Genomic DNA, 142,478 nt, shown 5'->3' with positions numbered 1-142,478 from the left:
CATTCATTTGCAAAGTTCAGAAAAATTTAAATAGATAAAATCATTTACTTTATCCCTCATATAAAATTATACATTTAAAAATTTAGGTGCATTTCATTTTATGCATATATAATTTATATTTCACATAAAAGTGAAATTATTTTCTACAGAGTTTTACATAGTATTTCTGCATGCATCTTGTTATGACATTACAAGTTTTTATTCCATAAATTACCGAAAAAATGAAGGCCTAATGACCTTTTAATCTAATTAGCATAATAATTTGATTTAATTAGTAGTGTAACTTCTAATTTTAAGCCACCTATATATCAATATAACTTTAAACATTTTTATTTTTATGTTCTTTTTTAATTGTTGTTCAAGTACAGTTGTCTCCATTTTCCCGCCACCACTTTCCCCCACACCACCCAACCCCACCTCCTACCCTCATTCCTTCCCTTTTAGATATCTTTTTTCAGAACGAAACATCAATATATATTGTGGACAAAAAAGGGGCCACATACTAAACCTGACAAGCTCAGGGAGACCAGCATGGTGGGCCTTACAAATTCATTTAATGTAAGTAACCACATAGGACGGTCTGAAATTAAAACTTCCTAACTAAAAGCAGATCTTGGCAGGTAGTCACATCCTACGGCAGTATTTTTCCCTAACAAAGGTTAATCTTCACTTTAACTGAGCATGTCCTGTTTTTGCATCCAGGATAACATACTTTCGGAAAAACAAAGTAATCTTCTTTTCCTATCCCCTCCTCCAAAGCACTACCGCCACAGGAGAGGGGAGACCACAAATCCCTTCATTGTTATTGTTATCATGTTAATTGTTGAATGTTAACTATTCGGTACTCAACCTAAGTAAAAGATATATGTGTCTATTCATTTTACTTTTTATCCAGATGTTTTCCATCTTTGCTTTCTCCCACCTCCCAAATCTATCACTAGTGGATTTCATGTAACATCTTCCCCTTTGATTCTGATGTATAAAATAAGTGGTAAAACTCCCATTTTCTGGAGCATTTTCTCAATTTGTTGAAATTTTGCTTCCTGGCAATTGTCATGTTTGGCTCAATTAAACTCGTAAAAATCTTTACAGGTTTGGACGTTTCTCATGTTGACAATGTGTACATTTGTTTCACTTCCAGGATTGGTTTAGGGGTTTTTATTCCTTTTTTTCCTCTCAAAGGCTTGGAAGTTACATTTTCTATTCCTATTGTTTTAATGTTTATGTAGAATTCTTAACAAACTGAAACCTACACTTTTCCTATGAATAACTAGTTTATCAGTATCTCTGTTGTCTACTTTTTATTTATTTACTTTGAAATTGTTTTATTGTTGTTCAATTACAGTTGTCTGCATTTTCTCCCCACTCCTCTACCCCACCCCAGCCAAACCCACCTCCCTCCCTTGCTTCCACCCTCCCCCTTGGTTTTGTCCATGTGTCCTTTATAGTAGTTCCTGAAAACCCTTCTCCCCACTGTCCCCTCCCCCCTCCCCTCTGGCTATTGTTAGATTGTTTTTATGTATCACTTTACTAACAAGAACAGATTCATTGGCATCACAGGACACTTCCTCCTATCCCTCATATTGATATTTTTAGTAATTTAATTTCTAGCTTGTTGTCAAAAGTTATCAAAAGTATAAAATATATAATTACTGTTATCTTTTTTTGGTAGTCAATATTTGAGCTCTGGCTGGTATGGCTCAGTGGACTGAGTGCTGGCCTGCGAACCGAAGGGTCACTGGTTTGATTCCCAGTCAGGGCACATGCCTGGGTTGTGGGCCAGGTCCCCAGTTCAGGGTGTGCAAGAGGCAACCAATCTGTTTCTCTCACACATCTATGTTTCTCTCTTCCTCTCTTTCTCCCTCCCTTCCTGTCTCTCTAAAAATAAATAAATGAACTCGTCTAAAAAATAAAATAAAATAAAACTGCTTTTATCCCCAAATTTGCAACAAACAAAAATAGGAAGGAAAAAACTTGAAAATATATGGAAATAAAAGCCAAAGGGTTAATATTCTTAATAGAGAAAGAGTTTAGTTATTACAGAAGACACACATTTTTTAAGTGGGCAAATTATTATTTTTAAGAATCCTCATCGGAGGATATGTTTATTAATTTTTTTAGAGAGAGAGAGAGAGAAACATTGATTGGTTGCCTCCTATACGTGCAGACCTGGGATCCAACCTGCAACTTAGGTATGTGACCTGACAGGGAATCGAACTCCCAAACTTTTGGTGTATGGAAGGATGGTCCAACCAACTGAGCCACACAGGCAAGGGCACAAAATGCAGTTTTTAAATTTTATTGTACAGTTACATGACTTTCACCACATACAGATATTTGCGTGAGCACCACCACAACCAACATACAGAACAGTTCCAACACACCCCAAAAATTCCTTCATATTATCCCTTTCTAGATACATCCTGTCCCATGGCTACCCACTATAAACCACTGAGTTGTTCCCATCACTAGAGTTTTGGCTTTTCCAGCATATCATGTAAATGGAATCACACAGGATGTGACCTTTTCAGACAGGTTTCTTTCACTCAACATGAGGACATGGTGGTGGTAATCTGCATATCCTAATGGCTAATGATGTTGACCATCTTCATATGTGCTTATTTGTCATCTTTATATTCTCTTTGGTGACATGTCTATTCAAATATTCTCCCCCGTTTTAAACATTGAGCTTATTTTCTTACTGTTGAGTTCTAAGAGTTCCTTACATATTCTGGATACAAGTTATTTGTCTATGTGATTTGTAAACATTTTCTCCTAGTCTTCTAGCTGCTGAGCCCGTCACTGTCTGCAGTGGTGCTGAAACGACCAGAGACACTGACAGATGGGAGCCTCCGCAGTTTGGCGGCCCCATGTCCCCTGCCCGACTTTACTTATTTCTAGCTGCAGCTTCCAAACCAACACCATTTCAAGGGACATCGACACAGCAGCCAAGTTCATTGGGGTTGCCACATAGGGGTGGCTGGCTCTGAGGCTGGAATTGGGACTGTGTTTGGGAGCCTCATCATTGCTGATGCCAGGAACCCTTCTCTGAAGCAACAGCTCTCTTCCTACGCCACTCTGGGCTTCGCCCTCTCAGAGGCCATGGGGCTCTTTTGCCTGACTGTGGTCTTTCTCATCCTCTTTACCATGTGAAGAGGCTGTCTCCACCTCCCGTACCTCTTTCTCCCATGTCTCATCTGCCTATATGTTGTTGTCCTATACCTCCCCAGGCAACCTGGAGAAAGTGGTTGACTGCGGGTTCGACAGAGGGAAGACGAGTAAATACTTTATTAATAAGATGTTTTAAAAAAACACTTAAGAATATCCATATTGGGGGGATATTCTTAGGTGTTTTTTTAAAACATAATCAACAAAAGAAAAAAGCAAACAAAATATAACCAGAGACAGTGAAATTAAGAACAATCTAACAATAGCCAGAGGGGAGGGGGGAGGGGACAGTGGGGAGAAGGGTTTTCAGGAACTGCTATAAAGGACACATGGACAAAACCAAGGGGGAGGGTGGAAGCAAGGGAGGGAGGTGGGTTTCGCTGGGGTGGGGGGCAGTGGTGGGGAGTGGTGGGGAGAAAATGCAGACAACTGTAATTGAACAACAATAAAGTAATTTTTAAAAGAATATCTATTAAATAAAGAACTTATAGAAATATTTTACATGAAAAGTAAAATGTTTACTACCTAAAATTTCAATCACCTCAGGATAACCACTGTTGAAGTATTAATACATATTTTTCCAGTATTTTTTCAATGAATATTATAGAATAAAAATATTTTTTCTCAAAAAGACAAACCATAGACTTGGAGAAAATATTTTCAAATTACATATGTGATGAACAACCTAACTTAAAAATGGCAAAAGATTTAACTAAACATTCCATGAAAGAAGATATAAGAATGGCTAATAACTACAGGAAAAGATACTCAGCATCATTAATCATTAGGAAAATGCAAGTTAAAACTACAATAAGATACCACTACACACCATTTATAATGGCTGTAATAAAAGACAGATAATACCAAGATTTAGTGAAGATGTGGGGAAATGAATCCTCATACATTGCTGGTGGGATATAAAGTGGTGGAGCCATTTGGAAGGGAGTTTGACAGGTTTCTTGAAACTGTGTACATGAACCGACCATATGATATGACCCAGCAACTTCACTTCTAGGGATCCACCCGGGAGAATAAAAAACACGCCCACAGAGAAACTTTTATGGAAATATTTGTAGTATCATTATTTATAATAATTAAATTCTAGACACTATCCACATGTCCATTACTGGTGAATGGATAAACAAAATGTTATATATCCATATAAAGGATTACTATCAGCAATAAACAAGAACAAAATACTGATACATTCTACAACATGAATGAACCTTAGAAACATAATACTAAGTGAAAGAAGCCAGATACAAAGGCCCATACCATATACAACTGCATTTATATGAAATGTTGAGAAAAGGTAACTCCATAGAGACAGAAAGGTCGGTAGTTGCCTGGGACTGGGGGTGGGGGGGGGGCGGGGGTTGGGACTGGGGAGTGACTACAAGTGAGTGGATTTGAGAGAAATTTTGGATGTGATGGAAAAGTTCTGAAACTGGATTGTGATGATGGTTGCCCCATTCTATACATTTAATAAAAATTATTGAATTGTATACTTTCAGTGGGTGAATCTCGTGGAATGTAAATTATACCTTGATCAAGCTATAAAAAAATGTGGCCAGGACCAGGAAAGATGGATGGGCTTTATCTGGTCCCAGCAACCATAATAACACTAATCAGAGTCTGAGACCTGAAGAGAAGTCCAGGGTGCGCCCACGTGCCACACGTGAGAAACCAGGACTAGGAGATGATGCTGCACCACCATGTTCCTGACCAAGGACTGTTGACTTCCTGAAGGACCCGCTATTACAGTTATGAGAAGCTTTCCCAGAAGTCTTCACAAAAATAGTATTTCATTTTCTTGGCTTGAAATTAGATTTTTCCAGGCTTTCACAAATAGACCAAGGTCTCTGTTTAGCTCCCTCTTTCCCCCCAAATCATCACCAATAACAAGTGAGGTGCAGCCACACCAACTTCTTAAACCAAGAAGAGATCACAGGTGCTCCCGGGCCTTAACACCATGAAAAATACCTTTGTTTGCTACTCCCTCAAAAGTTCTTCCGCAGTTTTACAAGTACCCCCAAGCTTATTTCTTTATCCCTTCAGCAGATGTCTCATCTTACAGAACTTGGAAAAGTAAAAGTTTCCTTACTTTTCTTCTCTCCTTCCTGTTCAGTCTTTAGCATCTTCACACCCATTCTTGCTTCCTTCTCTGGAGCACTAGACAATAATGTGGCTAGATTCTGAGATTATGCCCTTCATATTTTTGAAAATTATATTTTATTGACTGTGCTACTACAGTTGTCCTGATTTTCCCCCTTTATGTCCTTCATATGTTTTGTGTAAAGAGAATTTTTCTTTTCCAAAATGATGGTGAGAGTAGTTAGAAGTTGAGACTTTGTTAGTTTGTTAGTGTCCTAAGTTGGCAAATTTGAAAGTTAACTAACCTCTGCCCTCTCCTATGCACACCCATACATGGCTGCACCTGTGTGTGTGTGTGTGTAAGGGATTCATTAGTCCATACAAATTTTGACTAGTCTCCATATTATGCATTTAAATTTCCTTACACTTTAGCCCTGGCTGGTGTGACTCAGTGGATTGAGTGTTGGCATGTGGACTGAAAGGTTGCTGGTTTGATTCCCAGTCAGGGCACGTGCCTGGGCTGCAGGCCACCATCCATTGATGTTTCTCTCCTTCTCTTTGTCCCTCACCCCTCTCTAAAAAGAAATGAAATTTTTTAAAATTTTTATTGTTGTTCAATTACAGTTGTATGCCTTTTCTCCCCATCCCTCCACCCCACCCCAGCTGAACACACCTCCCTCCCCCACCTCCACTCTCCCCCTTGATTTTTTCCATGTGTCCTTTATAGTAGTTCCTGTAAGGAAATGAAATATTTTAAAAAATAAATTTCCTTACACTTTAAAAATGTGTGCAATATTTATCATAAATTAATGATTTATAATAAAGTCAACAATATTCTCCATATTGTCTCTAAAAAATGGCAACCTTTACAGAAGGGCAGATCTTCTAAAGAAACATCATATAATAATAAGAAAAACATAATATTAGCTACAAATCAGGTCCAGGGACAAGTACTGGATGAAGGAAATGGCCAGAGACAATCTTAGAGGAATGAAGAGAAGAAATGTGGAGCCTGGTACCCGGCACAACGGGGTGTCCTCGGGGCAGCAGGAACTGAGAGAACTTCTAAGAAAGTGAAAGTCCTGTATTTAATGTTACATTTTCTGCTGTATGGCCCAAGATTACCATCCTTCTCCTGTGGCCCCGCAAACAAACGGAAACAGAAAAACGCAAGAATTTTGGAGTCAGTGATATGAGCTGCCAGTAAGTAAATAATATGTAATGTAATAGTAAAAAAAAAATTGATGATGATGATGATGAAGACAGAAAGATACAATGTAGCAAAATTTAGATTCTTGGCTAAGGGGCTTTGTTTAATTAACTACATGGAATTTAATGGTAAGTGCCTCTGTCAAAATTCTGTTTTCCAGCATTCCCTGTTCTTTGCACTCTACCTTGTCTTTTGGTTTCTTGTTCTTGTTCTTTTATTTTTTCAATTATCGTTGGCCATATAAGTTCACTTATATGTGGAATCTAAAGAGCAAAATAAATGAACAAACAGCAACAGATTCATAAATACAGAGAGCAGACTGCTGGTTGCCGGGGGGAGGGGGGTGGTTGGGGGACTGAGTGAAAAAGGTGAAGGGATTAAGAAGTACAAATTGGTAGTTACAAAACAGTCACGGGGATGTAAAGTACAGCATAGGGATATAGTTAGTAATGTTGTAATATCTATGTGTGGTGCCAGGTGGGTACTAGACTTATTGGGGGAATCACTTCATAAATTATATAAACGCATTCTACCCTTTCTTAACTCTGTTTCCAAAATGTATGTGTCTCTGGTTGGAGTATGTTCAGGGAAATAGTTTTCCAGGCTTCTATTGGCTCATCCTGATCAGCTCCTCCTCTTGCACCCCTGAACCCTTCTTTAGTGATAAATTTCTGGAGAGGAGAAGCCAGGCCTATTTCATCACCCTTACACATTGCCTGGCAAAATGTCTCTTGCAACAAGGTAGTTAATAAGTTAATACATAAAAAATAATTTTGAATCCTTTTGGAATCGTTGGAGAACTGCAGCCAAGCAAAAGCCGTAGACTTCAGTGGCTGATTAAAGCCTAAAAGAAGGTATGGTATTTCTCCTGTGAAGATTTCAAACACATGTCAACTGCTTAGTAAAGGAATTAATTAAAAGGATGAATCTTCAGCAAGACCCAACGTTTTCCCCTTTGACTAATCAAACATTGAGTTTGGTTATTCACTTTCCCACAAGGTGGCAGCAAGAATCTCTTCTTAGCCCAGAGTCTCCAAGAGGGGAGAAAAGGAACAGCGGGGAGCAGGGGGGAAGGGGTGGCAGGTGGAGCAACAGGGAGCAGCAGAAAACAAGGGGAACAGTGGGGGGCAGGAGGAGCAGGGAAACAAGGGGGCAAGGGGAGGCAGGTGAAGCAGCAGGGAGCAGGGGGGGCAGGTGAATTAGCAGGAAAGGGGGCAGAAGGAGCAGCAGGGAGCAGGGGGGGCAGGTAAAGCCGCAGGAAGGGGGGCAGGGGGAGCAGCGGGGGGCAGGGAGGCAGGGGAAGCAGGGGGGCTCCTCCCCACCTGTGGCCCAATTAGGAAGCCAGGGATGTAACAGAAGGCCAAGAAGACTCACAGGGCCAGGCCTGGGGTTCTCTTTGTTCCACCTCTTTTCCCATGCAGAGAATTGAAAGAGAAAAAATGCTGAATGACAAGAATTAATGGTGTCACACAAATACCATCAAAGACAATTTAAGAATTGTTCTTCTCTGTCCGAAATGAATGAAGAAAACAGAAGAGCGGTGGCTTCCTTTTTACCATTAACTACTCTGTATTTGGAAAGAACAGATGAACAGTGTTTTTTTTACTGCATTGTCATTCAGCTTGATTAATGCTCACAAATTTACAGTTCAGAGATTTTTTTGAGGCAACAGTTTGCTACAAATCATATAGTTTTGATTGATCATAACCATAACCTTATTTATAATCATAAGCTTGTTTGTAATCTCAATGCCATTATGCCTAAAATGAATATAGAATTGTTGTTTTGAATCTTTTTTAAAATCGGCTTTTTTAGAGCAGTTTTAGGTACACAGCAAAATTGATCAGAAATTGTAGAACGTTCCCACATACTCTCTACCCACACGCGTGCAGCCTCACCCACTATCAACACCTGCACCAGAGTGGTGTATTTGTTATCTACATTGTCAGAACATTATCATCCGAAGCCCATTGTTTACATTGAGGGTCACTCTGGGTGTACACTCTATGGATTGGGGTATATACATCATGGCATGTATATATGATTTATATTCATCACAGTATCATACAGAGTATCTTCACTGCCCTAAAAATCCCCTGTGTTCTGCCTATTCACCCCTCTCTCCTCTCGAACCACTGGCAACCACTGATGTTTTTACTGTCTGCATAGTTTTGCTTTTTGCATAATGTCACATTGTGGGAATCATCCAGTAGGTAGCCTTTTTCAGATAGGCTGCTTTCACTTAGGAATATACATTTAAGTTTCCTCATCTTTTCATAGCTTCATGGCCATTTCCTTTTAGCGCTGAACAATGTTCCGTTGACTCGATGTATCACAGTTTACCCATTCACTTACTGAAGGACATCTTGGTTGCTTCCAAGTTTTGGCGATTATGAACAAAGCTGCTGTAAACATCCATTTGCATGAAGACAAAAGTGTTCAGCTCCTTTGAGTAAATACCAAGTAGGGTGATTACTGGATCATATGGTAAGAGTATGTTTAGTTTTCTAAGAAACAGCCAAACTGCCTTCCAGAGTGGCTGGACCATATTCTATTCCCACCCACAATAAGTGAGTGTTCTGCTGCTCCACATCCTTGCCAGCATTTGTTGCTGCCAGTGTTCTGGATTTTGTCCATTCCAATAGGTGTGTAGTGGCATCTCATTGTCACTTTAATTTGCATTTCCACAATGACATATGCTGTGGAGCATCTTTTCATATGCCTAAGTTGCTACCTGTGTATCTTCTTTGGTGAAATGTCTTTTCAGGTGTTTGGTCCATTTTTAAATCAGGTTGTTAAAAGTCTATTATATTGAAGCTGAGATGTAATTGACACATACCTATCAGTTTTCGGTGCACAACATAATAATTTGATATATGTTCGCACTGCGGAATGATCACCACCATAGTTTATTTAACTTGTTTTCTTATTGTTGAGTTTTAAAGAATTCTTTGCAATTTGGGATAACAGCCCTTTATCAAATGTCTTTGCAAATATTTTCTCCCAGTCTGTGGTTTGTCTTCCCATTTTGTAATCATCTGTTTTTTAAAAGAAGGAAATTAGCCACTTCTAAACCTTTCTTTGCAAGCAGAACAAAGTCCTGCAGAGCTAGTGTGTGGTGCTAAAGGGGAGGGGTGGGCAGAATCAGTCAGCTTGGGCTTCAATACTTATTAGCTATACAATTTAAAGTCTTAGTACTACATTTTTATCATCTTTAAAATGGGGATTATAATAGTGCATACCTCACAGGATTGCTGGGAAGATTAAATCAATTAACATAAGAAATATAAGAGATTTAAAGCAGGTCTTGAAACATTTACTATAAAATCATTTAATAATAATTTCAATATTTAAATTACCTGCTTAGAACAAAAGCTATAGTTTGTAGAGTTTCAGAGACATGAATGAAAAGCAATGGTGGGTGGAAATCTCTTAGTTGAAGGGCATGCCAGCTGAGATCATTCTTCACTGAGCAGCACCACTTCAGTTTTGGATGCTGAATCAAAGCTACTTTGGTTTTTGCAAAGCAATTTCCATCCACTTTGCACAGAATGCTAACTTGCTGTTGGAAAAGTGACAATGAAGTAAACTAAGCTGAGACATCTAGAGGTCTCTGCACAAATCACTTTACTCTTCTATGATGAAGTTATGTATTAATCACCTTTTAAAATTTTCTGTATTTTGTGGTGTCCGTACTTTATAGTTTGACATTTTGGGGTCTTGCTAATCCTGGACAGACTTCCCCTCCCAAGGCTAATTCCTAGAGACAGCAAACAACTTGACCTTGAGCACTAACTTCGATATGCAGACCAACCAATCCCAAATCCAGACCTTCAACCCCTACTTTATCTGACTTTCATGCATTTTAGAACAACTACAGACAGTATGTATCAATCCCTACCTGTATCTATAAGTCCTAAGAATTTTGCAACTGATTCAAAGGCAATTTTCTCCTTTTCCTTTATATTTTGGGTTTTGAGTTGCAATGTTGAAGCAATGTGCCAAAATTGCTTTTATTTTCCCTAATTAAAAGCATGATACTGTCTATTCCTACTAGCAAAGGAAAAAAAGATACATTGGAGAAGGAGAGGTAAAATAAAAATAGAGTAGTACATTTCCTTTCAGGATCACAAAAAGAACTTAAAGAATTAAGCTCCATACATTTCCCAGATCCTGAGACACAGAAACCTCTCATCTAAGTCTACTCCCTCTAAACGTTCCTGTGGTTCACCCACCTGCCCACATGCGGGCACACTGCCGATGACTGCAGTAGTGATATCTGAAATCATTAAGACCAGGAAATTTAGAATTAGGGTCTGAGGACACATTGCTGTATGCATTTATATGGAAGCAGTGTATTATCTATCATACACATATATACCCTTCCCCATCTTTGGTCTGATCTGAACTGAGCACTGTGGAGGGAGCACAGAACTATGAGTCACTCACTATTCTTATCCTTAAACTGCTTCCAGCCTTCTTGGGAGCTCAGCCCTGTACTATCCAGAGAGCTGGCCAAGCGAGGATGGGAGCTGGGAGTCTGGAGGAGAGGGAATGTGTGACTGAGCAGGGCAGCTTCCGTGCAGGACCCGGGCTTGAGAAGATGAAAGCAGTGAGAAGGGGACAAAAGTAGAGCAAAATGCACTGGAATGCACTGGCAAATAATAAGCTACTGGTAATAATATCCACTTGTATGATCTCATTCACAGGTGTAATGTGTTTATCCTATTCATCAGCATCTGATTCTAAAGGTATCAGGTTCGATTCTCCAGTTCGTAATGTCTATTCCTGTTATTTTTCTCCAATGTATTTGAATTGGGGAACTAATTTGGACAAACCAAATGTTATTTGCTTCATCTCCCATGACATCGGTTTATTTTCCCTTCCTCAGGAGCCCTCCCTTTACCCCACTGTTTTCTCCAGCCCAGGGCACACAGCATTACCCTCAATTGTTTTCTGGATTGTCCCCCTAATTAGCGGTGAACCCACCAGGTGGGACTCATTCATTTCTGTCTCTGTAGCTCACACCAGGGGGGCTCAGCCCTGGGTCAGCCCCAAGTAAGGAGGCACTCTGTGTCTGATGGGAAACTATGGGGGGTTGTGGAAACCTTTGGAGTGCATCAGTCACGCATTCATTTATTCAGTCTTTCAACCGCTATTTTTTCTTTGTTTGACATCTTTTTTATTATTGAGGTACCATTGGTTAATAACATCATGTAAGTATTAGGTGTACAACATTGTAATTCTATATCTGTATACAATGTAGCGTGCTCACCAACAGAAGTCTAGTTTCCATTCTCTACCATACATTTGACTCCCTCTACCCATTTTGCCCCCCTCCCCATCTCTCTTCTCCTCTGGTAACCATCAATCTGGGTTTTTTTAATCTACTAGTTCGTTTTTGTTGTTCATTTGTTTCATATCCCACATATGAGTGAAATCATAAGCTTTTGTCCTTTTTCATTAGACTTATTTCACTGAACATAATACCCTCAAGGTCCATCCATGTTGTTGCAAATGGCAGTATTTCATCCTTTTTAAAGGCCAAACAGTATTCCACTGTACATATGCACCACATCTTCTTTATCCATTCATCTGTGGATGGTTGCTTCTATATCGTGGCTATTGTAAATAATGCTGCAAAGAACATAGGAGTGCATGTATCTTTTCAAATTAGTGTTTTCGTATTCTTTGGATAAATACCCAGAAGTCAATTGCTGGATCATATGGTTGTTCAACTTTTAATTTTCTGAGGAATCTCCATACTGTTTTCCGTAGTGGTTGCACCAATTTACATTCCTACCAAGAGTGTATGTGTTCCTTTTTTTCTCCACATCTGTCCGAAACTTATTTTTTGTCTTTTTGATAATAGCCATTCTGACAGGTATGAAGTCATATCTCATTATGGTTTGATTTGCATTTCATTGATGATTAGCGATGCCAAACATCTTTTCATGTGTCCCAATAGCTATTTCTGGACTGGTTGCTATACATCTGAAATTGGGAAATAAGGCCAGCGATTTAGCAATTACAGAGGAGGGATACGCGAGTGTAGTGAATGTGATGCAGCACGTTCTAGGGGCCATGGGGAGCATACACGAGAGGCAAAGAACCTGAACTCAGGGGTCAGAGTATATATCCTAGGGAAAGTGAGGTCTCAGCTAAGATCCAAAGCATGAATAGGAGTTTGATAGATGAGTGAGATGAGGGGATGGGGGAGCTGGGGACCACAGTTTTATATTTTTTGTATCCTCACTCGAGGACATTTTTTCCTTGCTTTTACAGAGACAGGAAGGGAGAGAGAGAAACATTGATGCGAGAGAGAAGTATCAATTGCTTGCCTCCCATAGTCACCCAGATCATGGACCAAGCCGGAAAGCTAGGCATGTGCCCTGACCTGGAATCGAACCCAAGATCTTTGGGGAAGACACTCCAACCAACTGAGCCACATTGGCCAGGGCGGGGCCAGATGTTAGAGGACACAGTTCATTCTCAGCTTTATTTGCGCTGGCTGTGTGGCCTTGATCAAACAAGTCACCTAAATTATTTGAATTTCAGTTTCCTCAGTAGTAAAATGGGGACAAAAGTAGCTACCTCGTGTATTCGTTCTGAGGGTTAAAGGAGAGAATGTATATAGAGCACCTGGCAGAATGCTGGCATGTGGTAGATATTAAATAGACATCTGATGGAGTAGAGATACCTCAATCATTCGTTGGATCAATCTCCCTGCGCTAAAGCAGGGATAGTGCTCTTGTTCGGAGGCAAATGTCCAGTTTTAGACCCAATCACTTTGGCTTTGCAAACTGAGTGAATTAGACTAAGAGTGGACTAGGAAGGTATCAAGAGTGCAGCTATTAGCCCTGGCTGGTGTGGCTCAGTGGACCAAGTGCTGGCCTGTGAAACTGGGGTGGGGGGTCAGTGGTTCGATTCCTGGTCAGGGCACATGCCTGGGTTTCCAGCCAGGTCCCTAGTAGGGGGCACAAGAGATGCAACCACACACTGATATTTCTCTCTTTCTCTCTCCCTTCCCACTCTCTAAAAATAAATAAATAAAATCTTTAAAAAAAAGAGTGCAGCTATCAGCTGACCAAATCAGTAGGTGGTTACTACAGATGCAGGCCATTAGAAGGGAACAAAAGGGGAATTGACCCTGAAAGTTCCGATTCGTGGATGCTGGGATGCACTAATGCACTAACAAAACCTCTAAAGGCTGGGGAAGGGGTAGGTGATGGTGCTCTGGTCAGTTTAGTTATCACCTGCTGTCACCACCAGTAGTTGCCATTCTAATAAGAGGACAGATTTAGTGTTTAGGATCCTAAATATATTACAATAGTCCCAAATATATTAAAATAGGCAGTTTTAATGGTATTTCTTTCTAGATCTTGAAGGAAACTGTTTCTACATTTGAAATTATAGAGCTCCTTCAACTTGGTTATTCATACTAATAATTAGGCATGTGAATTAGCCCCAGCTGAGTGCTGGCCTGCAAACCAAAGGGTCGTGGGTTCAATTCCCAATCAGGGCACATGCCATGGTTGTGGGCCAGGTCCCCAGTAGGGGGCGCGTGAGAGGCAACCCCACATTGATATTTATCTCCTTCTCTTTTTCCTTCCCTTTCCCTCTAACAATAAATAAATAAAATCGAGAAAAAATTATATACCATCACTTGCCCATAGTACAACTTGCAGTGATGCTTCTTTGGTGAAGGCTCATAACTGCATAAAAAAAAATTTTTTAAGCCCTGGTTGGGTGCTCACTTGGTTAGAGTGTCATCCAGATACGCCAAGGTTGGGAGTTCGATCTTTGGTCAGGGCACATACAAGAAGCAACCAGTGAACGCATAAATAAGTGGAACAACAAATCAATGTCTCTCCCTCTCTCTCAAAAAGGAATCTTGTTTTTCAAAAATTTCCAGTAGTTATTACCACAATTTTAAAGACAGCAAAGGCTATTAATCTGGGGAAGAGAATTAAAGTGGACAAGTGTCCAGTGTCACAGTGGGGCTCCTAGCCTGGAGTGTCTTCTCTCTCTACTTGTGGGAGTTCCCTGGCTTAGCAACAAAGACTGGTCCTTTATCTGCCAAAATAAAGTTTGCCCTGTAGGAATATTGTCAGGTTCACTCAGCCCTGGCCAGGGAGAGAATGTTGTCAGCTTAGTTTCTGTTGCAAAGCAAATGACTGCAAAACTTAGTGACGTTTAACTGCGATGATATACAGCGGGCCCTTGAATAATGTTGTTTCGTTCAGTGTTGTTTCCTTATAATCCTCAATGAGAAAAAAATTGATTTCTTGGAGTTCTCATGTTCTCCCCAGGCCTGGGTGGGTTTCCTCCTGGGACTCTGGTGTACTTCCACATCCCAAAGATATGTATTCCTGAGGTGAGCTGGTATGTCTACATTGTCTCAGTCTGAGTGAATGTGAGTGTGGGCGTGTGCGTGAGTGTGTGCTGCGAGGGGAAGATGTCCTGTAGAGGATTGGGTCCCTCCGTGAGGCATCCTGAGTTGTAAGTATAGAGTCCTGCTACCTGAGACCCTGAACTGAAGTAAGCAGGTTGGAAAAGAATGATATTCCTTGTTTCTATGATTCTCTTTTTTGTTAAATGCTCACCTGAGGTTGCGTTTATAGATTTTACAGAGAGGAGAAGGGACAGAAATATTGATGTGAGAGAAAAACATCGATCGGTCACCTCCAGTACGTGCCCCAACCAGGGATTGAACCCACAACCTTCTGGTGTATGGGACAATACTCCAACCAAATGAGCCACCAGGCCGGGGCCTTGTTTTTATTATTTTTTTCCTTAAATGTATATATAGCTCACATTTATGTCAATGTTTAATACTAGAAGTGTTTTGGGTCTTTATTTAGAGGTTTGGTGATTTTTTATTATTTATTTATTTATTTATTTTTTTGTGACCAGAAATGTGCTGCAGGAACTTTACACTTATTTGTATCAATTAGCCTATGGTAAAATTGATTTCGTTATAGGTTGTTTTTCTTTTTTAAACCTTACTGGAGGAGAGAGGAAGGGCGAGAGAGAAAAAAAGAGAAACATTGATGTGTGAGAGACATCAATTGGCCGCCTCTGCTACATGCCTCCATGGGGGATAGAGTCCGCGGCCTAGGTATGTGCCTTGACAGGGTGGGGGGCGAGAGGGATGAGGGCAGGGGGATGGAACATACATTTTGCTGTAGGGCAGGGGAGCAGGGTAAGCTCGCCTGAGCTCTGCCTTCTGACTTCTCCCCCTCCTCCTCTCCTCCAGAGCAATCGAGGAAGCAAAGCTCACCTGAGGTCCACCACCCCTCCCTACCCCAGACCTCTGGTGTAGGGGACACAGTCCAAACAACTGAACCATCTGGCCAGTGCTATAGGTTGTTTTTCTTGAAATCACAGTTTCCAAGCACCTATTGAGGATGTTAAGTGAGGACTTACTCTATTTGCTTACAATCCTATAGGTAAGCAATTTGAGCTGGGAGCAGCTGGTGCTTCCTCTCTTAGATTTCCCTCTGCTCACTGGTGTGGCTGACCCAGTTGGAGGGTCAGCTGGGCTGGAAGGTCCAGTGGCCTGGCTCACACGTCTGGCAATTGGTGCTGTTTGTCAGCAGGGATGTTCTGGTTCTCTGGCACATTCCCTATCATCTTGCAGTAGGCCAGACCAACTTCTCACGTGGAGAGCTCAGGTCAGTGCTCCACTAGGGCCATAGAAGAAGGATCTGAATCTCATGTAACAGCACTTCCTTTGCATTCTATTGGTCAAAGCAAGTCACAAGGCCGCCTCAGGTTCAAGGAGTGAGGAAATAGACTCCCCCACTGGATAGGGGAACTGCACAGCATCTCTGATGTCTCTTCCTCTTCTTATAAGGACTTTAGTCCTATCTGGTTAGGACCCCACCCTAATGACCTCATTTAACTTTAACTACCTCCTTAAAGGCCTCATCCCTAAATACAGTCACATTGGGGGTTAGGGAACCAACACATGATTTTTGGAGGGACACAATTCAGTCCATAACATCATCTTTGCAAACAACCTACCCAAATGCATTTAGTTATAAACCAATTAGAAGATGTTTTACTCCATTTACTTGTTTTGATTTCAGGTACATGGTTTATTTCTTCTGGGAAAATAAATCTTTGGGATGAGGTTCAGAAGCTAACTGGCCATTAACTACATGTTAGCCTGGTATCTATTTTTACTGGTTGTAAAATCCAAAACACTAGGGTGTTCATGGATATCACAAGCAGCTTATTCAGAGTTTTGTGGTAGGAGCAGAGATTCTGTTTGGTACTTGACCTCATTCATTGCCAAATACCTGGCAGAGCTATAATTCTTTTTAATTCAAATTTTACATGAGGAGTTCATCTATCTTTTCTAAGACTATTACTAATTAATCAGAAAAAAAGCTCTGAAAGGGTGAATATTTTCTTTTTAAAAAATCCCTGCCTTTGCCCCGGCTGGTGTGGCTCAGTGGATTGAGCGCGGGCCTGCGAACCAAAGGGTTGCTGGTTCGATTCCCAGTCAGGGCACATGCCTGGCTTGTGGGCCAGGTCCCTAGTGTGGGGCGCACAAGAGGTAACTGCACATCGATGTTTCTCTCCCTCTCTTTCTCCTTCCTTTCCCCTCTCTCTCAAAATAAAATAAATCTTTAATAAAAATAAAAATAAATAAAATCCCTGCCTTTAGGAATGCTCCAGGGCTGTGTAGCCAAGTCCTTCTCCCACTCACCCCCCATCGCGTAGCTGCCATGCCTGGCATCCAAATATTTTTAAATATTGACAAAATATCTTTCAGTCATAGTTAAAAGTTAATAAGTAAAAAAATCTTTTACACATTTTTATTTTCTTACTTCTAGAGAGAGGGGAAGGGAGGGAGAAAGAAGCACAGAAACAATGTGTGAGAGATACATCAATCAGTTGCCTCTCACATGCTCCCCACCAGGTACCTGGCCCACAACCCAGGCATGTGCCCTGACTGGGAATCGCACCAGCAACCCTTTGGTTCTCAGGCCAGTGCTCAATCCAGTGAGCCACACCAGCCAGGGGTATCACCCAGTTTTCTGAAAGCTCCATTGTTCATAAAACTGTAAACACATACATTATGTTTTCCCATAGTTGCCAAACTTAGCCAAGCCCCCTCCCACCCTGCTTTTTCTCTTCAAGTTGTCTGTAATCAAGGTCTAAACTGGGGTTTATGGTATTGAAATCTATATAATTTAAAGGTCTAGACATACAATGCAGGCCATATTTATTGGAAAATTTGTTTATTGATTTTTCAGGTGCAGGCTGTAGAGAGAGGGAGAGAGGAAGGGCAAAGACAGAGAGAGACATTGATCTGTTGTTCCACTTATTTATGCATTCATCAGTTGCTTCTTGTATGTGCCCTGACTGGGGATTGAACCCACAACCTTGGAGTATTGGATGACACTCTAACCAACTGAGCTACCAACTAGGGCATATTGGAAGGTTCTTTTTTTTAAGTATTTTTTTTTTTCAAATAGGCTCATCCTTTTTATTCATAAGGTAAGATTTTCTTTTGTTCCCCTCTGTCTTCTTTATTTGTATCACTTTTGGGTGGATTTCTATAGCTTATTGCATGTTGGGTTATACCATATTCTAACCATTAGGCCAAGATCCCAAACAAAACAATGCACCCCTCACCAATTATGGCCCCTGAGTGGAGACACCACACTGAAGTGTGTACTATGTTACAAACCCAGCCACTCTCAGAAATATTCAGTGATGACATAAGGGAACATTTGATTTGTTTTACCCAGCACCCTAAGTGCTCATACACACACTTAAAGTAAGACTCTTTCTCAGGATTAGAGCTGATACAAAGCTTGGCTTTGCATTTTTAGCAGTGGAACCAGCCTGGGCATAAACTTCAAGTTTTCAAGCGAATTATGGGAAATTTGCCCTGCCTGCTGAAGGCAGGGGGCTCAGGACTCAGGCTTTCCTAAAATTGGAGGCACCTTGTTGAATTATCAACAGTCCCCTCCCTTTCAGCATGTGACTGACTCAAGGCAGTTAAATGGGGTCCCACTGCTCTATTTATATCATCTATATTTATATCCTTATAAATAACATATTTATTTATTTTAAAAAAGATTTTATTTATTTATATTTAGAGAGAGGGGAACGGAGGAAGAGAGGGAGAAAAACATCAATGTATGGTTGCTTCTCATGCGCCCCCCTACTGGGGACCTGGCCTGCAACCCAGGCATGTATCCCAACTGGGAATCCAAGTGGCGACCCTTTGGTTCTGCAGGCGAGCACTCAATCCACTGAGCCACACCAGGCAGGCTAAATAACATATTTAAAACTACTTTATATATAATGTAAAAATCGCAAACTTTAAAACAGGTACCTGGACACATCACCTTTGAAGTAAAGTAAACACACGCAGGTACCCTGAACCCATCTGACCAGGCCTAATGCTCATTAATCATCACTTTGTGCACTGAAAACTGGGGAAAGTGTTTGCTCTCTTAAACACACTTTGTCAGAGGCCTCACCATTAGGGCTTTTAACTGCTGTGAACTTTGTAATCAGGAGTAAAATCAATAATTTTAGTTCATTGAATCCAAAGACCACAAGATGCCCACTTTGAGATTTATGGTATTAGGAAAGCCAGACAACCCATTGAGGCAGGACTTAATTTTATTATTATAGTTTATGAGAGTTTCCTAAAACCCAAACGCAAAGTAAACTAGAGAGTAAACGAACACAGGAACCACCCAGTGCAGGCACGAAAACCCAACAGGGTTTGTTACAGAATTTATTATTGGGTCATGCCCCACACCCTTGTGTGTGATCTATCTCCCAGTAGCAGTAAACACCCTTCTACAGGCGATATTTATTTATTTATTTATTTATAGGGAGATGGGAAAGAAGGGAGAAAGAGGGAGAGAAACATCCATGTGTGAGAGAAACAATGGTTGCTATTGGTTGCCTCTCCCAGGCCCCCAACTGGGGACCTGGCCTGCAACTCAGGTACGTGGCCTGACCGGGAATCAAATCCGCAACCTTTTAGTCTGCAGGCCCGGCGCTCAATCCACTGAGCCACACCAGCCAGAGCTACACGCGATATTTGAACGCATCACCCCACACCCCTAAAGTCCCCGCTTCAATCGCCCATCACACAGGTCTGGCATTCAATGCACATGCCTAAAACCCGTGACCAATGGGAGCGCAGCGCATGGAAGCAGGAGCGGGGATATGTTCATCTCAGAAGCCAGGTAGCTTCAAAGAATGGCAAAGAGGAGAATCTGGCCATTGACCAATCAGAGCCCAGGACGGCCCCGGTCCTGCTTTCTCCAACCTTGAGCCAATTGCCAGCTTTGGTGCTTGACAGCAATTGCGGGGGGCTGTGGTGGTGAGTGGTTAAGGTGGTGGGTGTGAGAGAGGCCCCAGGGCACGACCAGAGATTGAGGCTCGCTGAGGCAGCTGGGTGTGGGGAGGTTGGGATAGTGGTCGTAGGACAATAGGGATTGCAACATTCCTCTCTCCGTTAAGGGGATGAGGCAGCCGTTGTATTCCTTGTCCCAAAACAAAATGGTCTTGCCATATGGGCGCCCCCTCTCCAGTGGTGCAACCCTAGTCAGACTGTTCCATTTTGCGTCCCTCCCCACACCCTCTGTAGTCCATTCTAGGCTGCAGCATTAACACGCTTCTTGGATCACCTAGTTGAGGCTGTGGGCTGCCCGTGGGACCTACAGACTGGGAAGTGGACTCATACACACAGGGATCTTGGACACTCATGGGGTCGTACACACTGGGGAGTAGATACCCCTAGGGGTCACATGCTTGGGTGTGGACACCTGGTGTCACAGGCTGGGGAATGGACAATTTGGGGGCACATAGATTGGGGTGTAGAGAACACCCATGTAGGGAGAGCTGGTTGTAACCTAGAGGATGTGGACAGTGTAGTGAGTAGGGCGGGACTTCTGGCTCCATGGCTAACAGCCACTAACCTAGAAGGGAAGGAGAGGGCTGGCTGGCACAGTGATTTCCTGTGCAGGTTGGGGGAGAAAGAACAGGAATCTCGATGGGTAGGACCCGTGAGGTTGGCAGGGAGGGCTCCAGGACAATGTCAGGGCCCTGGAAGAGTCTGGATGGCCCGGCCCATGGAATAGGTCTCTGAGATGCGCTTTGCATCAGGGGGGAGTAGAGAAAGGGCAGTGGTGGTCATGTGTTCTCATCACTGACCATCTGCCAATGGTGGTGGGAACCTGAAAGTCTGATGGAGGAGAATGAGAAAAGGATAGGGGAACACGGAAAATGCTAGGCTGAAGGGATGGTAGTTCATTTATCCAATGTAGTATTTCATAAAAAACAACAATAATACATAACATATTAAGCTCTGTACTGATCACTATACATGAACTATCTAATTTATTCTCAACAACCTTAACTGCTATTACTACCTTCACTTTAAGATTTTATGTATTTATTTATTTATTTTTTAGAGAGAGGGGAAGGGAGGGAGAAAGGGAAACATTGATGTGTGGGAGATACATCAATTGCCCCCAACTGGGAACTTGGCAGGCAACCCAGGCATGTGCCCTGATTGGGAATCAAACCAGCAACCCTTTGGTTCTCAGGCTGGCACTCAACCCGAGCCACGCCAGCCAGGGATATTACTACCTTCACTTTAGAGATGAGAGAACTGACGCACTGAGAGGTCATCAGACTTTAAGCAGCTGGTAAGTGCCAGATCCAGGCTCTAGGGCTCCAGAATCTATGATTCTAACATTTGAGCCATTGTTATTTCTACAGGTGTCTCTGCTTTTCTGTGCATACCCTGTCCTCACTCCATCCCACCAGGACTAGAAATCAGCACCTCCCCTGAGGGCCCCTGAAGGACCCATTTGCTCTAGCATCAGTGAGTAGTGTAAACATCTCTGTGGGAGGAGATGGCCTCTACACACTCTGAGTTTTTCTTTCCCCTTTCCCCAGGCATGGGGGTGAAGAGATGACAGGGGAAGCCCTGTGAGAAGAGGACAGTAAATCACAGCAGAGAAATCTAGAGTGTACAATGATTATTTAACAAATACTGGTTGGGCTTCTGCATGCAGGGTGCTGTGCTAGGATGTTGAGGATACAGCAGTGAACAAGACAGACAAGAGTCCTGTACTTTCCTACCCTGGGGGTATGTTTTGGGAATGCCTAGTAGGCAGACTTTGGTTTTCAGAGTGATGGGGGTGCCTTGGCATTGAATGGGCAGGAACCTGAGATGCTGGGGGACAGCTGCACACCACCAAGACTTGTAAGGTACATGAATGTCATTCTAGGATGGTACAATAAAAGGAGGCCTCTGAACATGTTTCTTACTAAAATGGAGCATTGCCTTGGAAGGTCGAGAACTGCTGTTTCATTTGGTGGACCTGTTCCCAGGAAGCACCCCTCAGTCAGGGTACAGAGGACCATGAGGGACAGGAAGGTAAGGCGAGGAGAAGGATGGCATGGCAATGGAAATTCTGTTATCTTGACCTCAGTTTGGTCTTAGCAGACAGCAGTAGAACCCCACATGTGCCCACGTCTCCTTCATGGAGTCAATCACGTGGTGATGACCACAATATGGAAGACACCGCTATGCTTTTCTCTCGAACTGTGTCTTCTTACCTACTCATGGCTTCAGGTGTGGCAGTCGATCTTATAGGCAATATCCTTTCAAAATAAAGGAAAATAAGCCTTGGCTGGTGCAGCTCAGTGGATTGAGCACAGGCTTGCAAACCAAAGGGTCACCAGTTCGATTCCCAGTCAGGGTACATACCTGGGTTGCGGACCAGGTCTGTAGTATGGGGCCTGGGAGAGGCAACCACACATTAACATTTCTCTCCCTTTCCCTCTCTCTAAAAATAAATAAAATCTTTTAAAAATAAAGCAAAATAAGCACAAGATATAAACAAAAAGTCACTTTCTATCTGGTGACTCCTGGGAGTTTGGCAGGAGGAGGTGGTGAGATAGGAGGTGGGTGTAAATTACTGGGCATATCCTAATTCTTGGGGTTCCTGGGCATTCACTGGATTACTAAGAATTAAGTTAGAATTCCTCCCAGCTGTGTTGGACTGACTTGCATTCTACCCACACTCCTGCTGAGGACAACTGGAAAGGCTGGATTAAGGTTTTGTTCTTTTTAAATCATTATGAAGGCCCAGGAGAGCAAAGTACCTTTGAGGTCATCACCTCCCCAAATACTGTCATTCAGTGCAGAAAAGCAAGAGTGGACGGGGCACATAAAAATAAAATAAACTCCAAATTATTCATGTAGGTCAACAGTAATTCAATAATCTGAATAATATGAAAAATGATGTTAAGATGATTAATAAATCACTATATTCCAAAATGGACAAACTTATTCTATTAGGGACTCAAATAACAAAAATCTACTTTAGGTGGGTTTTTTCAATTTTTTTTTTTATTTAGACAAAATATACGTTTTAAACCTGTCTGCTGCTTAGAAGTAAGAACAGGAAATATACTTTTAGATGTTAATGTAAAAAAGAACCAGCAGATGTAGCAGAGATTTAAGGCCCCCTGATGTACACTTAAAGGGGACAGATGTAGAGGCAGAGAAAGGAGTGGGAAGGTAGAGAACAAAAGAGGCAGAGAAGGAGCAGAATTTTATCTCAGCCCCCATGTGGCACGTAACAGTTTAGGAATTCACATAATTAGTTTCGGCTCCACAAGCTCTGTGATCACAGGCAAGTTAGCTAAGCTCTGGGCCTCAGCTTCCCTACCAGTAAAATGGAGGTGACAGTTGTGCTTATCTCGTGGCCTCATCTGTGACTATGAAATGAATTAATAAAGTAAGGCACTTAGAAAATACTCAGAAAACATTAAGTCAATTAGACATTAACCCCTCATTCATTCCTTCATTTGTTGAGTGTCTAGTTTGTGTCAGATACTGGAGGTGTGCTTTGTAGATAGTGAGAGCCCGATGGGCAGCGTTAAAATGAATGAATGCAATGGCTTTTTTAAGGAAAAGCAGTGGCTTGCCCCAGTGGACAGGCTGGAAGGAGGCCTAAGCCTGGAGGTAGGAAATTGTCTGGTGAGTTGGGGTCACCATGAGCTGAGTTGTGAGGGTGAAGGAGAAGTGGGAGGGAGGTTGGAATTGCCACACCAGAAGGGGCTTTGAGCCCAGGCTTAGGAGAGAATCTTTGAACCTACCGGCATGGGGAGCCAACCAGGTTTCCAGGCAGCACTGTGGGTCTCACCTGGAGATGTGTTATTTCCCTTCAGGTACTCAGAAATCTCAGTCACATTTCAGACATGCTCAGCTCCCCCAAACTGCTCTATGTGTGCCTGAGAGCTTTGTGTCCCCAAATGGAAGACTGAGACTCAGGGAAGAGCGGGGACTGAGCTAGCATTCACTTGCGGACACAGTCCAGCATTATCTGGTGGAATTAGAGATATGCAAACCTTACAACTTCCCGACTCCCCTCCTGAGAGTGTACGTGCCTGTGTGGGCCAGTTAATGTGGACAAGAGTGAACACAGCAGGATTGCTCCCAACAGCAGCAGCCAGAAACAGCTGTTAGCAGGAGAATATGAATAAACAAGTTGCACAGTCACACTATATAGCTGTAAAAATGAGCTACCATTACAGGCAAATACAAGTCTTAGTAACAGGCAAAGAGAAGGTGTGGAGCATAGTGACGAAAAGTGTGCGCTCTGGGCCTAGCCAGCCTGGCATGCAATCTGGGAGCTAACGGGAAGATCACTCAGCCACTCCGTGCCTCAGTTCCTTCATTTCCCTCTGTCAAACAGACGAGGTAATTTTGTGTGTCCCACAGGCTGTTACGAGGATTTAAGTGAGCCAGTATTTACAAAGGGATTAGAACAGTGCCTGGCACACATACTCAGTGCTGCATGAATGTTAGATAAAAATAAAATGTTGAGTGGGGAGAAAGCAAGTCTCTGAAGATAACATACTTCAAAAGTTCAAAAGCAATGAAAATGAAACAAGATGTTGTTTAGGCATTCCTTTCTTGAAAAAAAAGGTGATGATAAGCAGAAAGTAATTTGGGAGCTGTGGGAAGGCAGGGGTAAGGGATGGGGAAGTGAGCCAGGTTTGGGGGGTCTCAGGGAGAAGGGTGGGATCCCAGACACTCACCACTCACTGTGTACTTAAAGGAAAAGTTTTAGCACAGTAATCCTTTGGCACTACGGGCTGTGGACCTCAGGCCCAGGCTAACTGTATACTTTGAGGAGGAAGGAGGCCTCTCAGCCCCATGACTGTTCCCAGTCATGGCAGAGCGCCCTACAGAAGTGCTGTAGTGGCCTAGCTCTTGCTGCCAAACAATCAGAGGGAGCAGGACCTCAGCCAGTCGGAGGGAGATGGGCCCCAGAGAGTAAAAAAGAAGGCAGTACATGAACTGGTCCAAAAGATGGGTCCAACCAGTCAAATGGAGGAGGGTCCCAGTCTGAGGGCCGAGGGTCCAAGCCTGTCCTAGGGAGGAGGAGCCCAGGCCCACTGAGGGGCCTCTGGAGGACTTGTTTCTCTTGTGGTTTTTTGCACTTCCTGTTCCCCTGCTCACTGCGGAAGTTCCTCTTCTTACCCTGCACCCAGAGACTAGCTGGAGAGGACAAGGGCAGGAGGCACCATGAGTGGGGGCCCTGCGGGAGGCAGGCCTGGGGGCCGCGGAGCACCAGCAGTTCAGCAGAACATACCCTCCACCCTCCTCCAGGACCAGGAGAACCAGCGACTCTTCGACATGCTGGGAAGAAAATGCTGGGTGAGCTGGGGACCTCCTGCCCCTCCCTGTCTTTCTCCCTTTCTTCCTTTTCCTCTCCTCCTCTATCTCCTCCTCCTTTTTTTGAATCCTTCCCCTCTCCTCCTTTCCTCCCCTTCCTCTCTCCTCATCTTCCCCATTCTCCCTCTCCTCCTCTTTCTTCCCTTCTTCCTCTCCTCTTTTCCCTCTTCATCATCTCCTCTCCTAGAATCCACTTACACCCATTCACCAATCCCAGGAAGATCTTCATGTCTGTTCACTGTCTCCCTGGTTGTGGTTCTTCCTTTGGGGTCATCACAGCCATGGGCAAGGAAGGACCAAGTCTAGCTTCCAGACCCTCTGGTTTCCCCAACCAGACTCCACTGAGCCCTGCTCTCCCCTCCCAGACACTGGCCACTGCAGTTGTTCAGCTGTACTTGGCGCTGCCCCCTGGAGCCGAGCGCTGGACCAAGGAGCATTGTGGGGCTGTGTGCTTCGTGAAGGATAACCCCCAGAAGTCCTACTTCATCCGCCTTTACAGCCCTCAGGTGATCCCTGCCCCCCACGGCACATGCAAACCCATTTTCAACCTGCAAACCTAGATCTGTGTCCTTAGTCCTGAGTCCTCAGACAGATCAATGAACCCTTGGGTCCCAGAACCAAAGACTTCAAACAGACATCAAACTCTGGTTTGCCCTTCTAAGTCTGCGATGGCTGACCCTGGAGTCTCCATGTGAATGTCTTCACCCCCCACATATTAGGATACCACTTAAGTGTAATGTGTCCCACAAACTAAAAAATGAGTAACTATACTTTTACCTGAAACTCAAATCTACTCTAAATTCAACATTTTGGGCCCCAGAAATTCCCCATCAAACTCCTGCACTACAGATGTTTACTTAGCTCCTAAATCATAAATCTGTTCCCGAAACCCCAAACCTAAATATGCCATTGAGACTTGAACTCCAAATTTGCCCTTTTAACCCCACAGCATGGATCCCAGAATTCCTAAATCTGTTCTACAAACCCCCAACCTGAACTCCGCAGGCACATACCCCAAATTCACCCTTCTAAACCCATAAAGATGAACCAGCATAACCACGTCAAGATCCTAGAGCCATCAAATACTAACCAAACTCCTAAGCCATAACTCTATTCCACAAACCTCAAATTACACATATGTTGGCTGAACCCTCCTCCCCCCAAACTTCTAAGTCTGTATATCTGAGCCTCAAATCTCAGCCCCAACTCCCAATACTGGAGCCCTGCCTGCCCAAATGAAGGGGGAATGTGGGATGGAGTCTAGAATGGGCTCAGTTTCTCAGGACTGGAGTCCAAAACCCTCATATTTGAGCCCCCAAATCCCACATCTATGGCCACAAACCCCAAATCCAAATTTATTACTGTGTGTCCAACTCCCATACTGTAACAAATCCCTCTACACCTGACCCCTAGACACCCAACTCTTGGATGCTGAGTTGGAAATATCCAAATCAGATCCTGGGGCCCCAAATGTGGACACCATGCTCCCTACCCAGATAACAGAGACTTGCCACCCAGGGCATGCCTCAGTGCCAGTGTGCTCCCCACCTCTCCAGGCAGGCCGGCTGCTCTGGGAACAGGAGCTGTACTCACAACTGGTTTACTCCACTCCCACTCCCTTCTTCCATACCTTTGCTGGAGACGTAAGTGACCACCCAACCCCTGGATCTCAGTTGGGGTGTGGGGGGGATGGAAAATGTGTGGGGGGCTTGGAAGGCTGCTGACCCCAAGGTGTGCACAGGACTGCCAAGTGGGGCTGAACTTTGCAGACGAGGGCGAGGCCAAGGCCTTCCATACCCTGGTGCAGGAGAAGATACAAAAAAGGAATCAGAGGCAAAGTGGAGGTGAGGAGGCCTTGGGGAAGGAGAGGAGGTTAAGCAGAGGTGAGTGCAAGAGTGGGGAGCTGTAAAAGCCCCTCTTGTGGTTCTGGCTCCTAGTCTATCTGTCTCTCCACAGACAGACGCCATCTACCCCCACCACCAGCACCAGCCAATGAAGGTGAGTCCTCTAGTGTAAGTAGGAGTAATAAGGGGCTAGCCCAGGAACCTGTGACAGGACTGTCAGAGCTCTCTACCCATTCCATTTTCCCAGAGAGAAGAGGAGGGCTCCCACCCCTGCCCCCGCACCCAGGTGGAGACCAAGGGGGTGAGTCCATTCTTCCTTGGACAGGAGGGTAGGGAGTGGGTGGGTGGATGAGTAGTTTGGTGAGTACAGAGATAAGTGGATGAATGAATGGGTGGATGTGTGGGTGGATGCAATGGTGGTGGATAGATGGTTGAGTGAGGAGATGAATTGATGGGAGGATCAAAATAGATATAGATATGTAGATGCATAGGCGAGTTGGTATGTGGATCAGTGGATGAATGGATAGAGGGATGACTGAGTAAATTAAAGAATGAGTGAATGATTCAATGAACTGAACAGTGAACAAATGAAAAAAGTGATATAAAATTTCAATCTGCCCTGGCTGGTGTGGCTCAGTAGATTGAGCATTGGTCTCAGACTGAAAGGTTGCCGGTTCGATTCCTGGTCAGGGTGCATGCCTGGGTTTCAGGCCAGGTCTCCAGTTGGCAGTGTGCAAGAGGCAACCAATTTTTCACACATCGGTGTTTCTCTCCCCCTCTTTCTCCCTTCTTTCCCCTACTCTCTAAACATTAATAAATAAAATCTTTAAAAAAAATTTCAATCAGCAAAGAAAGCAATGATTGAATGAATGAATAAGTGAACAAATAATTTAACAAAATAATTAGTTAATGAGCCAGTGAATAAATGAGTCAATACTTAAGTCATAAGCATGAGTGAATGAACAAATGAATTAGTGAATGAAATATATGAATGGTTTGTGGGAACCACCCACCTACTTCTCTATAGCCCCTCCCTGGATCACTCACCTACTACCTCCGTGACCATCAAACACACCAACAGATTTTCCCAGCAGTCTTCCAGTCTCTTGACCCTATGCTTTGGTTGGTAGGTAAGTGGGTCAATGGTTTAAGTCACCCTATTTTCCCCACAGGCCCAGCAGCTGGCCCACCATCCCTGGGGCTGGTAACAGTGGACATCCAGAACCCGGACATCACAAATTCACGATACCGTGGGCTCCCAGCACCTGGGCCTGGCCCAGCTGATAAGAAACGCTCAGGGAAGAAAAAGATCAGAAAAGCTGATATTGGTGCACCCAGTGGATTCAAGTGAGAACCTTTCTCCAGCGGGCCCACAGATCCCTGGGAGGGAAGCAGATGAACAGGTGGACAGAGGGAGAGCTAAGTAGATGGAAGGATGGGCAGATGGATGGGTGGGCATGAGTGGATGGGTGGGTGGGTGCAAGGCCAGGACTGGGGAGAGGCAAGTGAAGCACAAAGGCTGCAAAATTTACAGAGACAGTTTCATGGTCATGCAAGTGCAAGTCATGACTCTGAGAGTAAGTGCCTCCTTAAATGTTGTACCCTAGGCCTCTCACTTGTCTCACTCTGACCTGGGTGGGCTGGCAGATGAATAGATGGGTGGGTAGATGGATAGATGGATGGATGGATGAATGAATGAATGAATGGGCAGGCTGGAGAATAAATGGATAGGTGGTTGGATGGATGGATGGATAGGTGAATGGGAAGTGGGTGGATAGAAGGATGGGTGAGTGAATACGTGTGGACAGGTGGATATATAGGCTGATTGGTTCACAGATAAGGTGGATGGCGATGGATAGGTGGCCAGATATGTAGATGAATGAACAGTTCAATGGATAAATGGACAGAAGTATGTGGTTGGATGGAGACAAATGAGTGGATGGATGGAAACATGGGCACATGGGTAGATGGATGGATGGGTGGACAAGTGTGTGAGAGGACAGATTGGTGGACAAATGGGTAAACAGATGTGTGTGGGCAGATAAATGGAGAGACAAATATATGACAGATCAGTGGTCTGCAGGTGAATGTGATTGGCTAGGTGGACAAACGAATGGACAGATAGACGGTGGAAAAAGGGATGAAATGGACAGATGGGCACCACAAACTACGGACCCCTTCTCATTCCATAACTACTGCTCTCACTCATTCACTCATTCATTTACTTATGGCTCATTTAATTAATTCTGGCCCTTCAGAGTCCCACTTGACTGGAAAGGGCAGGAGGGCTTACTAGGAAGGGAGGGAAGGAAGGGCAGTGGGGCTTCACTGGGGTCTCCTCATCTCCCCTAGACATGTCAGCCATGTAGGGTGGGACCCCCAGAGCGGATTTGACGTGAGTAACTCCAAAGTCCCCTGGACCCTATTCAGCTTTCACCTACCCTTCCATAGTCCAGCAATCAGACCTACTCCCAGACCCCACCCTTCCCACATCCCTCTCAGATCCCTCTCTGGGGTGGACCCAATGATAACCCGTGCCCCATCCCTCCCCACCTATTCACCCACCCCACCCCTGACTTTTTCCTCCTGGGCAGGTGAACAACCTAGACCCAGATCTGCGGAGCCTGTTTTCTAGGGCGGGAATCAGTGAGGCCCAGCTCACTGATGCTGAGACCTCCAAACTTATCTATGACTTCATTGAGAATCAGGGCGGGCTGGAAGCTGTGAGAAAGCAGATGAGGCACCAGGGTGAGTGCCTTCTTCTGGACACCCCCTTCTTTTCCAACCCTGGTAGCTGACTTCTAAAAGATACACCAGTTGCTCAGTCCTTATGGAAACCTCTCTACTGCTTGAATTGGGAATTGGTCAGTTGAGTACCTATTCTACAATGAGTGAAACAGGCTTGGAAGGAAAGTATAATAATAGCTGTGTTATTTCCCCTCCTCAGAGCCACTTCCACCGCCACCACCACCATCCCGAGGAGGGAACCAGCCTCCCCGGCCCCCTTCTGTGGGAAGTAACAAGGGTCGTTCTGGTCCACTGCCCCCTGTACCTTTGGGAGGTGCGCCACCCCCACCAACTCCCCGGGGACCCCCACTTCCAGGCCGAGGGGGCCCTCCACCACCACCCCCTCCAGCCACAGGACGTTCTGGGCCACCACCCCCTCCGCCCCCTGGAGTTGGGGGTCCACCCATGCCACCACCACCACCACCACCGCCGCCGCCACCACCACCACCACCCAGCTCTGGGGATGGACCAGTCCCTCCCCCAGTCCCTCCTTCTCTGGGGCCTGTGGGGGGCCTGGCCCCTGGTGGAGGTCGGGGGGCCCTTTTGGATCAAATCCGGCAGGGAATTCAGCTGAACAAGGTGAGGACCAGCAGGATGAAGGACTGGGGGTCTGGGACTCTGGGGTGTACTGTGCAAGTCAGGATGTTACAGTGCTGGGGCTGAGACTGATGGGGGTCCCAGGCTTTGGGGTTCAGTGATAGGGTTGGGAGGTTAATGCAGAGAGGTGGGCTTAGAGCCTTGAAAGGGACTGGAAAAGGCGGGGTGTAGTGCTCTCATAGATTCTGAGCCCTCTGTGCTGCACCCTGCTTGCTGCAGACCCCTGGGGCCTCGGAGAGTTCAGCGCTGCAGCCGCCACCTCAGAGCTCCGAGGGGCTGGTGGGTGCTTTGATGCACGTAATGCAGAAGAGAAGCAGAGCCATTCATTCCTCAGGTGAGAGTCTGTCCTTCCTTGCCACCTGAGAGCTGCCCTCTCTGAAGCCCATCCTGCCAGGACAGTGACCCTATTTCCCAGGGCTAGTATTGGCCTAAAAACAACCCCAACAGTCTCCATCAGTAGTAACATCAGCCCCATCTGTTGATGGTAGTGACAACATGAATCTTGTATGAGTCTCCTTTTTGACAATGTTAACATTGTCATTATGTAACAATAGTATAATTAACGCTATCTTCGACAATAATATTAACATTTGTGACAAACTATGTGCACGCTATTAACATTAATCCTATTTGTTCAGTAGTGTTAACATTAGCTCACTGTGTGATGATAACATTAAAAAGAATCCCATCTTTGACAGTAATATTAACCCTAACTCCATGTGTCAACAGATTAACACTAACTCATTATGTGATAATAATATTGGAACTAATTCCATCTTTTTGCAGTAATGTTAACAGGAATCCCCTAGTGTGTCAACAATATTGTCATCACATGACAATTATATAAGGATAATATGAACCTCAACCTGTTATGTGACAATAATATAATTAACTCCAACTTTGATAATACTATTAACATGAACCCCAGAGTGCGTTCACAAGATTACCATGAATCCGTTATATGACAACATTGTAATGAGCCTCATATCTTTTGACAATGATATTATCATCAACACCATTATGTGTCAACAATATTAACGTTAACCCACTATGAAACAATAATATTGTAATTTACTCCACTATTGGTAATAATATTTAAATCCACCCTAGCCCTGGCCAGGTAGTTCTGTTGGTTAGAGTGTTGTCCCTATACACCCAAGGTTGTGGGTTCTATCCCTGGTCAGGGCGCATACATACAAGAATCAACCAATGAGTGCATCAATAAGTGGAACAACAAATCGATGTTTTTTTTTCTCTCTCTCTCTCTGTCTTCCTCTCTCTCTTAAAATTAATAAATAAAAAGTAAAAAAAAAATGGCCCTGGCTGGTGTGGCTCAGTGGATTGAGCTCTGGCTTGTGAACCACAGGGTCACCAGTTCAATTCCCAGTCAGGGCACATGCCTGGGTTGCAGGCCAGGGTGTGCGAGAGGCAGCTTATTGATATGTCTCTCTTACATTGGTGTTTCTCTCTCTCTTCCGCCCTCCCTTCCTCTCTCTCTAAAAAGTAAATCAATAAAATTTTAAACAAACAAACAAATAAATAAATTCACCCCGTTAAGTGACAAACCTGTTAATGTCAATCTTTTGTGTAACAATAATACACATTCTTGACAGTAATATTAACTACAGCTCCAACTAGAACCCAGACGCCAACTATAATCTCTATCTTGTCCCAAACAGAAACCCTATTTCTCGCTCCTTTCAGGGGACCCCATCTTTATCCCATGCATAAGCCCCAGATCTGATTTCCTAGTAGAAAACCTCAGCCCCCCAGGACACTGAGTCCCAGCTTCTCAGACCCTAGGAAACCCCTTCTCCAGGGTTTGTGAACCCTCCTGCCCATCTGAGTTCCACTCTTTCTGTCCCTCTCCAGACGAAGGGGAGGACCAGGCCGGAGATGACGATGAGGATGATGAATGGGACGATTAAGTTGCCACCATCCCCACCTGTTCTGCACCTGATCCACAGGCAGCTGCTGCTCACACTGCCTTCCTCTCTCGGCTTCCAGGCCCCCAAGGCTCATTTCTCCCCCACCAACCCCTCCAATGGTGTTATCTCTGACTGGCCCCCAGTTGCCTTAGCAATGGCGCTTTTTATACAAAATTTCTCAGTTCTCAGTCAAGGATTTTAAAACAAAAATAAAATAACTGTCTTTTTGTTCCTTTAAATTTCAGTTCATTTATATTTCAAATGTGGGTATGTGGGGTCCTTTTCTCCCAAAGTCCCTTTTATTCATCTATCTCATTTCATTTATTGAGCTTTACACATATACATTCATGTATTCGCTTGTTTGCTCAGTCATTTAGCCCATATTTCTTCGTTTCCTTCTGCCGTTTTTTTGCTTTAGCAAACATTTATTGCCAGGCACTACTTTAGAGTCTGGGGATAGAGCAGTGGAAAAAATGGACAAAAGTTCCTGCCTTAGTGGAGCTGACATTCTAGGGAGGAGACAGACAAGAAAGAATCAAATAGAAACAAAAGATAGTTACAGATCATGATAAGTGCTATGTGCCAAGGGGAAATGACATTCAGATAAAGTGTTCAGGGAAAGCCACTTGGAGGGGAAGTGACAGTTATGCTGAACCTAAAGAGAGAGGAATCAACCAGGTGAATATTTGGGGGAAGGGCATTCCGGGCAGAGGAAACAGCTAGTGCAAAGGCCCTGAAGTGGGGAAAAGCTTGGCATGAGACTGGGTGTGGTGAATGAGTGGGAGAGCTATTTATTCATTCGCTTATTTATTTTTTTAAAAAACCTGTTCAATTGACACAATACTAGTCAAGAGAGTTCTCGATGGTCAGATTTCCCAACTCTCCATGCACACAATTCACATAGGATCCTAATGGGCAGAATCCCCTCTCAGTATTAGAATTGGGTTCTGCCCAGTTCCCAGTGTAAACCAAGTCTTGGCCAATGGCAATGGAAGAAGCAAAGACTAATCAAATAGATCTGCCCTAAAACCTGGACAAGATGCCATACCTCTGAGTCTCAGTTTCCTTATCTATACAATGAGAATGACAATATGTAACAGATTTCCAACTGGGATCCCACTGGGTCACCCCTCCTTCTCCTTCAAGACTTGCTCTCCAGGAAAAAAAAAGAGCAACTCAAAACCGTCTCTGGTGTTTAAAGCATTTCCAATGAAGTGATTAGAAACTGTTGCACATTAAAGCTTAGAATCGAGGTACCTACCCCTTTCCATTTTTGAAATCTGGTGGATTGAAGGTCTCAGAGAGCCTACCTTTAGAGAAGGAGGAGGGGAGAAAGACCAAGGTGAGGGAGGGCAGGCTTCTTTCATCTGCAAGAGAGTAGAAGAAATTTGGAACCATTGGGGTGCAAGTTGGGGGGTTAGTGGAAGAAGGCAGTGGGGGCAGCTAGGGTAGTGAGGTTGCAGGTGTGGGGAATGGGAGCCGACTTTGCCCCTTAAGAATTCTGCAACAACTGGAGAAGCTGGAGAAGGAGGGAGTCTCAGGTTCCCTTTAATTCTTTTACTATTCTTCATCCCTCACTCCACTTCCCACCCCACCCAGGCCAGGTCCCCAGAACAAGCACCGACTCTAGGAAGGTCTTGTCATACCATTTACCCCCTCCCAACTCACCCCCTCACCCCTGATGAAGCCCTAGAAATCCAGTGTTCTGGGACCCCTTGGACAGGCTTTGTTTTAGAAAAGACCTTACATCACACTATTTCTGAATACCCAGTAGCCCTGGCTAGGGCAGGCACAGGCCTGGGGTAAAAGAATTGACTATGGGTAAGTTGCTTAACTCCTCTGAGCCTCAGTTTTCTCAGTATTTAAAATGAGGATGAACATGCTTATGTCATAGGCTGTAGCCAGAATTAAAGTAGATGCAGACCTAAGTGCCTGGCTCCTTGTAGGCATCTATAAACATTAGCTGCTGCTGCTGCTGCTGCTGCTGCTGTTATTATTGGCTGTCACTGATCCTGAGTCACCATTAATTATAAAATACATGATTATATTTTGTGTATCACTAAGAAAGACAAAAAAAGTACTGCCAATTGAATTATGACCCACCGCTGCTTAAGAGATGCAGCCTGATTTCAGAGATGGTAAAAAATTAAATGCTTCTGGTGCCCTGCCTGGCTATGCTGTTCTTTAACCTGCTTTCTGGTTCCACATATATATTCACTGGTGAAAAGTCGCTCCACCAATCCCCCATGGCCTGTGTACTCTCTGCATGTGTGCTGCACTCCAGTATGAGGTTTGCATTAAAAACTTGTGCAGCTTGGAGAGGATAAAACCCTGTTTTGGTCCTAGCACTGGACTAGGCAATGTACACACTAAGCACTAAATTAATGCTGAATGAACAGACAAGTGGCTCGGAGTAGGACAGAGTAATAAGAGGGAGGTCTCCTGAAAAGGTGCTAGTGCTTTTGAAAGATTCATTTACCAGGTGAGTGGGAGAGCCCACTCCAAGGTCACTGATCTCAGGTTTTGCAGACGAAGAATCTGCCTAAATCCACACAATTTAGTTTATGGAGGAGTTGTGATTTGAACTCAGGTTGTCGGACTACCAGAATCTAGGCCTTTACCAACTCTCCTATATTGTTTGGGGTGGGCCAAGGGATGCTCACCCCAAAACCCCCACATCACCCCTCCAGGCTCAAACAGAAAGAGGTCATGCTTTGATACATCCAACAAGGGATTGATATCTAAAACTTATAAAGAACACATACAACTCAACACCAATAAGCCCAAACAATCCAATTTAAAAATAGGTGGAGGACCTGAATAGACATGTCTCCAAAGAGGACATACAGATGGCCAATAGACATAAGAAAAGATGTTCAACATCACTACTCATGAGAGAAATGCAAAGTAAAACCACAATATCACCCCATACCTGTCAGAATGGCTATTATCCATAAATCAACAAACAACAGGTGTTAGCCAGGATGTAGAAAAAAGGGAACCCTGGTGCACTGTTTAGTGGTAATGCAGATTGGTGCAGCCACTATGGAAAACAGTATGGAGGTTCTTCAAAAAAATTAAAAATGGAACTGCCTATTACTCAGTGATTCCACTTCTGGTATATATCTGAAGGAACCCAAAACACTAATTCGAAAGAATATATGCACCGTTATGTTCATTGCAGTGTTATTTACAAGAGCCAAGCTATGGAAGCTACCCATGTGTCCCTTAATAAATGAGTGGAAAAAGAAGTGGTGGTACATATATACAATGAAATATTACTCAGTCATAAAAAATGAAACCTAACCATTTGTCACAGCATGGATGGACCTAGAGGGTATTATGCTAAGTGAAATAAGTCAGTCAGAGAAAGACAAATATTATACGATTTCACTTATATTTGTAATCTAAAGAACAAAATAAATGAACAAAATTGAAACAGACTCATAGATGCAGAGACCAGACTGATGATTGCCAGAGGGGAAGGGGTTTGAGGAACAGAGTGAAAACGTGAAGGAATTGAGAAGTATAAATTGGTAGTTACAAAATAGTCATGGGGATGTAAAGTACAGCATAGGGAATATAGTCAATGATATTGTAATAACTATGTATGGTGCCGAGTGGGTACAGGAAATATCGGGGGAGCACTTTGTGAGGTGTATGATTGTCTGACCACTGTGCTGTACACCTGAAACTAATACAAAATAACATTGAATTTAAACTGTAATAAAAACCGAAATATTTATATGTGTATATATAGAATACTTACTTTGGAAATGTATACATAGAAAAAAACTGGAAAGGAGCAGGAAAACATTGTGTTTAGGGAGTTTTTTCCTTTTAAAATTCCTTTAACAATATATTCAAATGTTAATTTTTTTAAAAAAGGTCATGCTTTAAACCACTCACATGGGTTGGACAGATCTCTTGGACACCTGGGAGTGGGAGGGTCCTGCCTGCCCCAGAAGACTGGGGACATGTGAGGACTAGCATCGGACTCTGTTCTAGAAGGAATAAGGGAGAGAAGGGGAATCCATGGTGGGACTTATGCTGCTGACTGTTCCACTCATGGCAAGCAGGGGCTGTCAGTTCTCCAAGCAGCTCACAGCTGGGCTGACAGACAAGCAGACAGAACAACCATTTGGTTAACTGTATAACTGTTTGGTTGACTACATAACTCATGGACTGACAAGGAGAGGGGCAGTTTTAGAAACTGACAGTGAGGTTTCCTGATGCTGTACAGTACTGAATACCCAACAATTACAGCCTGCCTGGGACTAACTGGGGCTGGTGGTCTGGCAGTGTAGAAGACCAGAAGCCTCCTGAGGGATTGACATGCTGGCTAACTCCTGACCCATGGTTGGCAGGATGCTGTGGATGGATGACTACTGCTAGGAATCACACCTGGCCCAAGGGAGTGTCTGGATGTTACTGCTGCCTTATGATATGTAAAGGAGGGCTACTCTGAGTGGATTTCAGGCTAGCGGATGGACAGATCTCTGGCTCTTTGATAGGCACCCTGATAGATGGCTGTCTGCCTTGACCAAATCACAGCATGCTTGACAGACCATGTGCTCAGTTGAATGCTGAGCACGGCTATCTGGCTGACTGACAATATGAGGAGCAGACAGAATGAGTCACAGGCCAGCTGACCAACTGAAAGTGCATTGTAGCTGCCTGACTCTATAGCTGTACTATGTTAGAATCACAGCTGCCCTGATGGTTTAGAGCACAGGTGGCAAACACAAGGCCCACGGGCCGAATCTGGCCCTCCACCTTGTATTATCCTGCCTGGCACCTTGTTTCTACCTGGCAGCAGCACCCAGCTCTCGCTTAACTGTTAAGGAGTAGTTACAATTATACAGTTCTAAAATTACATTCGGCCCTTTGAAGGCAACCGTGGGGCTGATGTGGCACCCGGTGAAAATGAGTTTGACACCCCTGGTTTAGAGGGTTCTGTCCAATTTTTCAGGGAGGGGGGTATGCCTCCCTGAGAAAGGACAGGCTGCTGGTCACTGACAGGTGGCGCGGAGGCTTAATGCTACCTTTAGTTGCTGTGACTATTTGCTCTGAAGGAATAAACTATCTGATCATGGCGGGAATGACAGTCGTTGACAAGTGATGGTGGATAGTGTGACTGCCTGACAGGGCTACACGACTTGTTGACAATTCCAGGCAGGTCTGACCTAATTGCAGCCTGCCTGAGGGCATGGGTGGTGGCTGGGGCTTCCTGAGCAGGGATGAGATGACTTCCCCAGGGGGATTCAGAGCAGGTGCCAGGGCAAGCGTAGCAGGAGAAACCGCTGCTGGTGTGACTGCTAATGAGGAAAGGATCCTCTCAGGCAGTGACAGGCTGACTTGACTAGCAGTGTGGCTGTTAGTAAGCACTGCATGTCCGTCTCTAGGGACTTGCCTCTAGCGGGGAGGGCCACGAATGGCTGCTGCTGGTGACTGGTGGTGTAAATCGCGGGTGGGGTCTGACTGTGTAGTTGTGATGACTGACCCTTTGTGTGATTTGAGTCTGGACGGATTTTGAGACTGAGCAGCAGTCTGTGGTCCTGGTCCACCATAGGAGGGGAGTCATGGCCTGCTTCAGGTTAAAATGTGTTGACGGGCTGCCTGACCTGACGGTGGTCATTGGGTCTGACAGAACGAAGAATTTCTGCCTCCCCCCTTGCCCCGGTCTGGCTGGCTGGCTGACAACGGGATTGGCTGATGGCGTGACAGACAGAAAGGCGGATGGACAGGGAACCCAGCAACCTCGGCTGGGGCTGCCGATGCCACCGCCCAGACGCACGCTCGTAAGGCACCGGCAAGCACCCGCCTTCGGAACGAGCGGAGTGGCGGGAGGGGTCCGGTCACAGCCCGCCGGTTGGTCTGCCGGGGCGCTGCTCAAGGTGCGCCGCGGCCAATAGGCTACGCGTTCTCGACCACGCCCGCGCGAGCTCTCTTCTCGCGAGGCCAGTTAGGCCCGAATGTCGTTAGCCGTGGGGAAAGATGGCGGAAAATTTAAAAGGTGAAGTAGTGGTGGCAGCAGCGCCGGCCTGCTGGCCGGGCTGCGTGGGCTAGAGGGGTAACGTCGCGGGCTCAGGACCCAGGCGTCTGAAGCCACGGAGCTGGAAGCCGGAAGCCCAGCACCGAAAGGCTGGGGCTCGGGGAGCGCGGGCCTGGCGCGCGAGGTTGGGCGGGGCTGAGAGGAGGGGGCGCGTGCTTCGGAAGGCGGCGGGAGTGGGGCGAAGTGGGGACTCAGGAGGGGGGCGCGCGCCTCTAAAAGCGACCCGAAGGCGGGCGCGCGGGCGCGCGCACGCGGGGTGGCTGGTCCTCGAGGCCGCGCCCGCGCGCGGGAAAATCGGTCGCCGGTGACCGTTACCCGCTTGGTGTCCACGCGAGATGCCGGAAGGAGAGGGAAGGGAAGCGGACGGACCTCATTTTCAGAGTAGGGTTATAGAAGAATCCTGTGGGAAGGGTATCTCCTCTCAGCGTGAAGAGGGAAGAGTCCGCAGTAGACAGGAGTCCCTTAGGAAGAGGGGCAGGGGCTTCCCGAATGGGAGACGTGGATTCCGCAAGTGTGCAGGGAAAAGGAGGTGACTTTGTCGGTATGTTGAGGGGTGAGTTCCTCTGGGTAAGGAAAGCATGGGTTCCACAAGTGTGGGGGGACCTCTAAGGGACAGCAGATACCACCTGTGGTCAGTGCGGCGCCAGCAGCTGGAGATGTGAGTTGGCAGCACTTTAGTGGGGTTTCATATGCAAGTTCAGGGGTTTGAAAGGGAGAGACGTCATAGGGAGAGGAAGGCATGGGTACAGGCCGAGTGTCCACCAGGCCTGGCTAGGTGGAAGGGCGTTAATGCAAATGAAATAATGTTGAAAAGCTCTTTTACATTTTTAGGTTGTCATCTAGTGCATTTCATCATGAGTTTAAATGTTTGATTTTTTTTAAATGGGAGGTGGAAAATATTAATAGGGTGAGGACTGACTACATTTGAATAAGTGTTCTGTGAAATGATCTATAAAATGGCTTCTAAAGCACATTAAGAATGTCTTGAATCTTTCATTTAGAAGGCTTTTAAAGAAATCCGTGTCTTGAAAAATTTTGGTAGCCCCAGATACGTACATTCCAGGTATATGTAAGGAATCATTGTCACTGACCTATTACTGTTTTGCCTGTTCCTGAATTCCTTTGGGCAAGCTTTACCTTACCCTTCACAGAAATGTGGATGAGGCAGAAAAAGTCAAAATGCAATGTGAAAAAATATACCTTGTGGGGTTAAGGCACCCAGACTAATCATTCAAGGAGGCTTCCTGTGATCTAATGCCACTTCACAATCTCTTATTCATAATTCTGAAATTTAAAAAGACCTGAAAACTTAAGTTTGGCATTATTCAGTGGCAAAACTAGACTATAAGTTGGGACTATCCTGTGCCGTTTTCTCGCATCTTTATTTCTCCTATTTAATGTGAACACTCAGACTTTTGCTGCAGAACTATTGAAATCCACTGACCACACCGGGGGTGTTAGGTAATGTTTGGGATATACCCAGAACTACTCTAGTAAAAATACAAAAAAAAAAAATAATTCCAAAATACTTCCTGCCCTAGGGATTTCAGATTCAGGCCAGTCTTTCCAGTTTGTTTGATGCCCTGGAGGTTTTAACACCCCAGCTATGCCCTTGGGGCAAAGCACCCTACTGAGACGGGAGGTTGTTCTCTTGCTTTTTGCAAAGTGTAGAAGGAGGATTAGGTCCTGAACGCCAGGCCGCTTTTGCAGGCAGTTTTAGGAATGGTATAGAGGGAGTTGGGAGCTCTGGGAATGTATTCCTTCAGGACAATGCATATAGCAGATCCCACTTTGAGGTCTGCTGCTCCAAGGGGTAGCCTTGGATAGTGAGCATTGGGGTTGAAGGAACCGGCACATTTTTACAGTAGAAAGGTCTTAGCATTGGGAAGACCTGTGGATTGAATTTCACTGAGGCAGTCCTTTGGAAGTCCCAGGAAAGACCTTGGGGTGCCCTTTAACCCTAGGCCTCACCAAGATACCCAGTAATGTTCTTTGTGGACCCCTTGTTCTAGGCTGCAGTGTGTGTTGCAAATCTTCTTGGAATCAACTACAGGACCTGTGCCGCTTGGCCAAGCTCTCATGCCCTGCCCTCGGTATCTCCAAGAGGAATCTCTATGACTTTGAAGTCGAGTACCTGTGTGATTACAAGAAGATACGAGTGAGTCTGGGGTGACAGGGCGGGGGTGTCTCAAGGAACTGGCTTCCTGCCCCTTTGCCCCCCACTGTCTGCATTTGATTCCAAAGGGAATTTTCTCCTCTGATCTTAAAATAATAGGGTTAGTAGGCCCTCTTCTCATCTCTGTCTTACTGGTAGGGAAAGCAAATGGATTTCTGAGGGAGGCAAGAGTTAGGATGAGTACCCAAATAATTCTCTCCTTCCACCTTCCTAAGAATACAAACCAGCTGCCGTGATCGAGCTGCTGAGCCCCAGAGTGGGGATGAAGATAGCTGATGGTTATTGAGCATTTTCCTTCTGCAAGGCATTTCCCCTCAGAGACTTATTTAATCACCCCAACAACACTGAAATGGGAACTGTTATTATGGCCAGAGGAGATAATAGCAGCACAGTTAAGAGAACAGACTGGAGGTAGCATACTTGGGTTCAAGTCCTGGTCATGTAACCCCCAAGATATTTATGCAAATTCTCTGTACTTTATTTTTTTCATCTGTAAAATGGGGATGCTTAGTAGTATCTATCTCATATAGAGGTATGAGGATTAAATTAGTTAATACTTGTAAGCTGCTTAGAACAGCACATGCTATATAATGAATGCTAAAATTTTATTTTAGCTTTTCCCCTTATTTACAGATGTGGAAATAAAGACCCAGCAAAATTAAATAACTTGTCCAAGGCCACACAGCTAGGGAGTGACAGGTTCAGAATTTGTACCAGGGTGTCTAACTTAGAGTCTGTGTAGTTAAACTGTGTCCTGTAGCCTAGCCTCCTCTCAGCAAGAAAAGGTCCCTCTAGCTGCTGTGTGGAGAACAGGCTATAAGATCAAGGGTGGAAGCAAGAGGACCAGTGAGGAGGCTACTGCTGCACTCCAGGAGATCGTGGTAGCAGTGATGACGGTTGGAAGTGGTTGGATTCTGGATGTCATCTGAAGGTGGGACTGACAGGATTTGCTGAGGGCAGATGTGAGGAGTTTTACAGAAAGGAGTCAAGGATGAGTCCAAGAGTCGGGGCCTGAACACCTAGCAGGAGGGAGCTGATGATGGGGAAGACAGAAAAGGGAGTAGGTTTAGGAGATTAAATTAATAGTTGGAATTTAGACAGATAGTATGAGTAGAGCAGGGTTTAAACCTAGTGATCCCGGCTTTAGAGACCATGCTTTTTAACCAGTGCATGGAGTCATTCCAGAAGGGATGGGGAGTGGTTTGGGCATTATCCATTGGTTTTGGGATGGAAGTCCCACGAGGGCTGGCCCAAGGGTCTCACCACTTATGGTGGCCCCTGTCCCCCTTGTCCCTCCAACAGGAACAGGAGTATTACCTAGTAAAATGGCGTGGATACCCAGAGTCAGAGAGCACCTGGGAGCCACGGCAGAATCTCAAGTGTGTACGCATTCTCAAGCAGTTCCACAAGGACTTAGAACAAGAGCTGCTTCGGCGGCACCACCGGTCAAAGCCACCCCGGCATCTGGACCCAAGCTTGGCCAGCTACCTGGTGCAGAAGGCCAAGCAGAGGCGGGCACTCCAACTCTGGGAGCAGGAGCTCAATGCCAAGCGCAACCATCTGGGACGCATCACTGTGGAGAATGAGGTGGACCTGGATGGTCCCCCTCGGGCCTTTGTATACATCAATGAGTACCGTGTTGGTGAGGGCATCACCCTCAACCAAGTGGCCGTGGGCTGCGAGTGCCAGGACTGCCTGTGGGCACCCGCTGGAGGCTGCTGCCCTGGGGCATCACTGCACAAGTTTGCCTACAATGACCAGGGCCAGGTGCGGCTGCGAGCTGGGCAGCCCATCTATGAGTGCAACTCCCGTTGCCGCTGTGGCTATGACTGCCCCAACCGTGTGGTACAGAAGGGCATCCGCTATAACCTCTGTATCTTCCGCACGGATGATGGACGTGGCTGGGGCGTCCGCACACTGGAAAAGATCCGCAAGAACAGCTTCGTCATGGAGTACGTGGGAGAGGTAGGGAGACAGGACCATGCGTGTGTGCTGCTCTTCCCACTTTGTGTTTCCACTGTGTGCGCTAAGCTCTTGCCATGGTGTGCCTGCAACTTCCCTGCTTTTCCTGTGGTAAAGGTGGTGGGGGGTGTTTAACCCAAGTTCTAGGGATATCCTGGCAGGGGAGAGTATTCCAAGCTGGTAGTTAAAAGCACATTGAAACACTTCCTGACTGGGTTGATTTCATAAGGGTACCTAGCAAAGAGGAGAGTGGGAACTGAAATCTAGGCAGCATTCTTTTTTTTTTTTTTTTTTTTAGTATATGTGCTGCCAAAGCAAGCATAGGTAGGCAGTGTTCCTTTTAATGGGTCGTGTGGTCTGCACAGGGTTGCATCACCTGAAAAAGCACTTCTCTTCTCATTTTACAAGGGTCCAGCTTATTGCTAAGCAGTGTCTTCCCAGAAAGAGCACCTTTTACTAATCTGCACAAAAGGAACACGGTCTGGAGTAGGATGTAGACCTGCCTTGTGGAGGTTGGTTGCTTCCTCTTCTAGACTTGCAGGACACTGGAAAGACGAGCAATTCGCAAGTCTTAGTGTCTTTGCATGTTAGAAGTCTGTTTGCTTCTGTAACAGTCTAGCATGGGTGTTTGGGTAGTATCCTGCTACACAGTGGCCTGGCCACTTAGGCTCTTTCCTTCTTATGCCTTTGCCATGTCTGAGAGCCTTGGGCTGGTTCAGATCCTCAGCCTTGCCTGATAAGCGGGCCAAGAGTGGGGGGAGATGGGAAGGTTCCTAATGGGCCAGGCCTGGATACAGTGCATATCATTTGTGTCCATATCCACTGGCTGGAACCGAGTCACTGGCCTTACCTCCAGGGGAGGCTGAGAAGTGGTATTAGCCATGTGCACAGGTGGAAAACAAGGGATTTGGGTGAATAACTGTCAAGTGCCTGCAACTTCAAGTGTCACGTTCAAAGGTAGGAGGCAGTGGGCATTTGGGGAGGGGCAGTTCTTTGTTACGTATGATCGTCTCATGCATTGAGGCACATTTTACATCCCTGGACCATTTAAGTCCATGACTAGACCCTGTCATGATGACAACCCCACATTCTTCCCTATTTCCACAGGTTTCTTAGGGGTTGCTATGGTTGGGAAGTGACAGAAATTGGCATAAGGGGCACACCCCTGAGGATGTCCACAGTGTAGTAATGACACTGATGAGGAGGAGAGGCTCCCATTTTAACTGTAAAGTAGAGAGGGTCGTAGCCCTGGGGGTTTGAGATGATCTGGAGGCACAGCAGTCCACACCACAGAGGACCCTGACAGTCTGGATGAGGAGATGTCCACACCCCAGATAATCCAGGTGGTCTGGTGGAGCAAATGTCCACATACAAAAAGGGCCTGACAGTCTGGAAGAAGGAGGAGGTGGCCATACCCCAGAGAGATCCTGACAATGTGCGGGAAGAGGTATCCATATCCCAGAGTGACCTAGAGCATGACAGCGAGGTATCCACACTGCAGAGGACCCTGGTGGTCTGCCTTAGAGAGTGTCCACGCCCACACTGTCCTGACAGTCAGGAAAAAGAAGTGTCCTCACCGCAGAGGGATTGTGACAGTCTAAAGAAGATCAGGTTTACAGCCTAGAGGACGTGTCTACACCCTCAGTGTACGGACACTCTGGTGGAAGTGTCTAGACCTCAGATGGATGCTAACAGTGGGGAGGAGATGTTAACACCTCAGAGGGATGGCACCGTTCTGGAGGAGGACATGTGCGTACTCCAGAGCCCCTGACGGTCTGGAGTGTCCTGACCCCACAGGAGCCCAGCAGTCCTAGAGGAAGTCCGACACAGGTTGTAACTCTAGCCTCACTCTACTGTCCTGACGATCTCGAGGAAAGGCTGTCTACAACACAGAGGATCCTGAGGCGAGGATAAGGAAGACTGCAGCCCTTAGACACCCCAAAGTCCCCTGGGAAGACTTTTCTGGCTGCTCCTCCTTAGTGTCCTTACTCTTCTACGCTGTAAACATTGGGGTTTTCAGGGACTCTGGTCCTACTCTTCACACATTCTCCCTGAACTATTTCTTAGCCTTCCTCCTGCTACGTTCAGCAGCTTGCAGGCCCCCCTCCAATACCCTCAAACCTGTGGGACTTCCTGATGGCAACAGAGGCCAAACTAATCTTCTACCTCCCTGTGAGTAGGCAGCATGGCAAAATGGGCAGGAGGGTGGACCCTGGAGCCTGGCCACCCGAGGTTGAATCCCAGCCCCACCACTCAGCAGCAGTCACTTCACCTCCTTGTGTCTCAGTTTCCTGATCTAGAATGGGAATGATAAGTGCCCCCACCTCATACACTTGTCATGAGAACTAAATGAGTCATCATGTGTGAAGCACTCAAACACTGTTCGGTATACAGTAAGTCTCCACTCATTGTAAGCCGTTACATTCAAAGATTTAGAAAACCAGAAGTTTTTTGTAATCCATCTGGCTATAAAACCTAATTGGACTTGATTTGGGCCTATTTAGTCTTTTTATCCTACTTGGTATAAATATTCATAAATTTCATTGTAGAAATATTAATTTACTTGACTATGTGGTGCTGTCCCAGACACTACCTACTGTTACATAATTGAGGCCACACACCCCATACAATCTGGACAAGACTTTCACTGTCCCGCCTCTACGTCTGCACCACAGTCCCTTAACAGGAGCTGCCCTTCTCTTGCCTTTTCACCTTTCCACCTTCTGTCAGAACATCTCCACCCTCACCCAACAAAGAATGATAGCCTGTTTTATCCATGCTAAAACACACATTTCATATTTTAACAGCTCTGAAGTGAGTCTCAATTAGTTTAATTAAAAGGGCGTATCATTGAATAAGCAGCAATTTTTCTTGGGAAAGGGCACACAAAATAAAGGGAGCATCTTAGATTTTGACAAGATTCAGGACTCATAACCCCTCTGAACACTGCTTGGTTCCTAACTAAAACAAAAACGAACACCTTTCACATCCCTCATCTTGTTGAATCTTTACAACAGCCCCTGTCTGGCCGGGATTATTGTCATTGTCATTCCCATTCTGCAGATGAGCAAACTGAGGCCTAGAGGAGTGTGGTAAAGTGCTCAAGAGTCATCAAGCTAGTCAAGTGGGTAAAAGGAAAGGCCCACGTGTCTAAAATTGGTGCCCTGCCAAACCCTAGTGGAGTTTTTTGTTTTCTGGTTTTTGTTTTTGTTTTTTTTCCGGCTGAGCAAACAGGCACAGGGAGAGAATATTCTGGATCCCATATCTGTGAGGGGTCAGAGCAGCAACCATACTTTGAGTCTTCTGGTTCTTGTTCACATCAACAAGCTGCCAGCTTATAGCCCATCCATCTTACCCAGTCATTCTAGAGTTGCTAGGGAGCAGAGGACATGGACTGATTTGTTCCTGAGTTCTCAGGGTGGCCCAACCCTTACACAGTGCCACTGAAAAGACAGCAGGAACGGTTTGTGCCCTGGAGGGCTTGCAGTGTGACTCATTCCTGGTGAGGCTGGGGAGCAGGTAGGGGCAGAACTGGCAGGAAGATGAGACTGGGGAGGTTGTGGGGCCTCTGGTTGGGGAGGGGTTGAAAGGAAAAAGCCAGCTCAGATACCGAACAGCGTGCTCCAAAACCAGCAGAGACTGCCCTTTAATCCCAGGGCTTGAGAGAGGTTGTGGTGGGAGATTCAGGAAGGCTGCACAGAGAAGTGACATCTGGAGCAGATGCCACAAGAGGAGTACATGTTCTCCAGAGGGAGACTGGCCTCGCTGTCCTCAGAAGACATGCCTCCTGCTTCTGTGCCTCCTGTTGTGTCCCTCAGGAGACAGCCCCCACTCTTCAACCTGGTGTCAAAAGCCCTTCACAATCTGCAGCTTGCTTGTCCCTCTTTCCCATTGCCCCTCAAACTCTTAAGCATTGTGGATGTCTGAGTCCATCTCTCTGTCACAAGACTGACCCAGGAAGGGTAGTACTGGGCCTGGTCTCTATGACTCCCCCCTAAACTGATCCCTGAGGGCCAGGACTAAGCTTGGTTCCTGTGTTGTCTTTCCCAGCCAGTTGGGACCCCTGAGAATGCACCCAGCCTGGCCCTTGTGTCTTCCCCAGTAGGTACTGACTTCTGAGAGCTAGGACCAGGCACAGGGTAAACCTTATAAAAATCCACTGAATGAATGAGTGAATAAATAAGCAAAAACTTGGGGTATAGAGGAGCCAGGTTCCTGAAGGAAAAGCTGAAGTATGGGGCAGCGAGCAGTGTGACCTGAGGGATAAATCTTGGTCTTCTAAAGGTGCTGCTCAGCGTTTGACAGGGAGTAGAGGCTAGATGATGGTGTAAGAGGCAAGGAGGTGACAGGACACTAGTGTGGCCACTCTGACTGAAGAAAACGGTGGCGAAAGCTAGAATGAGAGATCTAGAAAGTAGAAACAGCATGGTCACTAGCTGGCATGAGGGTGAGCAAGGAAGGAGGCCGGGGTGGATCCATTGTCAGGAGGGGGCTGGTGATGGGCAGTGGGTCTCCAACAAAAGGAGAGAGAAGGAGGAAGGGGTGTGTGGGGGAGGAGGGGAGAGTGTTTCAGTTGCCTACAAGACCACTGCTGGACAGAGGATAGGTTGCTGGGCTAGAAAGAACAAAAGGCATTTTTTAAGTCTGCTGTGTGGTATACACCATGTTGACACTTGTCTTTGAGGGCTGGGCAGAAACCTGCGAGTGGAGAATGAGATATGCCTGCTCTGGAGGTATCCTGGGCTGAAGTGTGGGCAGTCTTGGGTACTGGGGGACTCTTACCCACAGACTGGCATGGTTGGTATTACCAGAAGGCTGTGGTTGGCTCCAAGGGGAAGAGGGAACTTGAGGGATGGAGAGGAGAGATTGGGTTGGGCAGGGTTGGGGTGGAGAATCCATCTACAGCATTTGGGAAGCAAGGACAGGTCAGGGCTAGGATGGTGGAGCAGCTTCATGTTTACTGGGCCAGCAGGGGACCCAGCCAGGAAGGAAGAGAAGCCTTGGGGCTGAGAGAGGGGTTCCTACTCTAGTTGTCTCCTTTCATCTTCTGTGTTACTGGCCTCAGCCTCTTTTTTGCATCTGAGAATCTCAGGGATCTGGGTCTTATCTCTGGACCTGGGTCTTTCATATTTACCTTCTGTCAGTGTTTCTCACTCTCTGCCTGTAGCTCTCCTGAGTCTCCTATTCGGTCTCCCTTTCCCCAGCAGCCTAGGGCTCTTCTCCTCAGTCTCTGTGTCCTTTTCATTACTGTGTACACGGTTCTGCACTGGTTCTTTTGTGCTAGGTCCTGCAATGCCCCAGGCCCTCTTGCCCTGGATCAGCCAGCCTGTCCTGGTCTCCCCTGTTCTACTCTCCCCTCTCTATTGAGCCCTGGGTCTTTTTCTTTCTTGCCCTTGATTTGGTTCTATGTCTCACTATGGTCTCTCATGATGGAGGTATATCTGTGTCTTTCTGTCTGTCTGTCTGACTATTGTCTCATTACTGGACCTTGTGGCCAGCCTCCGCCCATCATTGAGAGACTTCCTAGACCACCCAGAGGCCTAATGAGGGATGGGTGGCGGGCAGCTGAGACCCAGCCCCCTGAGAAGGGCTGACAGACGCTCTGCCTCACTGCCTCCTGTGTGTCCATGCCTGCCAGTCACGTGGGTGGGGTTACCTCCCTGTTCACTTGTTCTTCTCCTCCTGGGGGGCCAGGCACTGTGCTTGCTTTCCTGAGCCTTCTTGGCCAATTCCCCCTCCCCCATGACCCTCTCCCCAGATCATTACCTCAGAGGAGGCGGAGCGGCGGGGCCAAATTTACGACCGCCAGGGTGCCACATACCTCTTCGACCTGGACTACGTGGAGGATGTGTACACCGTGGATGCCGCCTATTACGGCAACATCTCCCACTTTGTCAACCACAGTGTGGGTATCCTGCAGGCGGGTGGGGGTCGGGAGGAGCAGGCTGGGCCCCTCCTTACCCTCCTGCTATTCTTTTTCTCCCAGTGTGACCCCAACCTCCAGGTGTACAACGTCTTCATAGACAACCTTGATGAGCGGCTGCCCCGCATTGCTTTCTTTGCCACAAGAACCATCTGGGCAGGCGAGGAGCTCACTTTTGATTACAACATGCAAGGTGGGGGTGTCAAGGGACTGGGGGCAGGGGCACACAGTGACATGGGACACAAGGACCTCTCCCCGAGGAGGTTTTTTTATTTTATTTTTTATTTTTTTAAAGATTTTTTAAAAATTTATTTTAGAGATGGGAAGGGAGGGAGAAAGAGAGGGAGAGAAACATCAATGTGTGGTTGTGTCTCGCGCATCCCCTACTGGGGACCCGGCCCGAAACCCAGGCATGTACCCTAGACTGGGAATCGAACCAGTGACCCTTTGATTCATAGGCCGGCACTCAATCCACTGAGCCACACCAGCTAGGGCCCCAAGGAGCTTTAATGATGCTCTTTCTGAATCCCAGTCTCTCATCTGGACTTAAGGACCCCTGTCTACCTTTTAGGGGTCCCCTCATTCCCAACCCTTAGACCAACTTCTCCCAGTACTCCTGGGGAGGAGGACATTTGGCTCAAGAGTTGTAACTATACTTCTCCTGACTCCAATCTTGTCTGAAATATCTGCAGTCCCCCAACCCTCCTTTGCTCCTAACCCTTTTTGGCTTTCCTCATTTCAAGCCTCTGGATACCCTATGGCACAGGTGGCAAACACAAGGCCCGAGGGCCAAATCCGGCCCTCCACCTTGTTTTATCCAGCCTGGCACGTTGTTTCTACTTGGCGGCAGTGCCGAGCTCCTTTCCCCTAGTTAAGGAGTAGTTACATTTATACCGTCCTAAATTACATTCAGCCCTTTGAAGGCAACCACGAGGCTGATGTGGCCCCGGGTGAAAAAGAGTTAGACACCCCTGCCCTATGGCCTCCAACCAGTCCCCTACTTGACAATCTAGCCACCTCTGAGACACTCGAGGGTTTCTTTGGCAGGAGAGTTCAGATACCCATCTGATGCCCAGGCGAGCCTTCATTCCCAGACCTCTGCCTAACGTAATCCTGGTTCTCGCAGAGAAACCCCTGCTCTCCCCAACCCCCAGTCCCTGGTCATCTTCCTAACACTTCAGCACCCCCCAGTGCTAAGCCCTGGCCCTAGTCCCAAACTACCAATTCCACAACCCCCTCCTGACCCACATCCCAGACCTGCTCCCATCCCCCAAGATCCCTGGGTCTCACGGTAAAGGGGCAGTGGGACACTTCACCTAGGCCTTCTAACAAGTCCCCTCCCCCCTCCCACCCTCCCTGGCTGTGTGACTCCACAGTGGACCCCGTGGACATGGAGAGCACCCGCATGGACTCCAACTTTGGCCTGGCCGTGCTCCCTGGCTCCCCCAAGAAGCGGGTCCGTATTGAATGCAAGTGTGGGACTGAATCCTGCCGCAAATACCTCTTCTAGCCCTTCGAAGTCTGAGACCAGACTGACTGTGGGGGCCTAAAGCCACTCATCCCATCCACCCACTACCCACTTGCCCTCCAGTTGAGGAATGACTGCCAGGGCCTCCTCCTGTCTGCCTCTACCTGCCCCCACCTGCCCTGTGCTTGGGGTTGCGGTGAGGACTGACTTCCAGAAATCCCCTCTCCCAGTCCCAGTTCCATCCATGGGTTGCACTTACAACCCCTTGCCCACCTTCAGAAGTAATTTGTTAAAATCAGGACTTTCTGAAGTTAGGATTCATGGCCTATCAAGGAGGTCCAAGGGGTAAGCCCCACCTGCAGAATAAAAAGGAGTTTATGTACCTGCGTCTGCCTGGAGCTTGAGGGGGTCTGTTGCAGGCCCTCTCCTTACTGCGCCGAGTGTGGAAGCTGCCCCAGGGCAGGCTGACATAAGAGCTCAGACTTCCCAGCCCATTTGGTGAAAGAAAGGGGGTTTTCAGAGCTAGGGACTGGATTCTGCTTATGCTCACATGTAGGCTGTGCATCTAAGAAGTAGATGCCTGCATGCCCCTGGAAGTAGAGTGGATGCCCATGGCCCACTGGCAAATGAGAGTAAGGCAGGCCTGACTCTCCAAGCCCTTAAGGTGGACTGGGATTGAGCTCTGCCCTTGAGGTGCACAGAAAGGTGCCTGGGAGCCCTGTTGGCGTATGATGACTGCTGGACTACTCAGAGTTGGAACCAAGACCTAGGTAGGCTGTAGATAGCACTTAGGACAAAAATGTGCATTGATGGGGTGGTGATGAGGTGTCAGGCACTGAGCCAAGCACCTGGCCCACATAGATTGTCTCAGGGAAGCCTTGAAAACTGTGGAGGTGGATCCTAGGAAAGGGCCCATATGGCAGGAGGCCAAGTACAGTCTCAAAAGTTACCTGCCCACAGATGTACAGAAGACGAAGGCTCTGATGGCTGCCTCACCCTTTGCTTCCCCTGTGAGGTCTTCTCCAGGAAGCCTTCCCTGACTACCTGTGCCCAGAGTGCCCCTCTGTGAGACTGTGCCCTGCCACCAGATCTGTGTGACTATCTGTGTGTCCGTGCTCCCTGACCCTAGACTGACTTTCAGGCATGGACTGAATCTGCTTTTTCTGTTGTATATTCCTTGGCCCTACCCAGCCTGGGGTGGGCATCAATAAAGTGAGTTGTTGACTGAACAAACCAAGGTGTGGGATTGAAGACCTCATGTAGGTGGGGATTGGGGGTATGAGAGGCTGGGAGCTGGGGTACCCAGGGACATGTTCCTTAAACCTCAGCCATTTGACTAGCATACCCCCCACAGCCTTCCACTGCAGCATCATCTGCCTAACATCTTGACCTAAAAATCAGCTTGCTTTATACTTAAATTTTAAAATGTACTGAAAAAGCAAACTAAATCCATTGATGTCTAAATGGGCAAACCATTATCAGTTGCCACAAACAAAAATTACTCAAGAAATAAATGTAGTAGAAATACAAAAATATACAGTTCTAGCTGGATCCTCCCAGCTCTTAGATGCTTTCAACCCAGAGTCTGCCTACTCCACTCAAAGAGAAAAGTGTGCTTTTATTGTATTTACATTTTCTGCAAATATTTATTGAGCACCTAATATGTACCAGGGTACGAAGTGGAGAACGAGGAGATAATTATTTCAAATATAAGTTTTCATCATCCCTCAACCTAAATCTGAGCCTGTGCCTTTTGTTTTTACTCGGAGACCATACTGTAACACAGATTCCCAAAGTCTCAAAGACTTGACGCACAGGTAACAGAATCCTAAACAGTTAAGAGACTTCCACACACAGCACCTAGGACACAGGCCTCCAAATAGCTCATAGACCATATACCCTGGGTATTGACCCCAGACTTCAGAGACCTCACAATTGGGATGCACATCTCTATACAGCTTTGAGATCTTGTACCTGGACACAGGTCCCGACTAACTCACAGCTGCACCGAAATGCAAAGAACTCCAAAGCCTAAATGCTGTCTCCTACACTGGGATCTGGACTCCAAGCACATCACAGAACTTTCTGGGATAGAAATGAACAAACATCTCAAACGACCTCACAACCTGGGATACTGCTACCTAAGTTATTCAGAGTCTTCACACCCTGATCATCAATTACCAGACTGCTTGGAGCCCTCGCATCCTGGAACAGATCCCCAAACAGCTGAGATGTCACACCCCAGGTACAGCCCAAACACCTGAGACCTCACACCCAGAACACAGATCCCTAAATGATTCCAAAACCTTACACCTTGGACACCTCACACCTTGGCCCCCAGATTACTCAGAGACATTCTGAAAAACAGAGCACTAAACATCCCAGATACCTCACCCCCTAGAATGTAGTGCCACAAACAACTCAGTGCCTCAAGTCTTAGACACAGACCCCAAAGAGCTTAGAGATCTCACAGCCCAGAAACACCCCGTTCAGAGCATTCTGACCCTGGGGAACATCCATGTGCAACAGCTCAGAGACCTCACACCTTCTGACTACAGACCCCCACAATTCTCAGAGACTTGAGAACCAAGGATACAGACCCACCAATTCCTTAGAAAACTTAACAAAACTGGGAGAAAGATGGTCAGACAGTTCAGAGACCCCACACCCTGAACTCATACTATACCCAAGAGCTCCCAAATCCCACACTCAAGAACACGAGTCCTAAACCAGCTCAGAGACCTCATGCTCTTGAAACAGATTCCTGTTCGGAGATGTCACATACTGGACATGGGCTTCCTAAAAATAGCTCACAGCCTCCATATATTGAGACAGATCCCCAAACAGCTCAGGCCTTAGTTCATGGAAGAGCTCAAAGACCTGAAAATCTGGGCACCAGTCCTCTACATAGTCTATGTAGTTTAGAGACTTTATACCCAATTTACAGATCCCAAATACTTCTGAGATCACACAACCTAGACACAGACCCCAAACAGCTTATAAACCTCACATCCTGGGCTCAAGTCCCCAAATAGCTCAGAATCTTCACAGTCTACGCATAGACCTCCAAATGATTAAGAAGTATCACACCCTGGACTCAGATCTCAGAACCATTCATGGAAGTCACCCTTTGTGCTCATATCCAAAGAGATTTCAGACACATGACACTTGTGGACACAGATCACCAAACAGCCTAGAAACTTCTCATTCTGTGCAAAGTCTGTCACTAACAGCAGAGAGACCTCACAACTGGGACAAAAATCCACAACAGCTTAAGGACCTCATGTCATCGTGGACACAGGCTCTCAGACAATTCAGAGAACTTCTAACCTGGGGGACAGACCCATAAACAGCTCAGAGACAGCACACCTAGCTACATATGCCCACACAGCTCAAGTACTTCACATTACGGGACAGAAACCCTCAGAGAGTTCATTAACCTCACAGTCTGGAAAGCAGATCCATAGGTTTTCCAGAGACCCCACACATTAGACCTACAGTGCCAAAATGCTCTGAGTTAACAAAACTTACACCCTAGGACACGGCTCAGAGACATACTCACCCAGACACAGACGCTCCCAAACACCTGAGAGACATCATAAACTGGAACAACTCCAAACTACTCAGAGACCTCAAATGCTGGAAAGAAACTCCTCAGTAAGTCAGAAACCTCATACCCTGGAACGCAGACTCCCTCAACAGAACTGCCGTGCCCTTGGAAACACACCCCAACAGTTAGGAACCTCACTACCAAAGGATATGGAGATCAAAGATCTCACGTTCTGGGATACACACCTCAGAGGTCTGAAACAATAGAATGACATCAAATTCGGGAAACAGATTCTGAAACTGCTCTGAAAAATCGTACCCAAGGACAAAAGCCAGAACATTATGGAGAACTCACTCCCTAGGACACGGGCTCCAAACCGTTCACAGGGGTGACACCCTGAGCACACTCAAACACATCAGTCCTCATCTGAGGGTTGCGGGCCCTCACACCTGAAAGGAGACACTTCTAAGTAGTTCAGAGACATCATATTCTGCACAGAGACCACCACAGCACTGACAGATTTTACACACCAAACAAAGACCCCCAAACAGCTCAGAAAACTGACTGGGGCAGATGTGCACGTACACACCATTTGGAAGCCTGGAACAAACACCTAAGAAGTCAGATATATCATACTCTGGGACTGAGAGCTCCCAAGAGGAACAGACTTCCACACCTGAAAATATACCCCCAAAAGGTCAAGGAACTCTCAAACCAAAAGAGCTCAGGGACCATGTATTCTAGGACAATCACCCAGCTTAAGTGAACTCACCCGTGGAATGTAGACCAGAAAAAGCTCAGAACCCTTGAATCCAGGATTCAGAAATTCTTCTGAGACTTAGAGTATAGATCCCAAAATATGATTCAGAGAATTAATTGCTGGATACAGAACATCAAATAATTCAGAGACCTCAAATCGTGGGACATACACACCCAAACAGAACAGGGACCTCACATCCTGGATATACACCGACAAACAGCAGGAATCTCATACCCTGAGACACACACACACACAAAAACAGCTCAGAGAATTCAAATTCTAGGAAATACACGCCCCGAAAGAACAGACCTCACATCCTGTCACATACGCACAAAAATATCAACCACACATACCGAGATATACCCCCACAAATATTTCAGAGAAATAGCGTCCAGGGACATATACCCACAAACAGATCATAGACCTCAATCCCGGTGACATATGCACATGCCGGGACATACACCCACAAACGGATCAGAGCACTCATACCATGGGAAATAAACTAAATGGATCGGGGACCTCACACATTGAGACCTACACCCACAAAGAGACCAGAGACTCAAATCATGAGACATAAACCCAAAACACCTCAGAGATCGCACATGCTGGGACAAAGAAAGATAGGAGGAAACCTAGCAGTCTGGGACACACAGCCACACAGAGATCAGAGACCACACACTGTTGACAAACATGCAAGAACAGACCTTCACAACCTGAGACATACAACCACAAGGGATAAGACACCTCACGTCCTGATGTACACCCACAAACAAATCTAATACCTTGGGACATGGATGCTCAAATTGATCAGAGACTTCACACCCTTGGATGTACACCCACAGATAGCAGAGCTTGCAAGTTGGAAAGATACACAGAACTAGATGAAAGATCTCTCTCATCCTGGGACATTAACCCATGAAGAAGTCAGAGAACTCAGGTCTTAGTACATACACCCACAATCACAACAGAGACCACCTGCAAAACATCAGAGAGCACACACCAAGGGACACATACCCGCAAAGGGATCAGATACTGCCTACCCTTCGACATACACCAAAATAGACCAGAGAGATGCACACTCCAGGAAATATACTTCAAAATCCTGGGAAATACATCCACAAAGAGATTAGGGTCCTGGCTGGTGTGGCTCAGTGGATTGAGCGCTGGCCTGCGAACCAAAAGTTCTCCTGTTTGATTCCCAGTCAAGGAGCATGCCTGGGTTGTGGGCCGGGTACCTGGTTGGGGGTGTGTGAGAGGCAACCAGTCCATGTTTCTCTCACACATCGATGTTTCTCTCCCTCTCTTTGTCCCTCCCTTCCCATCTCTTTGAAAATAAATAAAATAAAATAAAAGTTAAAAAAGAAATTAGAGACTTCAAACCCTGGGATATACACCCACAAGCAGATCAGAAACCACACACCCTGGGACATATACCCACAAACAGTTGGGGATTTCCCTTCCAGGATCAAACAGCAAGAAACAAATGAGAGACCTCACAAGCTTGACACACATGAAGAGATCAGAGATGTCAATTGTGGGACATATAGTGACATATAGTGACAAATATAGGGACATACAGTGACATATAGGGACATATAGTGGGAGAAAATGTTTACAGGCCTCACATGCTGGGAACTATGCACAGAAACAGTTCAGAAAACTCACATCCTTGGACACACACTCTCAAACAGATCACAGACATAAAATCCTGCAAAACACACCCATAAACCATTCAGAAACATTGCATCCTGGAATATACAATGACAAACAAATCAGAGACTTCTTATCTGGGGACTGCTTACCCACACAAAAACAATAAAGATAACAGATCCTGACATACACACCCGGAAACGTATCAGATAAAATCCTGGGAAGACAGCCATAAACAGATCAGAGACTCACTGACAAAATATACACAGAGTGGAGAAAGATACATTCTGGAACACACATCCACAAACAGCTCAGAAAAATCACACATGTTAGAAAATACACCCACAAGCCCCTTAGACACTTCACATCCTTGGACATACACCAAGCGATCTGACACCTCAAAAACCTACAAATCACACATGGAAACATATTGGCCCTCACACATAGGGGAATACACCCATGAACAGATCAGAGGGCTCACATCCTGAGATGTACACTGACAAAAAGGTTAGTGACCTTGCAGCCTGGATATATGCCCACACACAGGTCAGAGACCTCACATCCTGGATCATACAAAACAAACAGATCAGAGACTTCAAATCCCGTACCATACATCCACAATCAAGTGAGACACTCTACGTGCTGAAAATTACACCCAGAAAACACACCAGATGGCAGGCGTGGCATCTTGCGGCATAGCCCATAAAGAGATCAGAGGATTCAACATTTTAGCTTCAAATCTCTCTCTTTCTCTCTCTGATCTCTGCTTCTGCCATCACATCACTTTTTGTGACTCTACTTCCATCATTGCATGTCCCTCCCCATCTCAACATACAGAGTCACTTAGCCTTTTCTGATCTTGAAGTTTCTGCCTTTCTCCTATAATGACCCTTGTGATTAGAGTGGACCCTCCTAGATAATGCAGAATAACTGCCCATCTCAGGATGCTGACCTACTATGTATCTGCAAAGTCCCCTTTTCCAGGTAAGACAACATATTAACAAGTTCCAAAAATGGGGTGAGGACATATTTGGTGATCCATTATTTGAGCCAACAGAATGTACATGCACTTAAAAAAAAAAATCCCATCCTGGGACATACATCCATGAAGGGCTCAAAGACTTCACACCTGAAGTCTTCCAAAGAGATCAGAGACCTTCCACCCTGGGACATATGTTACAAAAGATGTGGGAGCCACACATTCTGGGACATTCACCAAAGAATGCTTAGAGTCCTCACACTCTGGGAATTAAACCCACAAAGACATAAGAGAACTTACTCTCTGGGACATACACCCACTAAAAGACCAGGGACCCACATTCTAGGACCTCCAAACAGACTAGACGTCTGACTCTGGGACATACACAAAGAACAGGAAAAAGCCCTCATTCTCTGACATACATACACAAAAGGATCAGGGATCTCACAAACGGGGACGTATAACCACCTAGAGAACAGACCTCGTATCCTTCACAAATGAGATAACACACTCATTTATGTGACATAGACACAGACAGATCACAGACCTGATCTGAGAAATACAACCTAAACCACACCAGATACCTCCAATCCTGCAGCATGAAGCAACAAAGGGGTAATAGCCTTAAAATGCAGCAGATAAATACAGACACCTGATATCTTGGAGTATATAGACTCAAGGAGATCAGACAGCTCAGATGTGGGATACACACCCACGAACAGAGATCTTCCTAGAAACAATATGCACAGAAATATACCGAGAAACATATCAGAGAGCTGTCAGTGTGGGACACACACCCACAAACAGATCAGAGGCTTCATATCCTGAAACATACACCTAGAATGAGCTCAGAAATCTCACATCAGATAAGAATTTCACTTCATGGCATACATCCCAGCAAACAAATAAAAATGCTTGCAAATATTCACGTAAGATATCAGACATCTGACAACCTGGAACGTACTCCCACAAAGAGCTCAGACTTCACACTCTCAGCTATACAGTCACAAAACATCAGAGCCCTCACACCCTAGGACATGCACTGAGATCAGAGCACTCACCTCCTGGGAAAATACCTTCCAACAACTCAGGCCCTTGCTCATTCACCAGTGAAAAAATCAGACTCTTCACACTATCAGACAAGTACCCACAAGCTGATGAGGAAATTCCTACATGGGACATACACCTTGCTTCACATCCTGCTTCCTTTCACCAGCAAACACACCAGAGGGAAACATATCAGCAAATATGTCTCATGAACACCACGAGACAGACACAAACAAACAGGACCAGAAATCTTACATCCTGGGATTTAAATCCAGAAATGGATCAGAGGTCCTAAGCAAAGGGAAATATACCCACAAAGAGCTCTGAATCCTTACACCATGAACATATATATACACCTCAGCAGTTCAGAGAACTCACATCCTGGCACGTGAACACAAAAATCATATAGAGACTTCCTCTCCTGGCACATACACCTTCAAACAGCTGGGCCCACAAGTTCTGGGATGCACACGATCAAAGAGATCAGAGACCTCACACCCTGGTTCATACACCTGCACACAGATCTAGGCCCCCACCATCACACACACACTCACAAACAAATATGGGTTCACATCCTGGGATGTGCACCAACAGCCATATAAAGACATTGCAACCCGAGACATTATAGTATTTTCTTTTTTAAAAAAAAAGGCTTTATTTATTTATTTTTAGACAGAGGGGAACAGAGGGAGAAAGAGAGGGAGAGAAACATCAGTGTGTGGTTGCCTCTCACACACCCTCTACCAAAGACCTGGCTTGCAACCCAGGCATGTGCCCTGACTGGGAATCGAACTGGCAGCACTTTAGTTTGCAGGCCTGCACTCAATCCACTGACCCACACCAGCCAGGGCCGTCTCTTCTCCTCTCTTCTCCTGTCCTCTCCTCTCCTCTCCCCTCTCCTCCTCTTCTCTCCTCTCCTGTGCCCTCCCCTCCCACTCTCCACCTCCCTCTCCCTTCTGAAGTTCCTAGGGGAGAATCCAGTTCCTATAGGACACCTGCACTCCTGAGCTCATGGCCCCTTCCTCCATCTTCAAAGTTAGCAGTGTTTCACCTTCAAATCTTTCTCTCTGTATCCATCTGTCTCTTCAACCTCTGCTTATGTCATCACATCACCTTTTCTGACTCTGCTTCTGTCACTGTGTCATGGTCTCTGACTGTTACCTTCATGCCTCCCTCATATAAGGACACTTGTGATGACAGTGGGGCTACCTAGATAATCCAGGACAATTTCCTCATCTCAGGATGCTTTACTTAATCACATATGCAAAGTCTCTTTTTCCATGTAAATTAACCTAATAATCATAGGTTCCAGGGATTAGGAAGTAAACATCTTTGGGGTGCTATTATTCAGCCACTAGAGACATACATGGACAAACAGCCCCCAGACCTCACATTCTGAGTCATATACTTTCAAAAAGATGAACACTTTCCACCCGCTAACATAAATCCTAAAAGAACAGAGACACACATGCTCAGAGTCCTCAATCACTTGGAATTAAACTCACAAACACATAAGAGAACACACCATCTGCGAAATACGTGCACAAATTGCAGAGCGAAACACATTCTTAGACATAAACCCACGAACACGTCATACCTCACAAACTTGGACATGTAACAGCAAACTGAATAGACCTTACACCCTTGATAAACCTGCACAAAGAGATTAGATGCTCACATACAGATCAGAGACCTCACTGGAGAAATACAACCCAAAAGAGATCACAGCTCTCAAATCTTGCAACATGAAACTACAAGTAGATTAGAGACTTTGCATGCAGGAAATACACCCAGAATAAATACAGAGACCTGACATCTTAAAACACATCCACAAACAGATCAGAGACCTCACAACCTGAGATAGATAGATACCTATAAACAGATCGGAGACTTCAAATCCAGCACTATGCATCCATAATGAAGTCAGAGACCTCATATGTTAGGAAAAAGAGCCAGAAACTTATCTCTGCCTCTGCCTGAGATCTTGCAACAGACACTCATTAAAAGATCAGAGGACTTGTATTCTGGAATATACTCCCAAATAGGTCAGAGGTTTCAAACCAAGGGAAACGACCCACTGACAGCTCAATTACTACACAGCCTGGGCATACACACCTTCAGATCAGATAAGTACATATAAACATAGATGTAGATACAGATATAGATATATAGGCATAGACACATATATATCAGCAAACAAATCAGAAATCTCATATGCTTGGAAATATTCCCCCCAAACCTGGGAGATCTGACAACCTGGAACATGCACACCTCAATAGGTCACAGAGCTCACATTCTGGGATGTAAATCCACCAAAAGTCAGAGGCCAAACATTCCCTGGGGCATGCTGAAAGCAAACAGATGACAGAAGTCAGGTCCTGGAAGAACACCCTCACACAGGTCAGAGACTTCACACTCTGCTTCACTGAGCAGTGAACACACCAGACATTTCACAGCACCAGACACTACCTCCAAACAGATCAGGGAGTCACATCCTGAGATACATGCCAACAAAGAGATTACAGATTTCACAACCTAGACATGTAGCTGCCAACAGATCAGAGACTTCAAACAGCACAGATGGTTCAGAGCCCTCACACCATGTGACATGCAGCATCAAACAGATCCGGGGGCTGAAATCCTGGGGTGTGTACCCACAAACAGATTAAAGGCCATGCAACTCACAAAAGACCTGCACCATATACCCACAAACACATCAGAAACCCCAAATCTTGGAAAATAACCCTCCTGGCAGATGAGAGAACTCACAACCTGGGACGTACACCCATAAAAAGTAGAGAAACAACATTGTGGGACATAAACACACAAAATAATCACAGACCTTAAACCATGGGAATTAAACACACAATGAGATCAGAGACCTTACATCCTGGTACATGTACCCAAAACAGATTAGGAATGTCATCTTCTGGACAAACACTCAACAGGATCAGAGACCTCACATCCTGGGACACCCACCCCACAAACAGCTCACATAATCTGGGACAAATACTGGCAAACAGATAGGGTCCCTTATACCCCAGGACATATAAGCACAACCAGATCAGACTGCACACCCTTGACAAGTACATACAAACATCAGAGACTCCCATTCTGTGATATACAACCTCACAACCTGAGATATACACACTGAATAGACCAGAGCACCCAAACCCTGAAATACACACCACCACCAATTGAGAGACCTCATCTACCAGGGAACACACTCAAATCAAGCAGGGTCCTCTCAAATTGGGACGTACTGCTCAAATGAGAGAAGAGATCTCATATCCGAGCAATATATCTGCAAATAAACAGGAGGCCTTGTACCATGAGATGTACACCCTCCCACAGGTGAGAGACCTCACATGTTTGGAAACTCACATTGTGGAACATAAGTCCTTGAAAAGATCAGAAACACCACATCATAGGACATAAGCACTTGCAACGGATCAGCGATGTCAAACTCCAGGAATTAAACCCATAAACTGATCATACCCAAATTTTTTAAGTACACCCATGTCAGAGACCTCACATTTTGGGACATACAATTACAAAAACGACATAAACCTCATGTCCTGGTAAGTAACCCCCCAAACAGATCAGAGACCTCACACCATGGGACACAAACCCAAAAAGACTGGTGGACTTAACAGACTGAGATATGCACCCACAAACAAGTAAGAGACCTCACACCCAGGTTCGTACAACTACAAACATATCAGAGAACTTACTTTCTTTGCATACACCCATGAAAGCCACCTCGCATACTGATGATTATAGTGACAAGCAGATCACAGATGTTAAATCCTGGGCCTATCTGCACAAACAGATCAGTGACCTCACACTCTGGGACATACGCTCATAAACCTATCACAGATCTCCCATTCTGGTGAATATACTCACAAATGGATCAGAGGCCTCTCAAGTGGGACATACACACACAAAGACATCAGGAACCTCACATCCTGGGACACGCTTGCAGAAACAACCCTAAAATTCTAGGACATATAGACACAAACACAATACAGACATCACACTTGGGAATTATAAACACAAAGAGATGAAAAACCTCAAACTCTTGCTGCAGCTATGAAAATATTAAGATACCTTACATACAGAGACATACCAGGGACTTCTTACTCTAGGAGGGACACCTAGAAACACATCAGAGACCTCATACCCTGGGAAATATACCCACAAACAGACCTTGAAATACAGCAATGAAGACAGACAGACTCACATACTAGTATACAGCAACAAATGGCTCAGAGACCTCACATCCTGGGAAATATACCACCCAACAGACCAGAGACCTACATTCTAGGTCATATCACTACAAATGAACTTGAGAACTCATATTATGCAAGCCCTTCTTCCCTGCAAAAAAACAGATCAGAGACCTCATTGCCTGAGACATACTAACACAAAAGTGTCAGAGAGCTCATACCCTTGACATACACCCAGGGAGAGAGACCTCACATTCTGGGACATAAAATGACAAATAGATCAGAGCCCTCATACCCTGGGACATATATCCACAAACAGAGCAGAAACCTCATACCCTGGACACACATACTCAAATAGATCAGAGAATTTGCATGCTGTTAATACATTCCTACAATCCAATCAGAAATCTCTCATCCTGGGAAACAAACACCCAAGCAGATCAGAGACCTCATAATCTTTGACACACAAAGAGCTTAGATTCCTCACAAGTGGTACATACACCCATGAACAAAGACCTCATATACTGCAACACACAGCCACAAGCACATCAGGGACCTTACACATTTGAGACATATTACCATAAAAAGCTCAGGAAACTTACATCCTGGAATATACACTCATAAACCGTTCACAGAGCCAACACCCTAGGGCACAGATTCTCCCATCCTCAAAATCATTACAGCAATATCTATACATAGACTCTCAAACGCTGCAGAGACTTCACATCCGGGGACTCAGTGGCCCAAACTGCTCTGATACCTGACACCGTGGATGTGGATGCAGATTGCAGTCACCTCTGTGATGTCTCTTCCTGGGACTTAAACATCCATACAGCTCAAAGAACAAATAAAACTTGTACAGCGCCATCCAAAGAGTTCATGGCTGTGAAACCTGAGGCATAGACTCCCAAACACCTCAATGCCCTCACATCCAGAACATGGACTGCCAGAGAGCTCCGAGACTTCAAAGTCTGGCCCCAAGGACAAAGTCTCTTAGAATTAAAAAAGCCAGGAATTAAGAATCCCAAACGGCTATCATCACATTCTGGACATGAACAGAAAACAGCGCAGAGTCCCCACACTTTGGGACATAGATTCCCAAACAGTTCATATGTCTAAAAACCTGGAGATCTAAAAATGTGACACACAGAGTACCCAAAATAACCCAATGTGGAAACAAGTCAAAAAAACCTCGGAAGTCTCGAACCCTGTATAGAGGCTCTCAAAGACCATGGGAACACCGCAAATTACCCTAAAATGTAGCATCTTAAAATAACAGTAAACATTACTTATTTCACACAGTTTTGCGGAATCAGGAATTCAGGAGCAGCTTAGCTGCATGGTTCTAGCTTTGGGTGTTTCAGGCTGCAGTCATCTGAAGACCTGACTGGGTCTCGAAGCTCCGCTTTCAAGGTGGATCACTCACATGGCTGGCAAGTTAGTGCTGGCTTTTGGCTGGGATGCCTCAGTTCCATGGTACGTGGTTCTCTTCACAGGGCTGCTTGAATGTCTTCACGACATGGTGGCTGGCTTCCAACAGAGCGAATGATCCAAGAAAGAGCGAGGCGGGAGCCAAATTCCTTTTAAATTTCCCTCTAAGTAAGCACCACTTTGCTGCATCTCACAAATTTGGTGAGATTTATTTGCATTTTCATTTAGTTCAAATTATTTTTTAATTTCTCTTAAGTCATCTTTGAATCACTGAGGCCCCGAATCCTTCCCCAAAGTCTTTCTCTAGAGCTCAGACTCTGCCTTTTGCATAAATGTACAAACCTGACTCTCTTATAACCAGATTTACAGTTTTCACAAGAGGAACAATGTTTTTTCTCACTGTGCATCCTTTCCTTATGATGAACAGCTTGTTATGTACGTTCTTGAGAGAACAGCTGAAGTAAAATTGTGGGTTCACTAGAGATGGAGACACAATTCTGGAGTGTTTACGCTTTCTTGAACTCAACACACATTCATATTAAATTTAAATGATATGTCTACATTACTCCTACGTTCCAAGTGAGACCCAAATTTGGCCTCTAACAAGAGATGGCATTTACCTGGATCATGTTCCCTCCCCCAGCCCTGAATTCTGCTTTCAGAAGGAATGTGTAATTAGGGGAAGGGGCTGAAATTAGGGGCATAGAGGTGTGTGGGTTTTACATTGTCCTATTGGGGGTTCCAGGCTCTGAATTAGGGTCTACCAGGCTCCAAAATCCATGTGCACTAGGTGTGAACTGGTGGTACTAGGTGTGAACAAGGTCTGAGGAGAGATGGTCTCCCAACGTTCATCTAAGCAATGTCCATCCTGAGAGACAGGGTAACCACTCCAGGGCTGGCGTCAGAAGACACAAGTGCCTCCCTACAATACAATCTCTGTGAACAGTGTCAAGGGAGACTGTGACTTCCAGAAAAAAGGGCATGACAGAGGTTCTGGAGGAAGTTGCTACCTATACTTCATGGTCTAGACAACGAACCCAGGGTTGCTGTGACCTCTGTGGAGGAGTTCACAACCAATCATGTGACTCCCACTTCTCATTACCTTTCTGAATTGGCATATGGCCAGGGTGGGGACAGGGTGCCTCAGACACCTTATGTCTGGATTTGGGTATATGATGAGGTCACTCTTTCCTGATATAGCACCCCAAATAGCTGAGCTTTCAAACATTGGGGCAGAGACCTTGACACAGACCAGAGACTTCACATCCTGAGACACAGACCCAAACAACTCTCAGAGAACACAAACCTCAGACAGAGACTCCCAAACTACTCAAACACCTTATGCCCTAGCCCTCAGAGAACATCTGGCAATATCTAGGGACAATTTTGGTTGCCACAGCTGGGAGGGGGAGGGGCTACTGGCATCTAGTGGGTAGAGATCAGGGGTGCTGCGTGTCAATGCCCTTTAGCCAAAGACTTTCCAAGAACATACCTATAGTTGAACAAGCTGAGTTTATCATTCATTGCAGTGAGGGAGAGTACACACCATGGGGAACCATAGGATGTCCTCGTAAGAGGGCGTTTGAGAGAAGAAATTATAGTATCTGGGCTTCAGCTGAGTGGTTTGGATGAGGATCTAAGGAAGTGGGGAGGCTCGCTCTAGATTGGATGATGTCAGAAAGTGTGGGCAATTTTATGATTGGATGTCTCAATCAATCTTATCTATAGGGAGGGCAGACTAGAGTAAGGATAAAGCTGGGCTTGGGAAAGAAGCAGCAGTCACTCATTTTAACCAAGAGAAGGGGATGTTTGCTATCCTGTGGGCAGCATGTGACCTTGTTTCTGTCTGTGCTTAGACAACATTGTAAAGTAGCTTTGCTTTGTCTCATTTTATCATGGTTTCTGAGTAACCTTGTGTGGGGTTTAGTATTCTGTGAGAGTTTATGTCTAACAGGAGAATAACATGGCCTAGCTGTGAGTGCCAGGGCAGCTTCAGGATGTTGGGAGATGCCCCCTCCCTTTTTCTTTCCCTCTTTTTCTTTCTTTCTCATTCTAAATATGTTATAGGTTAGATTGTGCCCCCCAATATGCATATGCTGAAGTCATAACCCCTCAGAATGTCACCTAATTTGGAAATAGGGTCATTGCAGATACAAGATGAGGTTATACTAGAGTAGGGTGGGCCCCTAATCCAATGTGACTGGTGTCTTTATTTTTAAAAGGGGGGGATATGGACACACACACACACAGGGAGAATGCCAAGTGAAGATAAAGGCAGAGATTGGGGCAATACAGCAGAAGCCAAGAAACATCAGACTGCCAGCAAACCAGCCGAACTAGGAGAAAGGCCTGGAACAGATTCTCCTTCTCAGTCCTCAGAAGGAACCAACCCTGCCGGCACCTTGATCTTGGACTTTTAGCTCCAGAATGGTGAGAAAATAAATTTCTATAGTTTGAGCTACCTAGTCTGTGGTATGTAGCCCTAGCAAACGAATACAACAAGCAACAGTGCTCTCCATAACAAAAAAAGTTTGAAGTTTGTGGTACAAAATGTCAGTAGTGCTAAGGATGAGAAACTCTGCCCTAGCCACAGAACCCACTTACTGACCTGAGTATCTTTGATAGAGACTGATAAATCTAACTGAGAGTACACACAGCTTTGGACACAGATGCCCCCACCAAAGTGGTCAGAGACCTCACACTCTGAACAGGGAAGTCTGAACAGCTCAGAGAAGACATGCCTTACAGAGACACTCTAATAGGTCAAAGAAATTCTCTGGGCTGGAGACTACCAAGAAGAAGGAAGACCGAGCATCCAGAAACATTCATCAAGTGCTCAGAGACATCACAACATGGGACAAAGAACGCACAGGAGCTCTGGGTCCACACAGCTCAGACAGTTCACACCTTGGACACAGACACCAAACAGGTGAACAACAGCTCAGGAACACTAGCATTGTAAGTCCTTTACCTTAGGGCCCGGGTGGCAAACACAAGGCCTGCAGGCCGAATCTGGCCCTCCACCTTGTTTTATCTGGCCCTGCATCTTGTTTCTACCTGGCAGCAGTGCAGAGCTCTCGCTTAACTGTTAAGGAGTAGTTACATGTATACAGTCCTTAATTACATTCGGCCCTTTGAAGGCAACCACGAGGCTGATGTGGCCCCCCCCCACGTGAAAATGACTTTGACACCCCTGCCTCAGGGGAAGTGAGGTGGAGGGTATACAAGAACTCTCTGTATATTTTTTTCAATTTTTCTTAAGTTTAAAGTGATTTAACAATATTTTTAAAGAGGAAAAAATGATCAAAGAACATAAACGGGAATTTATAAAACTTATACATCCTATACATCTTGCCAACAAGTTCAGAAAACAATGTAAAGCCCCTTTAGTAGTCAGAGAAATGCTAACAAAACAAAAATGAAATTCAACTTTAAGAGAAAAAAAAAAGCCCCTGTACATCCAGGAACAAGGACTCCCAAATAGCTTAGAGACTTCACACCCTGGGACAGAGAACCACAAACATCTGGAAGACCTAAACCTCTGTGACACAGACCCCCAGAACAGCTGAGAGACTTCGCAGTCTGTCATACCCTGAACTGAGATTCCAAAACAAGCCCGAAACTTCACATCATGAACACTACTCCAAACTGCACCCAGCGTGTAATAATTACCTTAGGAGTTGACTGGCTTGAGAACCACTTTCCTCCCACCAACCAACACTTAACCAAACACCTCCCCTGCCTGACGCTTAAAATCCCATCATTAAAAAGCTTACTACTTTGAGTGTAGTCTTCCCCCCTGCCACGCCCCCACAAAATTCTCCTTTTCATTGTCACCTACCCTTCCATCCCAAAGCCTGAAAGCATGCATCTTTCTTCAGTCATTATGGTCCACCCCTCACCCTACTCCTCCACACACACACACACCCCTCCACACACACACCTCCACACACCCTTATTCAGGCCTGGTCCAGAGGGGGCAGGACGCCTCCAAGTCACCCTCTCCGGGGGAAGGTGGGTATGGCTTGGAGGAGGATCATGAGATCATCTTGAACCTTCTCTGCAGCACTCAGACCTACGGGCTGCCTGAAATACAGCTGTCATGAACTCCAGAAGAATTTTTCACAGTGCTCTCGTGAGTAGTCAGAGGATCTAGAAATTAATATAATGGGACGCAATAAGCATTGCTTCAAAAAGAGGAAGAACAGGTAGAAGAGAATAGAAAAGCCACATTCTGTGCCAGTCAATAATGCCAACTTCTTTTACAGGTGCCCCAACTAAAGCTCCTATATAGGATTCGAACCTAATGCCTCCCGTAGCCAAAGCCAAGCCTCTGCAACCCTGACCATCTGCCTAGGAGCCATAGCGCCTGCGCCGAGCCAGCAACCAATGACAACACATAGCCAAAAGATCCAACTCACCGCCAGTAAGTGATTTGAAAACCTTTGCTACTCTGGAAGGGCTTCTCTAGGTAATCTTACAGCGACCAACCAGAGATCAGAGAAGGATTTAATCCCGCCCTACTAATCCCGGAGCCAATCACCGCTTCGCGACCTTCCACTCCCTCCCTCTCCACTGTTGATTGAAATTACCGAGCCAACTTGGCGAGACCGGGCAAGGAGTTGGCGGCTTCCAGATAGGTGTGAGCAAGGGTGGGGTGTGTGAGGGCAGCGCTATTTTCTTATTCCTCTGGGGTGGAGGCCGATCCACGCACGTGTCCCCACACATAAAGTGGTTTCTTCCAAAATACACGACCCCCCTACCCCTGTGGTGCCTCCCAAAGCAGACTGTTCCATCTCCAAGTCACGCTAGGGTATGTCTTGAAACTGCACTGTCGCATCATTAACTCTTCATGCCCATCCCTCACACTCTCCTTGTGTGGGTGACCTAGGAAAGGGTGTTTCATGTCGAGGACTCAGGAATCATTCAGTCTTTGGTTCACCCCAACACAACTGAATAGACTCTTTCTTGCCTTCCTTCCGTTTCATCACCGTCTCCCCTCCACATATCCCCAGTGGACCATCCCAGCCCCATACCCTGATCCTTGAGGGCCAGCGAAGGTGTCCAACCTCTTGCTGCAGAGCCCTGGACCATGAACAGGCATTCATTCCCCTGATGCCACTGATGGAAACGTGAATTGGTGTGGCAGCATCTATCAAAATTAAAAGTTCGCACCCCTCCCCACTAGAATGTCAGTACCACCTGGGTGTATGTGGATTCCTAGTTTCCCTGGTGTTTCCACAGCACCTAAAGCTGCCCTTCACACAATAGGTGCTCAAAGAGGGTTTGTTGAGTAAATGACTCCTTTCACCTGGCGATTCCACTTCTAAATGTGTGTTCTAAGGAAATACACATGCACAGAGGTCTGTGTGCACAAGCATGGGAGGAGCAAACACCTGGGAGGAAAAGTGTAAATGAAAAAAGGTGATTGATGTTATACCATGGAGTACTGGCTTCAGTAAAACAGAATGAGACCTCATCACAGGAAACATACCGCCAGATGGCTCAGGGATGTCACATCATTGGACACAGAGCACAAAGAGTGTGGAGACCTCACACGGTGGACACAGACCACAAAACAACCTAGAGACCTCACACTCTGTCCAAAGGCTGGCAAAAAGCTCAGAGAACTCACATAGTGAGACATAGATGATCTGTTATTTCACAGATTTCATCCTCTGGTCACTTCCTCCAACAAACTTCTCAGAGCCCTCACACCCTGGAACACCAAAACACCTCAGGGACCTTCCACACTAAGACACAAGCCTCAAACAGCTCACATCTGTCATACCATGGACACAGACCCCAAAACAGCCCAGACACCTCACCACCCGAGATACACATTAAAAATCTGGGCAAAGCCCTGACTGGTGTGGCTTGGTTTGCGTCATCCTGCAGACAGAGAGGTTGCTGCTTCAATTCCTGATTAGGGCACACACCTGGGTTGCCGGCCAGGGCCCCGGTTGGGGGTGTGTGAAGGGCAACCAACTGATGTTTCTCTTGCACATCAGATGTTTCCCTCCCTCTCTTTCTCCCACCTCTCCCCTGTCTCTAAAAGTAAAGAAAGAAAATCTTTAAAAAATTCTGGGCAAAGACCTCACACTTTTGACATAAAGCACAAAACAATTCAGAGGCCTAAACATAAACAGTGAAGATGACACACATGTACCTGCTGGAGGGACTGCTTAAAGGACTTGCTGTTCCCCCAGCTACCCCTGGTGTGGCCCAGTGGATTGAGCACTGGCCTGTGAACTGAAAGGTCTCTGGTTAGATTCCTGGTCGATTCCTGGTCGGGGGCATGCGAGAAGCACATCGATGTTTCTCTCACACACTCTCCCTCCCTTCTCTTCTCTCTAAAAATAAATAAAATCTTAAAAATCATAAAATAAAAGACTTGCTGTTAGTGGAGGGGTGGGGAGAAATGCTCAAAGACAAGGTGAGCACCAGCCCTGTGACTTCGTATCCAAACAGCTCAGAGAACTGTGACACAAACTTTGGTGACTCCACTCCCTTGGGACCCTAAACAGCTCAAAAACATGACACCCTACACATAAGTACCCAAACAACTCAAGAACCTCTCACCCGACAACAAGACACACAAACAAAATTAGTGCAGTGACCTCAGGTTCTGGAAACAGCTCTAAATAGCTTATGAGATTTTATACTCAGGAACGGACGTTCAAACCCTCAGAAACCCTCAGAGAGCTTCAAAAACACTTCAGAGTCAGACACCCCCAACCTGGGACACAGTGTTCACAGACCTGGAAACATTTCACAGATCGTACAGCTTGGCACACAGATTAAATAAATAAACAGATCAAAGATTTCAGACCCTATAAACAAACCCCAAATAGCCTATGAGACTTCATACTGAAAAACACAGACACCTTATACCTTGGAAAAGAGACACTGATACAGCTCAGTGACCTCACTGCCTGGAAATGACCCTTATACATCAGACACATCACTCTGACCTGAGAACACCAAAAAGATCAGAAAACTCATGCCTGGAAACAAACCTCAAATTACTCAAAAACCTTGCACTGCGGAACTCAGGATCTGCATGAGCTTAGACAACTTGCACACCAAAACTGACAATCCCAAACCACTCACAGGCCTCCAAATACAGACACCCAACACCTCATAGGCTTTACACACTACACACAGACCTCTAAAACATTCAAACACTCCAGGATACAGACCTGCCATGAGAATAGAGATGTCATATTTTATGACACATCCTCATACATAGTTGTGGAAACTGACCCCAAATAAGGCAGGGACATCCCAATCAAGAAAGTAATCCCTAATAGGACAAAAATACCACACCTTGGGACTGATATTTCTGAAAGGAAAAGAGATTTTATGCCCAAATAGTTAAAAAATATCACCTCTTTTAGCTTGGAATTCCAAGGGCTGAGATACTGCACACCCTGGGGACTCACACCATGACACAGATCCCAAACAGCTCAGAGACCTCATTAGGTGAGGATACAACCCCAAAACACCTTAAAGATTTCACTCTATAGCATACACACTCATAAAAATACCTCAGAGAGCTCATATTCTGGAAATACACTCAGAAATAAATAAAAGACCCCATTCTTATAACTGAGACCCACCCAAATGTCAGAGACCTCACACCTGAAAACATCTGCCACATGTCATAACACTCTCATGTGACAGGCTTTAGAAACACAACCTATGAGGTCTCACACCCTTGACAAAAACTCTCACAAAGTTCATAAACCTTAAATCTTGCACCCATGTCCCAAAAGAGCTCAAAACTCACGTGCTAGGAAAAAGTCATCCCAAGAGCTCAGAAAACTTACACTGAGGCCAAAAGAACTACAAACATCTCAGCAATCTCACTGTGTTGTACCAAGACTCCAAGACCATAATGACCTCAACACTCCTGGACACAGACGTAAAACAGTTCCAAGGCCTGGCACGCTGGATGCAGGCCATGACCCAGAAACGCTGCAGAGACCTCACACCCTGAGACATTGTCCCAAAGAGCACAGCAATCTCACACTCTAGGCACTGCACAAAAAAATTCTAAGTCCTTAAGCTTTGCACAGGAACCACTGCTTCCACCTCCTCCACCCGCCCAACCTCACAGACCTCGTGAGGACAGAGCAACTCAAAAACACAGAGATCTCACATCCTGTCACACAGACTCTTAATACCTTACAGACCTTCAGACCTGGACGTGTGCCCCAGACAGCTCCAACAACTGTCACCCCAGGACCCGCACCCCAAAATGGCTCAAACAATTCACCCTGGGGCACAGAAAACAAATACCTCTATGGTCTCATCTGTGGAGATTCAGCCAACCAAAACAGCTCAGGGGACGTGGCACTATGGACACAAAACCCAAATGTGAACAGACAGTGATCTCACACAGCTGGCTAAATAGTTCAGAGACCCACTTGGAAACAGAACAGAGGTCAAAGACATCACACCCTTGACAGTGACTGTCAATAGGAGCAGAGACCACACCTGGAAACATATCCCAAGTGGCTCAGAATTTCCATCATGTGACATAGAATCAAAAACAACACAGAGAAGTCACACCCTGGACAGAGATCCTCAAATCTCAGAAAGCTCACATCCTGGGACCCACACCCCAAAACAGCTCAGAGAACTCATATCCTTGGGCACAGGCCATAAAACAATTCAGAGAGCTCACGTCATGCACATAGATGCCCATGAGTTCATAGACCTCATGTATTGGGACCCAGATACCCCCAAAAACACTCTACAGGTATAACACTATGGGGTACAGACCCCAAAAAGAGTCCTTGCAGCTTGGACACAGTCACCAATTACCCATAGTTCAGACACCTCACACCTTGGCCACAGACCACAAAACAATTCAGAACTTGCCCTGACCAGTATGGTTCAGTTGATTGGGTATTATCCTGCAAACTGAGGGGTCGCTGGTTCGATTCTTCTTCAGGGCACATGCCTCGGTTGTGGGCCAGGTTCCTGGTTGGGGCATGTGAGAGGTAACCTGTCAATGTTTCCCTCCCTTCCCCTCTCTCTAAAAAAAAACCTCAAAGAGCTGAGAGACCACATATTCTTTTTTTTATTGATTTTAGAGAGACAGAGACAGAGAGAGAGACATCAATTTGTTGTTCCACTTATGTACGAATTTATTGGTGTTTCTTGTATGTGCCCTAACCAGGGATTGAACCTGCAACCTTGGCATATCAGTTGATGCTCTAACCAACTGAGCTACCTGGCTAGGGCAAGACCATATATTCTGGGGAATGATCTTCAAATAGTCTAAGGTATCCTACTCAGAACCGCATACCCAGAACCACAATACCCAACTATAGTCTGAAGAGTATGTGTTGGGGAGAATTTCTGGGGATTTTTTTCCCTTTTTTTCTCCTGGCCTTACCCCAGTGGTAGTGGTAGTTGGGAACTATACGGCAGCAGTGTAGGCATCCAAATATCCAAGAGAAATGGCATCATTCTGGCCAAAGGACTAGGAAAATAGGCCCCTGAAGGCTGGAGAATGTGGAGGGAAATTCCATAGAGACAGCTGGAGAAAGGAATCCCCTAATTCTGTGCATAAATTCACACAAGTCTCATGCTCATTCCTGAGCTACATGTGCATGAGCAGACTCAAACAGGATAGCAAAACCTTTGAAAATAGCCCTGGCTGGTGTGGCTCAGTGGATTGAGTGCTGGCCTGAGAACCAAAGTGTTGCCAGTTTGATTCCCAGTCAGGGCACATGCTTGGGTTGCAGGCTAAGTCCCTAGTGGAGGACAAATGAGAGGCAACCACACATTGATGTTTCTCTCCCTCTCTTTCTCCCTCCCTTTCCGTTTCTCTAAAAATAAATAAATAAAACCTTTAAAAAAAAAGAAAATGTAACTGACATAAGAACTAATGTCCACAGAATGTGCGACAAAACTTATGATTTGAACTTAAACAAGTTGATTGCCTGGTAAAACAAATAAATCATTATTTTCAGAAACTTAACAAGACCTAGAATCTAAACAATACATTATTCAAATTAATGGTGACATAGAAATTCTCAGCAAAGAAATACAGAGGTGGGCAAAAGTAGATTTAATTGGTCTTGGCTGGGTAGCTCAGTTGGTTAGGGCATTGTCTCAATACACCAAGGTTGTGAGTTTGATTCCCTGTCAGTACATATACAAGAAGCAACCATTGAATGCATAAATAAGTGGATCCACAAATCAATTTCTCTCTCTCTCTCTCAAATCAATAAAAAAATGTAGGTTTAGCACTGGCCAATGGGGCTCAGTTGGTTGGATATTTTCCTGCAAAGCAAAAGGTCACTTGTTCGATTCCTGGTCAGGGCACATGCCTAGGTTACAGGATGAGTCTCTGGTCGAGGAGCGGAGGATAGGCAACCCATTCATGTTTCTCTCCCTTGCTTTCTCCCTCCCTTCCCCTCTCTCTTAAAAAATGTTGGTTTAGTTGTGAGTACATGAAACACAATTTGTTCTTGTATTATTATTTATTGTTAAGTATTGTATTATTTATTATTATTATTAACCTACTTTTGCCCACTGTTGAATATTAAAAAATTACAGTGCTTGAGATACTCTATAGAGCATATAAAAACTATAGATAAACTATAAAAAAGAACCAACTGGAAATTTTAGAATTAAAAAATATAACATATAAAATCTAAAAATTACCTGGATGGGCTCAATAGGAGAATGGATATGACAGAGGAAAGAATCAGTGAATTTGAGGACAAATTAATAGAAATGATCAAATTTTAAGAACCAAGAAAAAATATTGAAAAATGTGAGTAGAACTTCTGGGATCTATGGGACAATATCAAAAGGTCTAATATTCAGGTTACTGGAGTATCAGAAAGAGAGGATGATATTTGTGAGGGGAAAAAATTGAAGAAATAATGTCCAAAATCTTCCCAAACTTGGGTGAAGGACATAAATTAACAGACTGAACAAGTGCAGTGATTCCCAAGCAGATAATCTCAAAGAAAATCATGCCAAGAAATATAATAATCAAATTGCTGAAAACAAAAGATGAAGAAAAACACCTTGAAAGCAGTTGGAGAAAAGCAACAAAGGGTCTATAAGGAAATAGTGGTACAAATTCCACAAATTTCTCATCAGAAATATAGTGGCCAGAAGACAGTGGAATAATATCCTTAGAGCATTGAAAGTAACGAATTGTCAATCCAGAATTCCAATCAGGGAAAAGGACCTTCAGAAATGAAGGCAAAATAAAGACATTCTCAGATAAAGGAAAAGTGAGAGAATTTGTCAACAACATACCTGCTGTTAAAGAAATGATACAGAGCCCTGAATGGGTGGCTCAGTTGGTTTGTCATCATCTAGCAAAGTGAAAGGCCCCAGGTTAGATTCCCAGTCAGGGTATATGCCTGGGTTGCAGGTTTGGTCCTTAGACGGGGCATGTACAAGGTACAAGAGGCAACTGATCGATGTGTCTCTCTCACATCGATGTTTCTCTCCCTCTCTTTCTCCCTCCTTTTCCTTCTCTCTAAAAATAAATAAATAAAATCTTTTTTAAAAAGAAAGAAAAAATTAAAAAAGAGAAAGAAATGATAAAGAAAAATGATAGAGGGAAACTTGGAACTTCGGGAATAAAAAATACAACAGCAGAAGTAGTAAATACCTGAAAAAATATAAAATATTCTATCTCTCCTAAGTTTTAAAAAATATGAGTGACTGCACTAGGCAAAAATATTATCATTGTCTACATTTTACTGGAAGAGGTAAAATATGAACTCTAAAAGACTATGAAAGGTCAGGTATATGTATTATAATCCCTAGAGCAACCACTAAAAGTTATTGCAAAGAGATATAGCCAAAAATCAAATAGATAAATTGAAATGGATTACTAAAAAATATTCAAACAACCCCAAAGAATACTTCTACCCTGCTTACAATATCAGTGAGCCTGAGACTGTCAACCTACAATTTTCTGGTAATGGGAGTAAATAAACCCCTCTCACTTAAAGGCAAATAAATGGGGCTTCCTGTTACTTGGAGGGAGAATGACTAACTGAGAAAGACCGTTTTCACATAATCTCTTAGCTACCCTTTGAGATGACCAGGCTAGATTCTAGCATGGACAGGGAAATTGAGCTACAGAGCATGCGTGTTTTAAATGTCTTCCTCAAGTCTTCTCAAACTCCAGATCTGGTGGAAAGGTAGGAATTTTCTTTGGAGTAGAAATACACTCTTTATACAGGCACTGTCCCAGCACATGGTGTGGGCCTGTACTTGTAGGAACATCAGATGGTCTGAAGGTGGCCATGGTTCAGGAAACCCTGACTGCTGCCCCACTGATTCTCCTGGGGCTTTGTCCTGGGAGAAGTGCTGGGGCCAGCGGTAAGAGAGCACGGTGAGTCTTGGTTACTCAACAGAAAGGGCCTCCATTCTGAGGAGGAAAAGAAACCCATTGTTGTAAACATTTAGTGAAATCAAACCTATCTTTAATCCATCTATGGAAAGGAGTGGCTGAATTCTACCAACTCTAGGTATATCTTGAAACCCGTTATTAAAGTCTAGCTGAACTGCCAAGTACCAAGGCCTCTTTCACCTCTCGGTCTCTGAAAAACAAAGTCCCATGTCCTGCCCCCCAGAGGTGGAGGCAGTGTCCAGCTTGGAGGTGCAAATGCCCTCCTAGCCTGGCTGGAGATCTGCCTGTTGTAAAGAAAGGACCAGGGATTGTAATGGCTTGGCAAGAAATATTCAAAGTCATGAAAAGCAGGGACCTACAGTCAAGATTGCTCTACCCAGCAAAGTTATCATTTAGAATTGAAGGGCAGATAAAGAGCTTCCCAGACAAGAAAAAACTAAAGGAGTTCATCATCACCAAGCCATTATTATATGAAATGTAAAAGGACTTATTTAAGAAAAAAAAATGATCAAAAGTATGAACAATAAAATGGCAATAAATACATATCTATCAACAATTGAATCTAAAAACAAACTAAGCAAACAAGAAGAACAGAGACAAAATCATAGATACAGAGAGCATTTTGATGGTTGCTAGATGGGAGGGGGCTGTGGGGCAATGGGTGAAGAGGTGAGGGGCTTAAGAAGTACAAATTGGTCCTTACAGAATAGCCACAGGGCTGTAAAGTACAGTATAGGACATGGAGTAGCCGAAGAACTTATACGCCTGATCCATGGACATAAACAATGGTGGGAGGATTGCCTGAGGGGGTGGGGGGGTACTGGATGGAGGGGGGTAAAGGGGAAAAAATTGGGACAACTCTAATAGCATAATCAATAAAATATAATTTAAAAAATAAAATAAAATTGAAAATATTTTGGCAAAGTGGGAGGGAAACAAGTGATCCTCTTTTCACAAAAAAATAAACTAAGATCAACTCTGAAGAGACGTGAGAAGCCCGAGATCACAGGCCCTGCAGACCTGCCAAGCAATGGATTAGAGATGATTCGCTTCCTCCAGCAACCCCAGTAGCCATGAAAAGAGGCCGCCTGTGGTCCTTACATGGCGTGGCCCACATTCTAGAGCCTGTCTGCCACGTGCATGGCTTAGGTGTGTTAAAAAAAAAACTGAATGAAGCACATTAAAATTTTCTGGAGTTTATTTGAACAAACATCAATTCAAACTGGACAGCATCAGAATTTGGTAGGAGCACTCCAAGACAGAAGCTAGGGTAGGGCAGATGCGGAAGCAAAACAAGGTGATCATTTGATTGACTAGAGCTTAAGGCTACCTTATTTGGGAAAGCCTAGTTGAATATTTGTGATTGGTTTTTCTTTAATTTTGATTTCTCAGATACAAGTTCATTGACTCTGGCTTATGTTTCAGTTTTCTTATGCAGGTTAGCAAGGCATCAGAGCCACCTCAGTCTACTGACCTCCTTTCCTAACTACATTAACAGGTTGTATTTGAACTTTCCCTTCTTCATTGGTGATCTCCAAATACATGCCTCCAGCATCATCCTCTCCCCAATCTGCATGACACCGTGAGTGTGTACACCCCTGTGTGTGAAACCAGAAATATGTGTGACCCTATGAATGTCCACTAGCCAGTTGGGTGACTCAGGAGTGTCCACTCCCTAGTGTGTATAAGCCCAGATACGTCCACGTGCAAATCGGTTTAACCCCAGGACTGCCCACACCCCAGGTTCTTTGACTACAGTAGTGCCGGCACGCCAGTCAACCTGACACTAGAAGCGTCTACACTCCACTCTGGGTGATCCCAAGGCTGTAAAATCTCCAGTGTGTGTGATTCCAAGAGTGCCTGTTCCCCAGAGTGTGTGACTTCTGGAATGCCCAGAACCCCGTCTGAGTAACTCAAGACTGTCTATACCCCAGTGTGTGTTACCTCGTGTGGTGTTCATACCCCTGTCTGTGTGGCCCCAGGAGTGCTCACACTCCAGTTGGTGTGACTCCAGGATTATCCACACATCCGTCTCTATGAAACCAAGGGTGTCCACACCCCAGTCCATGTGACCCTAGGAGTGTCCACACAATTGCACAAGAAGATCCCAGAGCTTACACCCCAAAAGAATTCAGGAATATTGCACCCTGAGGCACAGAACACTGAATAGTTTAGAGATCTTGGTTTGGAAACACACCCATAATAAGTCATAGTGCTCATATTCTAACTCAGCTCCTAACTTCACAGCCTGGACATAGACTTTCAAACAGATCAGAGAGCTCACACTCTAGAGACACACCCATAAAAAGGCCATAGACCCTGCCCTGGCTGGTGTGGCTCAGTGGATTGAGCACCGGCCTGCAAACCAAAGGGTCATTGGTTTGATTCCCAGTCAGGGCACATGCCTGGGTTGCGGACCAGGTCCCCAGTGGGGGGCACGCAAGGGGCAACCACACACTGATGTTTCTGTCCCTTTCTCCCTCCCTTCCCCACTGTCTAAAAATAAAATAAATTAAAAATCTTAAAAAAAAATCATAGGCCTCATACCCTAGAATAAAGCCCCCCAATACTTTGAGGTGGGTGGTTTTTCTGTGTTCCACGAAGAAATCCCTTACACATATACACCTGTTATTCACAAACTGAATGTTTGCATCTCCCCAAATCCATATGTTGAAGCCCCAATTCCCAGTGAGATGGTTTTAGAATGTGGGGCCTTTGGGAGGTGATAAGGGTTAGATGAGGTCATAACAGCGAGGTGCACATGATAGGAATAGTACCCTGATAGGAAGAGATTAGAAAGCTTGCTCTTTCTCTCTGCCATGTGAGGACACAGCGGGAAGGTGGCCATCTGCTAGCCAGGTAGAGAGTCATCTCTAGAACCTGACCATTCTGACACCCTGACCTTGGTCTTCTGGCCTCCAAACTTGTGAGAAAATAAATTTTGTTTTTTAAGCCACCCAGGCCATAATATTTTGTTATGTTGTCCTGAGCTGTCTAAGATACACCTTAAGCTTTTACTTTCAAGGTCCTGAGTTTTATGTCAGAGTCCTTGTACTTGCACTGCCTACTTGTCTGCCTCCGTCACCACTAGCAGTCCTCAGCCTGTGGCCCTCCCATTCCTGCCCCTTGATCTCCAGGCACTGAGCCAGAGACTTGTCTGGAGGTCCCAGGACAAGGACATTTAGCCTGCCATGCTGTACCTTCTGCTCTCCAGGCTGCCAGCTAGGATGTGGAGCAGGGTTCCAGAGAAGCAGATGAATGGGGTGATCCCTGGGGGCCTAGGGCACAGGTGTTGGCACCAAGGCTGGGGACTTCCCAGCCCATGCCTGGTAACATGCTTCCCCTGTATTTGGGTTATGATTGTGTGCTGACATCCTTTTCCCCTCTTCCTATCTCTTTCTTCCTCTTTCAAAGACAAGCAGATGGCAGCAGAGGGACACGGAAAGGCCCTGCTCTAACACACGGTCAGCCACCAATACATCTGCAGGAGTGGGTCTGGCTGAGGGCCAGCTTCTCTAGTCCCTCAGGGTGGCTCCGGGGAGCTAGTTCAACGAAGGACGTTAGGATGGGGCAGTGTAGGGAAAGGCCAGGAAACAGCACTGACCTTGAGGTTTGCCATAAGAATTCCGGGGGCTGCTGGCACCTTGAAGAAGACTTTGTAGAAAGAAAGAAACCCTCCCTGTGAGGGAGTCAGGACGAAGGGCATCATGGTCTGGGCACTGTGTTATCTACATAGGGTTATTGTGAGGAATAAAATGGACTCTATTTTGTATAGTGCTTAGAACAAGGCATATAGTAAGCCTTATGTGATTACTATGTCCTGATTATCTTTTTATAAACCTTGCTTTGATAACCCTGAATAATCCAGCTCTTGCCCTTCCCTCCTGCTCATGCCTCACTCACCCTTGGATTCTAAGCCACACTGGCCTTCTTCCTGTTCCTTCAGAGAGCCAGCCCTGCTCATTTTTGAATTTATAAGGAAGGAGCTCCCCACATACAAAACAGGATCTTGGGAGTGAATCTTAGCTAGCAGGGTATTAAAAAATGGGAAGAGTAGGTTGAGTTAATTTCCCAAAGACTATCAAAATTGCACATGTAGTTAAGCAGTGCTTAAGGAAAACCTACAGCTCTAAATGAATATCAGAAAACTTGGTTCTTCAAACAGATTAATAAAATATTAGTAATTTCTGTTTTCTCTCAAATGATTAAGAGAAAAAATATTAATTGCCAAAGTCAGGAATGAAAAGGGAGTGTTACAGATCCTACAGATATTAAAATGTTAATAAGATTTTTAAACATGGCTTTATTTTCTTTTTGTAACTTAAAAATTTTATTTATTTATTTTTTAGAGAGAGGGGAAATGGGGAGAAAGAGAGGAAGAGAAACATTGATGTGTAAGAAAAACATCTATGGGTTGCATCTCTCACATCCCCAACTGGGAACCTAGCCCACAACCCAGGAATCAAACCTACAACCTTTCAGTTCACAGGCCAGCACTCAATCCACTGAGTCACACCAGCCAGGCAATATGACTTTATTTTCAACGGATCCCAAATGTCAGTCATTTTCTCATTCTACGCTCCTATGTCCCTGTAGATCCCCTGTATCCATGAGGACAGCAGAACTCAGCAACTTTGCTAATGCTTCCTCCACTCATGAAAATGGAACACACGATATTTTTTTTTTTAGCTGGGGCTCAGTGAAATCAATTGTTTAAAATGTAATAACTTGAATGGAATTGTACATTGTAGAATGGAACAGAATAAAATAGCATAGGGTGGAATGGAATGGAATGGAAAGGAAAGGAATGAAAAGGAATGGAAAGGAAAGGAAGGGAAAGGAAGGGAAGAGAATAGAAGTCAGATGTTGTGCCAGGTGGGCCTAATTGTTGTAGTAGATACCCACTAAATCAATTTTGTTCAACATTTGCTACTTGTTTGAGACACAAATAGGGAACAAAACATAAATCTCTACCCTTATGAAGCTTATAATCTACTCAAGGAGACAGATATTAGCTATGCAAAAGGCCTTGAGACAAAAGATACAAGGATGGCCCTTATAAGGAAAAGGCAAAAAGGGAATGTGGCTTGGAATTCAAGAACAATGGATGAGGCTGTAGAAATTGGGGGTCGTGTAGGGGGGTCTGAATTTTAACAAGATGACCATGACAACATCATCACCATCATTAGCTTGTATGGCACTTGCTATCTGTCAAGCACTGTTCTAAGTCCTTAAATATACAACTCTTTTTAAAAAATGTTTATAACAGCCCTATAAGATAAATATAAAACCATGCCCATTTTACAGAAGGGGAAACTAAGGCACAGAGAGATTAATTAAATGTCAGTGTGGCTCCAGAGTCTGTTCTTTTAACCACTGTACTCTGTTATCTATAGTGCCAGACCACAGGCACCTTACAATCCTGTAAGAGATGTAATGTAAATATACAAATTACTAAAGAATGCAAATCAAGAGGAAGACCTGGTGGGAAATGTGCAGAGGGCAAAAAGTTGGGATAAGGAGTTATGCCCTCCTACTGGGTGTCACGGTAGATTTCTAAACACACGTGCCCAGAGACATTTATTCCACCTGAGATGCTCCCTTCTTATTCTGTCTTTTGTGATCATAGCTGCAGAGTGGGAAAAGAGGGGGCTGGGTTAAATTGGCCAATGGAGGGCTGTATTCATAGTGCTGGGTCTCCTCTGTGTCTTGTCATTTCTTGCAAAAGAGATGAGTTCCAGCTTGGGGAAACAAGAGAGGGTTTGGTCTTCGTTTCCACTCCCCTTGTCTTTACCTCTCTCCCTCTGGAAGGAAAAAGAGAAAAAGAGAGCAGTAGAGAGCGGTCATGGTAGATACATTGGCTCTTATGAATCTACACATGGGCAATAAGATTCTACTAAAGTTTCTTCCCAGGCCCTCACTGGTGTGGCTCAGTTGGGTGGCGACTGTCCCACAAAGTGAAAGGTCACTGGTTTGATTCCCAGTCAGGGCACATGCCTGGGTTCTGGGTTTGGTCCTGGTTAGGGGCGCATACAAGAGGCAATCAATCAATGTTTCTCTCAGACATTAATGTTTCTCTTACACTCTTTATCTCTCCCTTCCCCCTCTAAAAAATTAATAAATAAAATATTTTTTTTAAAAAGTTTCTTCCCAAGACTTTCTCCTTCGAATAGGAGTGAGGAGGAAGTATACTCATTGGGGAGGTAAGGCGGGGGGGGGAAGGAAAACTAAACAGAAACTTGGATGTGACTAGTAGCAATGTGATGTCTTCTGAATATTTTTTTTTTTTTAGATATGGAGGCACAACAGTCAGACCCCTTCTCCATGTCTTATTCAGAAACTTGACCACATCGTGATGACAGTAACGACACCACTATGCTTTATTCCAAGATTCTGGAGATCATAACATTCAAGGTAATTAGTCATGCAAACGCCAAACTTTAGGTGGAGTAAAATTTGATTATAATACTTTTAAAAAATAACTTTAGCCCTGGCTGGTGTAGCTCAGTGGATTGAGCGCTGGCCTTCGAATCAAAGGGTTGCCAGTTCAATTCCCAGTCAGGGCAGATGCCTGAGTTTCAGGCCAGGCCCCCGGGGGGGTGGAGGGGAGGCACACGAGAGGCAACCACACAATGATGTTTATCTCCCTCTCTTTCTCCCTCCCTTCCTTTCTGTCTAAAAATAAATAAATAACATCTTAAAAAGATAATTTAAAAAACCCAGAACAAATCTGTGAGAGGAATGTAAAGAATAAGTAAAGGAAATTCCAAACTCTGAATAGTGGAACTTCCAGAGAGAATGGAGAAATAGAGGGGAGGAAAGTACCATAGAAATAATTCAAGAGAACTTTCCAGTCTTTTAACTGGAAAGGGTTAACTGAATATCCAGTACATTGAAAATTAGATATGTTCACTTGCGGAGAGAACCAAGATGGCGGCATAGGTAGACACACTGCACCTCCTCGCACAACCAGAACTGACAGAAAATCGAACGGCAAGGAAGTCCGACACCAAGGAGATAAAAAATAAACATATATCCAGACCGGTAGGAGCGGTGGAGATGGGCACCGGGGCGGAGAGGACTCGAGTGGCCCTGGTGGGACCGAGACTAGCGGAGTGTGGGAGGAACGGGACACTAGCAGACCCTGTGGCCCCACATTTGCGCACAGATAAACCGGGACGAAGGGCGGGGAACGAAGCAGACCTCGCAACCCAGGGCTCCAGCGCAGGGAAATAAAGCCTCAAACCTCTGATTGAAAACGCCCGTGGGGGTTGGCGCAGCAGCAGGAGAGACTCCCAGCCTCACAGGAGAGGTCGTTGGACAGACCCACAGGGGCCTAGAGTGTGCACAAGCCCACCCACTCGGGAACCAGCACCCGAGGGGCCCAATTTGATTGTGGGTAGCGGAGTGGAAGATTGAGGTCTGGTGGAGAGTGGAGCAGGCGCCATTGCTCCCTCCCAGGCCCTCCCCCATGTTTAGCGTCACAGCGCAGTGACCAGCATCACCCCGCCCCAGGGAACACCTAAGGCTCCGCCCCTTTAAGTAACAGACGGACCAAGACCAAAAAAAAAAAAAAAAAAAAAAAAAGGCCCAAATGACAGAACACTTCAAAGCTCCAGAAAAAATACAACTAAGCGAGGAAGAGATAGCCATCCTATCGGATGCACAGTTCAAAACACTGGTTATTAAGACGCTCACAGAATTGGTTGAATTTGTTCGAAAACTAGATGAAAAAATGAAGCCTATGCTAAGAGAAACAAAGGAAAATGTACAGGGAACCAATAGTGATGCAAAGGAAACTGGGACTCAAATCAATGGTGTGGACCAGAAGGAAGAAAGAAACATCCAATCAGAAAAGAATGAAGAAACAAGAATTTGGAAAAATGAGGAGAGGCTTAGGAACCTCCAGGACATCTTGAAACATTCCAACATCTGAATTATAGGGGTGCCAGAAGGAGAAGAGGAAGAACAAAAAATTGAAAATTTATTTGAACAAATAATGAAGGAGAACTTCCCTCATCTGGCAAAGGAAATAGACTTCCAGGAAGTCCAGGAAGCTCAGAGAGTCCCAAAGAAGCTGGACCCAAGGAGGAACACACCAAGGCACATCATCATTACATTACCCAAGATGAAACAGAAGGAGAGAATCTTACAAGCAGCAAGAGAAAAGAACACAGTAACCCACAAAGGAGTTCCCACAAGACTGTCAGCTGATTTCTCCAAAGAGACCTTACAGGCAAGAAGGGGCTGGCAAGAAGTATTCCAAGTCATGAAAGGCAAGGACCTACATCCAAGATTGCTCTATCCAGCAAAACTTTCATTTAGAATGGAAGGGCAGATAAAGTGCTTCCCAGATAAGGTCAAGTTAAAGGAGTTCATCATCACCAAGCCCTTATTATATGAAATGTTAAAGGGAGTTACCTAAGAAAAAGAAGATAAAAAATAGGAACAGTAAAAATGACAGCAAACTCACAGTTATTAACAACCACACCTAAAACAAAAACAAAAGCAAACTAAGCACACAACTAGAACAGGAACAGAACCATAGAAATGGAGATCACGTGGAGGGTTATCAACAGGGGAGTGGGAGGGGGAGAGAGGGGGGAAAGGTACAGAGAATAAGTAGCATAAATGATAGGTGGAAAATAGACAGGGGGAGGTTAAGAATAGTGTAGGAAATGTAGAAGCCATAGAACTTATAAGTATGACCCATGGACATGAACTATAGGGAGGGAATGTGGGAGGGAGGGGGTGGGCAGGTTGGAGTGGAGTGAGGGGGGGAAATGGGACAACTGTAATAGCATAATCAATAAATATATTAAAAATAAATAAAAAAATAATAAATAAATAAAAATTAAAAACAGGCAACATAAAAAAAGAAAATTAGATATGTTCTTCTGTAGTTACAGAATATCAAAGTGAAATTAAAGATCCTAAGAACTTTCAGAGAGGTTAAAAAGAAAAGAAAAATACTTCAAATGCAAAGGAAAAAGAAATATGCAGATGTAAGAGTTCCCAATATTCACATCAGAGACTAGAGGAGAACTGAAAAACACCTACAAGATTCTCAGGGGACAAAGTTCAACCTAGAATTCTATGTCCAACCAAATTATTAATCAAGGTGAGGACAGAATAAAACATTCTTAGATGTGAAAAGGCTCAGAAATTTTGGCCACTTGCTTTGAAAATTAAGATTTATGCCACATCAAAATGAGTGATTAAGCCAGAAATAAGGAAGGCATCAAAGTCAGGACACAGTGGATCCCAAGGGGAAGATCCCAGAAAGTACCTACAGGATAATCAGTCCAATTTGGAACAGGAGAAAGAAAGGTCCGAAGAAGGAGAGATCTCAGTAAGAGAGGAGGTTTACAGAGATTGAATACTGTCCTTGAGAATTTGAAACAATTTTAAAAGTGCAAAATGTAGCCCTGGCTGGTGTGGTTCAGTGGATTGAGCACCCGCCTGCAAACCAAAGGGTCGCTGGTTCAGTTCCCAGTCAGGGCACATGCCTAGGTTGCAGGCCAGGTTTCCCAGTGTGGGGTGTATGAGAGGCAACCATACATTGACATTTCTCTCCCTCTCTTTCTTCCTCCCTTCCCCTCTGTCCAAAAATAAATAAAATATTTTTTAAAAACCTTTAAAAAAAAGTGGGAAATGCAGAGAAAGTAAAAAATATATATATCTTAAATTGAAAGTGCTCACAAAAGGACAAATAGGATAAAAATTTGAAACCTAGCATGGAATGCTATGCATTAAAATAAAATTATGCTCCCTGGCTGGTGTGGTTCAGTGGATTGAGTGCCGGCCTATGAACCAAAGGGTCGTCAGTTCAATTCCCAGTCAGGGCATGTGCCTGGGTTGTGGGCCGGGTCCCCAGTAGGGGACATGAGAGAGGCAACCACACATTGATGTTTCTCACCCTCTCTTTCTCCCTCCCCTCCTCTCTCTAAAAAAAAATAAATAAATAAAATCTTTAGAAAAATAGAATTATGCAACATCAGATTGGATGTATATACAGCAAGAGGGACAGGTTTTATTTACAAAGATCATACTAAGTGAAAAGTGAAGAAACAGAAATAGGTCTATAACATGGTACCATTTATAATATATGTACAGAAACCAATAACACACTTTCTACAATAACTTATGATATCCAAACATCAAACACATTATAATGGTTGACTAGGGTGGGGACAGGAGTGGAGAATGGAGATAAGAAGCATAAATGCATAAAGAAAACTAGAGATACTTCTGGCCAAGATGGAGGCTAGGTAGATACATTTTGCCTCCTCGCACAACCAAAAGAAGGACAACAAATTTAAAAACAAAAACCACCAGAACTGACAGAAAATCAAAGTGTATGGAAATCTGACAACCAAGGAGTTAAAGAAGAAACATTCATCCAGACCGGTAGGGGATTCGGAGATGGGCAGCCGGGTGAAGAGGACTTGTGGCAAGGCAGCTGCTGGCAGACCCGGTGAAGCGGTGGCAGCTGTGGAGCAGGCGGTCCCACATTTGCGTGCGGATGAATTGGGAGGAACAAATGGGGAGTGAGACAGATCATTCAACCCAGGGTTCCAGTGTGGGTAAATAAGGCCTCAAAACTTCTAGTGGTAAAAATCTGTGGGGGTTGTGGCAGCGGGAAAAACTCCCAGCCTCACAGGAGAGTTCATTGGAGAGACCCACAGGGTCCTAGAATGTACACAAACCCATCCACCCAGGAATCACCACCAGAAGGGCCCAATTTGCTTGTGGGTAAAGGAGGAAGTGACTGAAAGCCACAGAGAGCCGAGCAAGCGCCATTGCTCCCTCTCAGACCCCTCCCCCACGTACAGCGTCACAACAAGTGACATGCTGCCCCACCTTGGTGAACATCTAAGGCTCTGCCCCTTATTATGTAACAGGCCCACTGAGACGGAGAAAAAAAAAAGGCCCAAATGAAAGAACAGATCAAAGCTCCAGAAAAAATACAACTGAGGAAGAGATAGCCAACCTATTAGATGCACAGTTCAAAACACTGGTAATCAGGATGCTCACAGAATTGATTGAGTATGGTTGCAAAATGGAGGAAAAAGTGAAGCCTATGCAAAGTGAAATAAAGGAAAATGCGCAGGGAACTAACAGTGATGGGAAGGATATTGGGACACAAATCAATGGTTTGGAGCAAAGGAAGAAATAAACATTCAACCAGAAAAGAATGAAGAAACAATAATTCAAAAAAATGAGGAGAGGCTTAGGAACCTCCAGGACAACCTTAAACATTCCAACATCTGAATCATAGGCATGCCAGCAGGAGAAGAGGAAGAGCAAGAAATTGAAAACCTATTTGAAAAAATAATGAAGGAGAACTTCGCTAATCTGGCAAAGGAAATAGACTTTCAGGAAGTCCATGAAGCTCAGAGAGTCCCAAAGAAGTTGGACCCAAGGAAGCACACACCAAGGCACATCATAATTACATTATGCAAGGTTAAAGAGAAGAAATCTTAAAAGCAGCAAGAGAAAAGGAGACACTTACCTACAAAGGAGTTCCCATAAGACTAGCAGCTGATTTCTCAAAAGAAACCTTGCAGGCAAGAAGGCGCTGGAAAGAAGTATTCCAAGTCATGAAAGGCAAGGGCCTGCATCCAAGATGACTCTATCCAGCAAAGCTATCATTTAGAATGGAAGGGCAGATAAAGTGTTTCCCAGATAAGGTCAAGTTAAAGGATTTCATCATCACCCAGCCCTTACTACATGAAATGTTAAAGGGACTTATCTCAGAAAAAGAAGATAAAAAATATGAACAGTAAAATGACAACAAACTCACAACTATCAACAAATGAATCTAAAAGAAAAGAAAAACAATGAAAACAAAAACTAGGCAGACAACTAGAACAGGAACAGAATCAGAGAAATGGACATCACATGGAAGGATTTCAGTGGGGAGGGGGAAGGGTGGAATAGTGGGGGAAAGGTAAAGGGAAGAAGAAGCATAATTGGTAGGCATAAAATAGACGGGGAGAGGTCAAAAATGGTATAGGAAACAGAACTCAGAGAACTTATATGTACAACCCATAGACATGAACTAAGGGGGGGATGCTGGAGGGTTGGGGGTGCAGGATGGAGGGGGGATAAAGGGGGGAAATTGGGGAAAGTGTAATAGCATAATAAATAAAATATACTTAAAATAAAATAAAATAAAATTAATTTTAAAAGAATCAAAAGAGGAACTACAAATGATAATAGAGTTCTATTAGTAGGTGTAGTAATGTGGGTGAGCTAAATTCTCATTTATAATAGGAAGAGAATAGATGGCTAAAGTTGTTAAATGAAGAAATAGTGGCAGATCATTTAGGGACTGTGTCTGGAGGCACATAGGAGAAAACCCAACTAATAGTCAGCAAAGAAGATAGAGTTTTCTTTTTCTCTTATTCAACAACCAGTGGAGAGACAGGCAGTCTGTGGCTGCAAAAAAGGAGGAAGTGAATGGGACAAGTGTTAGCTCAGTGAGGAGGGGAGATTCCCAGAAGCCCCACCCACAATATCTGCTGACATCATTTAGATTGTGTTTATAAGTAAAAAGGGAGCCCTGGCTGGTGTGGCTCAGTGGATTGGGTGCTGGCCTGCGAACCAAAGGATTGCAGGTTCGATTCCCAGTCACAGCACATGCCTGGGTTTTGGGCCAGGTCCCCAGTAGGGGGCACATGAGAGGCAACCGCACGGTGATGTTTCTCTCCCTCTCTTTCTCCCTCCCTTCCCCTCTATCTAAAAATAAAGAAATAAATTCTTTAAAAATTAAAAAAGGAAAAATGTATATTAAGTAGGCAAATTGCTGTTTCTGCCATGGGTAGTATCAACATATTATTTGGTGATCGGGAAATAATTTCCAGAAGAAATGAGCACACACATTAAAAGTTACCCCAGTCCAGGCATGTGTGGGCCACATCCAATCAACGCTTTACATCTATCTTTCTCTCTCTCTAAAAAGCAATGAAAAAATGTCCTTGTGTGAGGATAAAAAAAAAGGCAATTGTCCCTAAGGAATGAGACTTGGGTGGGACACAGGATTTTTTTTTTTTTTTCATTAAAAGCCCTATTATACTTTTTTTTTAAACCTCGTTGGGGTAGGTAGGGAGAACTTTGCCTCACACTCATCTTGAAGGTTTAGCTCTAGGTTGTTTTCTCTCTCCCAATAGGGAGATAGGAAGGCATTGTGTTTTGGAGACCAGAAATTTAACCTTCATAAAGTGGGAAAGGAATTTGAACCTAAAGCTGCTCATCCAGCTTCTGGCTCCCTGGACGTATGTCTGATCGCGGAGGCACCTTTGGAGGAAATGGTCCAACACCTCAAGGTGAGTCGGACTTCCATTCTTTCTGAGAAAGCTGCTGCAGATGCTGTGAAAACAGAAGCATGACCCAGGGAGGTCTTCCTCAAACTTCTTATGCAAGGCATAAGAGGTTTCCTCACATCTACAATTGTTTACTCATTATCTTTATTGACATCATTTTTTATGTAAACAAATGTATTTTAAAAGGAAACTTTAGCCCTGGCCAGTGTGGGCTCTGTTGATTGGGCCTCATCCCAGAAACAGAGGGGTGGCCCATTCAATTCCCAGTTGGGGTGCATGCCTGGGCTGCTGGTTCTCTGCTCCATCCCTGGACGCTTGCAGAAGGCAGCCGATCAATGTTTCTCTCTTGTATCGACGTTTCTCTCCCTCTCTGTCTCCCTCCCTTCCCCTCTCTCCAAAAAATATTAAAAGAAACTTTACATTACCCTTCTAAAACAATTTATGTAAAAAGAAAATATTCAACCAAGTAAATGAAAAACTCATTACATCTTGGCACAAAGGGAAGGTAACTGTAAAAACAAACAGCTACACAATGCATCACAATGTCATTCGATTCTAGCTATTTCCATTCTGTGAACTCTGTGAGCCTGACCTTCCAAATGGGAAGTTGGCAGGTGGTTAAAGTGGTGCTTAGGACTTGTTAGCATCCAGCAGAGACTTTCTTCTTGGTATAATCAGAAGGATTGAAAAAAGATAGAAGAGGGAATAATTTCTAATTTGCTATTATTTAATGCTGGTGTCCCTGTAACACTTAAAATTATTTCATGTAAAGGGGGCATTTGTTCTTCTGTTGGGGGATATAGATCAAGGTCTTGAATATACTCTAGATTCCTTTTTTTTTAAGTATCAGTGAAAAAGTCTTGTTTGGAAGTAAAGTGGGGAAAGCATAGGGATTAAGAATGTAGACTTTGGCCTAGACTGCCTGGGTTTGAGTTCTGACTCTGCCACTTACTAAATAGCACTAGACACTATTATCATTATCCCCATTGTACAGATGAGGAAACTGAGGTACAGGGCAGTTATCTGCCCAAGGCCATACAGCTGGTATGTGGCTGGAGCAGAGGGAGGGAAGAAGAATGGTAGATGAGGTCAGAAAGATACAGGGGTCTTTGGGTCACTACATAAGGAATTAAATTTTGGTCTCACACATGGAATGCGATGAATGACTTTTGTCCTCTACTTCAGGCTTGTGATGTTCCCATTGAGGAGGGTCCAGTCCCCAGAACTGGGGTAAAAGGGCCCATTATGTCCATCTACTTCCGAGACTCTGACAGAAACCTGATTGAGGTGTCCAACTATATTTCCTGTGATTGAAGCTGGCACTCCTCCATTTTGTTCCCTGCAATGTTGCCATCTTCCTTCCTTCCTCCAGACTCTCACCCGGACCCAGAGATCTCCAAGGACTGACAACTTAGGCACTTCCCACATCCTGCTAGGGAAATCTGAGATGGGTTTGGGATCATATCTACATGACTGAATGTTCTCCTTCCAAGCTGCTCCAATGAATTAATAAACTCTCAATTAATATGCATTCCTCATTATTATTGTCTTGGTGTTATAAATGGGTGTTTGTCTAGGGCATGAGGTCTCTGAGCCCTTTGTGGGTCAGGAACTAGGGTATGACATCTCTGAGGACAAAATCCAGGGTTAGGCCCTTGAGATTCAAGGCCTCTAACAGATTCCTCCTTGTCTACGAACCCACCCTTTTTTAGCCTTTTAGACTCATCTCACTCCTTCCAGGTGCTGCCTGCTGTTTCCTCCACCTCAGAGGCCTCAGTGAACCCCAAGATCTCTATGATTCCCATGAGATCTTCAAGGACCAGCCCAGATGATACCACCTCCTCTTGGTGTGTCTTTATCTGGTCTCACTCCCAGGGGGTGTGGCACTTTCTACCTTTGGATCTGGTAAGTCTGGACTCATCTCAATTGATGCTCAGATCCTGAAAGTAGATAGGACAAGGACAAATTTCCTCTGTTTCTGTACCCCCCACACCATTCACTCACTCAATTAATAAACATATGTTGAGCACCTACTGTGTGCTTGGTCCTGTTCTAGGCTTTGGAGAGATGGCATTGAACAGAAAGAGTAAGCATATCTATGTTTGTGGCAGAAACCATTCTATTGGGATACAAAACAAATAAAATTAAGTAAGGAAAATACTAAATATGTTAGAAGATGGTAAATGTTTTGGAGAAAAAGAAAACATGGAAAGGAGGGAACACATAAAAACCAGTAGGACAGTTTCCAATGTGTAATAAGATGATCAGGGAAACCGTACTGAGGAGATATTGGAGCACAGACCTGCAGAGATAAGGGGGAAGTTGCATGGATCGCTGAAAGAAGAGCATACCAGGCAGAGAGGAGAGCCAGTGCAAAGGCCCTAAAGCATGAGTGTGCCTAGTGTGTGTGAGGAACAGCAGGAGACCAGTGAGGAGAAAGAGAGAGCAGTGAGTGACAGAGACTGGATGAGTTCACCAAGAGAGAAAATGTCAACTAGAGAAGAGGCCCAAACATATTTACAGTTCTGAAAAAAGGGGAGGAACCAGCAAATGGTGTAGGTATAGAGGGAATGGAAGAATACAGCTCCCTGAATGAATGCATAATGAATGCATGATAGATAAAGGAGCATGTATGAGAGTCTCTTGAGGCAAGGGAGTCCCTAGTCTTGTGTACTCTGGTCTCTAAACAGTCCTTACTCAGATGGTAATTCATCCAGGTCCCATAAGTGAACCCCCAGGGAGCCCCAAAAATGCTGGGAAGAGAGACTATGTATGGATGTATTTTAGTATGTGAAAGGCTTTGCCAAAAGCTGCAGTCTATTTTTAAAAGATACCTTGCTTTGGATCCAGATGTTATATGCCTGGAGATATATGATTTATTGACGAAAAGAAGGAAGGGAGCGAGGAGAGACAGAGGGAGAGAGGGAGGGAGGGGAGAGAGGGAAGAAGGGCAGCAGAATGGTGGATGAATGAATGGTTAGATGGGTGGGTGGGTGGATGGATAGATAGGTGGGTAGATGGATGGGTAGATGGACTAATATCCCTTGCCCCTGGAGAAATTCTTTCACATGTTTGTTTTCAGAAAGAAGAATATGAGTTTGTAAATTACAAATTTGCTCTAATAGGGAAAAAAAACTAGAAACAATGCAAATGTCCATCAGCAGATGAATGGTTAAACAAATCATGGTATCTCCATTCCATGGACTACTAACTCAGTAATAAAAGGAAATAAATTTATGAGCCTAGCTTTAACCTTATATCAAAACCAGACAAAAACATAACAAGACAAGAAAACTACAGATCAGTATCTCAAGAATATAAATGCAAAAATCTTCTATAAAATATTAGTAAATAGAATTCAGCAATATACAAAAAGGTTATACAACATTATACATATAATATATATATAATATAACATAACCAAGTGGGATCTATCTCAGGAAGACAAGATTGGTTCAATGTATGAAATCAATCAATGCAATACACCAGATTAATTAAGTATAAAAAGTACATAATTTCATAGATGAAGAAAAAGGCATTGGACAAAATTCAGCATCCCTTCATGATAAAAACACTCAACAAACTAGGAATAGAAGAGAACTTCCTCAACCTAATAAAGGGCATTTACAAAAAACCTACAGCTAACATCATACTTAATGGTGAAATACATAAAACTTTCTCCTGAAGATCAGGAACAAATCAAGGATATCTCCTCTCATCACTTCTATTCAACATTTACTGGAGGTTCTAGTCAAGACAATTAGGTAAGAAAAGAGATAAAAGGCATTCATATTGAAAAAAAGAAGCTAAACTATCTGTATTTGCAGATGACATGAATTTTTACTCAGAAAATCTTAAGTAACCCACAACAAAACCATTATACACACACACACAGGAGCTCAGCAAAGTTACAGGATATAAGATTACACAAAATTAATCATATTTTTATGTATCAACAGTGAACAATCCAAAAATGAAATTAAGAAAACAATTTCAGTTACCATAGCATCAAAAACAATAAAATACTTAGTAATAAATTTAACAAAATGTGGGCAAGACTTGTACACTGAAAACTGTAAAACATTGTTGATAGAAATAAAAGGAGACCTACATAAATGGAAAGACATCACATGTTTACAGATAAAAGACTTTATAGTGTTAAGATGGCAATACTACCTAAACTGATCTACAGATTTTATGCAATCCCTATCAGAATCCCATCTTGCTTCTTTGCAGAAAACCTACAAACTGATCCTAAAATTCATGTGGAAATGCTAGGGACCCAGAATGGTTACAACAGTCTTGAAAAAGAAAAACATAGTTGAAGGACTTGCACTTCCCAATTTAAAAACTTACTACATAGCTACAGTAATCAAGAGTGTGTGGTACTAGCATAAAAATAGATATATAGATCAGTGGAATCGAATCCAGAAATAATACATTATGGGCAATCGATTTTTCCTAAGTGTGTCAAGACAAGCCAATGGATAACAAAGAGTCTCTTGAAGAGGTGCTGTTGGAGCAGCTGAACATCCATATGCAAAAATGAAGTTGGACCCACCTCAGAGCAGATACAAAAATCAACTCAAAATGAACTGAAGACCTAAATGTAACAGCTAAAACTAGTAAAAGAAAACATAGGAGCAAATCTTCATGACCTCGCATTAGGCAATGGTTTCTTAGATATGACATATGACATCTAAAGCATAAGCAACCAAAGAAAAAATAGATAAATTGGACTTTACCAAAATTAAAACCTTTTGTGCTTCAAAAGACACTCTCAAGAAAATGAAAAGACAATCTCCAAATAGGAAAAAGTATTTGCAAATCACCTATCTATAATAGTCTAGTATCCAGAATATATGAAGAACACTTACATCTCAACAATAAAAAGACAAGTAACCCAATTAAAAATGGGCAAGGAATTTGAATAGACATTTCTCTAAAGAAGATGTGCAAACGGTCAATAAACACAAGAAAAAATGCTCAACATCATAAGTCATTAGGAAAATGCAAATCAAAACCACATTACACCCAAAAAGATGGCTAGAATCAAAAAGCTGGACAATATCAAGTGTTGGAAAGGATGTGAATAAATTGGAATCCTCATACCACTGTTGTGGAGAATACTTTTGCAGTTCCTCGAAAAGTTAAACAGAATTACCATAAGGCCCCGCAATTTTATTCCTCATACTGTATGATTCCATTTATATGAAATATCTGAAACAGGCAAATCCATGAGACGGAAATTAAATTAGTGGTTACCAGGGGCTTGGGGGAAGTAGAAATACAATGGTAAATAACTACTAATGGGTACAGGGCTTCTTTTGGGGGTGATGAAAACATTCTAGAGTTAGATAGTGTTGATAATTGCACAACCATGTGAATAGCCTAATCACTGAAATCTTTAAAAGGGTGAATTTTACGGTATGTGAATTACATCTTAATAAAACACAGTGAACTATTGACACACACAACAATCTGGATGGATATACAGACATCACGCTGAGCAAAAGAAGTGTATACGCTATGATTCCATTTATATCAAATTCAAAAACAGGCCCCAAATCTCCAGTATCCTATGTTGTTTAGGGGTACATACATATGTACCAATTAGAATAAAAATAGTCATGAGGGCCCTGGCTGGTGTAGCTCAGTGGACTGAGTGCCGGCCTACAAACCAAAAGGTCTCAGGTTTGATTCTCAGTCAGGGCACATGCCTGGGTTGTGGGCCAGGTCCCTAGTAGTGGGGGTCATGTGAGAGGCAACCAATCTATGTTTGTCTTGGACATCAATATTTTGCTCCCTCCCTTTCTCTCTTCCTTCCCCTCTCTCTAAAATATAAAATAAAATCTAAAAAAGGGTTTATAAAAAATAGTCACAAGGAAGATAAACACCAAACTCAAGGCACTGAAAGGAAAAAGGGAGATGGAAGTGGTGCAAGGACTTTAAGTGTATGCGTAATATTTCTTTTTAAAACGATCTGAAGTAAATAAGACAGGTTTCTGTCCCCATCCTGGTAGACTCCACACTCTGGAAGAAGCATAAATAGTCCAAATGCCATGGGCTGGCACCGAGCTCTAGAATCCTAGAAGATGCCAGGAGGGAGGGAACCAGTCAGGGAAGACTTCAGGAAACAGAGGACGATAGGGCTGAGTCTCAAATGGAGGTATGACAGAGGATGCTTGGCTAGGACACTCCACCCCCACCCTCACCCCCACCTCCCGCCCTCGTGGGTCTCCCCCAAAGCCTAGCCTGGCCTCACTGATTCCCTTATCTGCCCACTCCCAGCTGCCTCCCTGCTGGCTGAACTGTAGCCGCAGACTTCTGGGCCTGTGCCCCCTCCACGGGATGGGGGAGGGAATAGGGCTTGGCCTCAGAGCCTTAGGGTTTCTAGCTCTTGATGGAGACAGGGCTCTGAGGCCCCCAGTCCCCACCCTTCACTTCCCTTCCTGAGCCCTTTCTCCCTCCAGTTATGAAGAAATGGGCCATGAGTCTGGCGGCCAAACCCTTGTGTGAGACATGCCTCCAGCCTACCCTTCCTCAGGAGGACAGATTTCCCTACCTCTCCCCCTACACTGCAACTGCTGTTTTCTACTAATAATAACAATGAAGAGAGTTACCTTAACAGAGCTCACTGTTCGTGGTGTGCCAGGCAGACCCTGTGTTGAGTGGCATCTCAACAACATTTGATGTGGGCTCTATGATTGTACCCATTTCACAGGTGAAGGAACTGGGCTTAGAGGATGTCTTGCCCAGGAATCATATAGCAAATCAGTGTCAGAGCTGAGACAAGAACCCAGGGCCTTGGATGAACATCTTCATTTCTCTATGCCTACTCCCACTCTGGAAGATGGGGGCAATTATATGCAGTTACACTGAGAGGACCTGGTGAGAATGGGATAAAATTATACATGAAGAGCACTTACCACAATGCCTGGGGTGGCTTGGCAAGCACTGTTGCTGTTGTTATTATATTAGTACTAAGAAAAGTATCAGTATCAGAACCAGTATTATTATCATTATTGCTGTTGATAGGGTTAGGATGAACAACAGTTATTAGTTTCAGAAATAGTATTAGTACTAACAATAGCATTGCCGTTAGATTGGAATTAGCATTAGTATTGCTATCATTATTAAAATTAGTATTAGTGCTAATATCAACATTAGAATTAATATTAGGATTAGTAATTGGAATTGGTATTGGTGTCAGAATATTATTAGCATCAGTATTGGAATTAATACTAGTTCTAGGGAAAAAGGTCCAAGTACTATCCCTCATATATGTAGGTACTCAATTAACAAATAAGTATACTTAACAGTTATTAAGATATCAGATTCAACTGAGTTAAAATCACTTAATGGATTAAATATCGTTTAGTGGCCCCATCACCCTATGGAGCAGCCACTATTATTACCTGATCTTTACAAATGAGGAACTGAGGTCCAGACCAGATAGCAACTCGCCCAAGGCCATACAGTGACTTGGTGGTAGGGTGGTCTATAAATGAGAGTGGGCTGGCTCCACAGTGCCTGTCCTGAAATCATCTTCGCTTAAGTCATTGGGGTCTTTCTCCCTCGTTCTTACCAATGAGGGCTCAGCATGGGCGTGGCACATAACAATAGCTCAATAAATTCCAAGTCATGGCTTTGCTCTCTTTCCTCCTCAAAACCCCCATTTTGCATGTGATGACACTGAGGCCAGACAGAAAAGATGAGGATGGGGAACTCCCTCTGGCGTGGGCCATAGGTAAGCAGACCCCACTGACTCAGGGCTCCTTCCTTGCCCTCTCCCCTCAGTGAGTCTCAGTCTCCCCATATGTAGAGTGGATAGTCTGCAGAGCACCCTGTCCCATGGAGTTCTGGGGCCATGACAGTGTGGTCTTACCCTCTTCCCCATGGGGATCCAAGTTGGACACCTACTTTATGTACTGTGTGCATGTGTCCAATGATTTCATGTGGTTAAAGTGCTCAAAAAAGGCCAGGCATGAGTGTATGATAGCATGAGACACTGGTTGTTGTCACAGTTGTTACTATTTGGGGGAGTCAGGACAGGGCAGGAAGGTGGGGACTGAGGTGCAGAGGCCCAGGGACTCTCTGAGGGTCCTTCTCAGCAGGTTGAGGGCAGAACCACAAGCCCCATGGGTCCACATCAATCTACATTCCCTTGTGCCACCAACCCCAGTACCACCTGCCCAGGGTGTACCCAGGCAGCCACGTGCGATCTCATGGACTTCCTCTCAAACCCTCTGTCTCTGTCCCCCTCTCTACAACATCAGCTTTGTCTCCACCTGTGTTGTTGGCCTCTATCATTTTCATGTTTTATCTGTCCCTTCTGTCTGTCTCTCCTTCTCTTTGCCTATCTATCTCTTTAATTGTCTCTGGCTCTCTCTATGCCTCTACCCCCCTCTCTCAGTCTCTCCTTTCTTTCTGTGCCCTCTTCCTCCTTCCAGCTCTGTATTTTTCTCTGTTTATCTCTTTGTGTCTCCAGATTTCCATCTCTCTCTGTTGCTGTCTTGCTCTTCTTTAATCCTTCAATTTTCCTTCCCTTCCTCTACCCTATCCCACTCCTCAAGGACCCGCATAGGAACCAACCCCTGGTCCCACCTATTTCCCGCCTCCGGAAAAAGCATGGCGGGCAAGAAGTTGAGGCCACTGTCCCTGGGTGCCCCCCAGCCCTGCCCCCCATCCCAAGACAGCCTGTTACCGCGGAGCCAACAGCCACTGTGGCCTCCATCTGATAAGACTTATCTGCTGCCCCAGGGCAGGCCAGAGCTGGCGTAAGCCCCAGTGGGGCGCTGAGTGAGTGTGCCCCTGACTCCCACCAGCCCTGGTCTGGCCCCTGGGCAGCTGGGCCTGGGTCGTCATGATGTCCCAAGGGTTCTGGCTCAAATCCCACTGAACCTCTCTGAGCCTCATGCTTTTTGTCTGCAAAATGGGTAGTCACATCCCTCCTTTTCCTATGAGTAGGAAGACTCACATACATAAGTGCCCAGCCCTCACTTGGCCCAACACACAGTAGGGCCTTTACAGACACTCATCAAAAAGCCCAGCAGATTCATGAGACCATATCTGCTATTTTTGTTTTATCTTGCACTCAGCCCATATTGTTTGGTTGGACACTGAAGTCCATGGGCACCAAAGTCAAATAGGGTCTGAGAATCCATGGGGTGGGCAGGTGGGGTGGAGGAAGATCCCTACTGCCCAGGAGGTGCCCCACCAGCAGGGGACCCACCCCCTCCCCTGGTCTGCCCCACCCACTGGTGTACCAGCCACTCCCTGGGGAGGAGGGAAGGAGAGGGGAGGGAGGGTGGGAGGGAAGGAGGAAGGGAGCCTCAAACACCAAGGCCAGCCAGGACATCCCCTAGGATCACACTGAGCTCGCCACATCCCCAAAGCAGCTGAACCCTCTGCACCAACCAGTCCAGGTCAGTCTCAGCCCCCCAAAAGTCCCCAGCAAGGCAGACTCTGGGCCTGCTGCCCCTTACCTCAGGCTACTCCTCCAGCCTGCTTCAGTTTCCCCAACCTACCATTGGCCCCCAAAGTGTCTACTGCCCCTGAATCCCTTGACAGCTTCTTCAGACTACCTTTGTCTTTACAACCTCCACTCCTACCCCAAACCTATCTCCCTACCCCTTCTCTCTGCCCTGACTCTCATCTATACCTTTCAAAATATCTATGTTCCCCAATCCCTTAACTGTCCCTGTACCTCATCTCTGCCCCCTAAAACATGCCTTTATCCTCAAAATCCTATTTCTGCCCTAAATCTGGTTTTCACTCACCTGAACTTGTCTCTGCCTCCAAATTCTCCCCCAAAACTTATTCTCCTTCCCTAACTATTTCAGCTCCCCAAGCTCTGTCTGCTCAACATCTTTGCCTCTGCCCTAATTTCTTCCTTTGACCTGCCGATCTATCTCTGGCCAGCCAAACCCTAGCTCCATCCTCGTACTCCCACCTCTGCCTCAAACCTTGTATTTGTTCCCTGTGACTTCTCTCTGATCCCCCAAAACCATTTCTTTTCCCCAACCCCTTACCTATGCATCAAAATATCTTTGCCACCCCAAACACCAAATCTACTCCTCCAAATCTGCTCTGTCACATGAACCCTTTTTTCTGTCTTCCCTAAACCCCATCTTAGCTCCAAAATGCCTCTGTCCATCAGATCTCCTCTGTGGCCCAAAATCTTTCTCTACTCCAATTCTATCTCAGTTCTAAAACTGCTCTTGTGCTCCTATAACCCATCTCTAATCATCAGACACATTTCTGCCACTCCAAACCCATCTGTGACCCCTAAACTTTATCTCTGCTCCAGTAAAACCCTTGGACCCCTATACTTTTCCATGGCCCTCAGAATCCATCTCTGACCCCCAAACTACACCTCCAACTTCTCAACTTTGTCTTTCACTCTCAAACTTTACACCTGACCCCCAACCTGGTTTCTGCTTTCACAACCTATTTCTGATCCTAAAATGTGATCGTTCAAGGTTGTCTCACTCTTCAAACCCCGTATTGGCTTTCCAAAACCTCATAGTTATACCCCAAACCTCTATCTGACCCTCAAACCCTCCCAAGACGCATCTGCCCTCAGACCCCATCTCTGCTCCCTTTAGTCCTGAGGGGACCCTCCCTTGAGGGCTGGAATGGGGACATTCATTACCTGGGGTGAGGGGCTGGGCGAGGGGCTGGGCCGAGGGAGAGTTGAGGGTGCCGGCCTGCTGCCTGCTGCCAGTTGGGGCAGCACTTACTCTAGTGGGGCAGCTGATAAGGAGCTTTCATATCCCCCAGCCTCGAGATAAACTTTATCTCTGTCTGGAGAGTGATAACTGGGTGGGGGGGGGGGCTGGGTCCCTGCCATGAGAGGGGTGGGCAGTCCTGGACCCGCCAAGGTGTCAGGTGCAGGGGGCAGGGGGTTTCTGGAGGGAGACTATGGGAAGTGAGATGAGGATAAGGGGATAAAGGGACAGTGGTAACAGAGACAAAACACAGGAGACACATGGAGAGACAGAGAGAAGGGAGGGAGAAACAAAGAGAAAGATAGGGAGGAAAAGAAATAGAGAAAAAAAGAACAAGAGACATGCAGAAGGAGAAAGGAGAAACAGAGAGACTCGGAAACAATAAGAGAGAGAGAGAGAGAGAGAGAGAGAGAGAGAGAGAGAGAGAGCAGGAGAGCAGGCCCAGGAACAGAAACAAAGAGTGAGACAAGAACACAGAGAGAGAAATCGAGACAGAAGGAGAGAGACTCAAATAGAATCATGGAGAGATAGACAGGAATGAGAAGGAGGCTGAGATGAGGAGGCAAGACACCCTCCCTGGGGAGGGACCCTGAGGCCTAGGTTGGTTGTGGACACATCCACAGGCCATCTCTTTCCCAGCATAACCCCCAGCCTTGGGCCTAACCCTTAGCCTGTCTACACAATGAGTTACATAGGCAGGGGATTTGAAGATGCCCTTCAATTCTATGTCTATCACTCCATCCTACAGAGAGGGAAACTGAGGTCTTCAGGCTCACAGGGTAGGGGTAGGTTTCCTAGATTCTCATTTGGGACTGTGTGCAATGGGGTGTGGTCAGGGATATGGGGATAGTAAAACAAATATGGAAATAAGGCCATAGGGCCGAGAGAGAGAGAGAGAGAGACAAACAAGCAGAAAGACAGAGTGGAAGAGATATAGATATGAGTGCGGAAGGAGAAACAAAAAAAGATAAAGACAGATGGAGAGAAACAATCACAGAGATAGAGACATGGAAAGACAGAGAAAGGAAGAGGAAAAACATTGGACATTTGTAAAAGCACAGAAATAGAGAGCAATATATACTATGGTAGCATAGAGACATAGAAAGAAATGCAGAGAGCCAGACTTGAGAAAACACAGTGTCAGAGAAAAAGAGACCCAAGGAGACAGAGATACATACAAGGAAGAAGGGCAAAGGGGCATAGACCAAGCCACCATCTCACAGGTCTTAGCTTGGCTCCATCGCTACCTCCTATCTGGCCAATGGGGAAACTGAGGCCTAGGGATGGTTGGGACTGAAGGAGACAGAAAGCAGAACTATGGCCAGCCTCCCCAGGGGAGTGGGTAATGGTAAAGGGAACACCTCCCACCTGCCCCCTTCTCAGAGGAAGCCAGAGGCCTTTGGGTGATTTCAAAAGTTGGGTGGGGATGGCAGAGATAAGCAGTGGGGGATACTGACCCCCCCCCCCATGGAACAGGGAGGAACTCTATCTGCAGACCCAACTGAGGTGGGGGAGGAGGAGTCAAGCCGGAAACCTTGGGGTTTCTGAGAAAGTCAGAAGGCAAGATGCAGTAGATAGGGATGAAATTGGGGATCACAAGAGGGTGAGCCCCAAGGTCCCAGGGGGTGACCACGGGGTTCATGGAACTCTGATTCTTCACCCCAGCCCACCCCACCCCACCCAGACTCCTCTAGATGGGGAGGGGAGGGAAAATGGGGGCAGAGGGAGAAGAGGAAGCAGAGGAGGAGGGGAGGAGAAAATGAGGAGAGGGAGAAAGAGATGAGCAAAGAGGGAGAGGAGAAGGATAAAGAAAAAGGAGGGGACAAGAAAGGAGGATAGGGGAAAGGACAGGAGGGGATGAGAAAAAAAGAGGGGAGGAAAGAGGAGTGGAGGAGATGTAGAAATGGAAAGAGGGAGAGAAGGTGGCTGAGGTGGAGGAGGGGAGAGAAGAAGGAAGAGACAGCAGAAGAGAAGAGAAGGGGACAGGGAGAGAGGATGAGGGGGCAAGGGAAAGGAAGAGTGGAATAAGAGGGGGGAAGGAGAGGAGGAAGAAGGAGGAGTGGAAAGAGAAGGAAGAAGGGAAAGAGGAGAGGAGGAAGAAGGGAAGTTGAGTGAGAGAAGGGAAAAGAAGAGATGGGAGGGAGGAGGAAAGAGAAGAAAGGGAGGAGGAGGAAGAGAAGGAAAGGGAGGGAGGAAGAGGAGGGGAAGGAAGGGAAGGGGGTATAGGAGGGAGAGGAAAAGGGAGAGAGGAGATGAAAAACAAATGGGGCAAGATGAGGAAGAGAATGGGAAAGGAGAAGAGGATGGGGAGTGAGGATAGAGTGGAAGACTACAGAAAGATGAGGGAGGAGTGGAAAGGGAGGAAAGAGAGGAGGTGAAGGGGGAGAAGGGACCTGGGGAGAGGGAAAGGAGGGATATAAAGATTGAAGGGATGGAGTGGGAAGAGAGAGAAGGGAGGGAAGAGGGGCTGTAGAGGAGAGGGGGAGAATTTCTATGTCTGAGGACCCTTCCTGTCTTCACAGGTCAAACCACAGAGGCCCCATGGAGTTCCCTGGCCTGGGGGCCCTGGGGACCTCTGAGCCCCTGCCCCAGTTTGTGGACCCTGCCCTGGTGTCCTCACTACCAGAGTCGGGGGTCTTCTTCCCCTCTGGGCCTGAGGGCTTGGATGCAGCAGCCTCCTCCACTGCTCCAAGCACCACCTCAGCTACAGCTGCTGCACTGGCTTACTATAGAGATGCTGAGGCCTACAGACACTCCCCAGGTAACTCCTTTGGGTGGCTTTCCTGGCACTGGTTCCATGCTGTTGGGGTTGCCATGGAGATCCTTGTTAGGGCAGAATCCCACAAAGAGGTCATCTTGACTATGGCCAGAAGCCTTCACACGGCTGGGCTGACCACTTTCTGTGGGTAAGTCCAGACTTGGGAATGTCCATTCTCCTCAATCTGCCGCATTGGGAAGCAATGTTGGAAGTAGGTGGTGGTGGCCCTAGTTGTTGAGTGATCCATGGGGCTTCAAAGCGCAACAGTTGTCCTCAAAACCCATTTGGAAATGGCTATAGGTTACTGCAGTTGCCAGAGTGGCCAGTGGAGCTCAGGATCCACGAGTCACTCAATGGCCAGCAGCTGTTCTGGCAACCCATGGAAATGTTGGAAAATTGGCCACCATGTTGGGGCTGTTGGGCATCACTTCACCCTGAAAGCAGGATGGCTTTAGACTGTTCTGTCTTCTTCTTTCTTCCTTCCCATACCCACTCCTGCAACAGTTTTTCAGGTGTACCCATTGCTCAACTGTATGGAGGGGATCCCGGGGAGCTCACCCTACGCCAGCTGGGCCTATGGCAAGACTGGCCTCTACTCTCCCTCAACTGTGTGCCCCACCCGTGAGGACTCCCCTCCCCAGGCCCCAGAAGATCCTGATGGGAAAGGCAGCAGCAGTTTCCTGGAGACCTTAAAGACAGAACGACTGAGTCCAGACCTCTTGACACTGGGGCCTGCACTACCTTCATCAATCCCTGTCCCCAGCAGTGCCTATGGAGGCCCTGACTTTCCCAGTAACTTCTTTTCTCCCACCGGAAGCCCCCTCAATCCAGCGGCCTATTCCTCCCCCAAGCTTCGTGGAACCCTGCCCCTGGCCACCTGTGGTGAGGTTCCCAAAAAGGGACAGGGAGGTTGAGGTTGGGGGGTGGCACATCCAATGCAAACTTGGGCTGAGCCTGGCTCCCTCTTCCCCTCTGTCCACCTCACCAGAGGCCAGGGAATGTGTGAACTGTGGAGCAACAGCCACTCCACTGTGGCGGCGGGACAGGACAGGCCACTACCTGTGCAACGCCTGTGGCCTCTATCACAAGATGAATGGGCAAAACAGGCCCCTCATTCGGCCCAAGAAGCGCCTGGTAAGACCCCAGTCCTGCCTTCCCTTATCTAGGCACTGCTGTTCTCACCCCGTGCAGGGAATCCCTGTCCTCACACTCTACAAGAGCCCAAATCCCCCATCCCTTCCCCATCCATACAGGAGCCCAGCTTTGCACAGGAGTGTCTATCCTCAACCTACCCTCAGGCTGCAAGCAGGAATTCCGTCCCCTCCCTCCACAGCAGGTTTCACACTTGGCTACACACTGGGATCACCTTGGGGCCCTCTCCTAGGTGTGTTGGTTTGGTTGGTCTGGGGTGCTGCCTGGGCATCAGGATTGTTTTTAACTCCCCAGGTGATTCCAATGTCCACCAAAGTTAAAATTACTGATGTAGTCCCCCACACAATATGGGAAGCCCTGGGACAGGAGTCCATATCTTTGTCCCATAGCAAACTCATGGTCCACACCCCATACAGGAAGCCCTGCCTTCACCCTGACCCTCACCTTTTGCGTCCTCCACCCCCCAGTGCCCTGATCCTCACATTCTTGCTTCCCTCAGATTGTCAGCAAACGGGCAGGTACCCAGTGCACCAACTGCCAGACAACCACCACAACGCTGTGGCGGAGAAATGCCAGTGGGGACCCTGTGTGCAACGCCTGCGGCCTCTACTACAAGCTACACCAGGTGTGCCTTGCCTCTTGGATCCGCCCCCCTCTCCTCCCCATCCGTTGACCTTCTCTTCCTTCTTCTTTCCCCTTCCTGTATTCTTCCTATCTCCCCTTCCCTCAATTCTTCACTCCCTTCTTATCCCTGTTATTCTCCTCCCTCCTCCTTCCCCTTCATCCCCTTCTTCCCTTCCATTCCTTCCTGCTCCCTTCTCTCTTCTCCATTTCTCATCTCCTTCCTCCTCCCCTTCAGCCATCAGCTAGTCCTCTGGCTAGAGGCTTCTCCCAGCCTTTCCCCTGCTTAGGGCCTTACAAGATCATGATTCCTTAGGACAATATCTGAGCCACAGCTGAGATCTGCTCTCCTAGTCCTTGACCCAGTTCCCTATTCTTAAGGAGAGGGGTGGAAAGAGTATCCCTGGTGGAGACAAAGAGGAAAAAGTCTGAAGTTGGGAAACACTCACGGCCTCCCTTTTGTCAGGTGAACCGACCACTGACCATGCGGAAGGATGGTATTCAGACTAGAAACCGCAAGGCATCTGGAAAAGGGAAAAAGAAACGGGGGTCGAGTCTGGGAGGTACAGGAGCAGCAGAAGGACCAACTGGTGGCTTCATGGTGGTGGCTGGGGGTGGTGGTAATGGGAATTGTGGGGATGTTGCCTCAGGCTTGACATTGGGCCCACCTGGTACTGCCCATCTCTACCAAGGCCTGGGCCCTGTGGTGTTGTCAGGGCCTGTTAGTCACCTCATGCCTTTTCCGGGGCCCCTGTTGGGTTCGCCTACAGGCTCCTTCCCCACAGGCCCCATGCCTCCCACCACCCCCACCACCGTGGTGGCGCCACTCAGCTCATGAGGACACAGAGCATGGCCTCAGAGCAAGGGTAGGGTCTTTCTCCTCTTGTCATCAGCAGTCTATACAATCCAACCTTCTGGGCCCCAGACACTCTTTGTTCTGGACTCTCAAAGCTTTTGTAAAATAAAACCACTAATGTCCTGAAATTGGAAGTGTGAGTCTGTGTGGGACCAAATAAAGAGCCGTGGTAGGTGGGGTGTGTAGCAGTGTCTGCAATTCTTCGATGATGGTGTGAGGCTGTGTGAGACAGCATGTGTGACCTGGCACTTGTGACCCTTCATAATAGTGGGTTATGATGTGCAATTATAATAGTGTATGTGAAAACGTGTGTGACAGCATCCAGGTTGTATGGCATGTGTATCCACACATGATGGAGAGAGACAATGAGTGGCTGGCTGACTGCTCTGTGAGGTGGTGATCATGGGGTGAGGTTGGAGAGACGGTGTGCATGACACCAGGTAACTGAGAAACAGGGCACAGGTTACTGTATGAGAGGATATGAAAGTATGTGCATGACAGGGTGTGTTGAAAAAATGTGTGAGGTTGTGCTTGTGTGATTGCGCACCATGCAGGGTGGTTTTGAAATGGTGTGACAGCATGTGTACTGGGCACAGAATTTGATCAGTAAACATTTTTGGAATGTTGGACAATGACTGTGTATGATGGTGTGTGAGGATGTACCAGTGTGACCATGAAGTACTATGTGTCAGGATGTCTTTGAGGGTCTGGTAATGGCAGCACTTATGTGAAAGCCTGTGTCTTTGAGTGTATCACATATCATGTGCCATGTCACAGTGTCTCTGAGTGGCTGACAATGTGAGCAGCTCTCTGTACACTTATTTGTGCAGGTATCAATATGTGTAGTTTCAGTCGGTGTAAGTTAGGGACCCCCTTCCAAAGGACAGAAGACATGTTTAAGACAGGAATGGGAGGAAAGAGTGAAGCTGGAATGGTAGACAGCAAGAAGGTCAGAGGGCTAGTCCAGGGCCTTGGGGTTGTCCACAGGTCTTCCTGTCACTCATCTCTTATCTCTCTGAGCCCCACTTGGCCTACAGCCCTGTGGGAAATGGTAGAGGAGATGTAGAGATTAGAAGGACAAAATAGCTTCTGAGGGGAAATTTTTCTGAGGTTGGGGCACTTCCCATGGTGCCAACTCCCTCCCCAATATACCTGCTCACCTGGGTGAATTGCTCCCTCTAAAGTGGACTCTGTTCTTCCACTGAACAAGCCCTCACATAGGTGCTTTCACTGAGTCAAGTTATATCCTAAGCCACACAGGTTAAATGGCTCTCCCAAGGCCACACAGTTGGTGGCACAGGACTGAGCCAGGTTTCATGGCCTAGCCTCCACACTACCCAGAGGCTCCTAACAGCAAGCAGTACCATTTACTGAGTGCTCACTGTGGTCAACAGTGGCTGGAAGGCCTCAGTTGCTTTAGTTCATGAACACCTGAAAAAAAATACTCCAAAGAAAGTACATGCATACTCATTTTATTAATGAAAAGGTGAGGCTCAGAACTTGCCCTGACCACATTGAGATTAAGGAGTGGATTTAGGATGGGGGCACCACCCCAGAGTGATTCTTACTTACATTTATTTGGCTGCTTTTCTCTCTCTTTTAAAAATCTTTCACTCCCCGATTTGCTCAAATCTGGACTTGCTTTGGGGCTGCTGCTCTTTATGGCTTCTCCACTTGAGCCTCAGAGATGGAGACTGTGGGACCATGTATCCTCAACATAATATGGGTAAGCAGCTGTCCTCAACAGAACAGCATCCCTTCAGTTAGTCACCACACTAACCCACTGCAGAATCACAGTAGTCCATGCTCATCACAGGGATTGTCCAGAAATGCCCTGGCTGCTCCACAGAACTCCAGCCCTCTCACCCTGTAGGAGCCCCTGTCCGTGTACTGAACAGAAACCCCTTTCAGAACCTTTGCTGGAAATGTGCTTGGACCCACCTTGTTCAGGAACCCTGGTCCTCAAACCCTATAAAAATGGCAGCCCAAGCTTAGCACAGGAACCTAGCGCTGGAACTCTAAGGGAACCCTGTCTCTAATTATTAACAGAAAATCCATCCTTACCCTGGACAGGAATGCCAGTGCTTACCTTGTACAGGAGGCACCCCTGTCCAGCCATGGCACAGGAACCTCTGCCTTACCCTGGTTAGGAATCTATGAACCCACACTGTAAGGAAGCACCTCTACCACCCTTTATAAAAACACCTGTCCTAAACCTCTTCATGAGCCTCAATCTCTCTGTAGGAATCCCGCCTTGACCTTGGACAGGACACCTCTGTCCTCACACTGTACTGGAGCCCTGCCTTCTAAGTAGCAATTCAGAAATACTTCACTCACAATAAAAACTAGTTCTGAACCACTGACCTGACTCTGTCTGCAGAAATCTCTATCTGCAACCTCTTTAGGAACCCTGATTGAGTTCAGGAGCCTTGTTTTCATCGTTGACAATGACCCATGACATCACTGCACAACAATCCCTATCTCACACCCTACGTCATAGAGTCCACAGGAACCTGCGACCCAACTCTCAACATGAACCTTGGTCTTGAACTTACATGGAAAATCCTTTCCTGAACCTGTGGTACAGTGCCTGTCCTGACCCTCTACTTTAAGCACGGACCTCATCGTATACAGGCACCTACAACCTCACCTGGCACAGGACCCCCTGCCCAGACACTATACAGGGTTTCCTGTCCTCACCCTGTGTTGGCTCCATGGTCCTGACCCTCTACAGGAAGCCTTGCCTATAACAGTACTGGAACATATAACCAGACTCTGCAGAAAAACTTTCCCTGACTTTCAAAAGAAATCCTTAATTTGACTAGTTTACAGGAATCTCTGACCTGATCCTTTACAAGAACTCCTAACCTTGCCCTCTTGGAAACTGTCTTCTGACGCTGTATAAGAAGCCCTGGTGCGACTCTGTTGGATAGCCCTTGCCCAAGCCTTGTTCCAGAAGCCCTACCCTCACCTTTACAGGAATCACTGTCCTGAATGTGGCTAGTGACTATCACATTAAACAGCATAGCTCTGTGGCATCTGCAGAATCCTGTAGCAGGCATTGCTATAGGCTTTTCAAACCTGTTCCCTTTCTTCCTGAGCTCACTCACTTTTTCAGCCTCCCTTACAATTAGATGTGGACATGTGACAGAGTTCTGATCAATGGAACGTGTGCAGAGTGACATACATGACTCCCAAGCCTGGCCCATAAAGGCCTCTCATGGAATCCTCCTTCTCTCTCTTTCCCCATCTACCAGCTGAATAGTGAGAGCTCCAAGAACTAAGAGGAGTGCAGAGTCACAAAATGGAAGTTGCCTGGGTCCATGAATAATCAGCAGTAAATATTCACATTGGATTTTGTGGGGGGGGGGTTTAAAGATTTTATTTATTTATTTTTAGACAGAGGGGAAGGGAGGGAGGAAGAGAGGGAGAGAAATATTAATGTGTGGTTGGCTCTTGTGCACCCCCAACTGGGGACCTGGCCCACAACCCAGGCATGTGCCCTGACTGGGAATTGAACCGGTGACCATTTGGCTTGCAGACTGGTGCTCAATCCACTGAGCCACGCCAACCAGGGCTCACACTGGGTTTTGTATCAGCAAGACATGAATATTTATTTGTTAAACCCCTAAGATTCTAGGTTTGTTTGTTAAAACAGCTAGACTGATTTGGCCCAATTAATAATAATCTTTTGACTGAATCTGGATATGAATACCTGATCCTACTGTCTATATGAACACAGATCTAAACCTGTACAGAAACATTTGTGCTGACCCTGAACTGGACCACCTGATCTCTTTGTAGGAACCTGTCATAATGTAGTCTAAGAAGCCCCATTCCAAACTTGTATGGGAACCCCTAGTCTGGAGCTCTCTAAAAACAACAGTCTTGTCCTGCATAGAAACCCCTGCTTGGATTAGTGGAAGAACAACACTATAGAAACTATAGGAATCCCTATTCTCATTCTGTACAGGGACATTTGCTTGACCTAGTAGAAAAACACCAGAAGTGACCAGACCCTGTCCATGAATGGGTCCTCATACCTCAAACAAAAGGAATACCTCTCCTCAGGAAGTATGGAACTTCTGCATTTACCCTGTAAAAGGATCCCAGCCAGATAATGGAAACCAAAGGCTGACACTCTATTGCAGGGATCAGCAAACTATGGCCTTCAGGCCAAAGCCAGACTGCATCCCGTTTTTACATTTTTGAAGGGAAAGAAAGAAGAACATACCAGAAGCCATATGTGGCCTATGAAGCCTAAAATATTTACTCTCTGGTCCTTCATAGAAAAAGTTTGCTGACCTCTGCTTTCTTTTGACTATACAGAAAAATGGGCCTTGACTCTTAGAAGACTCCCCACTCTAGTACTTTGCAGGCATCACAACCCCAGAATGTTCCTCAGTGTGTATCATTATGTTTTCTTTGGTGTATGTGGAGGTTTAAAGGTCTTAGGAATGCGACGCTCTTTTACTGGGACAAATGACTCGTTGCAGGGAAAGAGTGGAAGGGAAGAGAAAGCTGATACTAGGGTTTTCAAGAAGGTCAGAGGGCCCAACTAGTGGGTGGTGGGGCTGTCAATCTGTTTGTTAGTCAGCGATGCTGAAGCCCAGACCGCTTATCTTTCCGGTCCCAGCCTACAGCCCTGTAGGAAATGGTGAAGAATGAGAAAGGGAGATAGGAGGACAAACCCGCCTCCTGTGGGGCTATTTAGATGTGGGGTGGGAGGGAGTCCCCCCTACAGGGGAAACTCCCCCTTTCCCCTATGCACACACTTGGAAACAGAGGTTACTCGGTGGAGGCTGTCAGGGAGAGCTGCTGCTCAAGAAACACTCCACTCCCCAAGTCCATTCTGGCCCTGGGCACTATTTTATCACAATTTTTCAGATGAGGAAACTGAAGCATATAGATGTTCAGTAACTTGCCCAAGGTCACATGACTAAGTCATGTAACCTCAGTTCCTTATCTGCAAAGTAGCCTTACTGATGGGAACTACCTCACAGAATTGTGGCTTACAACAATGTCTGACATATCGTAATACTTGCTATCATTACAATCATTTGCCCCTAATAAGACCCCTTTGGCCCCAAGATCCATTTCCACGACAGGATATTAATAGATAACACTTGGTGACTGCTCCCTGTTTATCACTTTCTATACAGTAAGAGCAGAGTGGACTTTTTGAACAACCTTTCACAATCCAATATGGAGTCACTGTCAGCCATGACAGTTACTGTCAAGTGGCAATATGCCCAAGACCGAGGTAAGGAGGTGTAATGGAATGCCCCTGGGATGGGACCACAAAACTGCAAGTCTGATAAAAACTCCATCTGGACACCGATATGAGTGGGACCGCCGCCCACTACGGGCTCTAAGGACTCAAAGCTTCCACCATCCCATGCTCTAAGCCCAATAGGACTTCTGCTCCCCCAGACCCATGCTGCCACTGTAGCTGCCTGGCTTGAGACCAACGCGCGCCTCTCCATCCGCGGAGGCCGTAAGTGATTGCGGCTTGTCGGATGCTCGCTCAGTTCGTTCTATTGCTCTATTGCCTAAGTTCCCCCTTTCTGCATGAAAACTGCATGTAAACCTAAGAGCTTATTTATTGGGGAGGTGATAATTGTGTGATTACTTTCGGGGACACTCCCTTTTTCACAACACACCTTCGTGAACTTTAACTCAGAAAAATCATCACCACGTTTAGCATCATTAACACTACTATTTGGCTGCCACCAGCCATTTTCCAGTTTAACCGGGCATCAACCCACCCGCGCTACGTCATCGCCGCGCGCCGCGCGGGAAGCCACGGGGAGAGAAGATACCCTTTCCTAACACCGTCCATTTGCTTGTTTGGTTGCTGTCTTGAGTCACTACATGGCACAACTGCTGTGGATCTGGAGGGCTTCTAAGTGACTGGACAAGGACAGAGGGACAACCAGAAAGAAAGCGTCGGCGGTTGGCGGAGGGGCAAGCTTGAGCCGAATCTCCACGCCGTACAGCGGGCAGGGACTTCGCGCAGGCACAGCACGGTCCGCATACGTAATGACGTACAAACCGAACGTTTGCCCTCTGGAGAAGCGCGGCGGTGCTGCGAGATTCCCGGTGTGGGCGGGTTCTGGGCGGTCAGTTGAGAGAACTGGCCCAATGGAAAAGCGGGCCTCGGCACTAGCAGCCCCACAGGTCGCTGGAAATTGAGCGGTACTAGCCCTGGGCGGAGTTTGAGGAAAGGTCTGCACTGCGCCCAGTGAGTGGTGCTGAAGGGATTGGTTGGCGTCGACAGAGGGGGCGGGGGCTGGCGGGAGGTGGTTAGAAACTGAAGGGGCTAGGGGAAGCGTCAGGGGTAGGGTTTGGGCAGGGGGTGGGGTTTGGTGGAAGGAAAGGGGCCGTCCCCTGAGGAGCGGTGCTGGTTGAAACGTTAGGGGTGGAATCTGGCCTAGTGGAAGGTGCCGGTCCGGCGGATAAGGGGTGGAGTTAAGTGGATCGTTAAGGGTGGAGTCAGGCCTGGGCCAGGGGCTAGGGCTGGCTGAGTGAAAGGGTGGGTAAATATCCGGGAGATTGGGTGGAAAGGGCAAGTCTGTGAAGAGGTGGGGTCTGGGCGAGGCTGAGAGGAATGAAAGGATCTAGGAATGAGTCTTAGTAGAACGGAAGGGGGGGTGATTTGCTGGAAAGATCAGGCCCTAAAATGGACTGGAGTCTGGGGGTTAACTGCTCTTTGAATGGAGTCTAGTGGAATGGGAGGGGCCAGGTGGAATGGACACTCCAGTGGACGGAGAGGGCCTTAAGAGAGACGAGCTTTAGAAGGCGGTGAGACAGAGGACAGCATAAGGGGCGGGGCCTGGAAAGAGGCTGGGATGTGGGGTCTTTAGGGCACCCTAGCCCCTTCAGTCACCTCCACCGCACCCCCCAGAACCGCGTCAGGGGTGAAGTCTCCCCGACCATGACCTCCACCGGCCAGGACTCCACCACAACCAGGCAGCGAAGAAGTAGGCACAACCCCCACTCGCCCCCCCTTGACTCCAGCGTCATCTCGGTGAGGCCCCAGACCTGTTCTGATGAGGGGGAGGGGGAGCAATGGGCCGTGCAGTGGACTCTGACCTTTCTCTCTATTTGGCAGAAGCCAGGTGTTAAGAAGGGTGCTGGACTCCGCTCCAGCCCCAAACTAGCGGATGTAAAGAAGAAAGGCAGAATGAAGAAACTCAGCCAAGGAGCAGAGCAAGACCTAATTGTGGGGCTTCAAGGGCTGGTGAGAGAGGCCTGGCCACAATTTAGCCTCCTGTGACAATGAAACCCTGAGGTCTCCATCCTGGACAGCATGGGATGTTACCTCTGACTCAGGCCCTAAATGGATCAGTGCCTCCCATTTTTTTCCCTGCAGGATCTGAACCTTGAGGCCAAGACACTGCCTGGTACTGGCTTGGTGTTTGATGAGCAGCTCAATGAATTCCACTGCCTCTGGGATGACAGGTGAGGCTGACTCCGCCAAGCTGTCTCTGAACCACACAAATATGCACACTTAGAGCCATTAGGAAGAACGAATCCTTTCTTGCACTAGCCTAGAGACTAGAAGCAGAAAACTTAGGAAAGTGGGGCTCAGGCTTGAAAGGGTTCTTATCATTTAGCCATAAAACGTTTATTGAATGCCTACTGTGCGACGGGAGTTGGTGATACAGATGTGTTGGACAAGACAGGGTCCCTTCTCAAGGAGCTGATGGGTGAGTAGGAGAGCAGATCATTAAACAGCCAATAGCAGTGTGAAGTGTTTAATGTAGGAGGACTTAAGACCAGTCAGTGGCTTCAAGAGTGTTTAATAGAGGATCCTGGACCAGCATCCAGTGTTCCCAGAAGGTGTCCTTGAAGAAGGGACATTTGTGCTGAAACAAAAGAATTATACCTCCCGTTTGCTCACACATGTTGTAATCCATCAGCAAATTCTTTTGGCTCTATTTTAAATGTATTCAGTATCTGACCTATTCTGGCCTTCACTGCCACCACTATCATCACTCACCTATACTTGCAGAGGCTCCCTCCCTTGTGCCCTGTGTTCACTCTTATCCCTGCTATCTGTTGTCTACCCAGCAGTCTAAAACCATGTAGAAGATAGTGTTCTCTGTCTTAAAATCTTTCAAGGGTAGACCACTGCCCTCAAGGTAAAGTTCAAATTCTTCATCTTAGCCTCTTAGTTCCACGTGATCTGGCCCCACATCACCTTGGTGACCTCATCAGCCAATCCTCCCCCTCATTCGCTTCACTTCACTTCACCCACACTAGTCCTCTTGCTGTTCTTCTGACATTCCTGATACTCCCTTATGTCCGGCCTTTGCCCTGGCTGATTCCTCTTCCAGAGATTTGTTTCCACCTTCTCTTCTCTCAGTTAACATTCACGTCTCAAGGAGACTTTCTCAGAGAGGGCTATGCCTGGCCACTCCCCTCCCTCCCACACCTGATATTTGAGGTCTTCCTAGCCCATGTCATTGTTTGCTCATTATTATACTTACGTTTTTACCAATTCAGAATCTATCTCCTCTGTCCCAATGGAAGACTCAGAATGGCAACATATTTCATTACTGAATACAGATATACCATCTCTTGAGGAGCGAGGGACATGGCAGAAGACAAAACAAACAAACCTTTGTCTTCATGGAGATTACATTTTCAAGGGGGAAAATAGATAGTAAACAAAACGTAAATGATACAGTGTGTTAGAAACAAGTGCTGCAGAGAAACACTGAAGCGGAGGAGGGATGGAGAATAGCAGAAAGAACGCTGGAGGGGACTCTTCAGTTTCGAATAGAATGGTCAGGGAAGGCCTTGCTGATATTTCAGCAGGCCTCTGAAGGAGGTGAGGGAGTGAGCCATGAAGATACAGGGAGCAGAGTGTCTTAGGCAGGAAGGAGAGCTAGCTGAAAAGTACTTGGTTTGATGAGATGAGAGCCATGTGAAGGTTTTGAGTTTAGGTGGGATGTGATCTGATTTGGATTTTTTAAAAAGGTTTTATTTATTTATTTTTAGAGAGGAGAGAGGGAGGGAGAAACAGAGGGAGAGAAACATCAATTAGTTGCCTCTCACATGTGCCCCAACTGGGACCAAACCCACAATCCAGGCACATGCCCTGACTGAGAATCAAACCAGCAACCTTTCACTTTGTAGGATGATGCCCAACCAACTGAGCCATACCAATCAGGGCCTGATTTGGATTTTAACCAATGTCTGGCTACTGTGTGACTAAAGGACTGTTGGAGGAATGAGGGTAGAAGTTGGAAGGCCAGTGAGGAGGTGACTGCAGTAGCCCGGGTGGTAGATTTATGGTAGCAGCAGTGGAGGTGATGAGGAGCGGGTCAGGCTTTGGATATATTGTGAGAACAGAACCAATAGGCATCAGGGGTGACTTTGAAGGTTCTGGCATGAGCAGCTGTGCAAGGGTGACTGGAGATGTGCAGGACCAGATGTGCTGCTCACCAGTGCCCCTGTATGTATCTATGTGTGCCTGTGACTGTATCTCTTTATCAACCCAGCTTCCCTGAAGGCCCAGAACGGCTCCATGCCATCAAGGAGCAGCTGATCCGGGAGGGCCTCCTGGACCGCTGTGTGTCCTTTCAGGTGAGTTCCCCAGCTGGCACTTTGGGTACAGAGCAGAAGGTGACAGAACCCGGGTGTGGTCAGCACCTTAGCCCTTTGTTCCTTGTGTCTCCCCAGGCCCGGTTTGCTGAAAAGGAGGAGCTGATGTTGGTTCACAGGTGAAAGCTTGGTAACCTTACAGGGATGGGGAGGAGGCTATCCTGGGCCCACCAGGGCAGACTGGATGCTTTGGGATGGAATGCCATGGGCTCTGTGGCCTTTGGCAAATTGCCGAGCCTCATTGCATCTCAGTGTCATCGCCTGTAATGGGAACTAGTAAATAATGTTCCTCAGAAGGGTCTGATATATGTTGGGCACTTAGAATGGTGCCTGACATATCAGCAACTCACTAAGCTATTATTGTTGTTATAATGTGGTATGTTAGCACCTGGTGGATGTGTGGACAGACTGACCCGGGTGTTCTCCAGGGTACTGTAGGAACCCAGAACGAGGAGCCTGGTACAGTGTGGCCCAAGTAAAGTAGCTCGGCAGAGGGGGTATCTGAGCTGAACTTTAAGAGAGAAAAGTGAGTCAGATGAAGAGGAGGGCTCAGGAAAGGGAGGTGCAGACAGCTGGAACATTCTGGCCAAAGGCCTGACAATAGGATTTGGTGTGGCTAGAGGAGAAGGCAAGGGATATTAGTGGAAATGAGGTGGGCTAGGGAAGAAGCAGGAAATGTGGCCTATATCTCAGTGTTTTCCCAAAATGACAATTGAGGAGGTTGACTTGTCCAGGGGTGTGGTACTTGGAAGGCTTAGCTGGGGAGGAGCCAGGGCCCTGGCTCAGGGCCAAGGAGGGAGGCATCCCCTGAATCTTATCCTCTGTCTGTGTCCCCAGCCTAGAATACATTGATCTGATGGAGACGACCCAGTACATGAATGAGGGAGAACTCCGCATCCTAGCAGACACCTATGACTCAGTTTATCTGCATCCGGTATGGATAAAAACTGTGAGGGCAGAGGGTGATAGCATTCCTGGGGATGCCCATCCCCACGCCTACCCCACCCTAGGGGAAGCAGCTGAGTGGACAGGACTGCTGTCTCCCTCACTCCCTCTCTGGCTCCCCACTGTCTCTCCAGAACTCATACACCTGTGCCTGCCTGGCTTCAGGCTCTGTCCTCAGGCTGGTGGATGCGGTCCTGGGGGCCGAAATCCAGAATGGCATGGCCATCATCAGGTAGGACCTGCCAGCTTTTGGCTTTCTACATTTAAAAAAATGTCTTTCCTCAAATGTAAAATGTATTGGTAATGGGTAGTGTATGTACATGCTTAAGGTATAAAAGGGGGTACAAGAAAAAGTCTCCCTGCCATCCCTCATCCCCCAGACACCTGCTTCCTCTCCTGGAGGTAGTCCCTGTAACCAGTAACTCATGTGTCCTCCAGAAATAGTCTGCGCCTATTCATGGAGTACATAACCATATTTCGTTGATTCTAAAATGCATATTTTTCATATTGGTAACATCTTGAAATTCGGATACATCTTATAAACAGTGACATCTCAGAATTCAGTTGGCAGCATTTTCTGCTTTGTTGTTGGCATGTAAAATCACAGTACATCTCATCATTGTTGGCATCCCAGAACTGATGAAGTGCAGAAGATACAGCCTTTCTCCTCCCTCCCCTATTTTAGGGGAGCACTCCAGCTTTCAGGAAGCTCCCTTCCATACCATGCATTTTCCACTTAACCATCTGGAAAGCTGTTCTCTAACAGTGTAGAGCTTAGACCCATGTAGAACACCATTGTGCACGTGTACAGTAAGTTAACCAACTCCCTACTGTTGGGCATTTCGGCTCTCCCCAATCATTTACTGTTTCCAAAAAATGCTGCAGCAAATATTGTCTATTTATAAACATGTTATTTTATCCTTTTTGGTACACAGGCTGTGGCTTAAGTCCCCAGGTGCATAGTGACTGGGTGTGAGGGTGTAATGCACTGATAATTTTAAGGAGCATCATCAAGTTTCCTTCAAAGAGAGAGCAGTAGACTGGGGGTGAGAGTCCGAGGGCCCTAGTTACTCAGCTCCTGACAGATTGTCAGGCATCAGCATTGACGGAGTTGGTGGTCCAGGATTAGAGAGCAAGGGAGTCTGTCTCTGCAGAGGAAGAACCCCCAATCTGTGGCTTTCCCTGTCCTGCCCAGGCCTCCTGGACACCACGCCCAGCACAGTCTTATGGATGGATATTGCATGTTCAACCATGTGGCTGTGGCTGCTCGCTACGCTCAAGTGAAGCACCGCATTCAGAGGTCAGCAGCAAGCAGCAGGGCAGGTGTGATGGGTGGTGGTACAGGCTGGTGTAGCCTGGTCTGGGCACTTCCCCAGATGCAACTGGATCCTCTTGTACAGTGCCCCATTCTCTTCCCCTCACAGGGTCCTTATTGTGGATTGGGATGTGCACCATGGTCAAGGAACACAGTTCACCTTTGACCAGGACCCCAGGTATGCCCCAAGTATCACTCCAGATGCTAGAGGCCCAGTTAGAAGGGGCCCAGGAGGGAAGGGAAGGCATTCACATTCATTGGACATCCCTGGGACCGAGTTCTGTGCTGCTCTCTGTGAGTCTGCTTTCTTAATTTCACTCTGAGGCAGGGACTGTTGAGTTCCCCATTTTACAGATGAAGGAACTGATGCTTACAGGTTACAAAGTCACACAGAGAAGAATGGGAAGAGATGAGATTTGTGCCCACAAATATTTGGAGATCTTGTTTACCAATTTACCCTGGAGCTGGAGTGAACCTCAAATTACTACTTTATTTTTTCTACTTATGATTACTACAAATTATTTATTTAAAAATTAAATAATACAGAAATATCTGTAGCAGTGAATCTCCTGTAATTCCCATTACCTCAAAAATAACTGTTGAGCCCTGACTGGTAAGGCTCAGTGGGTTGGACATCATCATGCAAACCTAAAGGTCTCAGGTTTGATTCTGGGTCAGGGCACATGCTTGGATTGTGGGCTGGGTCCCCGGTTGGGGATGGTTGGGGGCATTTGAGAGGCAACCAGTCAATGTGTCTCTCCCTCTCTCTTGTCACTCCCTTCCCCTCTGTCTAAAAATAAATAAATAGGCCCAGCTGGGTGACTCAGTGGATTTGAGTGCTGGCCTGTGAACCAAAGGGTCACAGGTTGAATTCCCAGTCAGGGCACATGCCTGGGTTGTGGACCAGGTCCCCGGGGGCGGGGGTGGGGGGGGGCGGTGAGAGGCAGCCACACATCAATGTTTCTCTCCCTCTTTTTCTCCCTCCCTTCCCCTCTGTCTATAAATAAATAAATAAATAAATAAAATCTTTTAAAAAATAAAAATAAACAAATAAAAATCTTTAAAAAAATACCTGTTGAGCCCTGGCTGGTGTGGCTCAGTGGTTGGAGCATTGTTCCCATACACCAAACGGTTGAGGGTTTATTTCCTGGCCAGGGCAATTGCCTAGGTAATGGGTTCGCTCCCTGGCTGGGGCACCTATAGGAGGCAACCACTAGATGTTTCTCTTCTTTTCTTTTCTCTTCTCTTCTCCTCTCCCCCCCCCCCCCGCGCCCCGCTCCCTCCCTCCCTCACCCTTCCCCCTCTCTGCCCCTCTTCCTCTCTAAAATCAATGAATATATCCTTGGGTGGGATTAAAAAATAAAGTAACTGTTGATAGTTTAGGTTATATCCTTACAGAATTTTTCCTATAGATGTGCGAATATTCATTATTATTAACACACTGCCTAAGGGGATAATCCTCTACATGATCTTTGGAAACTTGCTTTTTTGCACTTAACAGCATGTGGTGGGCACAGCTTCATGTTAGTGCCTCTAAAAAGTACCTCCTTCAGGGAACGAGGTGAGTGGAGGTGGAAGAGTGTATAGGAGGAATAACTGATAATGGGGGAAATAATAAAAATAAATAAGTAAATAAATACCTTCTTTGTAAGGGCTGTACAGTGTTCCATTGTGTGGGTGTACCTCTGGTCATTTAACTCTGGGACATTTAGGTGCTTCCCAGTTTTTGCTTTTACAGATAATTCTACAGTGAATAGTCATAAATATATAATTTTACACTTCTAGTGTGTCTATAGGATGAATTTCCAGTCATGGGTTACTGGGTCAGAGGGTTGGCGTGCTTTAAAACCTGGGACCTACTGCCAAATTTTCCTCCAGAAAGGATACCAGCATACCCTTTTTAGCAGAAAATGATTGAGCTTATCCTTCTCGGGAAGGGACACTGCCAAGTAGTTGTCGTGGATCCAGCCTTCTGTCAAACAGACTGCGAAGGGTCCACTTCTTTACATAGATCCTGAGCTCCCGTGGCCCGCCATCTAATCTAGGTTGGCTGTTCTCTAGACATTGCTTTATTATTTTCTAGCATTCAGTGTTGCTAACAGATGTCTGATGTCAGCCTGATTTTCATTCCCTTCTGTGTAATCTATTTTGTATAAAATGATAAAGAATTTATCCATATCCTTGAGTCTCCCTGCATTTCAGTCTTCTTAACTCCAATAGCAGAGTGCTGGGGTGGAGACAAGTTGGACAGTCCTTAAAAGACTATTGAGAAGGCAAGGAAAACAGGACAATTAAAGCTAAGTAGTTAAAAGAAACAAGTAAGTTTAGTGAATCGGTCATAAGGTGAGTTGGTTATTCAAGATTGATTCTGTATGCAGTGACCTGGAACTGCCTGATTTCTCCAGAAGGGCAACCACAGGTCATCCCCTTGGGCCCCTGGAGCCTCCAAGTACTTTTCAGGGACTTGCTGAACTTTCTTATTGTCTGAATCCTTCCCCCACCCCTGTTCTGTCTTTCTGGGTGGATACTTGTTTAACATTCCTTTAATGCAGCGATGTCAAATTCATTTTCACCCGGGGCCACATCAGCCTTGTAGGTTGCCTTCAAAGGGCCTAATGTAATTTAGGACGGTATAAATGTAACTACTCCTAAGCTAGGGGCAAGGAGCTCGGCGCTGCCCACCTGCTAGAAACAAGGTGCCAGGCCAGATGAAACAAGGTGGAGGGCTGGATTCAGCCTGCGGGCCTTGTGTTTGTCTCCTGTGCTTTCGTGTCTTTTGACTAGGATTATAGGAAAGGGAGGAGGGAAACCTATGCTATCGGTCCACCATTCCTTCACTGGAAATCAGTCAACCTTAATTTTAAAATCTCCTTTTGTTTGCTTTATAAGTTTAGTTTTCTGGGTGTTAGTTCTGTTGATTCTGGTGGGTCTCTTGTGGGGTTGGCTTTCTTCAAATCTTTTCTTTAGTTCTTTCTTCTTCCTGATAATAATCTTTATGTTCTATGGTATGTTTTTCTTCCTTAAGTTTAGAACTGGTGTTTATATATCAGAGTTTAAAAAAATCATCCCCCACCTACTCAATACCAAAGCTTTCACATGAGTTTCATTTCCCAATTACAAGATTTTTTTCTTCAATTTCAAGACTCTTTATACCAATTTTATTAAATTTTATAACTACATTATTAACATTTATTAAAACAGGATTGTCAAGTTTGTCTAGATTCATTGCTTACCACTATTTCGTGCATCTCCCAAAAAAGAAAAAGAAAAAATCTGCCTTAAATCCTTCCTGGAATAAGGCAGGGAATGATGAACGGATGGATGCATAAATGAGAGATTACTTGTTTAGATTGCCTCAGTCAGGAATAAGCCCCCCCATGCCCCGCTGCTGGGCTTTCTGGACCAACATGTCTTTTCAACACCTGTTCTGTCCGCCAGTCCCCCACTGCTCTGAATGCTGTTTCTCACCACATCACCTGTATAGTAAAAGAAGTAGTAGAGGTGGCCTATGAGGTATTGGAAAGAAGGAATTGTCCCCTCATTGGCCTCATGGAGACCCAGCTATCACCCCTACTCCAGTTCTGTACCCAGAACCAACTCCTAACCCTAACTCCAAGCTTCCCACTTCCTTCAGAAGAAACACTAAGCTCCCCAGCCTGGCCCACTGCTCTTGGCAGCCTTAGCTGGTTCCCACCAACTTAAAGCCCCATGTGCCCTATGGGCCTCCCAGAGTCACAGGGTTTGTCCTGTTGTTACCACCTTGGTCATGGGCAGGTGGGTGAGTGGGCATGACATAGGGTCCCCCAGAGTCAGGGATCCTCTCACCTCCAGGGAGGTGAGAGACACCCACTAGCTCTCAGGGCCTCAGAGCTAGACTTGGTGGGCACTGAGGGGGCAGCAACGTTTGCTGAGGGAGGAGTTCCAGTAAGAGATGAAATGAGCGGGTAAAGTAATGGGTACATAAATGCAAGAATGAATGAATGGTTGAAGAAACTGGTAACTGTGGGTTGGGGGTATCTGCAGGGTTGACTCCTCAACAGCGCCCCAATCTCTTGTTTTCTCTGCCCCCAGTGTGCTCTATTTTTCCATCCATCGCTATGAGCAGGGTCGGTTCTGGCCCCACCTGAAGGCCTCTAACTGGTCCACCATAGGTTTTGGCCAAGGCCAGGGATATACCATCAATGTGCCTTGGAACCAGGTTAGTGTCTGCCCACCATTTGCCCCCAGAATGAAGCTCACCCATGCCCTTCAGTGGCTCGAGGCAGAAGGCAGAATGTCCCCATCTCACCATTGTGGGCGTCTGTCTGCAGGTGGGGATGCGAGACGCCGACTATATTGCTGCGTTCCTGCGAGTCCTGCTGCCTGTCGCCCTTGAGGTCCTGGGGGTCTAGGATATGTTGGGGCAGGGGTGACAGTGAGGGGTGGGCCATGAGGACAGGTGGCCTCATGTAGTCCTTTCCTCCCTCAGTTCCAGCCCCAGCTGGTCCTGGTGGCCGCTGGATTTGATGCCCTCCAAGGAGACCCCAAGGTAAGGCGGGCTCTCTGGGATGGCAGGTAGGCAGAAGGGGGTATGTGGAGCCAGGCTGACCCTCCATGTCCCCCCAGGGCGAGATGGCTACCACTCCAGCAGGGTTTGCCCAGCTAACCCACCTGCTCATGGGTCTGGCAGGAGGCAGGCTGATCCTGTCTCTGGAGGTGAGTAACTCCCTTCATCTCTGAGCCCATGCATCCTAGAGGGCATAAGAACAAGGCTTTCAAATCCAGCAGGAGTTCCTGTCCCAGTGTTTCCACTTCCTAATTGGACAGCCTCACCTAAGTCACTGAACTTCCTTGTACCTCTGCTTTTTTATGTAAACCGGGCATAATACTAGTAGTAATCATGTCACAGCACCATTTAGTGAGTGAAATGAAGTCACCCTCTAAATTCCTCGTAGCTTGACATGCAGTCAGAACCCCAGTGCTAATATTACTCTACTCTTCCCTTGTAACATGTGGTTCTTTCCTAACCCTCCTGACCCTATTCACCCAGGGTGGCTACAACCTTCGCTCCCTGGCTGAGGGTGTCAGCGCCTCACTCCACACCCTTCTGGGTGACCCTTGCCCCATGCTGGAGTCCCCTGGTGCCCCCTGCACAAGGTGAGCCTAGGTGGTGCAGGGGGAAAGTGGGACCCTCACTTCCCGCCCGGGGGCCATTTGGTCACACTTTCCCTTCCCCTGCCATCCAGTGCCCTGTCATCGTTGTCCTGTACTCTGGAAGCCCTGGAGCCTTTCTGGGAGACGCTTATGAGATCAGGTAGGAGGCAAGGAGTAGGCTTAGTGGGAGGTCAGGCATGGCAGGAACCATGGGGGGAGACTCTTCTAGAACCCACTCTAATTTTCCTGGGCTGCCTTTCTGGGGGATGGTCAGACCCTCTCTCTCACTGGGCCCTGGTTTCAGGCCTCCTACCTTTTTTTATGTTTGGGTAAACTGAGTTTCTAGAGTATTACAGTGCTCCAGGGTGGGAGAGTAGGGTGAATGTGGTTTCCCCTTACAGATGACACCCTGGAGGGGGACCTTATGGAAGGGTACAACGTGGAGGAGGAAGAAGAGGGACCATGGCCACCCCAAGCGCTCCCAATCATGATGTGGCCGGTGTTGCAGGCTCGCACGGGGCTGGTCTATGACCAGCGGATGATGGATCACTATAACTTGTGGGACAAGTATGTGGTTGGAGAGCTGGGCTAAGTAGGCAGGGGTTCTTCCCTGTCCTCAAACACTAAGCCCTGCCTCTGTCCCCCACCTCCCAGCCACCACCCCGAGATACCCCAGCGTGTCTCCCGGATCATGTGCCGTCTGGAGGAGCTAGGTCTTGCCGGGCGCTGTCTCACCCTGCCTGCACGCCCCGCCACAGATGCTGAGCTGCTCACCTGCCACAGGTCAGACCCTCGTGCCTGTGGATGGCATGGGGCCTCAGTGCACACATGCCACCTGGAGGCTGGAGCCTGGGTACACAGAGCTGCGGGGTGTTGTGGGAGGTACCGTGGATGGGACAGAACCAACTGACTCTCCCTCATGCCCACCCTGTGCCTCCAGTGCTGAGTATGTGGGTCGTCTACGGGCCACAGAGAAAATGAAAACCCGAGAGCTGCACCGTGAGAGCGCCAACTTTGAGTCCATCTACATCTGTCCCAGCACCTTCGCCTGTGCACAGCTGGCCACTGGTGCTACATGCTGTCTTGTGGAGGCTGTGCTGGCGGGAGAGGTATGGCTGTTTTGAGTGGGGCTCTGGCTCAGAGAGACAGTCCTGGGGGATAGAGAGGAGCTACTCTGAGAAAATTGGGTAGGGCCTGAGGAAAGTGTGGGGGTGGGACCCCTGCTCACCAGAGGCCTTGCTCACTGGGAAGTGCAGCCATGGGGATGGGGCTGCAGCGCTGGGCTCCCCTAGCAGCTGGTAGTACAAGGGTGGGAAAGAGAGAACAGGAGAGGCAAGGGGACAAGGAGAAGGAAAGCAGTGAGGGCAGTGGTTTGATCTTGGCCCCTCATTCCTCCCCCAGGTTTTGAATGGCGTTGCCGTGGTGCGTCCTCCCGGCCACCACGCAGAGCAGGATGCTGCTTGCGGTTTCTGCTTTTTCAACTCTGTGGCTGTGGCTGCTCGCCATGCCCAGGCCATCAGTGGGCATGCACTGCGGTAAGGGCTCCCTGCCCACCCCCCCATCTCAGTGCTCACTCAGCAGGCCTCATGGTGCAGCGCCCCCAGGACTTACCCAGAAACACCCAAGTGTCCAGATGCCCAGCACTTTCCAGAAAAGGACTGAGGGTCTAACCTCTCAGTGCTTACTTGGAGAGGACCCCCAAGACTGTGGTACCCAGGTGCTTATGAAACAGGATCCAGGGTCCTCCCTCAGCATTTTGGCCCCTGATGACTATCCTGATAGAACCCTAGGTCCGAGCCCCCAGTGCTTACCCTCATGGGTCCTCAGGCTGATCCTGACCGAGTGCTTGTTCAGGACCCAGGATCGGCTGTCACCCTGACTTTCATAGGACCCACAAGTTTGCCACCCAACCCTATCCCTAGGGACCCAGGATGTAGCCACCCACAATACATGCCCCTGCAGACAGGCCCAAGGGGTCTGGCCCCTGCCTTCTCCCCAGGGGCCAGTGTTCTGGGTAACTGAGAAACTATCCTTCCCCAGGATCCTGATTGTGGACTGGGATGTCCATCATGGTAATGGAACTCAGCACATATTTGAGGAGGACCCCAGGTGAGGGGCTGGGGCAGGGGGTGGAGTGCGGCCAGGGAGATGAGTGGGCCATGCTTCAGGGGTTCCAGGCTACTAACCAGGCATGGCCCCCTCCCCACCCTGTCTCTGGCAGTGTGCTCTACATTTCCCTGCACCGCTATGATCATGGCACCTTCTTTCCCATGGGGGATGAGGGCACCAGCAACCAGGTGGGCCGGTCTGCAGGCACAGGCTTTACCGTCAACGTGGCGTGGAATGGGCCTCGAGTGGGTGATTCTGAGTACCTGGCTGCTTGGCATCGTCTGGTGCTCCCCATTGCCTATGAGGTACACTTCAGGATGTACGCGACACAGCTGTGTGGGTAGCAGTGAGGGCACATGTGTCTGACTTCTGGGTGACTGATCCTGTGAGACTAGTGGTAATGGGCTGGGGAGTGACTCTGTATGGCCTTTGCATATGTGACTGCTGTCTCTGTGTGCAATTGTGAGAGACTTTGGGGTGTGTGAGAGCAGTCTTTGTATTCCTAGCTATTTGTGTCCTGGGTGTACATTGTCACCAGTGTCTGTCTGTATGTGACGGTGGCCTGCCACCTCAGTGGAACTATGTGCAAGGTGGGAAGGGGTTTGAGTATGTGTGTGAGACTCTGCATGGGCGGCTCTTTCTACTACTATTTCTCTGTGATGGGTGCTCTTTCTGTGACAGCCAGTATCTCTTTCTGCGTGTGGGAGGCTGTGTGTGTCAGTCATCTTTCTGTCTCTCTGTTGTGGCTGTCTGCTGTGTCTCTCTGACTGGAGGTGGCCTGTGTATATTTGTCTGACTCTGCATGAGGGCTGCAGGTAACTGCCTTCTCCCTGTGTAAACTGTGTGTGTCTGTGGCAGATTACGTGTGTGTGACTAAGTCAGAAGGCGGATGAAAGTGCCATCTCTGACCTCTGTGCAGCCATGCAAGTTCAGATGGTGTGTGTGTCTGATGATGCACAGTGGCTGTAACTACCTTACATGCGTGTAACTATGAAATCATGTGTGTGACTGTGTGTGTAAGTGGCTACCTGTGGACACAACAGTTGTAGACTGTTGTGACTGGGTAGTGATGGCACATGTATGATTGTGTCCGTGCAGGGATGACTGGATTACTGTCCCCTCCATGAGAAACTGTGTGCGTGACTAGGACAAGGTGTAGTTCAGTCTATATGGAACTGTCTGGTTGTATGTGAGTATATGTGGCTGTATGTGACCACCTTCTGTGTGTGGCACTTGAATTGTCATTTTCTGTAATGGAAGTATGCCTGCACCTTTCTTTCGCACGTTGGGCCTAGGGTGGGGAGCATGTACCTCTTAATCTCACCCTTGGGCATGTGTGTGAGGACATATCTCTGTCTCTGTGTCTCATGTCACCATCTCTTGATGGCTTAGTTTCCATATCTCAGGACTATGCCTCATGTCCCCATCTGTCCTTTTCTAGTGTTTCATGTCTGTAAATCTGTGTCTGATGTGTCCACGACTGTCTATCTTTCTCCATGTCTCTCTGTCTTGTGTCTCCACACCCTCCCCTTCCTGGTTTCAGGGCTCTGGTCCTGTGTCTCCTAGCCTCCAAGTCCCGTGTCTCCATGTCTCCAACTTGCATCTCATGTCTCTGGGTCTACCTCACCTACTATCTACCCAAGCCCCCAGCCTCATGTCCATGCCTTTCTTCTCTCCCTGCCTCAGTTTAACCCAGAACTGGTGCTGGTCTCAGCTGGCTTTGACGCTGCATGGGGAGACCCGCTGGGGGGCTGCCAGCTGTCACCTGAGGGCTACGCCCACCTTACCCACCTGCTGATGGGCCTTGCCGGTGGCCACATTATCCTAATCCTAGAGGTAACTTTCTCAGTCCCCCTTTCCACTGTGAGGGGTGGTTTGGAAGACTTGGGAGTCCTGCCCGTTGTGCTGGCTGGCTACAACACCGGGGGTGATTTCCTAAAGTCTCCTTTGAGTGCCCCCACGTGGAATTATTGGCACATACTGGGCATTAGTAACAACACCAGCATCAGCAACTTGTTGAGCACTCGCTGTGTGTAAGACATCCGTCTGACACTTTATATGTATTATTAATTCATTGACAAAGCAGCCTTCTGAGGTGGGGTCTGCTGACCTCATCATTTTCCTCTCTCTAAATCAGGGAAAGTGAGGCACAGGGGGATACAGTGACTAGCCAGAGGCCACACCTTTAATAATGGCAGAGCCAGGGCTTGAATCCAAGCAGCTTGACTCTGGAGCCTATGGTTTTTACCAGTACTTGAACTGCCTCTGTCAAGTTCCTGAGATAAGTAAATTCAGTGACCTTTTATAAATTCCTCAGGGTCCCTGCGCGCTGGGCCTCAGTTTCATCATGTGTAAGATGGGGCTGGCCGATCATGGGAGAGCGCCTGGCACTGTGGAAGTACTGTAGCTTCTTATTACTGCGCACTGTTCATCCTCTAGTCTAATCCTGCCTGCAGTCTCATGTGCTTGTTTTCACTACAAATGAGGACCGTCAGTCGCAGAGAGGTTAACATGCTAGTGGAAAGTCTCACAGTGTGCCCAGACTGCGTGTGGCAGGGCGGGGTGGTGGTTAAGAACATGGACTCTCATCAGATAGCACAGGTTCCAAGCCAGCGCTGCCTTTTGCCAACCGTTCTGACCTCAGACAAATCATCTAAGCGCCCTGAGCCTCAGTGTACGCATCTGTAAAGAGAGCAGAGACTGGGTTTCCTATAGAGTGTGAGAAAAAGGGGTTCCCGTACCAGGTCAGGACAGGGGTTCGTGTGGAGACAATGACCTTTGCTCCTTTACCAGCTGGGGCCAGGGCTTCCCTGCAGGTGCGGCCAGGGGTTTCCGTACTGCGAAGACGGGTTCCTGTGCAGATTAAGCATGTGTGGTTCGAGGCTTGATTTAATATGCATAAGGTCCTTAGAATACGGCCTGTCTTACAGCGAGCACTTAATGAACAGCAGCTATTACTAATGTTGCTATCAGTATCATTATCGTGGTTGTTGTCTTCCATTGTACGTCGCAGTTTATCTCCCTCAATAACCAATAGGACTGACCGATGTGGATTCCATTCACTTGTCCCCAGTTGCCACCCTTCAGACCTGTAGAGTCCTGAGGCAGGATTGGGAAGCACGGATATCTTGCCTCCCAAATTCCCTGAGGACACTCCATCATACCTTTTACTCTCCTTTTCCTTAAAAAGGGTGGCTATAACCTGACATCCATCTCGGAGTCCATGGCTGCCTGTACTCGCACCCTCCTTGGGGACCCGCCACCCCTGCTGACCCTGTCACGGCCCCCACTATCAGGGGCCCTGGCCTCGATCACTGACACCATCCAAGTCCATCGCAAATACTGGCGCAGCTTGCGGGCCACAAGTGAGTGGGTATAGGGAATTGGTGGCAATGGGAGACTCAGGGAAGGCAGGGGTTAGAGGCAGGAGTGGGTGTAGCACCCATACTCAAGGATCTCCCTCCCATGGTTCCAGAGATCGAAGACAAGGAGGGACCCTTCAGTTCTACGTCAGTCACCAAGGAAGCAACCCAACCAGCCAATCCTGGATCAACGGGGAGGCTGACCACGCTAGAAGGGTACAAACTGGATGCAGGCATGGGGAAGGCCACCCCAGCACCCTCTGTGCAAGAGTCCACTGCAGCGCAGACTAACTCAGAGACAGCTGTGGCACAACTCACTAAGGACCAGTCTCCAGAGGCAGCCACAGGGGGAGCCACGCTGGACCAGACCACCTCAGAGACAGCCACACTGGACCAGACTACCTCAGAGGCAGCCTCAGGGGGAGCCACGCTGGACCAGACCACCTCAGAGAAGCCTGTGGGAGGAGCTGAGCTGATTCAAACCCCTCAAGCCTCATGTGCTAACAGCCAGACTCCGCCAACCTCACCTGTGCAAGGAGCCACACCCCAGATATCCCACAGTCCACTGGTTGGGAATCTCAGGACCTTGGAATTAGGCAACAAGGCTCAGGTAAGACCCATCACCACACCCAGGTAGAGGGAAGAAGGGACAAGAATCAGGACTCTCAGATACCTCTCTTGCCCTGTGTGTCCAGGAGGCCCCAGAGTCTCAGATCACAGAAGAGGAGAAGCTGCTAGGAGAGACAGCTGGAGGTCAGGACATAGATGATTCAATGCAGGCCTTTGGGGACACTGACCAGGTGAGCTCAGGGAGTGGATGGAAGTGTGGCCTCCTTCTTTTGCCCATTTGTGCCTCCAGGTAGGAGCATGTGATTCAGGAACGTATAATGGAGAGATAAATCCCTAGCTTACTCGGTTTCACTCACGCAGGCTATGTTTTATGCTGTGACACCACTGCTCTGGTGTCCCCATTTGGTGGCAGTATGCCCCATTCCTGAAGGAGGCCTGGATGTGACCCAACCTTGTCAGGAGTGTGGAGCACTCCAGGAGAACTGGGCATGTCTGTCTTGCTATGAGGTACGCAACGGGAGGGACTGGGGTTGGCCCAGAAACAAACCACAGGTGGGTGCCGATCCCTGCCCAACGTTCGCTCCCTGTCCTCAGGTCTACTGCAGTCGTTACGTCAATGCCCATATGCTCCAGCACCACGAAAGCTCAGGACACCCACTGGTCCTCAGCTACGTTGACCTGTCTACCTGGTGTTACCGATGTCAGGCCTATGTTCACCACCAGGTAGGTGCTGGGCAGACCCTCTAATGTGTACACGCTGACCCCCCTCACACACACACACCTTCTGTAACTAGGTAAGGGGAGAATGGCCCTACTGCATGAGGGATAGTCCAAGAGACAGGGTGGTAGAAGGCCGGAGTGGGGGCAGTCTCCTGGCTGAAGTAAAGGGCGCCCTCACTCTCTCTTACCTACCCTGTCTTTTGTCCTCCTCAGGCTCTCCTAGACGTGAAGAACATCGCCCACCAGAACAAGTTTGGGGAAGACATGCCCCACTCACACTAACTTCTAGAACATGCTCCTCTTCACCTTCTAAGGCCCAAGATAGACCAGCCTTAGTTCATTCCAACCTGTTCCTTGGATGAGGGGCAGCTTCACTCCATCCCTCCTGAAAACTCTTTGTAACTCCCCAAGGGTGCTGATTTAAGTTTAAATACCTGTCAGAGGACTATGATGATGAATTGTAGCCCTCCCCCTGCCCACTGCTTGCTCTGGGGAATCCATCTCCTCTGCCCCCAAAAGAAAGGGGGATAGCTCAGTGGCCCCAAGAGGGGACTCATATCAAGATGACACTTTGGAGGGAGGAGGCACCAACTGGCAGGTGTGGTGGGGTTGCATACGTAATAAAGTACAAACTGTTACAAAAGCTGGAGAAAGCCTTTTAATCTTAGGTAGGTGGAGAACCCCACACTCCTGGTTGACAGGGCTGATGAGTATAGAAGAAATGAGGGCATGGGTCTTTTCAGGTCAACCCCATGCCCGCCCAGTACCCAAAAATCCAACTGGAAATAGAGCAAGCAGCTCGACTGGCTGCAGTATAGATTAAATGGTGGAATCTGTGAGAAAATGAGTACCTTAGAAATAGGAATCTCACAGCCAGTCCCAGCTGTACCCTGGGCTGAGAAGGTAAGAAAAGTATTGGGAAGTGTCCTTACCAGGCCTCAGTCTCCCTGTCTGTCTGTTTGTCCTGATTTGGAGAAGGTGGGTGTCCAGGTTTAACATACTTAAATTTGGTAGTCATGGGTAGCTTCTTTGGGGAAGAAGTGCTTAATGGACCAGGGGTGGAGAATTGGAGAGGATAATTTGGGAGATTTACTCCTCCTACATGAGAATTAATTTGGCAACTCAAAGGAGTCCAGGGCTGAGGTTTCCTGGACTTCGTGGCCACATCATGACCCTAGGATGACCACCAGAGCCCCACCTAGTCAAGAAGAAGGGGAAGGGAGCTGTGGCCAGCTCAGTCCATCCTTTTCAGGAGCATTCTGGATGCCCCACCCCTGCTTACATATTGATCAGGACTGTCACATGATTGTCATAGCTGCAAGGGAGTCTAGGAAATGTTTTAGCTTTGACACATATCCACCTCGTACCAGGTTCTTTTTGCCCTGACAGAATAACCACTCCTCTGCTACTCTTTCCCTCCAGGAACCGACACAACGCTCTCTGGCACCTCTTTCCCTCCAGTAGAGACAAAACCCTCTTCTCTGGCACCACTTTCCATGCAGGAACAGACACAGCCCTCTCCCAAGCTACCAAAAAGTCTGCTTGAGGCAGCATAGACTTCATGGCTTCAAAGAGGCCCTTTCAAAACATTTCCCAAAGTCTGGCCACTCAGGTCAAAAGTACGACACCCCACACACTAAAAACCTGAAACCGCAGCCCTGATGGGGGCAAGGTAAGGGCGAGGTGCAGCAGGATGCAGAAGGCTTGCGGAGCGGTCTGGCCCCAGGCTGCGCCCCAATCAGACTTCCTTGGCGCCACCAGCAGGCTGGGAGGAGACCCGCGTTCACCCTGGGGCGGGAAGGGGTGGGGGTCGAGGGGAGGGGGTGTGCCAGTAGAGGGGCCTTTAGGGCGGCCACTGGCGCATGCGTGCCCCCGCCCCTGCCTCCGCCCCCGCCCCCTCCTCTGGGACTGGTGCACCTCTTCCCCTGTGGGTCCTGTCAGAGCTGCAGTGAGTTCGGGTCTCAGCGCAACCTCCTCTCCCAGGACCGAGGTGAGCCAGATGGACGGGCCCTCAGACCGGCCCTAGCCTGGGAGGGTACTCCACCTAGGGCTTTTGAGGGTGTGACCAAGGTGGGGTTTGCGGTACCCTTCTCCTTCCACCACTTTTTTTCGTGGGGGGCCGGCCACCACATCCCGGTCGCTTCAGCCGCTTGCTTTGTGGAGGCCGAACTGGGGCCACGGGCTGTGCTGGGCCAGAAGCGGGACGGCGGACCCGCAGACCCAGCCTTGGGGTGGAGGGTCCCTTCCCATGCCATACACCATCCCCGCTAAAGAAACACTGGCTGACATGGTCCATACTGACTGTAGAGTCAGGGTTTTAGGGTGAAACTTGGGGGTCACTTTCTGCCCCAAGCTTTCCATAGCACCTGACTTAGTTACGGGAAACGTAGTTGAGGTGGTGCTGGGCTAGCCCTGAAAGAGGGGTTGTAAGGGTTCACATTAGGCTGGTCCCCCCACTCTTCCCGAATCTGTGCCACCCCCACCCCCCTCCCCCCTCAGGTAGTTAGGCTAACACAAAGGACACACAATGGATGTGATGTGGTCCAGGCAGCAGGGATGGGGGTGGGGTGCAGTGGCTTGGGGTGAAGAGGGGCATCTCAGGGTTTAAAGGACCTCTTAATGACACTCCAGTAGCACTTGGAACAGCAAGTAGTTCTATATTGCTTGCGAAGGGTGAGATCTCTCTCCTGCTGATCTCTGATGGACTGGGACCTCAGGCCAGTCACCATCCCCTCAGTTCTCTGAATCTCGCTAGCTGTTCCTCATTGATAGCGTGGCCGTGGTGGTGATAGCCCATCCATGCCTCACCAGGGTGTTAGGGGGACAGAGTGTGAGCATTGCAGGAGGGTCACCTGGCATGAACTAGGTTCTCTGTAAATAATACTAGTGCTTTTAGGATCTTAGCCGCAGGCATGGTGACCTGCCAGGAGGGAAGAGCCCATCTCATATGTCCCCACCCTCAAATAATGGCACCCTCAGATTTCAATCTGCCCAGGCCCAAAACTGAAGAGTCTTCCTTGACCCCCTCCCCTGCCTCTTAAACTGTCCGTAAATCCTGCCAGGTAAGTCTACCTTAAGAATATTCCAGATTCTGACCTCCCCTTTCCACATCCACCGCTGTGGCCTACCTGAACTACTGCAGTAGCCTCACTGCTTCCACCCTCACCCCCTCCTCTCAGTTTGTCCTCATAGCTACATCTTCTCCCTCTGTCTGCCTGCCCAACATTGGGGACACCCAGAACTCTGTCCTGTTTACCTCTTTCCTCATCGTGGCCCCCTTTCTGAATGAGCACATCCAACAATTGTTTTCAGGAATCTCTCTGGGCTGAGGACCTCACAACTGGACCTTGCCCTCCCTTTCTGACCTCCAGGTCCTAAATTCAACAGAAACTCCCAGAGATACCTGAACCCCCCACCACATCTACTCCCAAACTGCCACTGCCCTCAGGTTTCCGGGGAGACTGGTAGCAGCCATTAAGATGCATTTCCTGAGGCCACAGGTTGAAGTAAGATCAGGATGTGTATTGAATGAGTTAATGGTGCCTTGCTATTAATAGCTTAACACTCATTGAGCGCCTGCTGTGTGCCCATCCTCTTCTAATTGCTTGGTGATTTACTTGCTTATCTTGTTTATTGTCTCTTTCTCACTTGTAGAATCTAATTCTCCCAAGGGCAGGGACTTTATTTTGTTTACTGCCACATCCCCACCCCACACCTCCCAACCCCCTCATCCGCACACCCTTAACAATGCCTGGCGTACTGGAAGCTTCTCGAAGTATGGCATGAAACTTAATTCATAAGTAAAATGCTAACATTAACCAAGCACCTTCTTCATGCTTATCACCTGTTGCTGAAATATCTCTATTGTTGTCAGTCTTCCTGACTACATCGGCAAATGCTTGAGGGCCAGGGTTTTCTATTTCCCCCCACCTTGCCACACAGTAGGTTCCCTGCAGCAGTATCTTGAATAAGTAATAAAGACTGAGTTTTATGAGATAGTGTCTCACAGACCTCATAGTTCGCTTATTTATTTGGTTCATTGCCCCCACCTTTTAGAACATACACTCCCTGGGCCCAGGAATTTGCTTAGTGGTTACTGTACGGCAGGCATTGTGCTGGACTGGGGTTAACGATGAAATCCGTGCCATCCCTCCAGAATGGGGCAGGACGGCTAATGGGTAGGGGGTTCCTTTTTGGGGTGAAGAAAATGTTCTCAAATTAGATTATGGTGTTGGTTTGCACAACTTTGTTAATATACTAAGTCATTGAATTGTACGGTTTAACTAGGTTAACTTTTAAAGTATATATCAAAGCTGTTTTTAAAATTCCTGCCTTCGCATAGTTTATGTCGTACAAGGGAATAAGAGAGAGAAAGAGAGCTAACAGCATAAATAATGTATATAGCATATTAGAAGGTGATTAGTACACACTCGGCACTCAGCAAACTTTGACTCAGTTACACCAGCTGCCCCCTTGTCCCCAGTCTCCTCACCTAGCCGAACCTACTGCCTCCCTTCCCTCGGCTATTGCCTTTCTTCTCTTCCTACTTGCAGGGCCTGCTGTCCACATCTCTTCCCTGAGCATGGCGCCACCAAAAAAGTCTAATGTGTTTGATCTGGGCCTGGGTTCATGGAATGCAAGTGCCCAACAGGAGAGCCACAGTGCTCAGGCACCTTCCAGGGCTGTTGGCAAGCACCTGCCAGAGTACAAGGTGGTGGTTGTGGGTGCAAGTGGTGTGGGCAAGAGTGCACTGACCATCCAGCTGAACCATGAGTGCTTTGTGGAAGACCATGATCCCACGATCCAGGATTCCTACTGGAAGGAAGTGACCCTGGGCCAAGGGGGCTGCATTCTGAATGTGCTGGATACAGCTGGGCAGACCATTCATAAGGCCCTTCGTGACCAGTGTTTGGCTGCTGGGGATGGTGTGCTGGGTGTCTTTGCCCTCGATGACCCCTCATCTCTAACCCAGCTGCAGCAGATGCGGACCACCTGGGGCCCTCACTATACCCGGCCCCTCGTCCTTGTGGGCAACAAGTGCGACCTTGTGACCACCAAAGGAGATGTTCATGCTGCTGCTATAGCCCTCGCAAAGACCTGGGGGGCCCCTTTCGTGGAGACCTCAGCTAAAACACGGCAAGGTGTGGAGGAGGCCTTTACCCTGCTCATCCATGAGATCCAAAGGGTCCGGGAGGCTGAGGCAGCGTCAGGTGGGGCTAAGTCCCGGCACCATAAGACCATGTGCCACTGTGGCTGCTCTGTGGCCTGAAGGTCTTGGTCAAGAAAAGTGGACCATCCCCGGGGCCAGGATGATGCTTCCTTGATATAAGGCCACTGAGCAACTAGCTGTGAGACACTGGGTGTGCTTGGGATAGATGGACCCCTCTTCTGGGGAGGTTTTCATTCGGTGATGGGCTTTTTGTTAATGTGGAACATACTGTTGGTTATGTTCTGTCAGGTTGAGAGATTTTGTGCAAAACAAAATAAATGTTCTCAGGTTTCAAAGCTGCCTCCATGCCCAGCATTATGTGGGTGGGTGTGAAACTGGTGAAAATATTACTTGAATTGTGAGAACTCTTTCATTCAAGAAATGTGGGGGAGCCTGCAGTGTGCCAGGTCCTGCTTTGGGTGCAAAGGAGGTAGATTCACACAAGACAAGAAAATCCTTACACTGTAACATATGACATAAAGCTAGGTATTAAAGGTGGGTGATAGGAAGCCTTATTGAGTAGGTGACATTTGAGCAAAAGCTTGCAGGTAACTAGGCACAGGGAATAGCAAGTGCAAAGGCCATGATCACAAACCAGCTACCAACACTTAAAATTCCCAATATCTTCAGGACTACGTATGAATACAGATAGAGCGGCCTCTATACAGTAGAAATGAATATTTAAATGTCGCAAATCAAGCTAACAAATGTAAATAAAGATATGTTCTATCCTCCTACCTTGACAAATAATGCTTTTTTAATGACCTGGAGGCCCAGGTTGTAACTTCTGGTACTCAAGAGTTTCATGCCAGGATGTGAGTGGGTAGGGAAGGCTAAGACCTGACTTTGCAGTCCGCTCTCTTTCTTACCCTGGTTGCCCCTCCCCATATAAGAAGGCACTCTGGTGCAGGTGGAAGTGCAAACCAGCATGGCCCAGGCTCTACTCACACTTCACTAACAGCCACTTCTTGGTCCTCAGGATGGACCCTGGAAAACGCTGCTGCAGGCCCTTGAAAGGGGCTCTCTATACCTGAGTGAAGCCTAGAAGTGGGGTAAAGGGTCTGGGTGGGCACTGCCACTGAGGCACAGACTAAGGGCAGGGGCCACTCTTCAGGTCTAAGGACTGCCGTCACCACCCAGCCCACCAGCTGCTAGAAACTGCCATTCACAGTCGTGCATAGCTGCTTCAGAACATTTATTGTGGGGCCAGGGGTTGGGATCTTGGGGAGTTCCGAGGGCAGCAACTGAGGCTGGTGGGGACGTGCCGGCTGAGAGCAGCAGGGGTATCAGGAGAGGGGCGACAATGGGCCCTCGCAGGCAGGGACACAGTCATGCCCGCGAAGAGCAGTCGGGGTGTTGAGGGAGGGGCGGCTCTGGACCCAAGGGCGCGCAGGATCCCGCCGGTGCTCAGGGAGGCAAGAGGCGTCGTGCTGGGGGTGCGGGGGTCTCCAGGCGTTTCACACGCAGCAGGGCCCCCAGCACACCCTCAGGGGGTACATCAGGGCCTAGATCCTGGTCGGTGGCGCGGCGGAGGCGGCGGCGCTGGGCAACCACAGACTCCGAATCCGCGCTTCCCGAGATGATCCGCCCCAACAAGTACCTGCAGGGAAGCAGAACCGATGCAGTGAAGATAGGTGGGCGTGTCAACGCCCGGGCCCTAGGACCCAGGTGGCCCTGCAGCCCCATATTGTCTGGGGACCTGCCTTTCCCAGCGCGTTGCTTTGAGAAAATTTCCCCGCCTCCCTATCCGGCCTCCAGAAACCGGGCTTGGTTGTCCCCATCCCTGGGCGCGCGAGTGCACGTCCCCCAGTAACCCACCAGCCAGGCATCTCTATCCCCACACCCTAGGTCCAGGGCCTCAGTCCCTCGGAACACACAGGTGTTCTCACTTCCACCCCAGGATGCAGGACTCCGCCCACTCCGTGCCATCTACCTCAGCAGTTCGGGGTCCACATCCGGTGTGTCGTCACCAGCGTCCTCAGCCTCGGAGCCCACTGGACCATCATCGTAGATTGGGGGCCTGGGTCGGAGTGCAGTGGCGGGGACAGGGGCGGGGACCAGCTGCGCTGCGAGGGCGGCAGGATCCAGGCGGGCGCGGAGCAGGGCTCGGGCCAACTGCGCAGCGGGCGCGTCAGGATCGTCCTCCAGGGCTGGGGCCAGGTCAGTGGTGCGGGAAGCGCCCCAGACGCGCAAGAGCTGAGCCAGGACTCGTGCCTGCTGATCCTCAGCCTCCTGCGCCTCGGCCCGCGCCCGCTCCTGCCGTTCAGCCTCCAGCAGGTGCGCCAGCGCCCGCGCCAGCTCCTGCACAACCTCCACTGCCTCGCCCCGGGCCGCTGCCCGCCGAAAGCGGCGGGGAGCGCCAGCCTCGCCCAAGGGCGGCGAGGCTGCGCCCAGGTTGCGGGGCTCCTGCGGAAAGACGAAGTAGGGGGAAAGACAGCGCCCGTCAGGCCAGGGACCTCCAACATGGGGGTCTCCAAAGGCACCGTGGCCCCTTCAAATATACCCGGGTACCCCTAAGACCACTGGAGACCCCCAAATATCTCCAGACACACTTAAGACCACAAAAGACCCCTAGTACCTCCTCCCGCCCCGTCCCACCACACACACACAATTTCCTAGTGACTGAGAACTTGCCTCAGGACTTCCGGACACCAGGTTTCTTTATAGGAGCGGCAATGGTAGATATGTCAGCTATAAATTTTTCTACGGCAATATTGTGGACAATAGGAATATATATGTTTGCGTTTTATAGGTTCTTATTGTCCACTTGTTTTACCTAAGAGGTACTACCAGACTGTTCACACCTTGCTTTTTGGAATCTATATCTACACCAGTTCCTTAAAAGCAAACTTTCTTTTTCCCCTTTCTCTCTCTTTCTTTAGTCTTCTGCATTGAATACACTTTGTGTGTATGTACAAGAGTTTACTTAACCAGTCTTCTACTGATGAACACTTAGGGTGTTTCCAATCTTTTGCTATTTTATAAACAATGCTAGAATGAATAATGATGTTATATATCATTTGGCATGTATGCAAGTCTATCTGTAGAATAAAGTGACTAATTTGCAGTTCAGACGGTTTTGAAACAATTTCAATAAGTTTAAATAAATAAAAGAGTGTATCAAAAGTATGAGCCAGGACATAAAACTGACCATGAATGAAGATTTGAAAAAGAAACATCTAGAACATCTAGAGATATATGTTAAATCAAATTAAAAATTAAAAGGGTAAGTTAAACAGAAGGTTAGACACAGCACAGGAAGTAACAGGACTGAACAAAGCTTAGACAGATCCACACATATTGACGCTTGCTACATGACAGAGGTAGCACTGCAGAGCGATGGGGACAGGTCAAACTCGAATAAATCATGCAGGAACAACATCCAAATTTGAGAAAATGAAAAAGAAAAGACAAATAAATTTGACTGCATTAGCCCTGCCCAGGTGGCTCAGTTGGTTGGAGCATCCTCCCGTACACCAAAAGGTTGCGGGTTCCATTCCAGTCAGGGCACATACTTAGGTTGCAGGTTCAATCCCCAGTCTGGGCACGTATGGGAGGCAACTGATCAATGTTTCTCTATCACGTTGATGTCTCTCTCTCTCTCTCAAATCAGTAAAAATGTATCCTTAGGTGAGGATTGTTTTTTTTTAAATGACTACATTAAAATTAAGAATTTCTTTTTGCCTGAAGACACCATAAAAAGAATGAAGAGTAAATTAGAATAGGGGAAGATGCCTGCAAGACAAACCATCAATAAAAGATTAGTAACCAATATTCAAAGCATGTGTAAAAAGCAATAAAAGAGGCAAAATTCAAAGGAAACAAAAGCAGTTACTAAATATATGAAACATACTGAACATCATTAGTAATCAGGAAAATGCAAATTAAAATGTCAGTGAGATGCTATGCATAATACAGCCAAAAGATTGCTAACAGATTAAGAACTCTAATAATGCCCAATGTTGACATGGATATGGGAAAAATGGAATCTCTTATACATTGCCTGTTGGCAATCAATTGCCAAAATAAATATGAAGAACATTTTGGCAATGTCTAAAAAGATGCACATCTCCTATGACCCACTCCTGGGGTGTTAAACTCCAGTGTAGCTTTTCTGCATATGCTACTGGACACAAGTTCATTAACATGTACAGCAGCACTGTTTGTAATAGTATAAAAGTGGAGGAAGGGTCCTGGCTGGTGTGACTCAGTGGACTGAGCATGGGCCTGCAAACCAAATGGTCACCAGTTCGGTTCCCAGTCAGGGCACATGCCTGGGTTGCGGGCCAGGTCCCCAGTAAGGGGGTGTGCGAGAGGCAACTACACATTGATGTTTCTCTCCCTCTCTTTTTCCTTCCCTTGTCTTCTGTCTGGAAATAAACAAATAAAATATTTTTTTTTAAGTGGAGGAAGGGAAAAAAATAAAGAAAAGCCTAGAAACAACCCAAATGTCTACTGACATATTGAGAATGCATCCATAAAGCATGATATACTCATAGGATAAAATATTTTGCAGCAATATAAAATGAATTATAGCCACACACTTTAATGTTGAGGTATCTTACAACCAGTGTAGGGAGAAAAAAAAAGCATGTTGCAAAATTGCACTGCAGACTGCATGCGACTAACAGTCACCTGATGACTTCCTAGTGACCCCTAGTGACGACCAGAGGCCAGACACCAATATGATTCAATTTCTATGAGGAAAAACTGAGCAAGATACTGTGTATGTCATAAGGTACAAACAAAAGTAAGGGATCAATGAACAGAAAATACAGGATAATGATTATAGAGGAGAGGGGTTTATGTGGGGAGGGGCACCATGGGCTCCTAAATATCGGCCACACTCTATTTCTTACATGGAGTGGTAGATACCCATGGGAGTTATTTTATCATTATTCTTTACATTGTATGTACATCTTAACTATATTGTGCCATGTAAAATATTTCATAATTTTTAAAATCCTCCGGCTCTGAAGAGTTAGAGGAGGATGTGCTCCAAGTGCCCTTGGCACCCGCCAGCCCTAAGCCCCCATGGAGTCACACTCACCAGCAATCACAGCGTCACACACACTCACATGGACTGACAGGCCTCGAGATGTCAATAGGCAACCGAACAGTGCACATGTTCACCCATGGCTGCTCATGCAGTGACAATCGCCAAACTATCCAGATACAAGGACACGCACCACCCCCTTAAAGACACAATGCAGCACAGAGAGATCATGGCTCCTCTTCCCGCAATGACATAGCTCCACAAAGAAACAGGGAGAAACAGCCTCATGAACACACATACAAAATCCTAGTCACTCGGTCCTACAGAACCAAAATGGGATGTGCAGATGGGGATGCAAAGATTACGCACGTCCTCCCAAACAAAAATGAAATCACACGCGCGCGCGTACACACCCACACACAAACACAGACACACCCAAAGGTCACGTCATCGCTATAGGATTCACAAACATGCACACGGTGTTATCGAGAAAAGCAATACACACAGAAGCAACCCTGGCATCACACACACTGCAGACATGAAACTATAATGGCATTTTTGTATGGACGCCTGGAAGCGCTCATCATAGGACACACACTTACAAGGACACCACACCCTCACCGTGCCCCCCCTCGTCATCACATCATGCCCGCACACAAATCGATGCGCGTACCCCCTTCCTTAATTCGCAGTAATCCCACGGACAGCGCCACCGGCACCAGGCACGAGGAATGGGCAGGGGGCAGTTGCTGGACAAACCCAGGATACCGCCACCCGTACACCCAGAGCCCAAGGCCCAGCCCCGGGGGCGCTGGCATGGCCTGGGTGGGAACTGGCGGCTGGACCCGGGGCCATCCTGGCCAGTGTCTCCGCACCTCCGGTGAGGCTGAGGTAGCATTCTCCCCCCCGACCCCCACCCCTTGCCCTACCCGGGTCGCACCTTTACCGGCCGTGCGCAGACAGCCGCGGGCGGCCGAAGTAAGCCCAACAGGAGCAGCACCAAAAGGCCGACGCCCCCGGCCCGCGGCCCGCCGAGCAGTGGCGATCCCGCCATGCTGCCCTCGCGAGCCGGGCTCCGGGCAGGCGGACTGGCTGGCAAATGCGCAGAGCCTGGGCTAGAGGGCCAGGCTGCAGTGCTCTGCGGCTGCGCACGCCCGGGGCCCCTGCCATCCCTTGCCCACCCCCTTCCGCCACTCGACGCAGGCGCATCCTTGGAGCTCCCGCTGCCCTTCTATTCTGCTGGTCGCCCTGGAGATGCCCAAGGGGCAAGGTGGACAGCTGGGGACTGTGGTGGCGGTTACCATGGCACTTGGATGACAGTTGTCAGGGCAACAGGCCTTGCTGTCGCCTTCGCAGACAGGACAGATTGACTCAGCTGAGTGAAATGGGGATATGGTCCCCACCTCTTCTGCCTTGAGGAAGAGATAATGACTGTTCACTGGATAAACAGTTACCAGTCACCTCTATGCAATACGCCCTTTACAGGTCCAAGGGTTCAATTCATGTGATGTGACCACGGACAGGTCAATTCACCATTCTAAGGCTCAACTCCTCACCTGCATAACTAGTAACTGCCTCTCATAGTGACTTTGGAGGTTTAATAAGAATGGCATTCAGTATGAGTTCAATAAATGATCCTTTTCATCCTTTCCTTCTCTCTTTGCTATTATCTTCATCTCTCTATGGCTCTCCGTGGTTCTTTGTCCTGTGCCCACAAGTCTCTGTCTCCCTCTCCCATCCCTCTCTCCCTGCCTCTGACTCTTTCTCTCCCTTTATCTCTACAACCCTCCTGTTGTCCCTGTCTTTATTTTATGGTCTGTATCTACTTGGTTTTCCACAGCTACATAGATAGGTAGGTTTTACCCATACATTGTTCCAGAAAGGATTTCAGGTTACTTTAAATGACACGTCAAAGGGAAGAAAAAACACTTCGGTAAAATTTGTATATATATAGGGGCAAAAAACGTTGGGAAGGAAATGTTAGTGGTTATGTATGGGTGGGGAGATAACTAATGATGTGTCACTTTCTCCTTTACACTTTCTTTGTTGTCTGAAGAAAATGTTGCAATGAGTATGTATTACTATTATATCAGATAAAAATAAAGATATTTTTATTTTGGAGTTAAAATGAAGTATTGTAACATGGCATAAATTAAAAGAAAGAAAAGAAAGACTCATTTATTTTGCTGTGAGTATATCTAATCCACCGATTCTACCTGTCTCCATCTCCTCAGTATTACAAACGACTTTACGATGAAAATCCTTATGTGCTTATGAACCTGAAGATTATATAACCAAGGACAGTGTGATGGACACACACGTAAGGTGGCTCCCACGATCCTTGCCTTTTGGCATTCACATCCTTGGGTGCATGCATGACTAAAGAAGACCAGATAGACATGAATACATGTATATAATTATGTTAAAAATGAATTTGAGACAAACATCTTGTCGTTTCAAAGGCAGAGACTTTCACTCCCTTGCTGGCTTTGATGAAGCAAGTGGCCACTTTGTGGAACCTCATGCAGCAAGGAACAAAGGGTGGCCTCCAGCAGACAGCCAGCGTGAAATTGAAGCACTCAGTCCAACAACCACAAAAACTAAATTCTTCCCACAACCTGAGCTTGGAAGCAGATCCTTCCCCATTCAGACCTCAGATGAAACTGAAGCCCCAGACAACACCTTCATTTCAACTTTGTAAGACCCAGAGAACCCAGTTAGGCAACACCCTGACTCCTGACCCACAAAAACTGTAAGACAATGTTGTTGCACGTTGTTTTAAGCTGAGAAGTTTGTGGTAATATTGTTACACTACAATAGAAAACTAATATAAATGGGATTTATATGACCTCTATAAAGAAAATGTTAAAACTTCATTAAAAGGTACAAAAGATGATCTGAATAAATGAAGACACATTTGATACTCTTGGATGAGACAATTTCATATTCTAAAGATTTCAATGATATCCAAATTAATATATAATTTCAATATAACCTCAATTTAAATCTCACCTGAATGTGTTAAGGAAAATCAATAAATT

The 142,478-nt window shown here is 46.6% G+C and overlaps 7 protein-coding genes and 1 pseudogene across 12 annotated transcripts; 7 read left to right on the top strand and 1 right to left on the bottom strand.

Annotated features, from left to right (window-relative positions):
• The first annotated feature begins 2,595 nt into the window (after positions 1-2,595).
• On the top strand, positions 2,596-3,153 carry LOC123478671 (ATP synthase F(0) complex subunit C2, mitochondrial pseudogene; annotated as a pseudogene).
• A 3,297-nt stretch (positions 3,154-6,450) lies between these two features.
• Positions 6,451-32,618, top strand: WAS (WASP actin nucleation promoting factor). The gene is made up of 13 exons (XM_024580113.3): positions 6,451-6,465; positions 25,040-25,205; positions 25,589-25,729; positions 26,780-26,866; positions 26,965-27,067; positions 27,180-27,221; positions 27,315-27,368; positions 28,240-28,414; positions 29,420-29,462; positions 29,662-29,815; positions 30,015-30,433; positions 30,671-30,785; positions 32,324-32,618. The coding sequence occupies exons 2-13, from the start codon at positions 25,074-25,076 to the stop codon at positions 32,377-32,379; spliced, it is 1,521 nt and encodes a 506-aa protein (XP_024435881.2). The 5' UTR covers positions 6,451-6,465; positions 25,040-25,073; the 3' UTR covers positions 32,380-32,618.
• Positions 32,619-38,313: 5,695 nt separating this feature from the next.
• Positions 38,314-51,202, top strand: SUV39H1 (SUV39H1 histone lysine methyltransferase). 2 transcript variants are annotated; one of them, XM_045187610.2, is made up of 6 exons: positions 38,314-38,395; positions 40,447-40,592; positions 41,913-42,575; positions 48,331-48,477; positions 48,559-48,688; positions 49,872-51,202. In XM_045187610.2, exons 1-6 carry the CDS (start codon positions 38,377-38,379, stop codon positions 50,003-50,005), a joined length of 1,239 nt encoding a protein of 412 aa, XP_045043545.2. In that variant the 5' UTR covers positions 38,314-38,376; the 3' UTR covers positions 50,006-51,202. The 2 variants fall into 2 exon arrangements, with proteins under 2 accessions (XP_045043545.2, XP_045043544.2); XM_045187609.3 differs by lacking the exon at positions 38,314-38,395 and adding an exon at positions 38,733-38,975.
• A 27,926-nt stretch (positions 51,203-79,128) lies between these two features.
• Positions 79,129-90,657, top strand: GLOD5 (glyoxalase domain containing 5). The gene is given in 5 exon segments (XM_024579979.3): positions 79,129-79,278; positions 82,308-82,377; positions 82,380-82,429; positions 89,191-89,346; positions 90,529-90,657. Coding segments are annotated over 5 exon segments (477 nt in total). The 5' UTR covers positions 79,129-79,206.
• Positions 90,658-98,655: 7,998 nt separating this feature from the next.
• GATA1 (GATA binding protein 1) lies at positions 98,656-105,591 on the top strand. Its single transcript, XM_024580118.3, has 6 exons — positions 98,656-98,771; positions 102,599-102,837; positions 103,339-103,716; positions 103,823-103,968; positions 104,486-104,611; positions 105,074-105,591. The coding sequence occupies exons 2-6, from the start codon at positions 102,618-102,620 to the stop codon at positions 105,443-105,445; spliced, it is 1,242 nt and encodes a 413-aa protein (XP_024435886.2). The 5' UTR covers positions 98,656-98,771; positions 102,599-102,617; the 3' UTR covers positions 105,446-105,591.
• Positions 105,592-111,395: 5,804 nt separating this feature from the next.
• HDAC6 (histone deacetylase 6) lies at positions 111,396-129,872 on the top strand. 5 transcript variants are annotated; one of them, XM_024580073.4, is made up of 29 exons: positions 111,396-111,707; positions 112,371-112,493; positions 112,578-112,706; positions 112,839-112,927; positions 114,976-115,060; positions 115,157-115,197; positions 115,916-116,012; positions 116,158-116,255; positions 117,219-117,323; positions 117,448-117,516; positions 121,410-121,536; positions 121,649-121,714; positions 121,807-121,866; positions 121,944-122,033; positions 122,368-122,474; positions 122,564-122,631; positions 122,873-123,038; positions 123,126-123,254; positions 123,412-123,580; positions 123,873-124,006; positions 124,512-124,580; positions 124,693-124,885; positions 126,267-126,416; positions 127,771-127,945; positions 128,056-128,552; positions 128,638-128,742; positions 128,873-129,019; positions 129,107-129,235; positions 129,446-129,872. In XM_024580073.4, exons 2-29 carry the CDS (start codon positions 112,401-112,403, stop codon positions 129,512-129,514), a joined length of 3,456 nt encoding a protein of 1,151 aa, XP_024435841.2. In that variant the 5' UTR covers positions 111,396-111,707; positions 112,371-112,400; the 3' UTR covers positions 129,515-129,872. The 5 variants fall into 5 exon arrangements, with proteins under 5 accessions (XP_024435841.2, XP_024435842.2, XP_024435843.2 ...); XM_024580074.3 differs by lacking the exon at positions 111,396-111,707 and adding an exon at positions 111,815-111,906; XM_024580075.4 differs by lacking the exon at positions 111,396-111,707 and adding an exon at positions 111,851-111,998 and having other exon boundaries at positions 112,581-112,706.
• Positions 129,873-133,364: 3,492 nt separating this feature from the next.
• Positions 133,365-134,501, top strand: ERAS (ES cell expressed Ras). The gene is made up of 2 exons (XM_024579978.1): positions 133,365-133,410; positions 133,729-134,501. Exons 1-2 carry the CDS (start codon positions 133,365-133,367, stop codon positions 134,499-134,501), a joined length of 819 nt encoding a protein of 272 aa, XP_024435746.1.
• A 1,122-nt stretch (positions 134,502-135,623) lies between these two features.
• On the bottom strand, positions 135,624-140,547 carry PCSK1N (proprotein convertase subtilisin/kexin type 1 inhibitor). The gene is made up of 3 exons (XM_053917190.2): positions 140,378-140,547; positions 136,375-136,847; positions 135,624-136,041 (listed from the first exon to the last, which is right to left on the bottom strand). Exons 1-3 carry the CDS (start codon positions 140,489-140,491, stop codon positions 135,849-135,851), a joined length of 780 nt encoding a protein of 259 aa, XP_053773165.1. The 5' UTR covers positions 140,492-140,547; the 3' UTR covers positions 135,624-135,848.
• Between the last annotated feature and the right edge of the window lie 1,931 nt (positions 140,548-142,478).

The sequence above is a fragment of the Desmodus rotundus genome, chromosome X (genome assembly GCF_022682495.2).
Source record: "Desmodus rotundus isolate HL8 chromosome X, HLdesRot8A.1, whole genome shotgun sequence".
NCBI classification, from domain to species: domain Eukaryota; kingdom Metazoa; phylum Chordata; class Mammalia; order Chiroptera; family Phyllostomidae; genus Desmodus; species Desmodus rotundus.
Note: the sequence above shows the minus strand (reverse complement) of the source record. Positions and strands in the feature narration are given on the sequence as shown.

Excerpts from the sequence above, each read along its gene's own strand:
- HDAC6 (XM_024580073.4), top strand. The coding sequence starts at position 112,401 with ATGACCTCCACCGGCCAGGACTCCACCACAACCAGGCAGCGAAGAAGT. Across the intron at positions 112,707-112,838 it reads TTGTGGGGCTTCAAGGGCTG|GATCTGAACCTTGAGGCCAA; the intron begins GTGAGAGAGGCC and ends TTTTCCCTGCAG. Across the intron at positions 122,632-122,872 it reads GGAGACGCTTATGAGATCAG|ATGACACCCTGGAGGGGGAC; the intron begins GTAGGAGGCAAG and ends TTCCCCTTACAG.
- PCSK1N (XM_053917190.2), bottom strand. The coding sequence starts at position 140,491 with ATGGCGGGATCGCCACTGCTCGGCGGGCCGCGGGCCGGGGGCGTCGGC. Across the intron at positions 136,848-140,377 it reads TCTGCGCACGGCCGGTAAAG|GAGCCCCGCAACCTGGGCGC; the intron begins GTGCGACCCGGG and ends GTCTTTCCGCAG. Across the intron at positions 136,042-136,374 it reads GTGGACCCCGAACTGCTGAG|GTACTTGTTGGGGCGGATCA; the intron begins GTAGATGGCACG and ends GCTTCCCTGCAG.
- GATA1 (XM_024580118.3), top strand. The coding sequence starts at position 102,618 with ATGGAGTTCCCTGGCCTGGGGGCCCTGGGGACCTCTGAGCCCCTGCCC. Across the intron at positions 103,717-103,822 it reads CCTGCCCCTGGCCACCTGTG|AGGCCAGGGAATGTGTGAAC; the intron begins GTGAGGTTCCCA and ends CCACCTCACCAG. Across the intron at positions 104,612-105,073 it reads TCTACTACAAGCTACACCAG|GTGAACCGACCACTGACCAT; the intron begins GTGTGCCTTGCC and ends CCCTTTTGTCAG.
- ERAS (XM_024579978.1), top strand. The coding sequence starts at position 133,365 with ATGAAATCCGTGCCATCCCTCCAGAATGGGGCAGGACGGCTAATGG. Across the intron at positions 133,411-133,728 it reads TGGGGCAGGACGGCTAATGG|CCGAACCTACTGCCTCCCTT; the intron begins GTAGGGGGTTCC and ends CTCCTCACCTAG.
- SUV39H1 (XM_045187609.3), top strand. The coding sequence starts at position 38,924 with ATGGGAGACGTGGATTCCGCAAGTGTGCAGGGAAAAGGAGGTGACTTT. Across the intron at positions 40,593-41,912 it reads GTGATTACAAGAAGATACGA|GAACAGGAGTATTACCTAGT; the intron begins GTGAGTCTGGGG and ends TCCCTCCAACAG. Across the intron at positions 42,576-48,330 it reads TCATGGAGTACGTGGGAGAG|ATCATTACCTCAGAGGAGGC; the intron begins GTAGGGAGACAG and ends CCCTCTCCCCAG.
- WAS (XM_024580113.3), top strand. The coding sequence starts at position 25,074 with ATGAGTGGGGGCCCTGCGGGAGGCAGGCCTGGGGGCCGCGGAGCACCA. Across the intron at positions 27,222-27,314 it reads ACCAGCACCAGCCAATGAAG|AGAGAAGAGGAGGGCTCCCA; the intron begins GTGAGTCCTCTA and ends CCATTTTCCCAG. Across the intron at positions 29,816-30,014 it reads AAAGCAGATGAGGCACCAGG|AGCCACTTCCACCGCCACCA; the intron begins GTGAGTGCCTTC and ends TCCCCTCCTCAG.